Source organism: Indicator indicator, chromosome 29 (genome assembly GCF_027791375.1).
Source record: "Indicator indicator isolate 239-I01 chromosome 29, UM_Iind_1.1, whole genome shotgun sequence".
Taxonomy (NCBI): Eukaryota; Metazoa; Chordata; class Aves; order Piciformes; family Indicatoridae; genus Indicator; species Indicator indicator.
The window spans coordinates 4,663,884-4,801,869 of record NC_072038.1 but is presented as its reverse complement, the minus strand read 5'-3'; the positions used below and the strand labels follow the sequence as shown (position 1 = coordinate 4,801,869).

Genomic DNA, 137,986 nt, shown 5'->3' with positions numbered 1-137,986 from the left:
ATGCCAACGACTTCACCCCGGAGGCTCACGGAGCCTGGACCAAGATGAGGACCCTCATCTACACCCATGTGACGGCGGCGTACAAGGAGGTGGGCTGGGCGCAGTACCCCTCTGCCACCCTGTGAGCGCCCAGCGGGGCCAGGCGAGGGGCAGGGAGGGCTTTGCTCACCCCCAGGACTTCACTCTGGTCTCTTCTCAAGATCTTCGCTCAGTCTGGGGAGCCCGGCAGGGCCAGCTCTGTTAGCTGCCAAGTCACAATTTGATCTCCACGGGGTTTCCAAACAAACTCAAAAAAGCCAAACCAGTAGGACCGCGAAGGGTGTGGGTGGGAGGGGGTGAAGCACTCGCGGGGGACGCTGGAAGGGGATGCAGAGCGTCAGGGGAGAGCGTTGGTTGTTGGCTCCATCTTACTGTCCCGGCCCTTCCATCACCACCTCCCCGAATCCCGCAGCTTGCTCGCACCATCTCCAAGTCCCTCGCAGAAGCTCTGCTGGCAGCAGTGCCGTGCAGCCCTGCTCGCTGTCAAACCACACGACCCTTCTGTTCCATGCTAAACCCCTGGGGCACCTCAGCAACTTGCTTTTGGGGACGCCATTCTCATGGGCACCGCCAGCTGCCGGGCTGGCACTTTGCTTTGCACTTTGCTTTGCACTTTCTCTACTCCCCCGGCAGGGTGGTAGGGCTGGTGGCTGCCACCAGAGCCACCCTTGGCTGTCCAGTTGTCCACCAGCCTGCACCGCGGGCTGGCAGCAGCCCTCACCTCTCCTGTCAGTCCCTCCCCTTGGCTTGGCTGCTGCAAACCCTCCTGGGGCTGGAGGGAGTGAGGGGGTGGGAGAGCTGTTCCCCTGCAGTGTGAGAGAGTGGGGAAGGAGTGTGAGGGGGGAGCTTTGGGCTGCCTTCCCTCATGGCTCAGAGCATGGTGTGTGGGTGGGATCCCTGTGCCAGAGGCAGGATGCTGTGAGCCCATTCGCTTCCCTTCAGCTCCGTGGGCAGGAGGGGTGTGCATGAGGATGGGCTCAGGTGGCACACGCTGTGCCATTGCCCTGAGAGCTGGCATGGGTCTGTCTGGCCAGCAGCCAGGGCAGTGTAGGGCTGGGGTGGCTCTGCCCTGGTCGGTGAGAAGGAAGTTTCAGGCTGTGATCAGTAGGGGCAAGATGAAGTGGACATAGCAGTAGGGATGCCTGGGTGTGAAGGAAGGTCCCTGCTCTGTTAAAATGAGTGAGTAACTCCTTAGACAGAGCATCTTCCTCCCTGTTGGTGAAACTGAGATTCTTCAAACAAAGTGCCTGGTAGGAATCAGCCCATGCAGGAGCTAGGTTCCTCCTTGGGACTGGCAGAGCTCCCACCCGTGCCTGGCCAAGGGATCTCCCCCCCAGAACGAGATGTGGCTGTATGGTTCACAGCACTCATCCTGCCTCCAACTCCTCCTGAAGCTGTGGGTGAGTCTGTTTGGTTCCTGCTTCAGTTTCCCCTTCAGTTCCAAATGGGAGGAGGAGCAGCCCCATGGCCTCCTGCACACCTAAGCCTGGATTTAGATGATGATGCTCTGGGGACTGAGTCCCAGAGGACTGGGGATGAAGCATCAGATGTGCAGGGAAGCTTTGGCACCCTTGTCACCCAGTATTTCTCCAAATGTCTGTTATTTCTAGAGCTCCAGCCTTAAAGGCAGTGTTACCTATTGAAGTGGGAGAGGGTTCCCTTCTGAGATTCCCTCTGGCCTCACTCCACTGCCCTGCAGAGCCAGCAGCTTCCCTAGGGATCCCAGTTCCTCTCCTGGATGTTGGCTTGACAGGCAGTGAGCCCATGGCCCTGGGCTGGGGTCCCCACAGCCACCTTGGGGCCATCCCTCACCCTGCCATGGGGACACCATTGAAGGAGACAGCAGCAACTCTCCCTGGGGCTGACCTCCCTCCTCTGGAGCAGCCAGCCAGAAGCTCTTGCCTTGCTCACCTCCATCCAATTCATCTGTGCTTTTAATCATCCCAGGGAACAGGGCATTTTCCTGTTCCTGGTGTTTTGCTTCCATGCCAAGGGGCTTCTTTGCCCCCCAGCCTTGGCACTGCTTGGCAGGAGGGTGGCCAGCACTGGGTGCCCACTCCCAGAAAAGATCTCAGTGGGGTTTTTTCCTTTCCTCCTCCTGCTCAGAATCTGTGGGAGCCCATACAGAGGGGCAAACTCCCAGTCCTGCCCTTTGCATTGCTCATGGTACTGGTACAGCCCATGCCTGGAAAGTGTCCCCCAGGCCAGTGCTCAAAGCAGCAGGGGAGGTTAACTTGGGGGAAAATGTCTTCTCCTGCTCCTCTGGGCTTGGTTAGAAGTTTGTACCATTACCTTGGCTCTGGGCAAAAAGGGATTTGGAGAGGTCTCTAAGCCTCTTGGCTGTGTTCCTCTGCTCTCCCTCATCTTCCTGCAGAGCCTAGGACCAGGACTAGTCCCAAAATAGCCCCAGGATTCCACTAATGCCACTGCAGCTGCCCTCGTTGGCCTTGCAGTTCTTTCCTCCCTATGTCCCACCATAAAACAGGTGGAGAGGAGTGATGGAGCCAGGAGCAATGGCACGTCCTGGGCATACACAGATTGTTGGGAGGGAAGAACTGCTCAGGCACAGCTGTCCTTGGCAGTGTGTGAGGTCACAGGCTCCATGAAAGGAAGGGACAGGCACAGAGTGATGCTGGTGAGGTGTCAGAGTCAGCAGAGTCACCCCTGAAATGCAGCCACCAGCCTGCAAGGGTGAAGGTGCCAGCAGCTGGTGCCTCCAGCCCATGGCTCAGTGGCAGAGCAGCTGCTGACCCTTTGCAGAGTTGGCAGAGGCAGCTGCTGGCCAGGGTCAGGGCTAGGATGAGAAAAGACCTGGCCAGTCATTGACTTTGCTCCAGTGCAAGGCTGGAGGCACTCAGGGCACAACTGTTGGATATTTTGTGGTGTGCATCATGGAGCTCTCACCAGTCCCTGCCGGAGCCCTGAACACTTGTGCTGGGTTCATGTACTCCCCATGCTCTGTGGATGCTGGGCCAAGGATGTTTCCATCCAGGGATGTTTCATCTTCAGACAAAATTCACACATTATCCTCTGAGGTTAATGTTCTCCAGGTGGGAATTTCATTTGTCAGTGCAAATTCTTCCCCTCCCTTCCCATAACCCAAAATGAGGCTCAGTTGAGGTCAGCAGGGAAGTCATTTCTGGGGTGGCTGGAAAGGAGGCTCATAGCCAACCCACCTTGAGTGCCTTGGCTTTGGGGGAGCAGCAGCAAGGTTCCCCCCCCTGCCCCTAACTCACCTTTGAACGGGGCTTTTTTTTTTTTTTTTTCTTCTTCTTTTTGCTGTGTAGATTTTTTGGGGTTGCTTTTTGTTTTGTTTTGTTTTTTCATTTCCTGGGTTTTGTTTCATTGGGTTTCTCTTGCATCTCCAGAAAAAGCTGACCCCCAGCCTCTTGCACCCACGCCTGTGTGTGCTGGGCTTGGCCAAGTTTTCCAGCAGCAATTTTGTTTTGGTTTGGTTTCTTTTCCCCCCCCCCAAAGCAAATCCAGATGTGTGCAGCTGCTGTCCCTCGAGGAGCTTACCACCACCACCATCAGCTACATTTGCTGGCCAGTCAAATATATGCAAGCAAAAAAAACAAATAAACAAACAAAAAAATCCCAACCCAAACCAACCCATGTTTATTTTTATCAGCTCTGTAGGATGGAAGCTGAAGCAGGGAAGGGTGGCCAGGGCAGAGCTTGCAGGGGGAAGAGATGGAGCTGGAGTGAACACCTCCCTCTTCATGGCCTGCAGCACAACAGGCATTGCTGAAACCTGGGGAGAAATCTCATCTGGGGAGGGATGAAAATCAACAACAAAAAAGGTTAAAAACACCATTTTGGGGTGACAGGGCTGAGAAATACCCTAGGGAAGAGCAGAAAGGGAAGCTGAGTCCTGGCTCTGAGCAGGACTCTCCAGTGCATGCACACATCTGCACTGCTGCTCTCTGTTACTGGAGCTCTTTCAGTCCTCCCCCAAACCCACCACAGACAGATGGGGACCCCCTGAGCCCCCATTGCCTCCAGGCCCTGCTCACTGGGGTGCCACATCTCACCTCCTGGCACTCCTAGGCTTAGATAAGGGCTCAGCTTTGCTCTCCTTGGTGGTGGCAGGTAGGGAGCAGCTTGTGAAGTTGTTTCCCCCAGAATTCATAGGTCAGAAGCTGGGAGCTCAGGTAGGGCATGGCACTGGCACATGCTGGGGACCAGTCAGTCTCTCCCCTTCCTTGGGGAGCCATCCATGTCCCCCAGCCCCATTTGCCTTCCCCAAGGATGCTGCCAGGCTGCTCCTGCTCACTCTGCTCCTCTCTGATGGCTGTGCCATTGTGGCTGCTCTGTACCAGCCAGCCCAGCTCAGCCCAGATCCTGGAACCACAGCAGGATCTGGCCTCTGGCTCAGCCAGTGCCTCTGTGTTAGTATCAGGGCTGGGAAAGTCTTTTTGTCCCTGCCAGCAGCAGATGAATGCTGAGTGATGAGGGGCATTTGGTGTCCCTGGGGCATGGCTCCTTCTTGAGCACCTTGTCCTGGCTCTCTCTGGGGACATCCACTCACGTCCATCAGCTTGTGTCCTCCCACCCCAAGTTCAACCCTGCCTTTGGCCAGAGGAAGCTCATTGCTGGAGGGAGTGGGAAGCGTCGGGTTGGGACAGGACACAGATCCTGTCCCCCCCTCCCTGTGGCCAACACCCGTGGCAATTATAGCCACTCAGCCAGTTCAAGAGACACCCCAACATCACCAGAGGGACAGGGAGCCCCTAAGAACCTTCTGCCTTCACCTTCACATCCCTGAGGCAGCCATGCCACAGGCTGTCCTGGGGGAATCCTCTGGCATCTCTGCCAGTTCCCTCCAGCTTGCCCTAGTGAAGGAGGTCCTAGCATCTCCCCACTCTCTCTGGGGACTTCAGTGGGGACCAGACCTGGGCTGGCTGGACCAGAGCTCAGCCTTCCCTGCCCCTTGCCGTGGGGAAGCCGCTGGGACCAGCACCAGCCCTGCCAGGCAGGCAGGTGGGTGGAAGGGGAACCCAGGAGCTACCCTTGGACCAACTCAGCAGCAAGGGAGGGCTCAAACTCCCTGGGGCTGAGCTGTTCAACAGACTGCGACGCTGATTATTCTCCATAGCTGAAGCTGTCTCTAATCGTTGGTATGTCCTGACCAGTCCCACCACGACCCAGAGGTGTGGTCTGGCATGGTCTGATGTAGCTCCATGTCTTTCCTGTTAACTGCAGACACTGTTCCTGTTGGTGTTTCTGGTGCTTCTGTGCTGGTTTTCCACATGCCATTCCCTGTACTATGGCTGTAACTTGTTGGTTGATTTTTTGGTTTTCTCCTTTTCTGGGTTTCTTTTTTCTTTTTTTTTCTTTTTTTTTTTTTTTTCTTTTTCTTTTTTTTTTTTTTTAGGTTTTTAGGATGTTTGTAACCAGACAAAAAATGGTGTTATTAAACCCAAAATTGTATCTTCAGTGGATAAATCAATCAAACCCCTCACCCCCTCCAGCTCTTCTGGCTTTCTTTCTGGTGGGGGTGGTTGCAAGGGGATTGTGGGCAGATGGGTCTGGGGGTTCCTGTTTGCTCCCAGGGTGCTGGAGAGGGAGCTTTGGAGATGAAAAGCAGCAGCAAAGGGAGGAGATGTGCCCTTCACTGACCTTCTGCACCAAGGCTGGTAGAGGTGGTTGGAGGCATCTTACTGACAGGGTCAAGTGAGAAGGGGAAGGTCTGCTCCTACTCCAGGCTCTTTGCTTGGTGCTCAGGTATGTTGTGCAAACCCCTGGGGGCTCTCCCTGAACCAGGAGCTGTTCTTGTGCCTTCACCAGGTAGGATGAGCATGACATTAGCCAGGGACTTTCCCTAGCAGATGTCTTAAGGTTGATGTGCAGCCCCCATGGCACATGAACCCAGGCAGGCAGCAAGACAAAGGCTTATCTCCACTGTGGGAGGCAGCAAGGCAGAGCTGGGTGCGAACCCTGCAGTGGTGATGGCCACAAGATGCAGCAGCCATGGCCACCAAGGACTGTGAGACAGCTCCCAGCCTTTTCAAATACCCAGCAGCTCCCTGAGCAGCAGAAGCCAAGTTTTCCATGGCTCTGTCCCATGCTGCTCCTCCTGTGCCTCTCACTGTGGATCTTTCCAGCTCCCTCTCTAGCCAGACCTGTGGTGCACTCGAGACCTCTGAACAATTTGGTTGGTGCTGGCCAACCCTTCTAAAGTTGTTGTCAGACAGACAGGCAGACCCATGTTGTGGTCCCTCAAGCCCCATTTGCATGGGATGCAAGGCCTGGAAAAGAAATCTGAGCAATGCCTTTTCTTGTGCTCCTCTCCACTGATGGCAAATGCATCAGCACACATCAGAAGGGGCTTTCAGGGAAGGGAGAGCTCATCCCACCAGGCTGCTAGAAACCACCAGCACCTGGTTACAAGCAGTTTTAAGGTGAGCAATTCCAATTCAGGATCCCAGCCTGAGGCTTGGGGAGGCTCAGTGGGGTCTGAGAGGGAGGAGTTCAGAGATCAGTGCCTTGGAGGCTGCCCAGGGTTTTTAGGAGCCTGCTGCTGGCTTGACTCCTGTTGGATTGAGAGCAACAATGATGTTTTCCAGCCCTGCACATGATTGAGGAGCCCTTGTGTGGGCAGGCTCTTAAGCTGGTGTGGGGGTCCTCAAGCTACAGCTTCCCTTGCAGCTTATAGAGATGGGAACCAAAGCTCTGCCCATGTGGGGAGGGGAATAACTGCCTGGTTCTCTCTATCTTCTGCTGCATCTTTTTTTTTTTTTGGGGGGGAGGGAACCTCCTGGTGCTGTCACTGCGATCAATAAGCAATCCTGGGAGCCTCCACCACATCCTGTATGTTCTTCCAGGAGGAAGCAAACGGTCAGCAAAGCCCGCACGCTGCTGTGCTCCAGATGGGAAACCTTGGCTTGGAAACCACGAGGGAAAGAACCACCCAGCTTGGGAACAGGGAGGGTTCAAAGGGGACCTGAAGCTCTTAATAGACCTTTGCACACTGGGCTGAGACCAGCCAGAACAAGGGGTGACCAGAGGGTGCTGACACAGGGCTGGATTTTCCAATGGCTTATTGAGAAAGAGCTGGGAATTGCAGCATTACCTTGCAGGGAGAAAATATGTACACAGCCCTTCACTTTGTACTAATATTTACCCCCAGATCCTGTCGCTTCGGGGTGGCTGTGACGATCACGCCGTGACCTGGACCCCAGGGCCAGGCCAGTGCTCTGCCAACACTGCTGGAAAAGCAGATGGGGTGGGAGGATGAGGCATTGGCATGTTGGCCTAGGTGCAGGGGTGGTGAGCTCACACCCTCCTGCTTCCCTGTGCCCAGGGGGTCTAAACCCACCTTGTTGCCAAGTGTCATGACCTGGGGATGCTGCTGTCTGGGAGGCACCGCTCAGCCAAAGGACCTGGTGGTGATCCAGCTCTTAGAGACCACCTTGGTGGCCCCAGTGATGATTCATGGGCTGGGAAATGGAGGGAAGGGGGAATTTGATAGCTAAGACATGGCATGGGGTGTTCTCCCAGACTCTTTTCATGCTCCAGCCCTGGGAAAGGTCATCTGCCCCACACCACTGGATGTGGAGGTTCAGTGCTCCCTGCCCAGCACATGCTGGGGAAATTGGAGTTCCAGGAGCCCAGTGCAGATCTGGCTCAGAGGGGGCACATCACTACCATGTGTCCATCTTCCACTGGCACCTGGTGACATCCAAGTGACAGCCAGGAGGTTACTGTGAAGGGCAGACAGAAATCCACCTGCAAGGGGGAGATTAAAGAGAACATGCAGTAACTGCACTGCACAAACACCTCTCCTGGTGGTGAGGAGAATGCTCCCTTGTGAGGCAGAGGACAAGGAACCTCCAGAAGTCAAGCCCAAAGGTTCCCACCAGCTCAAAGGACACATCCCTTCTTCTCCATTATCTGCACTGAGATAAGAGCCAAGGGCTCCAGGCTTTGTTGTATGAACCACCCTCACCAGTGCAGGGTTTTGGGTGGCTCCTTGCTCAGGGCAAAGCCCCTGGAGGGGGGAAAAAAAAAAAAAAAAAGAAAAAAAACAAGAAAAAAAAGCAGAAAAAATCATCCCAGGCCAATGGGGCTGACACTGAGCAGGAGCTGGCCCTTCCTTCCGTGGCAGGCTCCTCTTCAGCTGTGCTGGCTGATATGGTTTATCTGAGCAGTGCTGAATGTAAACGCTGTCAGTGCCGGCCGGGATTAATTCCCGGGGGTTTGGCAGCCGGGAGATGAAATAACAGAGCTGGGAGGGGGGAAGTGCACACATCTCAGACTGAAAAATCCTCCCAGCTAATTTACAGCCAGGTTTCACTTCTCCCAGGCAGTTTTGAGAGAGAGCAGAGCCAAGGGCAGAGGGAGGATGGGGGAGAGCATCAGGAGGAGGAGGAGGAGGGTGGCTCCCTGTCTCTCCTCCCCTCTGGGACCTGGCGGAGTGGATTTGATTTGGAAGTCGCACTTGCCCCAAGCACAGGACCTGGCCCCATGGTGCCCCAAAGTGCTTGGCCCCAAGGCTGCCAGGGCCTTGGAGGGTGTGGTGGGCACGACCCCCAGTCTGCAGCCCTGCCAAATCACCCTCTGGTTTTGCAGGACTCCCAAGGTGGAGGAAGCAGCACTGAAGGCACCAAGGTGCTCCCAGACACCTGAACCCTGACAGCTGGCATCGTCCCCCAGAGAGGAGCTCCCTCTGCTTCCCCTCCTCGATGTATGTTACTGGAGGGGCAATTGCCATGCCCACACCATCCAGCTCCAGCTCCCCTTGCCTTGGGGAGCAAACTACACATTCCCATTGCTTGGCACATTGAACACAAGATGACCCAGACCAGCTTTGCTGCTGGGAAGGTTCCTGTTCCCACCCCGATGGGACAGCTGCTGCTGTTTATCACAAAGCCATTTGATTAACTGATGAGGCTGCTTGCTTTGAGGGAAAGCTTCAGAAAACTGCCCCTTGCCTGCTGCTGTTTGTATGTTTGGTCAGTTTTGAGGCTGATGTTCCAAACAGCTCCTGAAATAAAATAATCCTCAGGCTCTGCTGCGTTGTGGTGGTTTCATACCCAGAGAGCAGAGGGGTTTGTTTGGCTGATCCTTTTCTAAGCAACTCTGTGATTTGCATTTACTTTCTTTAGCTATTTTAGTAAACAATTGCAAATGTTTTCAATGATTTTTGTTGTTCTCTTGGTAGAGGAAAAAAAAAATGGGTGCTGCAGCTTCTGCTTAGCTGAGCAGGGATCTACTGAGCCCAGGTCCTGTGGTCCAAGCAGTGGCAGTGGGGAGGTGGGCAGGGCAGCAGGGATGCTCAGAGACAAAAAGACAGCTTCTCTTTCCAGCTCACCTGCCCAAGGACACTTGGCAGGCAGGAAGGTTCAGCCTCTTGCAGAGCTGCTGTTCCAGCAGTAAACATCACATTCAGCTCCACAAACCAGAGCCACCCCCAGAGAGGAGACAGCCAGGGCTCAGCACCAGGGCAGCCCAGCATCTCCCAGCCCAGCCTGTGTGTACAAGGCTGGGCTTGGCAGAAGGAGCCACTGGGAAGGCTGGATAAATAGCAGTGAGTGAAGAAGATTGCTGCCCAAAGGTCATTGCTTCTTCTGCACCACTGTGAATTCTGCTTCAACCCCTCCTCCTCTCCAGGGCAGCATCCTCTTTCCTAGTCCCTATCCCAGCAGGTCCCACTGACCCCAGTCCCAGTGCTGGGGGTCAAAGCAGCCTCCCCACCAAGCCAGGCTATTCCCAGCCTTATAGCCTGACTGGAAGTCATTTCTCCTGGAAGGAAAATCCCCAAGGCTGGACCAGCATCCTATGAGATTTGCCAAAGGGATCAGGCAGCTCCCAGCCCCCTGCCCTTTCCTGCTCCACTAAGTCACCCCAGAGCCCTCCCAGATGTGTATTCTCTGGAAAGGCAATAAAAGAGAAGGAAAGTCCGAAAGACAAACTCCCACCAGCCTGCCTTTGATTGCATCTGATGCTGGTTTATTTCTTACTGCTTTCCCACCACAGGCTGGGCAAGGAGGAAGAGAGAGCAGGAGGAACCAGAGCTTGAAGGGGGTAAAAATACAGATTTTGCACTACCATCTGTGTCTGGAGGGGCCTGCGTGCTGCTGGGGTGGCTTGGTCAGGATCTGGGGGTGACAGCACCTCTGAGGACAGGAGTTATGGTCTCCCAGCTCCTCAGGCTGTGGACCTGGAGGTGAGCAGGAGCATCCCTGTGTTTGCAAAGGTGACAGAGCATGGGGCTGCCTCAGAGCATGGCATGGGTGGGCGATGGGTGCTGCACCCCATCTCCCATCCTCTTGATAGCTGGGGCAGCAGGGACAGGCAGGTGAGGACTCCATGTAAATCTCTGTTTGTCACACAGCCAGGTGGCATCGCTGCCACCAGCACTGTGGTAAGCTAGGAAAGACTTGAGAGGGGCTTTTCCTTCCACTCTGCCCTTACAGAACCAGACCTGGGTTCCCAGTTTGCCTGACAGGATAAACTTGTCCCATCCTTGCATGAAGCATCAAAATCCAGGAGGTCCCAGTGTGCCCCGTGCCCCTCAGGGGCTGGGCACCCCTGTCCTAACCAGTGGGGACGGGGCACTGGGGCACTGGATGCTGGCGAGATGGAGGTGAGAGGGAAGGGAGCGCTGAGGGGTGGCAGGGGCTGAGCATCCCCTGCTGCTGCTGGGAGCAGCTCCCAGACCGCTCACAGCGCTGCTGAGCGTGGCCATGGCCTGGCCTCTGCCGTTCGCACCGGGAACGGCACCGCTGCAGACAGCCAGTCCCGGCCCAGGGCTGGCACAGCGGGCACCTGCCCACCACGGGGCTATGCCGGCTGGCAGCGGCTCGAGCTATTGGTGGCACCAGGGATAGGCATTCTTTTAATCCCCGGTGAGATGAGATAGAATGAGAGTGGGGACCTGGGGGGTCCAAATTGGTGGGGAGGGCTGGGACAAGGCATGTACCCGCCCAGTCCCAGAGCATCTGTTCTGATGTCCCAGCCCTGGTGCTGGCACATCGCAGCGAGGGCTGCCAGCAGGTCACCAACTGGCATGGCTTCAGGGTTCACCCTGCTTGGGACAGGTCTGTGAGTGCCAGGGCGCACAGTGCTGTGTCCCCTCCCTGCTTTCCTTTGGGGACACACCAGTTAGGACATTCCTGGCTGGGTCAGGCTGTGGGGTGGTTTGCACCAGAGAGGGAAGTGCTGTGCAGAGCATCTCCCCAGCGTGCTGACACAACTCTCTGACGTTGCTGCCTTGGGGTTTTTTCAGTCATTTCTTTCGCTTCCTTATTGCCCAACACTCCACGGGGTTGGCACAGGTGGCAGCCACTGTTCTCTCCTTCCCTCTGTGGGCCTCCCCAGCCTGCATGGGGTTCTGCCTAGCTCCTTCGCAGAAGGACACATCCCACAGGTCCAAGCATTGGAGCAAGATGCAGGTGGGGCCATGGCAGCAAAGGTTTTGTTTGCCATTGTTTGTCCCAGACAAAGATGGGCTGATCTATCCCCTCCCAGACACTGGCATCTGGGCACAGGTCTCTGCTTGCCATCAGCCTCAGATTGCAGCTGGGGACACCCCCAGCCTCACCCCTACCTCACCTCTGAGTCATGGGCAGGGAGCAGCTACCCGCCCCACAGCACTGCCTGCATCCATGCCCAGCCACACATCCCAGCACCTGCTGGGCTCTACCCTTTCTCCATCTGCTTCAGAACACAACTTCAAAGCTCTGGGAGGAACCAAAAGCTTTTTCCACCTTTTTCTACCAGGAAGCAGGAGCAGGTTTGCTGGGCAAGAACCCACAGAATTGGCAGGTGGAGGGACACTGCAAGCTCAACACCATACTAGACATCAGTGAATCCAAGGTGGACCCAAGGTGCAGCACCCAGGGACAATTTTAGCACAGCAGATGTGCTAATACAAAGGCAATATAAATATTAATGAAGATTGAGGCAAAGTTACAGCCTGGTCCTGGCTGTGGGTTCAGTCCAAGCTCAGCTGAGACCCTCAGCAAGTCGTGGGCCAGGATTTATTCCATGGCAAGCCCGGGGTGTTTTTGCCACACAAACACCTCAGCAATGCACAGCTATGCCACACCCATCCTATGATGGTCTCTCCTCAGCTCCCCCCAAATCCTGCTGGCATCCCATAGGATAGGGGGAAGCTGGAAGTGAGGCTGTTGTGACTGAAGAGGGACCCAGTGCTGGGGCTGGTGGCAGCTGGGACAGTTCCCCTGGCTTCGGCTTGGCCAGGCCCTGGGTGAGTCACTGCTGCTGAAGCCAACAGGACCAGCTCTGCAGCTACTGCCCACTGCCCTGGCCCCACCACGTGTCATCCACATCCAGCCCAGCCAGCAGGACAGGCCTGTGCCCACAGTGCTCTCTGCACTGCACCAGCCTGCGCCATGCTGGGCATGCTGGGTCCCCACAGAGTGGAAGAGGGGTAAGAGGGTCACGTCCTGGGGTTTAATAGTGCCCAGTCCTAATAGTGACTGGTCTGAATGGTGACTGGTCCTGGTAGAGACTGGTCCTAAAGGTGGGCAGTTGTGATAGTGACCAGTCCTAACAGTGATTAGTCCTAATGGTGGCCAATCCAAAAAGTGATCAGTCCCAGTAGTGCCCAGTCCTAATGGTGATCATTCTTAATGGTGACTGGTCCTAATTATCACCATTCCTAATAGTCAGCAGTCCTAATAGTGGACAGTCCTGGTAGTGGGTGGTCCTAAAGATAACTGGTCCTAATGATAACTGGTCCTAATGGTGACTGGTACTAGTAGTGACTGGTCCCAGCAGTGCCCGGCTCCAGCAGTGCCCTGTGCCAGCAGTGCCTGTTCCCAGCTCCTCATTCCCAGTGCCCCAGGCACAGAGGGCTGGGGGACTCTGGGGGAGGCCGAAGGGCTCAGGCCCGGTGTGATGGTTCTCGGTGACAGGGTGAGGGAACACTGGAGCACCCACGGGTGACGCCACGGGCGGGCGCTGTCCGGGGCGGCCCCGGGAGAAAGCTCCGCCCCTACGAGCCCCTCCCCATTAAGCCCCGCCCAGTGCGTCCCCGCCCCAATGAGGAGCCCCACCAGCAAGCCCCACCCCACGAGCCCCTCCCCCTTCCCCGTCCCCGCCCGGCCCAGGTGGAGGCGGGGACGGCAAGTGGCGGCCGGTGCCGGCGGGTCTCAGGAGCGGGACTCCTGGAGGCGGGGTTGGGGTTCGGAACTGTGGCCGTGCCGAGGTGAGCGGGGCCGAGGGTGGGAGCGGGGCGGGGGGTTCCGGTGCCTCCGCGCTGCTTCGCAGCCGCCTGGTTTGTCGCTGCTTTGTGACCGGCCGCGTCCCGCCAGCTTCCTCCTCCGCCCCGTGCCTCCCGCCCGGCCCGTTCCCGGCTCCTGGCGCTGAGTACTGGCCCCGCCGGGGTGAGCACCTGCTCCTGCCCCCGGGGCCTTTGCGGGCGTCACGGGGACCCCTGCCCGGGCTGCGGCCATGCCCCTCACCCCCCTTGGTGCCTCTGGAGCGAGCAGCCCGGATGAATTGGGGGGCACCTTCCTCTTCCTCCTGGGGCGCAAGTGGGTGCGTGTCTCAGCGGGATGACCCAACCGTGCAGAAGGGAAACCGTGGGTCACGGGGGCCTCCTGCCCACTCCTCTGCCTTCTCCCCTTGCCCAGTCTGGGGTGGAAAGCCCTAACCTACTTTCTGGAGCCGATGGGCCGATAGCAAGCAGGCGTGTGGTTTTGTTCGGGGGGTTTTCCCCGTGCCAGGCTAGTGGGGCTGGCAGAGCCCTTCGGAAGTGTCAGGAACGTCGAAGCCAGGCATGAGGGCAGGTGAGGGTGCCTGCATCCCTGCCCGCTGCAGCTCTATCCAAGCAGAGCATCCTCCTCCCGCTGGCCGCCTGCTGCTGCCGGGGCTTTGTTGTTGTTGCTGGTTTGAGGTTTGGTTTAAAGGCTTGCACGTGGTGCCTGAAGAGCTGGGTGCTGCCACCAGCCCTCTGCAAACAAAGCCCTTCAAGAGCAGGAGGGTCCAGTCATCCTGCATCCGTCCCTGCATCCTGGGATGCTAGGCATGGATGTTTTAGCCAGCTGGGGGGTTTGCTGCTGGTGCTCAACAGTTTTGGAGCAGAGGGGTGAGGCTGAGCTTTATCCCAGTCCTGGCCTGCCTTGCTGCCAGTCAGCAGGGCCAGGCTGTCCTTTCAAGCTTACCCACAGCCAGCTCATGGTGCCCACAGTGCTCTGAGCTCTTGCTCAGCTCCCCGTGCCCAGGCTCTCTCGGGGAAAGGGGACCTGGGAGGCTAGGTTGTTGCCACTGTGTCCCTGCGGCAAGAGGAAGTGCCTGCCCTCTTCCCCAGCCTGGCGTCATCCTTCCCGCGGAGAAGCCACGGGGAGCTGGGACATTGTCCTGCCTGGGTGCACCCAGGTCCCGGAGGGGTCATTCCTGGGGATTTCCAGAGTGAGCACAGCAGTGCAGCTGTGGGGGCTCGGGAGCACACCCTGCCCCGGTCCCAGGGCCGTCCTGAGTGGAGAAATGTCTCTTGGCTCCACTCGCTCCATTGTGCCATCTGAAGGAGTGTCCTTTGGCTCCTGCCTGTTTCCCAAGTGGGAAATAACCGGCTTGGGAATGTCCCACCTCTGAAACAAGCTGGAGGGTTCAACTGCAGCCGTGCCTGCCTGGGAGAAACCAGAGCTGCCTCAGCCTGCTCTGGTGCTGGTGGTTTCACGAGTGGCTTCCTGGGGGCTCTCCACCTGCCTCGCCTGGGTTCTGCCCTTCTGAACTCCTTTGCAGTTAGTGGGGTGATCAACACCTATTGTTGGTTGGTCGTGTGGAGGGTGGCCTTTGTCTGGTTTGTTCCTGCTTGCTGCTAAGTGGGTGACCAAAGCAAGCCTCAGCAGCCTTGCTGCATTCTCTAGCACTGCTGCAGCTGCGCTGGAAACTGTACCTGCAGGTGCTGCGAGCCCCAGGGTGGGAAAGGGTAAACCACAGTCTGGGGGGGAGTGGGGTTTGGTGCTGAAACAGCCACCCCAGTACAGATTCTGCAAGATGAAGCTGAGCCTGGTGTTGCTCTCAGATGCACGTGTGAGTGCTTGGTGGAGCGTGGATGCTGGCAGGAGGAACAATGGATGCCAGCAGATGCTGGGAGAGCAGCTTGGGGAATGGGGACGTGGAGTGTGGGGCTGTGAATCTGGTCTGGCTGGGTCACAGATTGGGAGGACTGGAAGGGACCTCTGGAGATCATCTAGTCCAACCCCACTGCCAAAGCAGGTTGTCCTAGGGCAGGCCACACATGAACACATCCAGGCAGGTTTTGGAGGCCTCCAGAGAAGGAGACTCCATGGTGCTTTGTGAGGCTGTGCTCCTTGGGATGCACTGGAGAAGATGGGGAATTCAGGTGGTGGTTGTTTGAACTGGACTGAAAGACAAGCACATGGCTGTCTTCTGGGTCTGAGTTTTGTTAACTTCTCCTGTTTCAGTGAAGCAGGGGGATCCCCCCAGATACACCCCTGCTCTTCCCCTTAGGATGAGCTTGCAGTCAAACCAGTGCTCACAGCCAAAAAAGGTGGGGGACAGGTGATGGAGAACCAGCCAGTGAGGGGGCTGTGAGAGGAGTGGGAGCCCTGGTTCCATTGCCCTAAAGCATCCGTGCCAGTGTGTCACACTCTGCAGGGAGGAGACTTGGTCTTCTCTTGCTGTTCCTTGCCTGCTCTGTGGGCAGCCCTGTCTGGGAGCTGCCCAGGCCAGCATGGGACTCCAAAGACTTTTCCACCTTTCCCACAGTCACTGGGAGCTCTACAGGGTCCTGAGCCCTGAGAAGTGAGCATGGGCTTGGTGCTGGCAGGGGCTCTGCACCAGAGGAGTCAGTTAGTGGAGGCTGAAAACTAATTGTTGCAATCTATATGAGCCCACAAGTGAAGGGACCATAAAATCTTCACCTTTTGAGGAGCTTTCTGTCTAATGACCACTGGTCCCTGCTGTCCTGCTGGGCCAGGAGATGTCTGGTATCTTGATGAGCCCCAGCAGGACTGAGTATGATCCCTTTCAATGACAAGGATCCAGGAGCTGTGGTGTTTGGGAGCACGTGGTGCTTTGGATCATGGTCATTTCCCAGCCCCTGAGGGAGCACTGAAGGCTGAACTTGTGAGTGTGGAGGAAACCCTTAGTGCTGGTAGACTTCCCCTCACTTAATCCCTGTTTCTTAACAAATAAATCCCTCTTGGCTGGTGGTTGCTCTTGCAATGGAGGACAGACCCAGAGAGGTTGCCTTGCAGGAGCCCCACGTGCTAGGTGGCTCCAGAACTAGCCCTGCCCCCTGCTTGGCCCCCACACAAGACTCCTGTGTCCCCCTTGTCCTTGGGGACCTGCATCCCAAGGGTTGGCATCATGGGGTGCTAGCAGGTCACAGTAGCTGAGGGTGTGGCAGGGGCAGCCCTCAAGTAACTGTTTTGGGAGGGCAGAGGAGCATCCTGCACCTGCTGTGGAACTCAAATCTTTATGGGGTTCGCATGTGAGGGCTTCTCCCCTCCAGTAACTTTAATTAGCTCCTTACAGTTACCCAGATTGAAGCCCTTACCAACTGCCCATGGAAGGGACCAGCTGCCTGCCTGCCAGGGCAGTGGGAAGGCAGCAAGTCTTGTGTCACAGTGCCTCAGCTTCCTCACCTCTGAAGCACTACAAAGGAGTCAGAAAGTGTGAAGGGCTGTGGCCATACCCCAAGGTGGGGGAGCGTGGGTACAAATGACTCACTCGATGCCCGTGGTGCTACGGGCTGCAGGGAGCAGGGAGGGAGCAGGGCAGGGCCCAGTGATGCTCCTCAGCCTTTTCCCAGGCTGCTGCTGTCAGATGGGAGAGAGAAATCAGCCAGTGCAGGGGTGACATGGTCTCCATCCCAGATGTCCAGCTGTGCAGTGACTAGTCACTCCTTGATGGGATCTCCTGCCCTCTGCTCCCATCTTGGGGGCTGACTCTCTGTGGTTATCTGGGCTGATGGATGTGCTCAGGAGAGGTGTGGCTGGTTCCCTCTGAGACACCTAGGGTACCACTGCCCCCTCCCTTGTCACTGGGCTGCTGCTGGCCTTTGCTTCCTATGCATCACATGGCAGCTCGTGCCTTGGATTGACCTGGTTATCCCTGTAATTCTCCAACCTGCAGGAATGCCAGGGCAGGGCCGGGAGAGACCTCCTGCTACATGTAAGCCCAGAGGCTGGATGCCATGCTCTAGGGCAGCCAGGACAAATCCCTGACACTCGGCCTTGGTGTGACCTGCCCTTTCCTCAGCTCCTCCGTGGCCTGAGCAGGGAAGTCCTGCCAGGACTGGCACCACACTGCTGGCATAAGGCTCTTCCATGGGTGAAACTGGCTTATGCCAGCATGGTGGCTTAACCCAGATCAAGCACTGTTGGGGAAGACTTGGAGATGGCTCCTTAAAACCCAGCACCTGCAGCAAGCTGTGTGGCCCCTCTGTGGGTGCAGCCCCCCTGGGTTGGGATGGTGGGCAGGAGGATGGGGAAGACCCCCACCACCAGCTCTTGGCAGCCAAGAGGCTGCAAAGAGTGTTGCTGGCAGGGGTCCATGGTGATGCTGTGGTGCAGGAAGAGCATCACAGGCACCAGTGAATGCAGAATTCCCCATGCTGGATGTGTGTTGTGTTGGATGGGGATGAGCTGCTCCCAGTTGGGCTTTCCTTGACAGGGTGTGGACCTGGATGCTTCTGGTCTGGTGGCAACTGGGAGCAAAGGGAATGAGGCTGAGGACTGGGTCCTGTTCAGTTATTGCTTAGAGGAGTGGGCAGGGAGCAGCCTGGGGGCCAAGGGAGCACAGGGGCTGAATGGGATGTCCAAGGGGCAGCCCCCAGCCTGCTGCCAGCAGAGGTGACACCTTCACCCATAAAGGGACACCCTAAGGTCCTTGTTCCCTCTTTTTGGGGCTACTGGCCCTTGGGAAGGTTCAAAGGAGGCTGCTGCTGTCCATCTTGGCCTCTTCCTTTGCATGGGGGGGGAGGGGAGGGGGGCAGCAGGGTGAGCAGCCATGTTGTGAGTGCCTTGAAATTGCCCTGCTGAGATAAGGAGCCTGTCCCCAGAGATAGCTTCAGCTGAGGGGGCCCAGGGCTCATCTTCTGTCTGGGATGAGCTCAATTTGTCTGCAGCCCATGTGCTGCAGGGATGCTCAGAGCTCATGGCAAGGGGACCCTCTCTCTGATCTGGGCTGTTCATCCCAGCCTGGTGCTCTCTGAAACAGGCAGCATGGGATTGGGGAAGTCTGCAAGTCCAGCCTGAGCCCTTGCATCAAGATCTGCTGTCAGAGTAAGTTTTGCAGAAGAACTGGAGGAAGAAATGCACCATCCCCCCACCCCTATCCCCACTCTCCCCTTGCAGAGGGAAGTGAGAATGAACTCAGTAATGACCTGTGGCATGGGGATTGCAGCCAGATGACCTGCAGGCAGGCTGACTTCCTTGGCTCAGGTAAACAGCAACCTGGAACCTCCCCAAAAGGCATAGCCAGGGCCAAAGCACTCAAACCATGGTGCCCATGCACCCCATCTTTAAGCCAAGATAATGAGGCATTGGAGTAGCTCTGAGCAGTGACTCAGTTCTCAGGTAAAACCAAGTTAAATCAGTCGTGGTGGCCTGGGGTACCTGTGTGGTGCCTGGAAGGAGCTTCCCTCGAGTCTGCAGAGTGCTGCAGCCCTGCCTGTGGTGCTGCTGGGGAGCAGCTGACCCCCCCCAGTGTCTTACTGGTGGAGCTGCCCTCATTTCCCTTACTGCTAGCAGAGATTTTGCCCTTTGCTCTTTCCAGAGCCATTGGAGTGGCTCAAAGCCTCCACGTGCACAGTCCCTACTTGGCTTGGGCTTGAGCCCAAGGAACAGGTTGGTGAGCTGGGGATCCTCCTGTGCAGCCATGGACCCCACTAGCAGCACCCACTGCCCTGGTCAGTGCATCTCCTCTGCAGGAAGCAGAGGGTGGCTTTGTGCAGTGCCACATGCTTGAGGTTCTGTGGTGGGGCTGTGTGGATAGAGTAGTTAAAAGGAAGAGGTTTTCTACACTGAGGGTGGTGAGACCCTGGCCCAGGTTGTCCAGAGAGGTGGTAGATGCCCTATCCCTGGAACCATTCCAGGCCAGGCTGTTTGTGGCCCTGAGCAACCTGCTCCAGTTGCATGGGGGTTGGACTAGATGACCTTGCGAGATACCTTCCAACCCAAACCATCCTGTGATTCTGTGACCCCCTGGAGTCCCTGGAAAAGGGGAGTGGGGAGGGTGGTCAGTGCAACAGAGGGACCCTGGCTCCCTGGAGCTTGCCACCCATCCCAGCAGGACTGGGAGTCACAGAACCACAGAAACACTCAGGGTGGAAAAGACCCTCAGGATCACCAAGTCCAACCCAGAGCCCTTCTCTCCAAGGTTCACAGCTAGACCATATCCCCAAGCACCACATCCAAACGACCTTTAAACACATCCAGGGTTGGTGACTCAACCACCTCCCTGGACAGCACATTCCAACGCCTGAGAACCTTTGGGTGCTGGCACTTGCTCTGCCGGGACTCTGAGGGTGTCCTGCTGGTAAAAGTTAACGCGGCTGGGAAACAGTGCAGGAATTCCTCCGTGGGGCTCTTTCCAGCCGCTCCCAGCTCTTGCAGGCGAATCCTTCCCAATCCATGCGGATCCCAGTAGCATCCCCCGGGGCTGCTGGAGGGACTGGAGCCACGTAGGCTGCCGGTGATCGAACCCTGGCACGTTGTTGCCTGGCGCAGCAGTGCGGGCAGTCGCAAGCTCTCCCCTCCCCTGCCCTGCCCTGCCCTCCCCTGGCTTCCCCTCCCCGCGGCGGGCAGGGCTCTGCCCTTATCAGCAGGACCCAGCGCGGCCCCCCCGCGGCCAGCACACTCTATCTCCCCAGCAGCTTTGCTTCCTTCCAGGGTGTGCCGTGAGCTCCAAGCTTGCCCAGCCTGAGCAAACCTGCTGCCGTGTTGCCCAACGTCCTGCCAACGAGGAGAGGGTTTCCTAATGGCAGCAAGCTGTGTGCTGGCTGCTGCACACCTGGGGACTGGCCCTTGTCACCCGCTCAGCATCTGTACCCCCTCCTGCTACCCCAGCAGCCGTGCTGGAGAGCTGGAAGGATGCTGAGGTGCTGGAGGGTGTCCAGAGAAGGGCAGCAAAGCTGGTGAAGGGTCTAGAGCTGTGAGGAGCAGCTGAGGGAGCTGGGGTTGTCTAGCCTGAAGGAATGGAGGCTGAGGGGAGACCTCAGTCTCTACAACTCCCTGACAGGAGGCTGGAGCCAGGTGGGGGTCAGTCTCTTCTCCCCAGTAACAGGCAATAGGGCAAGAGGAAATGGCCTTAAGTTGCAGCACGGGAGGTTTAGGTTGGACATTAGGAAAAACTTCTTCCCCAAAAGGCTACCCAGGGCAGTGGTGGAGTCCCCATTCCTGGAGGGATTTAAAAGCTGTGTAGATATGATGCTGAGGGACATGGCTTAGTGGTGACCTGGCAGTGCTGGGTTAATGGTTGGGCTGGATGGTCTGAAAGGTCTCTTCCAGCCTTATACAATTTGATGATTCTGCAGGTGTCAGTGCTGACCATGTGCTTCAGTAATGCAGGAGAGGCAGTGAGCAGCTTAAAATACTCCCTGAAACACAGCAGTGCTCTCTCAAGGCTCAGAGGGAAAACCTTGAAGGTTTGCTGACCCTGTTGCAGTGGGGTTGGCACATATAGGGAGAAGATGGAGCTACCTTATCTGTGGTGGAAGGAGAAAGCAAATCAGGCTGTGTGAAATGGCCATGCATGGGCTGGGAGGGTTCTGTGCTCCGGTGTGGGGCTGTACAGGGACTTGAAGTCCCTTAGCAGCAGGAGGGTTCCTGCAGTGGTGCCATAAAGTGTATTTTGTCCTTAAAAAAACAGCCTAAATGCACAAAACACCAAAAATAAGCAGAAGCTGAGAGGGGGAAGGCAGCAAACAGAGCCTGGCTGCTCCTCAGCTTGGGGGTCAGCGCTGTCCAGGTCTCCCCATTTCAGTGGGTCCAGGAGGGTCAGAGGCGCACACGGGTCTGGGCTTTCTTGAGAAGAAAGAAAGAAAAAGATTAAGACATTTAGATCCCCATGCCAGAAGGGGTTTTTTTAGTGCTTTTTATTTTTTCAGTCTCATTTCAAGAGCTGTGTGTGCTGGGCTGCTTCTCTCAGACCTGAAACTTGAGACTGCAAAGTGGTAAGAAGCTGTTTGAAAGGAAGCAGAAGCAGGGAAGGCGCTTGGGTGGCTGCTTGGGGTTCTCCCCTGGGGTGTGAGTCTGCAGGGGCTCAGTGCTCCAGCAGGATTGGACCCGTTGACACTCCTATCCCAGGCTCTTAATAACTGGGAGCACTTTTTAACGAGGCTCCAGACCTGAGAGGTCTTTAACTTGCTCGTGAATCATTTATGGGCATGCAGCAGCAGCTCCTCTGCCTAATGGAGCCCTGGCTGCGAGCAGTGCTGGTGGCTGCAGGGGGTCTGGGGGGCTCTGTGCCATCACTGACCCCTTTCTCACCCCTACAGAGATGGAGAGGGAAGGGCAGGGGCTTGGTGTGCTCAGGGTGATGGGGGTGATGAGTGCTTGGGTGCTCACAGGGATCCTGCTCCCAGCTCCACACCATCAGGTGGCTCAGAGCCACCTTCTCCTCCCAGCTTAATTGCTCCAGCCTGATGCACTTTTGCTCCAGCACTGGTAATGTTGCCTCCCCCAGCACCAACATGCTTGGGAAGAGTGATCCTGATCCTTCTCTGAGCTTCCCTGCACATGCTGTGCCCTGCATGCATCCCCCTCCCACCAGGACTACTCTGCAGGGTTGTCTCTGGTGTCTCATATGGTGATTGTGCTTGGCTGTCCCCAGCTCTGCTCTGCAGGTTGCTGCTTAGCCTTGCTGATAGTCCTTTTGGGTTGCTCAGAGCATCCCAGCATGTCCCACAGCGAGGCCTTGGACAGGCCATGTCACTTTTTCCATCACTTTCCTCCTTGGGTGTGCTTCCTTGGGTCAGCGTCTGTCATGATTCACCCCAGGGCTAGGAGCCAGCCCTGGTTGCCCTCCCTGTGCCTTGCCTGGTTGAAGACTAAAACCTGTTCCAGTTGCTCACCAGTGGCCTCAACATAGCTGCCTTGCTGGGAGGGGATGGAGGCTCTACCCCACTGCTGCTGGAGTGAAGGGTCACATCCCTTGGTGCTGGGTGTCAGCCTTTGGTGAGCTTCAGTAGATAGTTTTGAGAGGGAAGGTGGTGGTGGTAGGGGATCTCTTCTTATTGTTGACCACATCAGGTTACCCCTTGCCACCCCTCTGCCCATTTATTGCACCCCTGCAGGTGATGGCAGTGTCCCCAGTGCATTTTTCTCTCTCCATGGAGATCTTTCCCAGACTGAAGTGCCACTGCTTTCCAGGGACACTACTCCCAGCTGGAGGCACAGCTCCAACCAAGCTCAGGACGTGCTGAGTGTCAAGTCCCTTGTCCATCACCTCCTCACTGCTGTCACCACTCTGTCCCCACATCAGGGCATTCACACAGCCCTTCCCACCACACCAGCATGTTGCTTCTCTTTTCTCTTTCCTGTCCCAAGGGTAGAGCCACCATGTCCACCCTGAGTGCCTGAAGATGAGGCTGAAGCTCCCTGGGGACCAGGCTGTGCCCTGCAGATGGGGCAGTTGGTGCTGGTCCTGCTGGGTACAGCCATGTTCCTGGTGGCATAGTCCTTGTCCAGAGGCTGGGAGGGAGAAGAGGACCCAGGGATGAGGAGAAGCCAGAGGGCTGAGCTCATTGTGGGCTTGCTCTGCATGGAGGTGCCAGCTCACTCCCTTGTTCTCACGCTGAGAATGAGCTGAGCTCTTGTGCTGGGTGAGAGTGGTGCCAGCGCTGGAGGGGTTGGGTGCCAGCACCAAACACGTGGGGAGCTGGAAAACACTTTCCCAGCACCATCCCTGGGGGATTTCTATGGCTGGCATGAGGTAAAACCTTTAATGGGTTGGGATCCATGCTCAGGGGTGGTTGTGCCACCAACCCATGTAGCCAAGGGGACTTCAGCCCATGGGGGCTGCTCCCCTCATCCTCCTCCTCCCCTCTCTCTCTCAGTGCCAAACATTGCATTACCACACAGAAGCTGCTCCAGCTGCACTGCGTGACTGGGGTGACAGGTGCCCAGCATGGCAGGTGCCCACTGGGTCATGCCACCTCCCCTGGGAGCTGCATCACCTCAGGGGAAGCCAGGTCCGGCCCTCCACCCACACTGCATGGGGAGCTGGTGGGGAATGGGACCAGGCTTTCAAGTGGGCTGCAGAGCTGCTTCCCCAGGAAGCATGCAGGCTCTTGCCAAGGGCTGCCTGGGCTGTGATGGGAGCAGTTCAGGGTGGGATTTTGAGCTAGGGATATTACACCAGGGCCCTGCAAGAGCACCATGTTCTCTTGCACCTCTGAACAGTTTGGTTCCAATTTCTGTGCCTCTGGCTGGGTCAGGCCCTACCACTGATAGCTGTTCCCCAGGGTTGGAGAAGGATGAGTGCTGGAACTTGTTCTGACCCTGATGCGTTCCCATCCCAGTCTCTCCAGAGCAGCTGGCATCTTGTACTCATCACTGGCTGCCCAGGGACAAAAACAAACAATGTCTCCAGCTCACCAGTGAGATGGAAAGTTTTGCTTGCTGGGGCTGGACCTCCTGGCTGGCATCCTCCCAGCCCAGCAGCTCTTAAATACCTCAGCCAGGCACTGGGTTCAATGCCTGCTCTTCGTGCCTGGCTTCCTGAGAGCTTTGCCTGGCAGCAGCAGGTGAAAACTCCCTGCCTGTCCCACCAGAGCAAGGTGCATTGCTGCAAATAGTTCCTCCTCCTGCTGCCCCGTGCCTGTGGCTCATCCATGTCACTGATGTCCAGCCCCCAGCAGCCCCATCTCCATAGCCTGGGAAGCTGGTGAGCTTTGCTCTCCCTTCATCTGAGATGTTCCTGTGTTTCCTCAGCTGGGTTTTCATTCCATCCCCTCTCCCTGGCAGGAGGAGTTTGAAACTCATGCTCCAGGGCTCTCGTGCCTGAAGGACAGAGGAGGAAGAGGAAGGCCTCCATAGGTGTTTGCCATCAGGACGTGCTGCATGGGATCCCTGCCACTCTTATGAGGTAGAGAGACCCTTATGAGGTAGAGATTGGCACTGGCTGAGACCTCAGGTGAGTTTTGGGGGCTGATTGCTCCCAGTTTTGGTGTTTTAGGGCAGTGAGGGATGAGGCAGCAGCTGAGCTTTGGGTGCTGCTTTGGTGCTTCTGGGGAGAAGGGGAGACAGTCAAGGTGCTGGGATGCTGCCTGAGATCACAGACTGCCTGCAGCAACATCTTGCCTGGTCCTAGCACCATTTATGTGAGGGCTTCCTTGCATCTTCCTCTCTGCATCCTGACCAAGAACTGATTTATCGCCAAGGCTGGAGAGGAGTGTGGTTGATTCAGGAATGAGGACCCTGCTGGTTCCCCTTTATGAGAGGGGTCTCAGTGAAACAACCACTTGGGTTGCATTTGTTGTTCCCCCTGTCACATTTCTCCAGTGTCTTACCCCATCCCTGCTCCCTGGTACCTCAACCAGTGCCACAGGGAGGCAGCCCAGCACCCATTTTAATGCAGGAGAAGGCAGGAGCAGCAGCCTGTGACCTGGCCCAGGAGCTGAAGGACAGAAGTGCTCTATTGTGCCACTGGCACCAGGGTCCCATGTACCTAAGGAGCTTCTCCTGGACTCTCTTGCCAACCCCCCCACCCCTGACCTCCTTCCCCCAGGAGCTGGTCCCACAGGGACCCCACATCAGACTTTGCTTGCCACGGGGGTGAGGAGAGGGTCATGCTGGAGGAGCTACCAAAGTGTGCCTATGCCTGCCCTGGCACATGCTGCCAAGGTGGGAGACCCTGTTGCAGAGGGGGCCAGGGAGGTCTCAGTCACCCAGCTGCCTGCTGGAGCACGCTTAGCTGAGCAGAGCAGAGTGGGGTATGAGGCCACATAGCTGGGCTGGTCACTGGGGCCCTGGGCAGAGAGAAGGGCCAGGCCATGTGTGGCAGTGACACTGCTGAGCAGCAGCAGGGGAGCCCCAGAGGGACACCGGGTCTCCCCAGAGACTCCACTGTCCCCCTTGGATGGAGAGGGCCAGGTCCCAGCTCCCCCTGGGAGCAGGTTCCATGGGGACACAGGTCCTTGTGGCCAGCCCACAGCAGAGTTTGGTGCTCTCTGCATGCAGTGAGTGCGGCAGGTGGCACCATCCCCATGGCCATGGCTGTGCCGGGAGGAGGAGGAGGGATGCTCACGAGACCTGTGTGGGTCCCCTGGGCACTGGCATGTGGCTGGGGGGGATAATAAGAGAGCAGAGGAGAATGAGCTTCCCTTTGAGATCCCCCCATAGACTCTAATAGGATCTGGGATTCGCTTCCTTGTGCTTGGATAGAATTAACCTTTCCTTTGAGCTGCAGAGACCCCCAGGAGGGCATTGTCTAAGGAATTATAACCACCTCTTGACTGTTAAGCTTCCCCTTCCTTGCACAAGCTGCCAGGGAGGATTTAGTCTCCCAGCCTGATGGCTGCAAGCACGTGCTGGAGGGGCACATCCCACATCTTCCCTCCCATGGGGAACTCCAGCACATGGCAGGCCCCAGCTCTGTGGCTAGTGGTGGCACAGGCTGCCCCAGCCCCTCTCACTGCAGCAGGAGCATGGGTGCAGGGGTGGGCAGGTTATTAGTGTATTTTCAGGCTTTGCATGTCCCTTGCCTGCCTGTATCACCTCCCTTCCCACCTGTATGGGCAAGGTGAGATCTTTGCAGACCCCCCCCAAAGGGCGCCTGTGATCTCTCCTCAGCTTCCTTGCTGTGCCAAACCCAGGGGAGCACAGCTTGAGAGCCACAGCTGTGTGCCATGAGCCTGGCCAGGGCTGGCAGGGATCCCCCTGTGTCTCCCATACATGCTGAGCTGATCAGGTGCATCCTGACAGCATCTGAACCCCAGGGGTCCCTAAGGCACATGAGGAGGATGCTTCGACCCTGTCCCTCCTGCCATCCCTGGCTCTGCTTCCAGCAGGTGAAGGGCTCATGCTGGTGGTCCTGGGGGACTGGGAGCAGGTGGGTGATGTCCACTTGAACACGGTGAAGGGGTGCAGATCTTGGGGACACACCTTGATGCTGGCAAAGTCTCAGCTGCACAGCCAGCGGCTCAGGGAGCTGCAGCTGGTGAGATCCCATCCATGACTGGGACCCAAGCTTTTCCCACGCACAAGCTCCTGAGGAGATATTTCTTCCTCTCTGGCTGACTGCTTGCACCCTCCCAGCCTGCCAGCCACCGCCGGCCCGAGATGTCAGGCGGTGACAAGAATGGGGGCAGCCACTCCAGCAGCAGCCGCCTGCAGAGCAAGAAGCCTCCCAACCTCTCCATCGTCATCCCACCTCGGGAGGCAGAGGAGGAGGGCACCCAGAAAGAGGTGAGTGATGGGAACCTGCATCTATCCCACGCTGGCCTGGGGGAGCTGCCATCCCCAGGGAGCCTCCCCGTGCCCTCTCCTCCCTAACACCCTGCTCTGCCTTCCAGCCCTCCAGGGTCCCCATCTACCGCAAGAGCAAGAGCCTGCAGGAGCCCCGCTGGGAGCGGCGGCCTGGCTTCCGCCGGCAGACCTCCCTGTCCCAGAGCATCCGCAAGTGAGAGCTGCCAGCGGCCGTGGGGGTGGGCAGCGGCTGGGGCACCACCACAGGGATCCCTCAGTGCCCATCGGGGTGTTGTGGGTATGGGCAGAGGGCTTGGGATTGAGATGGAGCTCGGAAGGGAACCCCGTGGAGGGGTTTGTATAGATCTGCTTTGAGCCACTGGTGTCTGCCAAGGGAAAATTATGGACTCATAAAATTGGTTTGGTCGGAGGAGACCTTTAAGACGGTGAAGTCCAACCACGAGTCCTGCAGCTGGGTTGCTCAGTGCTAGTTCACAGTATTGTTTTGTACGCTGGGGACGGTTCTCTGCCCTGTTTATGTAGGATCTTCACAAGCACCTTGAGCTGGACGTCTGCTGCAGCCCAGAGCTGATGCAGTGTCCTGTGCAAGGTGCAAGCCTTGGTGGAGTTACAGCTCCAGGGAGACCTAAAGGCCAGCAACCCTCTGCATCATCCCTTCCCCATTCCCCTGCTTCCTCTCTCTTTCCTTCCTTTCTCTTGACCCATAGCCAGGTCAAAACCACCCTGCTGCAGGCTGAGCTGAGACACCCCAATCTAAACAGTCTACTGGAGGGGATGCCAGGGTGGGATGGCAGTACCTGGGGTGGAGGGATCAGCTGGGTGCCAAGCATGCCCGCGGTGTGCACAGGGGCACGGCGCAATGGTTCGGCATCAGCGGCGACTGGGAGGGGAAGCGGCAGCAGTGGCAGCGCAAGAGTCTGCAGCACTGCAGCCTGAGGTACGGGAAGCTGAAGCCTGCCTATCGCGACATGGAGCTGCCCAGCCAGGAGGTGCCCTCCTTCCAAGGCACCGAGTCACCCAAGCCTGCCAAGATGCCCAAGGTAGAGCTCGGGGCATGGGGTCCAGCTCCCAGCCTTGCTCTGCCAGCACTGAGCCCTCTCTTGCCTCCTCCAGATCGTGGACCCGCTGGCCAGAGGCCGTCCCTTCCGCCACCCCGATGAGACTGACCGGCCCCACACCCCCCACCACGTCCTGCCCCCGCTCACCCCTGGCGTCGTCTCCTTGGCATCCTTCAACAGCATCCGCTCCGGCCACGGCCGCCTGCCACGCAGGAAGAGGGAATCTGTTGCCCACATGAGCTTCAAGGCAGCTGCAGCCCTTCTCCGTGTGAGTTTTGGGGTCCTGGGGGGATCACAGAATCATAGAATTGTTAGGGTTGGAAGGGACCTCAAGGATCAGCCAGTTCCAACCCCCCTGCCATGGGCAGGGACACCTCACACCACAGCAGGTTGCTCAGAACCACATCCAGCCTGGCTGCAAAACCTTCAGGGATGAGGCTTCTACCACCTCCCTGGGCAACCTGTCCCAGTGTCTCACCACCCTCATGGTGAAGAATTTCTTCCTAGCATCCAATCTGAATCTACCCATTTCTAGTTTTGCTTCATTCCTTCCAGGCCTATCATTACCTGACACCCTAAAAAGTCCCTCCCCAGCCTTCTAGTAGGCTCCCTTTAGAAACTGGAATCTTCTGACCAAGTCAGGTTTCAGCCCTGTCCCTCACACATCATCTCTGCTTCGTGACTTTTTGCTTTGCACAGAGCTCGCTGTGTTTCCAGGTTGGGTTTGAGGCAGGTGGTGGTTTTTAAGCCAAGTTCTGCTTAAAAAGAGAAGTTTGGCTGAAACTGGGCCGCCAAAGTGGAACTACCATGCATGACATCCCTAGAAAAAAGCAGCTTCTGGGTTTCCTTGCTGAGGAGTCAATCATGAGTATAGAATCAGAGAATCAACAAGGTTGGAAAAGACCGCAGAGATCATTAAGTCCAACCTATCACCCAGCACCTCATGACTAACTAAACCATGGCTTCAAGTGCCACGTCCAATCCTTTTTTGAACACCTCCAGGGACGGTGACTCCATCACCTCCCTGGGCAGCACATTCCAATGGCACATCACTCTTCATGTGCAGAACTTTCTCCTCACTTTGAGCCTAAACTTCCCCTGGTGCAGCTTGAGACTGAGTCAGGAGACCTTCTGCTGCAGTTAAAGTTTCTCCAGTGACTGTCCAGCCCCTGGGGAGCCCTGAGCAAGCCTCGGGGTCAGGTTTCTGGGAGCAGTACCAAACAGGGGATTTAGAGCTCACCTGTCATGGTGACTAACATGGTCATGGTCTAATGCTGGCTCTGAGAAGCTAAAGCCAGCATCTGCTGCCAGTTCCTGCTGCCTGCCCTTCCCATGCAGGGCAATGCAGGACTGTTGGGATGTCATACTTGGCACTCAGCTCTGGGGAGGGAGGCCATGAGAAACTCTTAGTGCTGCTGAAACTGGGGGGGCTTCTGGTTGCTGACCCTCATTTACCTCCCCTGCAAAAGGGACGCTCTGTCCTGGAGCCGCTGGCTCCCAAGCAGAGGAGCAACAAGAGGAGCTTCCTGTTCCCCAGCTTCATGGATGAGGACATGGTGGATGCTGCTGATACCCTGGACTCTTCCTTCTTCAGTAAGGCAAGCACTGTTCCATGCCAGGGAGGGGTCCTGGTGCCTCTGCACAGGGGCTGGATGCAGAGCAGAGCTCTGGCAGGGATCCTCATGTCAGTACTTCACCTTGCCCCGGGAGCAGGAGCATCAGTGGCCGCTGTGCCCAGTGCTGCAGAGTGCCCCCCAGTCTTGGTGATGCTTCTTAGGGGCGGCAGTGAGTGATGCCACCACTGCATGCACGCCTTACACCCTGTGATGTGCAGGATGTCAGTGGGGATCCCTCTCCCCTGACTCTGGAGCTGGGCTGCCGTGGTGATGGGCACACTCAAGCAGGAGGTGGTGATGTCTCCATCCTCCTTCCAGATGGACATGCACGACGAGACGTACTCCATGCCCGACGATGTCTTCGAGTCACCGCCCCTGTCAGCCACCTATCTCCGCATGCACCCGGTGGGGGATGATGCCAGGGTGTCCCCCGAGGTGGAGCAGCCCACCCCGTGAGTACCAGCTCTCTGTTGACGCTGCCCCCAAGGCTACCCAGGTCCCCTGCTGCAGTCAGGACAGTGTCCCCATCCATCCCTGCCATGGGGCACTGGGCACTTCCAGCTCACTCCTCAAGAGGTGCCTCTAACCCTCATCCTCTCACCCTCTGGCTCTCTGCAGCTGTCAGGTGCAGCCATGGGGCTGTATGTGGTGGGATTTCTCCACTGGCCCCTGTCAGCAGATGTGGTGGTTTCATAAGATCATAAGATCACAGGATCACAGGGTGTTAGGGGTTAGTAGGGACCTCTGAAGATCATCAAGTCCAACCCCCCTGCCAGAGCAGGACCATAGAATCCAGCACAGGTCACACAGGAACACAGCCAGATGGGTCTTGAAAGTCTCCAGAGAAGGAGACTCCACAACCTCCCTGGGCAGCCTGTTCCAGTGCTCTGTGACCCTCAGAGTGAAGTAGTTCCTCCTGATGTTGAGGTGGACCCTCCTGTGCTGTCTCTGCAGGCAGGAGGGTGTCCGGCTGCCGTCGGCTGCCAGCGGCACGGCGCCGCGGCGCGGCCGGCGCATCGCCTCCAAGGTCAAGCACTTCGCCTTCGACCGCAAGAAACGCTACTACGGGCTGGGGGTGGTGGGCAAGTGGCTGAACAGGACCTACCGCCGCAGCCTCAGCAGCATCGTGCAGTCCCAGCTGGAGATGACCGACAGCCACCGGTGAGGGGGTACCCGTGGGGCAGCCAGGGAGCTCCCCGAGGCTCCCCTAGCTGTGTTTCGGATGTGTGTGTGTCCCCCTCAAGGCTTGGGGGGCTGCAGAGGGTCCCTTTGTGCCCAGCTGTCCTTGAGCTGCTCCAATTTCAGGCCCTTTCCCCCACAGGCCGTATTTCACCTACTGGATCACCTTTGTCCACATCCTCATCACCTTGCTGGTCATCGGCACCTACGGCATCGCTCCCATCGGCTTCACCCAGCACGTGACGACAGAGTTAGTAAGTCTGAGAGCTGCCAGCCAGGACTGTCCCCTGTCAGCTCTTCAGTGACGTGTCCAGCTCTGAAATGGCAACCAGCTGCTTGAGGAAAAGCCAGGCTGGTGTCTTGGGTGGTGCCTTCAACACCTTGGAGAGGTGATCTTCCCTCTGGGGTTAATCCTGCAGCTGGCTGTGCTGCTTCCTCAGCACCCAGGCTGGAGAGAAGAGCAGGCATCCATCTTCCTAGGGGGATGTGACCACCAGTGTCCCATGCTGTTGTGGTCCCTGCGTAGGGCTGGGAGCATCTTGGAGTGCTGCTGGCTCGTGCTGTGGGAGAAGCTCCATTAAATGGCTGGGGCAGGAGATCCACAATGTGATGCAGTGCCATGGGTGCTGGTGGGATCCAGCAGCTCTTCCCCATGGCCAAGGGGTCTGCCCAGCCCTCGATGAATGGAAGGAGAGGGAGCTGCACCCCCCACTCCTTGTTCACTTGATGGAAGCTGACCCCATCCTGGCTCTGTAGGTGCTGAGGAACAAGGGTGTCTATGAGAGCGTCAAGTACATCCAGCAGGAAAACTTCTGGATTGGGCCCAGCTCGGTAAGGGCTCTGCCATTGCAACCCCTGGCCCAACACTCTGCTCTCCACTGGCCTCTATTTCTTCTGCCCTGACTGAGGGGGCTCCTGGGGTGCTCCCTGCAGGAGAGCTCAACACTTTGTCTCAGCCTGCTACCCCATAGCCCTCAGTGGCCCCATCCCTCTAGGCTCTGCTACCCAGTCCCATCCCAGGGTGGAGACTCAGGAGCACTTCCTGGAGCTGCATCCCATCACAGTGGGATGGTCAGAAGAGACCCTATCCCCTTCCCATCCACCTTCCCCCACTGGGGTAACAGAGACTTGGGGCTGTCACCTCTGGGGACTCCGTGCTTCTGCTGAGCTCTCCCTGGGTGCAGCTGGAGGGAGGGGAGGTGTGGGGTGATGGGGGAGGGGGCACATAGCATCCCCTGGACTGACCTGTCCCTCTCAGATCGACCTGATCCACCTGGGAGCCAAGTTCTCCCCCTGCATCCGGAAGGACCGGCAGGTGGAGCGGCTGATCCAGCGGGAGCGGGACCGGGAGCGTGGCTCCGGCTGCTGCGTCCAGAATGACAACTCAGGCTGCATCCAGACCCTGCCACAGGACTGCTCGGTGTGTGCTGCCACCTCAGGAGGTGCTGGGCTCACTGGGGAGAAGGGGAGACCATCTCTGCCCTGAACAGCACCAGGGCAGGATGTGTGCAGGGCCAGAGCCATGCGCTCGCTGCTGCATCCTCCTCCACAGAATCACAGAATTCACCAGGTTGGAAAAGGCCTTTGAGATCATCTAGTCCAACCTATCACCCAACACCATCTAACCAACTAAACCATGGCACCAAGTGCCTCATCCAGGCTTATTTTAAATACTTCCAGGGATGGTGACTCCACCACCTCCCTGGGCTGCCCATTCCAATGGCCAATCTCTCCTTCTGTGAAGAATTTCTTCCTAACATCCAGCCTAAACCTCCCCTGGCACAGCTTGAGACTCTGTCCTCTCTCCACCTCTTTGTCTTCCCCAGGAGACTCTGGCAACGTTCATCAAGTGGCCAGGCGCCAATGCACCGGCCATGGGCTCGGGTGAGAAGAGGACATCAGGGGCTGTGTGTCACCAGGACCCCAGGTAGGAGTGGTGTCTGGGTACAGGCACTGTGGTTAGCCATCTGTATGGGACATGGTGGTGGTGCTTTCTGAGGCTATTTCCAGCTTGGATGCCTGGAATTCTCTTGTTCAAAGGCCTGGGAGCTCTTAAACACCACAGGAGGGTGATAAGAGGGAATCAGTGGGGGACTGAGGTGGGGTCTGTCCTGAATGCAGACAGCAATGGGTGAGCTGGAGACACAGCTGAGGAGTGCTGTTGTCTGGCACTGGTCCCCAGCTGCCCTGCTCCACTGGGGTGAGTGTTGCTGCAAGGAGGCATTGATGAGGTTGTCAGAGAGATATGAGTGCTGTGGAGCTAGGCTGTGATGTTGCAGAACATGGTTGTAGGGATTGTAAGGGTCTTGAGGGACACCAAGCTGCATGATCCCTCCCTAGCCAGGGAAAGGGCCAGATCTTGGGGCTGGCTGTCCCTAAGTGGGGTTACTAGTCTGGGAGGAGGCATGTGCTGAGTGAGACCTGTCCTGACTCCCCACCCACATCCTTCTGACAGGACCTGTGAGGAGCCAGCATCCAACCCACCTCATGTGTGGCCAGACGACATCACTAAGTGGCCAGTAAGAGCCTGGTACCACCAGTCTGGGAGGCACCACAGTGGCAACCTCCATGGGAAGCACAACAGGCAGGGGGCTGCAGGGAGAGCCTGGGGCTGGAGCCTGACCGAGCTCTTCTCCCTCCTGCTTGTAGATCTGCACCTATGAGACCAAAACCAACCACACAGGCTTTGCCCACCTGGACTGCCAGATAAAGGGCAGGCCCTGCTGCATTGGCACCAAGGGCAGGTGGGTCACAGTGATAGGGGCACCTGGCCTGGACTTGACTTGACTCTCCTGAGCTGACTCTGGAGCTGTGCCAGCGGGGAGAGAGCGGTTACAGAGCCTTGGTTGGGGGTGAAAGGTGGTGGCTGAGGGGGAGCAGAGGGGGGGATGCTTGGGGGAGCAGGGAGCAAGCCCTGCCCTGAGCAAGCCCTCTGCCTGCTCTCTGCCCAGCTGTGAGATCACCACGCGGGAGTACTGCGAGTTCATGCATGGCTACTTCCACGAGGAGGCCACGCTCTGCTCACAGGTGAGCAGGGCTGGGGACCTGGGACACAATGCCAACAGCTGGGTCAGACATTGTCCTGCTGATGTCAAAGGGTTTCATCGTATCCTGGGGTGGGTGTGAGCAGGGAGGATGCATAGTACAGGATGAGAGGAAATGGCTTCAATTTATGCCAGGGGAGGTTTAGGTTGGATATGAGGAGAAGTTTTTTTTACTGAAAGAGAGGTCAGGCATTGGACCAGGCTGCCCATGGAGGTGGTGGAATCACCATCTCTGGAGATGTTCAAATAAACACGTGGCCATGGCACCTGGGGCCATGGTTTAATGGCCATGATGGTGTTGGGTTGGTGGCTGGACTTGATCTCAGGGGTCATTTCCTGCTTTGTGGGTGTGGGGCAAGAGGAAATGCAGGGCTTGATCCAGCCTCACCCAGGCAGCAGCAGTGTCCTTGGGAAAGGCACTTCCTAGGCAGGAAAATGATCCTTTAGCATGTCCTGGGGATGCTCAGTCACTGCATCTCCAGGACCTGACAGTGAGGATGCCACACACAAACCCAGAGTGCCCCCCACAACTGACACGTGGCATCTCCAGCCATGTGTCCCTGTGACCCATCTCTTGCTCTCTGTGGCTCTGGGGTGTGGGCTGAGCCCTGTTTAACCCCCTGCATCCCCCACCTTTGCAGGTGCACTGCCTGGACGAGGTCTGTGGCCTCCTGCCCTTCCTCAACCCGGAGGTCCCTGACCAGTTCTACCGCCTGTGGCTGTCCCTGTTCCTGCACGCTGGGTGAGCTGTGGGGATGGGGGCCTGGGGACCAGAGAGTCCATTGGGATGGTCTCTGATCCAAGATAGGTTGAGCTAAGAGGGGATGACCCCTCCAAACTATAGCAGCACATGGTGGAGGGTGTTCCAGAAGGTGTCTCATGCCCAGGGCAGCAGACTGGGCAGGGGCTCTGTCTGGGCAGGGGTCTCTAATGCAGGGTCTCTCCCCACAGCATCATCCACTGCCTGGTGTCGGTGACTTTCCAGATGACAGTGCTGAGGGACCTGGAGAAGCTGGCAGGCTGGCATCGCATCTCCATCATTTTTATCCTCAGTGGCATCACAGGCAACCTGGCCAGTGCCATCTTCCTGCCATACCGGGCAGAGGTGAGGGCAGGGGCTCTACCCATATCACCCTAAACCCCACCAGCTCCCCAGGGACCAAAGGACACCCCCACCTCAGCAGAGCTTTGGGGGAGGGGCTGCAGCACAGAGCTGTCAGCCCCTGGCAGGGTTTGGCAAGGGTGCCAGTGGCAGGCTGGTGTCCCCATGGCACGGGGTGATCCCTGCCCCATGTGCTGGGTTCGCACATGCCATCGGGCCACGTGTTGCTGTGTGTGCAGGGTCCCCAGGCGGGCAGATGGCTAATCTGCTGGCAATGAAACCATGCCAGGCTTTAAATGAGATCACACCCAGAGCCCTAATCCCCTCGGGGCTGCCTCAGGACAGGGCCACGGGGCTGTGACCTGGGAGGAGGTGATGCTGCCTGGCTGCTGAGTCATGGAAAGTACCAGCTCTGCCCAAATGGCACCAGCATGCTGCCCTCCTCTTCCTCCCATGCCAGGGCTCCCACCTCTGAGCCCCCCCATCAGTGTGAGTGCAACCCTTGGAGGGCTGCAGGAGGCAAATGAGTGTTGCAAAGGAGGAGATGATCCCTGGGGAAACAAGAGGACTGGTTGAGGTGACATGCACAGGGTCCAGCTGTGACATCACAGAATCACAGACTCTTCGGGGCTGGAAAGGACCTTGAGAGATCATCCAGTCCAACCCCCTTGCCAGGGCAGGATGACGTAGAGCAGATCGCACAGGAACTCATCTAGGTGGATCTTAAATACCTCCAGAGAGGCAGACTCCACAACCCCTCTGGGCAGCCTGTTCCAGGGTTCTGTCACACTCACAGTGAAATAATTCTTCCTCCTGTTTCCATGGAACTTCCTATGCCTCAACTTCCACCCATTGCCCCTTGTGCTGTCATTGGGCATCACTGAGCAGAGCTTGACTCCATCCTCTTGGCACTCACCCTTTAAGTATTTATAAAGATGAATGAGGTCACCTCTTAGTCTCTTCTTCTCCAAGCTGAAGAGCCTCAGCTCCTTCAGTCTGTGCTGATAAAGAAGATGTTCCACTCCCTTCATCATTTTCATCACTTCCCCTTCTCTCTGCAGGTGGGTCCTGCTGGATCCCAGTTCGGCTTGCTGGCCTGCCTCTTCGTGGAGCTCTTCCAGAGCTGGCAAGTGCTGGAGAAACCCTGGAAAGCCTTCCTCAACCTCTTCGGCATCGTCCTCTTCCTCTTCATCTGCGGCCTCTTGCCGTGGATCGATAACATCGCTCACCTCTTCGGCTTCCTCAGCGGCCTCCTGCTCTCCTTCGCCTTCCTGCCCTACATCACCTTCGGCACGGTGGACAAGTACCGCAAGCGAGCCATGATCATCGTCTCCTTGCTGGTCTTCCTGGGGCTCTTCGCCTCCCTGGTGGTCTGGCTCTACGTCTACCCCGTGAACTGGCGCTGGGTGGAGTCCCTCACCTGCCTGCCCTTCACCAGCAAGTTCTGTGAGAAGTACGAGCTGGAGCAGGTCCTGCACTGACCCCGCTGGCTGGGACGGGGCTGGCAGAGGTGTTGGTGGGGGATGGTCTCCGTGGGGTGGGTCTTCACCAGCACCCCTCCAGGAGAGGGTGGCTGCTCCGGGCACAGCTTCATCCTTGGGGCTGGGTGGGTTTGGGTTCACCCCTGTCAAGTGTTAGGATGCAGTGGGGAGCAGGAGTGGAGCTACTCTGCCTTGCTCCTCCTTGGGGCTGCCTCTTGGTACTGAAAAGCCATAAGCGGTTCGGGGACTGACCTCAGCTTCCACCTGCTGAGAGATTGGAACTTTTGTAGGTCCACAGCCAGGCTGGGCTCCCAGCCATGGGCCTCAAAAGCACCTGGGAATGAAGTTACCAAGGTCTCCTGCCTGCTCTGTGCCCCATCCTGCCTCTGTGCCCCTGGGGGCTGCAGCTCATACTGTGAACACAATCCCCTTTTTTGCAGGGGCACTTTTTTTTTATCCACAGCTCTTTGGACCGAGGGTTTCCCACAGCTTGGGTTCCTCCTGGCCTCTGCCATAGCCCCAGGGCATTCAGAGCTGAGCTTCCAAGGTATTTCTCAGTCCCTCTCTCACACCTGATGTTTCCCTGAGGCCAGGGAAAGAGGCTGGTGCTTCCCCACTTGGGCTCCTCGCTGGATGGAGAGGCAGGACTTGGGGCGTGGGGGCTGCTTCTCCTCTTATTTCGGTGAATTTCTCTCTTTGGAAGTGGAGAAGCCACACATAAGGTGTTTCTAGTATCACAGTGGGAGGCAAATGTAGAGAAAAACACCCTTGGGGGCTTGTGTGGTTGCTCCTGGAGCCCACAGACCCCTTTCTGTTCTGTCCCTACTGTTACCCTTTTTCCTTTTTCAAAGTGTAGACTCCCAGGTAACCCCCACCCTGCCTCAAACAGTGCTGCCAGGCTGGGGCAGTCACCTTCTCCTGTCCCTGCCTGCCCCCAGCCCTCTTCCCCAGCATTTCCTCCTCCCTCCCACTGGCGATGCTGTGAAGGCAGGTCCTTCCTGGGGTCCAGGTGACTCCTCTGGGCTGGTTTGGAGTCAGACTGCTGCCAGGCTGTCTCTTCCTTGGTATGTGCTACCCTGGCAGTGGTGGGTCTCAGCACTGTTAAATAGGGGAAGGTGGGGATGTTCTGGGATGAGTATTCAAGGGCTGGGAGCTTGGCTTCCTCTAACCACAACCACTCTCCAGGTGACCCCAGAGATCTATGGCACCTGCATCCCTGCTTGCATCCATCCCTCCATCCTTCCCTTCACCATGGGGCAGTTTTCAGCCCTGCTCTGTCCCTCTGGTGCTGCTCCAGCCAAAGACAGCCACTTCACCTCATTTTGTCTCTTTTTGATACTTTTTTTTAAAAGCTGTGGGTTTTCCCCCTTAATAAATTTCTACCTGTATTTAATGAGATGCACAAAGCCTCTTCTGCCTTCCTGAGTATAGGGACATGGCACATTTAGGGGGTTCTGGTTGTTTTGGTGTTGGTTGGTGTGGCTAGGGGCCAATGTCCTGATGTGCAGGGCTGTAGTGTCCCCTGGCACTCCTCAATCTGTCCCCTAGTACTTCTCCCTGGGAGGGAAGACAGGGTTTGAAGGATCTCAAGCAGAAGCAGAGGCAAATACCTGGAGCAAAAAGACTCACAGCACCTCCTGGCCGTGCCCAAGGGCAGAGTCACCCTTGCCTCTCTCCCACCCTTCATCTAATGACCCAGGGCTGGGTTTGCCCCATCTCCCCCAAAGCTGGGATGCTCCAAGGGGGATTGGCTGGCTTCCCTCCTGCTGACTGGTGCCATCTCTCTGGCTATTGATCAGAGGGGGACAGGAACACACAGAGGCTGTGCTAAAAACCACCATCAAGTCTTTATTTGCTGCTTCATAACAGCCTGAGGCATTTCCAGAAGGCTTGTCCCAGGCCAGTTGTGGGTGTTGCAGAGGGGTCTTTGAACTCTTCCCTCCAGGAGGCTCTGCAATATGCTGCTGGGGGTAGCCATGGACTTGGGGGTATGCTCTAAGGGGGTCTGGAATGATGTCTGCAGGCAGGGAAGTAGCTATTGGTACCACTGGGCTGGGGGTTGTTCAAGGTTTGGCTGTGGTAGACTTTGCTCATGGTGGTGATGTTGGAGGTGAGAGGGGTGCAGGTTATGTACAGGTTTTTCTGGGGGTCTCAGCAAAAGGTGGCTGTGGGTGCCCCTAACCCAGCAAACCTCACATGCAGTTGCTTCTAGGGCAATGCCTTCCCTCCCGGAGTGGGCACATAGCCCTGAGCCCACCCAGGCTTTGGCACAGCCCTGGTTAAAGCCAAGGCTGGGGTGGTGGTGGGAGCTGGTGGGGGGGTCAGTGCTTCCAGCGGGGTCAGGGAGGAGATTTCTATCCCCTGGGGCTCTGGATGAGACCAGGCTGAGCTCCTGGTTGAAGGCAGATGTGGCAGAGGAGGAGCAGCTGTGGCCAGGGCCAGCCAGGGAATGATGTACAGCCGCAATGGGGATGGAGAGGGGTCGTAGGCTCTTGCCCACCTCCCCAGCCCCACTGCAGCCCCTCCTGAGCAGGGCTGGAGCCGAGGGTGCTCAGCAGCCGCTGTTCCTGCGCATGAAGGCGTGTCCCCTCACCGAGTGCTGCATCTCCACGAAGGCCATGCCCCCCACCGTCACCTGGCAGGGCCCCAGCACCTCGAAACCACACTTCTGGTAGAAGGGCACCAGGAAGTCTTCGCACATGAGCAGGGCGCGGCGGGCGCAGGGCAGGCAGCGCAGGTACTGCAGGTACCTCCACATCAGGATGGAGCCCTTGCCCTGCTGCCGGAAGGTGCGGTGCACGGCCAGCACGTGGATGTGCACAGCTGTGCCCCGTGGCTTGTGCAGGGTCAGGGCCTCCTGCCAGGGGAGAGCAGGGGTTAGTGGCACTGGGGGGGTCCTATCCTGCGTGTGTCTTGGTGCCCCCCCACCAGTGAACCAAGGTCCACACAATGTTAGGGGTTGGAAGGGAACTCGAGAGATCATGGAGTCCAACCTCCCCCTGCCAGAGCGGGATCACCTAGGGCAGATCACACAGGAAGGCATCCAGGTGGGTTTTGAGAGACTCCAGAGGAGACTCCACAGCCTCTCTGGGCAGCCTACTCCAGGGCTCTATCACCCTCACTGTAAAGAAGCTCCTCCTCATGTTGAGGTGGAACCTCCAGCTTGTACCTGTTGTTCCTGGTTCTATAGCTGGGCATCACCCCTTCATCTTGCCACCCACCCCTCAGATATTTATAGACATTGATAAGATCCCCTCTCAGCCTTCTCCTCTCAAAACTAATCCTCCCCCAAAGGGAGAAGAGTCCTGGTGCTATCTGTCTTCCTCCCCCCATCATCCTTTGGCATTTGGAAATGATTGTGGGGTGGAATTAGGTGGCATGTTTTTTAACAGCATCAGTAAAATTAATTAATGAGAAAGTTCATTTCCACCCGAGCAGCCCTGTGGAAGGTAGAGGCTTGGGAGAAGACTCAGTGAATGGCTCCAGGAAGCTGCTTCTGGTCCCCAGGCTCTGGCAGTGCTTCTCCTAGTGCACGAGGTGGGAAGAGCAGGGTCTGGCTCTTACCTGCCTGAGCCTCTCCTGGTCCCAGAGGGAGCCGATGATGAAGGCCACCAGCCGCCCTTCCTCAAACCAGCCGAGGGAGAGCTCCGGGCACAGGTTCAGAAAGTGGCGGATCTCGTCCAGGTGCAGGGGACAGTCCCCAGAGACAGAGATGAAGGCTGGAGGGGGGATGGTCGTGAGCTCAGCAAGGGGTACCACACCACCCAGACCCAGCCCAGTGATGTACATGGAGAAAGCAGGACGTAATGGGGAGAGAGGGCATGTGTCCTGCTGCCTGCTTGGTCTTAAAGAGCTCTAAGGGACAGGGGTGGCTCTAGGGAGCAGCTCTGCACCCCCAGAGACAGCCCATGGCCTGGTTCCCTGTTCTCATTGCTGCTTCCAGGGCTACAGCAGCAGGTGCTGAGATGAACTCTCCCTCCTGCCATCTCCCTGGCTTTGCCCTTTGGAGAGGAGGGAGAAAGAGGGCAGTGAGTCTGGAGGTGGCAGGGAGGCTGAGGGGGAAAGAAATGGGGAGGTTGCTGGAGGTGCATCTCAGAGGGCCCCCATGTGCAACAGGAGGCAGAGCTTCTTCCTCTCACCTTCCCCCTCTCCTATTCTACCCATTGGCTCTCACAGGGAGAGCTGTTCCATTCTCACTTTGTCCTGCTCTGAGATCACTCCAAGGCCAGGGCATCACCTCCCACCCTAGATGAGTGGGAGGAAGGTGGGGGAGTGATCATAGTTCTTCACCTCCTTAACCACAGCACAGCAAGAGAAATCTGTGGTGTCCTGGCCACAGTCGTGTCCAGTGCCTCCCTCCATCATCACCCATGAGGGCATGCATGGGGGGTTTGCCACCACAGGGTACTCCAAGGAGCACAAGGGAGCAAAAGAGAGAAGGGGCAGGACATCTTTGGCTGATCCCACCAGGCAGAACCCCCCCACACACACACACACACCGGGCAGCCTCTTACCTTCCCTCTCGATCTCGAAGACGCTGACGGCGTCCTCGGGGCTGAGGCAGCGGAACTCGCTGGCAGGCAGCGTGTGCCGGCGCTGGCCCCCGGGGGAGCTGCGGGGGGACCGCAGGTGAACAGGCTTCAGGAACGGCAACGCGCTGAGCACCGACATCCTGCTTCTCCTCCTCCTCCTGATTGGCTTCTCACTGCTCCCTGTGTCCGGGGCAGCCTCTGCCAACTGCCAGCCCTGGCACGGCACAGCACCCTGCGTTTCAGTCAGTCTTCTCCAGTGCTCTTAGCCACCCAAAATACCTGCAGATCATGCACAGGGTTAACAGGTGCTTGCCATCCTTTTCCTATACATATGTGTCTGTGTGCGTATATATAACATAGAAAGAGCAAATACCCATCCACCGTGCAGGAGCCTGGCACCAGCCATGGGCTGTGGCAAATCTGTGGCCTCAGGGATGCTGGGGATGAAAGCCCAGTGAGTAACTGCCAGCATCCAGGCACTGGGACAGAGCAGAGACAGGGGCTGGTGGAGCTGGAGAGCAGGCATGGGGATAAGCATCCTGCTCTAGCATCTTACCCTATATCTCCGCCCCATCACACAGCAGAACCAGACAAGAGAGCCTTAGGGTAAGCCCAGCCCCTGCCCTGGGGACAGGCAGGGTGAGATGTGGCTGCAGAATAAGTATCTCTGGGTGCAAGGTCCTCTACGTGAGAGAAAGGTCAGTGCTGGGCCACCATACACACACTGTGGTGCCCTGGCATGGACACATCAGGCAGCCAGTGCTGCCTCCCAGAGACAGATCAAGCTGACAGAATTTATTCCCTTTTTCACCTTGCTCAGTGGGAAACTGACACAGCTTAGATCCTGTTGGGTCATGTCCATGCTCACAGACATGCCTGGGATGGGTTCATGGCAGGACAAGCAGGTGCCTGCAGCTGCCAGCCTGACGCATCTCATCCAGGTGAGGTGCCTCTAGATGAGGCACTTTGAGCAGTGTGATTCCACACAGCCCATCCTGGGATACACCGCCTGTGACACAGGACTCCAGATCCCTCAGTTTCCCCAGGAGGTTCACCAGAAGCCTCCCCTCCTACCCAGTCCACCCAAATCCCTCCTGCTGGAGCAGAGCCTGTAGCTTCAGTCTGCCCCCCATTTCACATGTGAGCAAACCAAGCTAATAGTGTCAGAGAGAACCACAAACTGAGCAAGCAACTTTGCAAAGCACACACATCCCCCAGGCAAAAAGAGTTGGGAATTGCTCCTGGAGCCATCCCTCCATCTGTCCCTGCTCAGCCCAGTATTGAAGCAATTTGCAGCCAGGGCAGTGTGAAGCCAGGTCACTTCTGATCATTGTTTGAGAGGTGCTGGATTCCCCTGCTAATTACAGACTTGCCTCCAGCTAATAGGATTTATAGAAACAAAAGCACCACCAGCACAAGCTGGGAATTTTCCATCCTGAAACGCCGAGGGCTGGGTGCCTCAGATGCCTGTTTTGTCCAGCCCCAGGTGGGACAGGGGCTGGTGTGATTCATTTCCCATCATGAATTACTGGTTTGGCAGTGGATGTGTATCTAAGGGACAGGGTCCATCAGGCAGAAGGGCTTCCTTTGGTGGGGGAATTCATTAGAATCACAGAATGCATCAGGTTGGAAAGGACCCTTGAAGGTCATCTTGTCCAACTCCCCTGCAATGAGCAGGGACATCTCCAACTAGATCAGGGTGCTCAAGAGCCCCATCAAGTTTGACCTTAAATGTCTCCAGGGGTGGGGCCTCCACCACATCTCTGGGCAATCTGTGACATCATCCCCAAAGCTCATTCTAGTCACCCAGGAATGGTGCTGGAAATGGGTAGTTCATGCTCCCAGAAACCATGTAGGAGAGAAGTAAAGGGGTAGCTGAGCTACAGGGGAGAGCAGGGTGCTGGGGGGTGGGGAGGTTGTAGTGTTTGTAGACCTTATTATCAAATCTCCTGGAACTCCTCATCCTGCTCATTGGATTAGGAGCTCATCCACCTAGATAAATCCCAGAGCAAGCAAGAGGGTGGGTCCTGGGCACACAGAAAACACAATGGTGGTTTGATCCTGGGCAGTGCTGAGTGCCTGGGGCAGGAACTGAGGGTACTGCTGGATCAGACCCAGGGAGGGCAGAGCAGAGCATGGCCTTGGGTAGGGCTGGTGTTACAGCTTCTGTGGGAATTGTGGAGCAGGATCATGGAACCCCAGAACAATTAGGGTTGGAAGGGACCATTAAAGGTCATCTAGTCCAAACCCTCTGCAATGACCAGGTACATCTTCAAGTAGATCAGGTTGCTCAGGGCTCTTTGCTCACCAAGAGCCACTGTTAAACTGTTCACTGTCCCAGAGCAAGTCTTTATAACAGCTCACATAAAAGCTGGAAAGGATTGAACAGTGGAAAATCTCTACAGGGGCATCCACAGAGGTTCAAAACCTCTTGTGCAAGTGGCTGCTCTGATCCCCTTAGAGACAACCAAGGAAGGGGAAGCAGATCACTCAAGCTGGCTTTAGAAATTTCTTGAGACCTCAGCCAGCAACAGCCTGGAGCAGAAGTCAGTGGTGGGGAAAGGCTGCTCCTTGGCTTGTTTTCCTCATATTTTCTTTCCCTTCTGGCACTTTATCGCTGGCAACTCAAGTTAGACAGCTGCAGGGCTGATGTATTTCTGTTTGTTTGCTGGAAATTAACTTTTTGCTTTGCTTCTCAGCTCCCAACAGACACAAAGGTCTCCTGGGGTGGGGGGAATACACAGAGCCTGCAGAGCACAAAAGAATCTGCCAGCCTTCCTAGTCCATCCCTGGAAGTGACCCATGGGGAGGTCCTGCATGGCCAGCAGGGTACCAGCACTGCTGTAACACCTGGGTAACAGCAGAGGTGAAGGAAATTCACCCCAGGTCATAGAGTAAGTGAGAACCAGAGTGAAGAGGCAAATCCTCTCTTCCTGGCTCTGCCTTCCAATGCTCCCCCATACATTGTTCAACTCACATATCCGAGGCTTAACTTTGGGCTGTAGCTCCTTGCCAGACCTGCCTGAGATGAGCCCCATAGGTTTGTGTGTAGGTAGCAGCATACCTAAAGCCCACTCTGTACATTTTTGCCCCCACTCATGTTTGTGCACTAGAGATCAGAGCACCTGCAGAGGACAGAGAAATGCTCATGTGTAAATAAACAGGCAGGTTCACAGAAACCCCCTAAGAACATCATCTTAGCACATTATGAACATCTGCCTGGATTTGGAGCTTGAATTTTTAACTCAGTTGGTAGTAAGGAGTTACTCACCCTGTTCTGAAGCCAAATATTCCTTGCAAAAGAGCTTGGCTTCCTCCCATGCCCCAACCACGAGAGTTTCAGTGAGAAGAGTCCCTAACCCCAGGTTCTGACAGCATGTGTTGGATGTGCAGGGATGGGACCGTGACTGTGATTAGCTCCATCCCTGGAACCATTCCAGGTCAGGTTGGAAGGGACTCTTAGCAACCTGAGTCAGTTGCTCACTGCAGGGGGGGGGGTTAGACTAGATGACTTTCAAAGGTCCCTCCCAGCCCAAACCGTTCTACGACAGTCACACTTTTTACCTTCACCAAAGCCAATTTTCAGGCAAGCTGAGCTCCATGCACCAACCTCCCTCTCCTCTGGGGCAATTCCCCCCATCCTGGGATACTGGGGCTGGTCTCAGGGGTCTCAGGACCACCAGCTGTCCCCAAGGCTGTTAGTGCCACTGGGATGCACAGGAAAGTTGGGTGCTTACCAGACAGGGACCTCAGGTTGCTCCTCAGAGGTGACTTCTTGCAGCTGGCAGGAGAGGAGGACCTGGGGCTTTGTCTCCTCTCCTCTGTCTGCCTCACCCTCCACAGCCCCTGCTTATATACATTTGTTATTTATGGAGCACGTGATGACATCCTAAGTAGTTTATAACCCCGATGAAAGACAGGGAGAGGTGAGAGGCTTTAACGTGACAGGCCAGGAGGAGATCCCATCAGGCTTTTCTTTTTTTCCTTGGCCTGGCAGGGCTGCCTGCAGAGGGATAAAGCATTTAGCTGATTGCTCTGCACCAAGTTCCTGCTGCAGGCTGGGCAGGGAGAGGAGGGGCCTTAGATGGGGAAGGAGAGCAATGTATTGTGCCTGATCCAGACTTCTCTGACGGCATCAGGAGCCTGTAGGAAGCTGCTGAGAGAGGATGAGCTTCTGTTGTGCCAAGGATGAGGAGGCTGCTGCTCGTGCCAAGCAAGATCATCACTTGGGCTTGCATGGTTGAGAGTATCTCAGGGGAATCAACTGGCTCTTTGCAGGATGGGGAGCCAGACCTAAGCTTTCTCCTCCACAAAGAGGTTACTCCAAAGACCAAGAAACTCTGCCTCACTCTCCTTTGGCCCCTGGGAGCTCTTATGTATGAAAGTGGATAGGCAAAGCTGGCAATATTTGTCCCTATCAGGACATGTGTAATAAAAGGGAGATTATCCCAGGCATGAGCATGATGTTGGCATCATCATTATCACTATGAACCAGATGCAGCTAAGAAAGAAGCCAGGAAGAGGAGGCAGAGCTGGTTTTGCTCCACTGGAGATATTTCCAGGGCAGCTCAGGACCTGCTTTAGTTTCCAGCCATGGGAAAGTGACCTGGGGCTACATCCTTATCTCTTTCTTGTTAATTTTTTTCCATGGAGTCAGAGGCAGAATACAACCCACTAGCTTTCTACTCTTCAGAAATGGCATTTCAGAGCAACTCTCAGCCACTAACACTAAGCCCAGTGGAGCAGAGCCTGGCCTGTGGCTGGAATAGTCAAGCAGGGATGCTGCTCTTGGTGGATTTAGCTGGGTCTGCCTTTCCCTGCTCCTACACAGCTGCAGAGGGTCAAAAACTCCATTAGACAAGAGCCACAGCAGTGTGCTGAGATTTACATATTTAGCAGCTCTCTCAGCATCTTCAAAGAGCCCCAAGCTGTCATTCTGTCCCTGCAGCCAGGCTGGCTCTGCTGGGCTGCCAGCTCAGGAGGACAATTATCTCTGGGTAGGATTTGCAGCCAGGGTTACACGTGGGAGGCAGAGGGGTGAAGCTGCTTTTGGTGACTGTAGCCTTTGCAGTCCCTTTGCCTCAAGGGGCAGGGTCTGCCATCACAGGGCATGCAGCTGGCATCAGGGTCCTCCCCTGTGTGGCATCATCACAGATTCACTGATTGCAGAGGGTTGGAAGGGACCCTCAAAAGTCATCTTGTCCAACCCCCCTGCAGTCAGCAGGGACACTTCCAGCTAGATCAGGCTGCTCAGGGCAGAGAGAGGAGTCTGATCTTGAGTGTCTCCAGGGACAGGATCTTAGCCACATCCCTGAGCAACCTGTTCCAGTAGTTCACCACTCTCACTGTGCAGAACTTCTTTTGTGCATATTCCTTTTGCAGCTGAAGTCCTTCCCTGAGGGCACAGGACTCCCTCCCTGGACAGTCACGGGAAGAGATGAAGGGATACAGGGATGCTACTTCACAGCTTATTTGGGATCCCAGGGATGATCAGGGGACACAGGCACTGAACTCTGGCTTTGACCTGCTCTGGATCAACACAGCATTTGCAGGGCTGATGAATCTTTGTTATTTCTCTATGTGAGCCTTTGAGGAAAGAGTACAAACAGCCTGGAGGTCAGGTTCACCCACACCTGCTTGGTCATGGCAACCTCTGTCAAAAGCAGAAGGTGGGGGACCAGGACCTGGTTTGGGACCTCTTTTAAGCCCCCCTAGAGCACAAGCAGCAGTGGTGATTAGCCTCCTTTCCTTCTCTCTGCTGTGCTCTGGCTCTTTGTAACTAGGTCATGGACACTCACAACACAGTCCCTGGGAGGAGAGAAGATGGGGTTCCATGAGGACTCCTCTGAGAGGAGAGGGTCAGGCAAGAGGGCAGAAGTCTGGCAGAGGCAGCCCCCACCCTTCAGTCCCAGACCTCCAGGCAGTTTAGATCCAGGTCTGACTTGGAGACATGATTGCTGCTGGAGCATCCTGCTTCTTTCAGGAGCTCTTCTGCCCCTGGTCCAGCCCCAGCACACTGCTAGTGGGAGCCAGGTGACACCTATGGGGAAGCCTAATCACAGAATCACTGAATGTTTTGAGTTGGAAGAGGTCATTAAAGGTCATCCAGTCCAACCCCTCTGCAGTCAGCAGGGTCATCTTCAACTAGCTCTCATCTTCAACTACCTCAGACTGCTCAGAGCCCCATCCGACCTAACCTGGGATGTTTCCAGGAATGGGGCATCCCTGGGTAACCTGGGCCAGTGTCTCACCACCCTCAGTGTAAAAAATGTCTTCCTTAATCCTTCAGAGCAAGGCTGGGCCTGGACCAGCCCCATTAGGGGATTTGTAAGGTCTTGGTTTCAACAAAGAGGATGAGAGAGAGTGGAAGAGGAATCCACAGACACAAAGTTATCCATAAATATGGTGATGCCACACTGAGGCCATTTGTGGACAGGAACAGAGATGTTTGGTGGAGACAGGACAAGCATGGAGGGAAGGGCTGGGTAATCCCATGCAGGATAGGGGCACTGGGCAATGGAGGGACCTCTCTTGAAGAGGAGAAGCTTCCCCCTGCCCAGCCAGCCTCAGAAGATTTGCTGGGCTCTCTGAGATGGGACAAAGTATTGCCATACACAGTGTCACTTGCTGATATTTCTGTGATCAGGACACAATGATTCCTGCCAGGCTGCTTGTGTGACAGCAGTAAATCATAAAACCATGGAGTTGTGTAGATCAGAAAAGACCTTGAAGATCATTAAGTCCAACTATTAACCCAGTACTACCAGGTCACCACCAAACCACGTTCCTGGGCAGCCCATTCTAGGGCTTGCCAACCCTTTTGGGGAAGAAATTTTTCCTAACATCGAACCTAAACCTCCCCTGGTGCAACTTGAAGCTGCTGTCCCTGGACGAGGGTCTGGAGACATCTCCCAGGATCCGAGCAGCCAGCTGTATCCTGAAGCACCTTTCCCAAAGGCACCATCCCCAAGCAGGAGTGGTGCCAGGAACTGTGTGCCCCTGGGAAGCAGCAGAAGTCAGTAATGGCCAAGCAGGAGCCGCGGAGCAGAGCAGGGGGTGCAGAACTCCTCGTCTTTGAGCCAGAGGCTCCCCCAGCCCCCACCCGGGGCTGCCCAGCAAAGCCTCTGCTCCCCTGGACCAACAAACCGGTACCGGCACATCCCTCCCGCTGGACCAGGAGCCACCGTGCCGGGCCCTGCGCGGCGGCGGGAGGCGGCAGCCCACGAGGTGGCACCAGAGCCCTGCCGCAGCTCGGGCACCAGCACCCTGCGAGGACCCGGCACCCTGTGGGCATCACGGTAGCCTGTGGGCATCCCGCACCCTGCGGTCATCCCGCACCCTGTGGTCATCCCGGTACCCTGCGGGGCCCCAGCACCTTGTGGGTATCCCAGCAGCGCGACAGCATCCCAGTATCCTGTGGAGATCCATCATCCTGAGAGCATCTCAGTGCCTTCTGGGCATCCCTGGCACCCTCCAGGTACCCGGCACCCTCTGGCTATCACCAGCACCCTGAGGACATCCTGTCAGCCTCTGAGCATGCCTGTAAGCTAAGAGCATCCCTGGCACCCTGCCAGGGACTCATCACCCTTTGGGCATCCTTAAGGGCATCCCAGCACTCTTTAAGCATATTGGTACCCTAAGGGCATCCCCAGCATTTTCCAGGCATCCCAGTACCCTGTGGGCACCCTGGTACACTTTAGGCATCCCAACACCTTGCCCTTAACCCCTCCCAAGGCTCATACAAAGTTGCCCTGTGAGGACACGATGCCCAGGAGGTGGGAGGAAGGTCAGGTGGTGCTTTTCAACAGTATCTTGGCCAGAGGCAGGTAATGTGGTTAGATCACAAGGGCAGCTTGCTTGCAGGGAGAATGTTCTCCTGCAAAGACAGTAAAGTAATGCTTCCCAAAACAGAAATAAACAAGTTTTGTCTCTAAAGACAGGTGGAAGCTGCTTGCTGTGTGTCACTTTGCAGAAGTTCCATGTGTTCAGGACCTCCTGCTGAATCAGTCTACCTCTCAGAAAAAAAAAATGCAAACAAAATACTTCTGGGGTTTGTCTTGGCTGAGGTCCCTCAGAGGAGATCCTGACAGCCTGGTCTGTTGAATGGGAGATGCTTTTGTGACACCCAGGGACTGTAATGTGCCTGAAGCACAGCAGTACTGTGGCAGTCCAGGCCCTGGGCTGTTGTGTCCTGAAAAAGCCATGAGCTCTTCAGAGCCAGTTCCCAATGGAAGCACATCAGAGCCCCAGGTGGGATCACAGGGTAAAACCACACCCAGCTCACCTGCTAAATAGCAAACAGCCCAGACTTGTCCCTGTTAAAGTCCCTCTGCCATGAGTCTCTTGTTGTATGCTGTGATGGTTGACATGGCTGTTTGTGGCCACTTGAAACCCCAGCACCGTTTTCCAGTGCCTAATTGCTCTGAAGATGGACAATCTCCATCCACAGGCAGGATTAGGCCCATTAGGTGTATCTATATTTTATTAGTGGCTGTTAGGATGTGCATTAAGGAGATGATGAGCAGTATCACCATGCTGGAGAAAGCTGTGCTTTGAAACCTTGAGAGGAATGTGGCACCAGTTCCAGTGGAGCCAGAGGGCACCCTCTCCCCATCCCAAAGGTCTGATCCTGCTCCCCAGAGGCACAACTCTCCCTAACTTCAGAGAGAGGGAGGCCAGCACTGGGCTCCAGGTTTGAGGTGGCCTGGCTGTATGTCCTGTTCCCATGAGCACGGAGCTCAGCTTGCCCAAAGAGTGGCTTTGGTGGAGGCAAGAGTGTGACTGTCACAAAGCCACTTCATAGAATGGTTTGGGTTGGAAGAGACCTCTAAAGGTCATCTAGTCCAACTTGCTCAGTCTAGCACTAAGCAGGAACATCAACTAGAGCAGGTTACTCAGAGCCCCAAACAACCTGACCTGGAATGGTTCCAAGGATGAGTCATCTACTACCTCTCTGGGCAACCTGGGTCAGCATTTCACCACCCTCAGTGTAAAAAATCTGTGCTGCAGATAATATTGTGCCAGAAAAAAACGTGCAAAACCCACCTATGATACAAAAAAAAAAAAAAAAAAGAAAAAAACACAAACCTGTGCTGCACTCTCTGCTGCAGCACAGCCACAGTCAAAGGATGAAATCCTTGTGCTGGTGGCATTCCTCACCTCCTCCCTTTTCCAGAGGTCACAGCTCAGAGACAGGGTCTGTAGCCAGCACATCCCTGGAAAAGTTGAATAACCAGGCAGCACTGAATGGACATTTAAACTGCCTCTCTCCAAGGGTAGCTCTGAGTTTCCCATTCAATGGTCCCTCTTAGCTCTGTTCTCATTCTTATCTCATGGGGAGATGCCGAGAAACACTCCAGAAGGGAACTACATCAAAGGTGATGCCCTTCTGGTTAAAATGATGCTATGGTGAGCAGTTAAATGCTGGGGTGGAGGTCAGGCTGACCACAGGGATGGTAGGTTCTCAGAGGGCTTCACCACCAGCAGCTCCCTGCTTTGGAGGCAGGATGGGAATTGTACTTCAGCGTCACTCAGAATGTTGCCCACACCATGGGATAACCAAGGAGCAGGGCAGAGTTGAAACACCAGCTGGCACCCATCCTATCCCCCACCCACCCATCTTTCTCAGCCTCTTCCCAGCTGTTTCCCAGGGTTTTAGGGCCATTGGCAAGGTTGGAAAATCCCATCAGGGATGAGCAGAGTGCCTGCTCTCTTGTGCGGTGCTGAATCTTGGAGGTGAGCATGGCCAGACCTTTATCCCATTTGCTCTTCCTAAAGTAGGAAACCTTGGAAGGAGAACTGATGGCCAGTAGGTTGATCCAACCAAGGTAGAGCACCCTTGCATCAGAGGGGGGGAAAGGACAAGAGGAAAACCCTGTTCTGCTGCTCCAGGGGTCTTTCCTGCAACAAAACAAGTCAGAATGAGGATTTCAGGCATTTTCCTGATATTCCAGCCAGTGCTGCACAGGTAGGGATACAGAGGGAGTGAAGAGGCAGGGCAGGGTGTCTTTGGGTGAGGGACAGTCAGTAAGGGCCAGTTTGGACTCTTTTCACTTCCAGAAGTTGTAAAAAGCAAGACTGAGCTTTGCTGTCAGCTGGAAAGTATCTCCCAGCAAAGGGCAGTGCCCAGTACCAGGGTGGACACCAACTCCTTCTCAGGGTGGTGATCTTATTGGGATCAAGGTGGGAGGGGGTGAGCTTTGTACCCCCTCCCCGTGCAGACACCCCAAAGTGGGGTGCAATATTGGGGCTTTTTATAGTAGAGGTTCACACACTGCTGGGGCAAGGCCCAGCAACCACTCCAGCTGGGCATTAGAGTTGTGGTCATCTCTGACCCACTGGTGACTGGGCACCCAAGGATGGCAAAGTACAGCCCCCCATGTTTTGGGGACCGGGGGATGATGCAGCACAAACCCCATATATAGGGTACCCTGGGATGGTGCAATGCAGCCCCACCATGTTTAGGGAATTGGAGGGATGACACAGCACAGCCCCCCATGGTTCAGCGACCCAGCGATGACGTAGTGCAGCCCCCCATGTTTTAGGAACTGGGGGATGGCACAGCGCAGCCCCCCATGTTTAAGGGCACAGGAATGATGCAGCATAACCCCCATGTTGAAGGGACATTGGGATGCCACAGGGCAGTCCCCCATGTTTAAGGGCACAGGAATGATGCAGCATAACCCCCATGTTTAAGGGACATTGGGATGCCACAGGGCAGTCCCCCATGTTTAAGGGCACAGGAATGATGCAGCATAACCCCCATGTTGAAGGGACATTGGGATGCCACAGGGCAGTCCCCCATGTTTAAGGGCACAGGAATGATGCAGCATAACCCCCATGTTTAAGGGACATTGGGATGCCACAGGGCAATCCCCCATGTTTAGGGGACACAGGCATGATGCAACACAACCCCCACATTTAGGGGACATTAGGATGCCACAACGCAGCCCCCCCGTGTTTAGGGGACACACGGACAGTGCAGCACAGTCCCCCACGCCTCGCGGACATAGGGAGGCGGCAGCTCACCCCCACCCAGGCCGCTCCCCTCCCGCCCCGTAGGCGTGTCCCCCGGGTGGGCGTGTCCCTCCTGGCCCTGGCCCCGCCCCCGCGCCGTTACTTGCGCGCGGCCCGCGCGGCCCCGCCTCTCCCCTCCCCCAGCCCGCGCCGCGGCCGCGCGCTCTCGGCTCTCCCGGCGCCATGGCGGAACAGCCCGCTGAGGCGGCCCCGGCCCCCGCCGCCCCGTTGCCCGCCGCCCCGACACCCCCCGCCGTCCCGACACCCCCCACCGCCCTGCCGCTGCAGACCCCGCCGGGCGGTTCCCAGCGCCTCCTCTTCTCTCACGACCTGGTGTCGGGCCGCTACCGCGGCTCGGTGCGGTTCGGCCTGGTGCGCCTCATCCACGGCGAGGACTCGGAGTCGGACTCAGAGGAAGGCGGTGGCGGCGGCGGCGGAGGACGAGGGACCGGCGGTGGAGGAGCCGCGAGCTCGGGAGGCTCCGAGTCGGGGGGTCCCGGGGGCGGCGGGACGGAGGAGGGCCGCTCCAGCCCGTTGCGGCGGGGCTACGTGCGGGTGCAGTGGTACCCGGAGGGCATCAAGCAGCACGTCAAGGAGACCAAGGTAACCGGGGCGGCCGCGGGCTCCACGGCTCCCCACGAGGAGAGTGGTGTGGGGGGGTCTGGCTCCCCCTCTGTTTCCTCTGTGTGTGTCCCCGGGGGTGGCCTGGCTCCGGCTGCGGGGCCGCGGCTCCTCCTTGGATGCCTCCCGGGGCAGGGGCCTGCGGAGCTGGGCGGGCTGGCTCCCTGTCTCCCTCCTCTGTGGTGTTTGCCATCTCTGGAGGCGCCCCTAAGGGGGCTTACTGCTCCTTTTCCCCGTTGCCAGCCGTCCTGCCGCACGCTGAGTGTGGGGCAGGTGCACGGTGTCCTCCGGAGGCTGAAATCCCTTCCCGTGCCTTCAGCCCACTCTTCTGGAAACCCAGTGCAGGTGCCACTGGTGGCAAAGCACAGCCGTGCAGGGGCACTGGGGTCTAATGGCATAAGGAACGGCCTGTAAAGGTGATTTGTGAGCTTCCAGCCCCCTTTTGCTTACTGGGGATGTGGGCTAGTGTCTACCTTTACTGGGCAGTGTCGTCATTGCCTGTTTTAGGGCATCAACAGCCGATGAGGGGAACCTCGACTAGGTGAAGATTCCAGCGGCCAGTAACCATGGTTTGGCTCTGCCCTTGCATACGTGAGCGCTCAGCCCGCACTGACGAGGCACACGTAAATCTGTGACCTCTTAATTACTCCTGAAGAGCCCCAAGGTGCAGGTCTGCCGTGGAACGTTCCCACATCCCAGGCGTGGGGCTCTGCACAGCCTGGCTGACAGCACGGAGACAAAAGCAACGCAGGGGCACTGTGATAGAGCACAAAGAGGCCTGCCAGGACGGGCGTTGTGCTGAGCTGTCTCTCCAGCCAGAGCGGGTCCCAGGGCTCCAGTGGGGTGACTGGTGACAGCAGGAGGCTGCTGGTGTGCTTTGCTGTGTCACAAATGGCACCGTATGCTGGGGGAGAGAGGGGAGGCTGAGGGAAGGAAAGGTGTGTTGCAGTCCTACAGGCATCGGTGGGATTGCAAGTGCTAACAGAATGTGCTAAATTTAGGTGGTAGTGTCATTACACACGTGACTGACTGGTTGGAGATAAGGGAAATGAAAACAGGTATTCAGAAAAGATAGGGCCATGTGATGTGTTTTCTGCCTGAAAAAGCCCGGTCTGCCTGCTCTGAAGAACCTCAATTCAGCCACTGCAGCCTTCCACTCAAATCTCCGTCTGCTGTTGCAGCAAAAAAATTGTCCCACGTTGAGTGTGATTTTTTTTTTTTTTCCAGCACCTAAACAAAGCTGCTCCAATTTGGGTGAGTAAACGTGGACTGAGGAGGAGTTACTGGGTTCTCAAACCCAGAAGTGTCAGCTTTGACTGTAGTCACTTGGTAACTGTCCCCTTTGCAAGGGTAGAAAAAGGCAAACTGGGGAGGATCAGAAATCAAAGACTGTTATGTAAATAAACAATCTGTGTCTTTGCTTTTTGAGGTCCCTCTCTGGTGTAGGAGTCTTTCCCACTCGGATAACAGACCCTGGGGAGAGGTTTCCTCAGTGCTTGAGGAATTCAGGTGTACTTGTATTGATTTTTTTTCCCATTTGAGGAGCTGCCCAGTGACAAAATTGAGAAGTGTTGTGTACTATCCGCGCTGCAGCTCAGGGCTGCTAAAAGCAAATTGGATGCTACTGGAAACATGCTGTGGGACTTAGCATTCTGTGGTTATAATCAGGCTTTTTAGTTGTCTGCTGACCCAACCCTTTTTGGGTTGCAGGGATGTGTGAGAACCAGCCAGGTGAGCCTGACATGCTTGTCATTGTCCACGCTGGGAAGGATACAATTTGGGCACCACATGATTGTCCTGGGCCTAAAGTGTGCTGAATTTTGGGTGCTGGTGATTGCTGTTATCTGCAGAGACATCCTTTGGCTGTGACTCTCCAGCATCTTTGGCTGTGAGATTCTTGTTTACATCCTTAATGTCAAGTGATCCTGGTTGCAGCTGAACCATGAGTACAAGAGTGCTTGCTGCACATTTTAATTTCCTTTTATTACCTTTTATTTCTCTGAGCTCTTAATTTACAGAATCACAGAAACATTCAGGAAAGACCCTCAGGATCACCCTACTCTACAAGGTTCACCTCTAAACCATATCCCCAAGCACTGGGGGTGCAGTGGGCAAAGAGTTAAGGTGCTCCTAAGGTCAGGGCTTTCACCAGCCCCATCTTGTGCATATTTTGTGTGTTAGATTAGAGTTGTAGAATTGTTTCAGTTGGAGAAGATTTTTAAGATCATGGAGTCCAACCATCAGATCTTGCTTTCCCATGACAGGCTGGGTGCCTGCCTGTCTCCTCTTTGTCAGGTACTTGTAAGATCCATGAGCCCTGGTGCATGTATTGGATAAAGTGTGTGTTGTATCTGAGGGAGAAGTAAAATTGCTGGAAGATTTTAGGACAGTAAAACAGCACTTTAAGCTCCCAGTGTAAAGATCAAAAGCATCTTGCTGTACCCAGTTGTAATCCTAAAGCTTTGTTTCAAACTACAGGCAGTGAAAAAGCTGGGTTTTTTTCATCTAGGGAATAGGAAGGCTAATCACTTCTAGTCTTGCTTCTAGAAGTTGAACTCTTGCTGTTGCTCTTTCTTCTTGGAAATGGTAGGCAGGCTGCCACCTAAATCCAAGCACAGAGTTACTGATGTTAATAAGTAATAGAAACTTTCTCTTGATGAAATAGAGCTAGCACGAAGTGGTACATCTGACCTGCCTTTGACACCCGTGTTGATAGTCATTAGCAGCATCACAACAATGAATGTGATGTGAATAAAACAATGATGTGAATAAAAGAAGAGCCAGAGTTTCCTACCCCCTGGCTTTGGGTGCTCCTTTCCTGCTTTCCAAGACCACTTTCTCTGTTTAAAGCACTGGGAAGTCGTTGTTGCTGAGTATTGTAAAACCCTGGAAGGAGCAAGCTTCCCTTTCCAACTGCTTGCCATCCATGTCTTGCCTGACCCAACAAATCTGAAGAGTAGTTCCTCTGGTTGCCTGAAGTCATGCCTCTTGTCTTCATGGTGAGTTCTGAATGCAATTTGCACCTTGGATCGTGGAAGTGAGCTCTAGATGCTGTTTCCAACAAATTAGCTGGAGTGCTTGAGGCCCAGTTGAGTTTGAATTTCAGGGTTCCTTACCTGGAGGTCAGCATTCCTGCTGCGCATTTGAGCTGCCTTTGGGAACTTTACAGAAATGCTTGAACACATTAGAGAGGCTCACAGGGTGCTTTGAAATGCTGCTGCCCTTCCTCCTGCCCCTCGCTGAAAGCCTCAGAGCTCTCTGCCATCTTTCATTTTCACAAATGCCTCTCCTGCAGATGGGGAAATGGGAAGTGCAGGTGGTGTATTTCAGCACCTTATCTAAAGGCTTTCAGCAGGCCAGGCCTCTGGGTTCCCTGCCTCCTGCTCTGTCTTACCTCGGGGCAGATGCTTGGTGTGGTGCTGTGGGATGCACACAATGCCAATGGATTGACGTGTGGGGACCCTACAGAGCCCCAGGACTGCCCCAAGAGTCAAGATGCAGTTGAAGTCTTAGCAATCTTCTGTTTTATGAGGTCCAGAAACACCACTAGGTTTGGGTGGCTCTTCTGACTGTCCTCAGCTTTGCTTTGGAGATAGATTGAAACTATCAGGGCTCCTCAGACGTAATCCAGTGGCTGATGAGCTTGTTAGCTGGAAATTATCTGATGCTATCTCCACAAGCCTCTCTGTGAATTCAACTTGCTTCATCCCACACAGCCCTTCCTTCCATTCTTTTTTGCCCTTCACTGCTATAAGTTCTTGACCTCAAATACTGAGTCATGAATATAAGTTGCAGGAGAAGTTTCTGGAGATGTTGTACTTGCATCATTTCAAGATGTTAATAAATACTTCTTGTCTGAATTCTGCCCTGCAGTTACTGCTGTGACCTAAGCTTTTAAGTTGCAATCTTTGTGCTTTAACAGCAGAAGGAAATACTTCCTTCTGCTGAAGTTCTGTGTTTTCTCTCTCTGTCCCTTTGCAGCCACTCTCAGCTCTCACTGCTGGGATTCCAGCCTGTGTTTTTCAGATGTTAATCCTAACTAGTGAGAGCCTTTAAAAAACTCTCCCTTGGCAAGGCATTGGCTGTCTGGCTGCCTGGGTACATTGCAGCAGGTGAGGAGAGAGAGCTGTGCCTTGCATGGACAGGGTCCTTCCTAGCAGCTCTGAAGAAATGCTGGTCACAATCCAGAACTCTAGTTTTGTTGCTGCATGCAAATTCCATGCCCATAAATGATTAAATCTGGATTTTCTTGCACAAGGAAGCTGTATCTAACCCTTTTCTTGCTCTGACATTTTGGTTTAGTCTCTCAGGGGTATTCTTTGAAACCATCTGATGTTTGTAGCTGTTAGAAGAGAAAAGGCTTACTGGAATTGCTGCAGTTCTCTGTAAACTAGAACCACTTTAATGGGTGACCTTTCCATCCTGTGAGCATCCATCACAAGGTTATGTCCCCTCAAGTCAATTCCCCATTTTACTTTGATTTGTTTATAGGCTTGGTGGGTCAGCCATCATTAATATTTCACTGCAAAAGTGGGATCCTGCACAACTCTCAGCATGGAAACCTCAGGAGTGCTAAATAGTGTAGCATGGAGACTTATGTAGAGCATGAGGAGTGAATTGATAATTCAGGAGCTGCAAGTGGCCACCTGGGTGAAGCAATTAATTATAACCCTGCTGTCTAGGTTTGGAATAGTTGTTTTTAAAAGGGATGAAACCTTTCCCCCCAGCAAGAGGGGGTTTGTGATGTGCTCTCTTCCAAGGTGCACTCACATTAAATGTTGCTGGTATAACTTAAAAAAAACCCAACCCTCCAACTAAATTAGTAATGCTCTCAGGACTAGTAAGCAAACTAATGTGCACTAAAAGCTTTGGAAGCTTTAGGAGGAATCAATCAAAGCCCATGACAGGCTTTGTAATACCTGAGTGAGGCATTTTGCTGCAGCTTTCTGATGCAAGTTCGTTCTTCCTTGCTGATGTGATGCAGCTCCAGTGCAGGCTGCTGCAGAGAAGCAGCTTTGAGCCATTTTATCAAATTACCTTTTTTGACCCAAGGTTCTTCACTGAAGTTAAATGGCAGAAGCTTTGACAGATGCTTTTTTGGGGGCAAGGTCTTGCTTGCTTGTGGCAGCTGTCCCCAGCTCCTCTCCTCTCTTAGAGGAAAGACTATTTTTAATGTTCAGCATCTGTGTTTGTGCTGGGAAGTAATTGGCGTTTGGGAAGCTAAAAGCCTCTTCTCCTTTGATTGTTTGACTGTTTAATTACTTGGGGGATTTCAAAGGCTCAGGAGGTGATGACACCTTCCTAAATGCTACTTAGGAAAAACCTACCTCATTGTTTCCACTCTGCTGTTACCTCCCACCGTGTGTTGAGGTTTTACCCAAATGGGTCGTTGCAAGCTCAGGAGCTGGTACTTTAATTTGAAGTCTTTGCACTTGCTTTTGAGGTTGCCAGTCCTGAGTCTCCTGGAACTGAGAGATGGGAGGTGATGGCTCTGCTTCCTACTTTTTCTCTAGTGTTCTGGAGCACCTCATCTGTAACTCAGTTCAAGCCCTACCTTGCTGAGCTGGTATATACCACTCCTGAGATTTTTAGACCTGTGTCAGGGTAGGAAAATGCTAACTCCATCTTCTGGAACAGAAAAAAAAAAAACAACCTGGAGAGACTCTGTGATAATGTTTGGGCTTTTTTCTGTTGGCTGTTAGGCTGCCAAATAGATGTGTGCATGTTTGTGTCTGAAAGCAAAACATTCTGCTAACTTGGAGAAGTTAAACGTCAGCAAAAATCAGTTTATCTTAATGGCAAGTCCCTGGAATAGGGTGGGGGCTTTGCTTGTGACAGATGGAGGAGGTTTGTTTCGTTCTGAGTAATTGTTCCTGTGGGGAGCTAGGGGCCTGTGTGTTGGGTGGAGAGATAGCAATCATAAAAGGTGATTAGAGACATCAAATGCTATGAAAAACTTGTGGTTTGGGCAGTAGGGGTGGTCAGGTTACTGCTAACTTTAAGAGCTGCAGTGCTTTCAGGTGTGCCTGAGTTTCAAGCTGGCAGGTGTCCTGTTGGTTTTATTTCCCCCTTTTTGGTCTGTGCTGAATGGATGTGGAGTCTTACACCTGCACTGTGAGTGAGCCTCTCTTCCTGTGCATTTCAGGATGATCCATACCTACCTCATGCATTTGACTGTCCAGCTGGTGAAGAGAAGGGTGTGGAGACATCTTTGCTGTGCCTTCTGCCCCAGCTTTTGGGGAGTGCTTGGACCAGGCTGTGCAAGTGGGCTGAGTGGAAGCAGAGAATGTTTTCTGGGCTCAAATCCTCAGGTTGTGGTATGGGTGGAAGCAAACCTATTGATGGTGGATGTGAGCTTGATAACTGTAGGTCTGCTGGTTTGGGAGAGGTAGAGGGAAAGCACAGGTGGTGCCACATTTGTCACCTGTAGGGTTTAAAGCATCTTAATGGAGAGATGGATCCCAGTAAGCACCTGTGAGAGGAATTTCCTGCCTGTTACAGAATGATGTATTGGTCAAGGCTAAAAACATGGGTTGGGAGTGGTCAGATTGTAAGACTGAGATCTGTGCTGCTGCACACTGTGCTTTTTGGGTTGGTTTTTTACTGAATGACATCATCTCTTTGCTTTGTTCATCCTCCTCTGTCTGGTATGTGTTGCATCAGAGAAGCTCTGTGACTGTGGAGGGGGTTGCAGTGCTTAGACTTAACTGGCAGTGATGCCTGTGTGCTGTCAGCTTAGTGTGTGCACCAGGTATCTACTAACCTGCTGCTCTAAACTGAGACAAATGAACAGGTAGAGATGTGTGGAAGTTGTCTGCAGTGCAGTGAAACTGTGGTTTGGAGGAGGGCTTGCTCTAGAATGGGCAGAAAGATTGCTTGGATATATTGAAGCCAAGGTACAAAATGCTTTTCATGCACATATGCAGAGGTCTTGAAAGTGGGACACATCCAGCTACATCTTGAATAATTTGCTCAGTTTTTCAAAGGGTTTGAACAACCAGCTCCCTAATCTGGATGTATGTTGAATCCTCTAGGCAGGTAGGTAGGCAGACAGGCTTCTTTGTGATGGCAAAGCTGAATTTCCCCCCTGCTTTTGCATCTGCCTTTAAAATCATGACCTCTGTTTCTTTCCTCGCAGCTGATGCTGTAACTTTGTGAAGGGAATGGGCAATGTGAAAGCAGCTGGTAAGAGGTGAGACCAAGGACTTGCAGCAGAGCAGGTGAGGAGAGGATAGGAGCTCTTGGTATCTGACTGTGTAGCTTCCAGGCCTGGAAGAAAAAATTAATTCACAGGAGTACACTTGAAACAAGGAAGCCCTGCTCAGCTTGCATTTGCTGTGGTATCACTTCACAGCCTCTGGTTACAGGCTCTTGAGTTGAAGAGAAGCTATAGGTAGCTGTGCCCTTGGTCCATTAAGCAGCATTCATTTTGTACAATAAAATTGCACCAGTGGTGCTGTGTACTCAGCACACAGCAAACAGCCTGGGTTGTTTGTTCTGCCTGTAAAGCTTTTCTGCTTGTGAGGGAGGAGTTTGGAGACTGGCAAGTGAAGAGGGCTATTGAATCACCAGCTGAAAAGATCAGGAGCTTAAAGCTTTTACCTGCTTCTTATCCCAAAGCTGGGGATTCCTGCTGCATCATTTCTCTTGAAGTGACTGGGTCCAGTTTTCATTTGTCAGTGGATGACAAACCATCTGCTTAGAGAAATGCACTAATGCTGGGAGAGCTGGAATTAGTTCCATCATGTCTGATTTATTTCTTACCTACTTTTGGAAGGATAGAACTTCTTTGAGAATAAAAAGAATGTTGTCTCTGAATCATTTTGGTTGTAAGAAATGGTGCTGCTTGTCTGCTGATAAGGGTACTTAGCCAGTAAGTAGCACTTTTCATCTTCAAAGTGGTTTCTGATCTCTGATGTGGCAGTGCTTCTTGGAAAGGTGACAGAAACTTCTCTCAGATGACACTGGGTTGGACAGGTGGCATCAGTGCTGCCAGGCCATGGTGCTGTTTTCCTGGTGCCTGCTCAGTGCCTTCTCTGACCCTTTCTGATCACAGCTACAGAGTATGAGCTGTCTGCTTGGTGGGAAAACTTGACTTTCTTCAGTGCAGTGACAGCTAGAGATGTCTGCCTGGGCAAATATTCTCCCCCCAAACCATGGTACCTTGGTTATTGGGCCCCAAACTGTGGTACCTTGGTTATTCAGCACCACAAAATGTTTATTATTCAGCACATGTGTCAAATGGGGTGCTTGGAATCTAGCTGGCATGTTGTGTCTTTGGATATCAAGGAACTTGAGTTTGATTTTAATTGTGGGTGTTGGTCTCTTAAGTAATTAGCAATAGGACAAGAAGAAACAGCCTCAGGTTGCACCAGGGGAGGTTTAGGTTGGATACTAGAAAAAAATTTCTTTGCTGCAAAAGTGGACAGGCTGCCCAAGGAGGTGATGGAGTCATCATCCCTGGAGGTGTTCCAGAAACATGTGGGCATGGCACTTCAGGACATGGTTTAGTGGGTATGGTGGTGGTGTGTTGATGGTTGGACTTGATGATCTTGAAGGTCTTCTGCAACCTTTGTGGTTCTGTGATTCTGTGATTGGATTTCACTCACATGAGTAACTAAACAGGAACCTCACACATGTCAAGGTTACCTTGGGTATAAATCTTGAGCTGTGGGTTCTGCAAGGCTGGGGCAGAAATGTGGTTGGTGAAGAGCAGCCTAGATGTAGGCATCTTAACTTGGTTTCTAGTGGTGTTTCTAGAATCAAGTGGGTGTTCCAGGCCTCTCAGCTCCAGCTATATTGTTAAATAACTGATCCTAGATACTGTCCTCAGTCAAATTGTTGGCAGCAGCTATGCTGAAACAGTTGGAGCTTGAATAGCACTCTGATCACCAAGGAGCTTTTGTGTTTTCCTTCATCTGGCCTTATTCCACATGACACTAAAATGGCCACGTCAGCCTTGCCTGTGGCTGGGGAGGTCCTTGGGAGTCTCAGACCCTGTGGTGTGAGGCTCAGCTGCCTGTCCTGGCTGCTGCCCATTTCAAGTGCTCCATGCTGCTGCTGGCCTCTGCCTTCATACCTTTGCTTTGAGGTATTTGAGATGGGTGTGCATGGAGCACTGCTTAATACTTCTGGTCAGAATTGATCAGATCATGGAATCACAGAATTGTTTCAGTTGGAAAAGATCTCCAAGGTCATCAAATCCACCTGTCAGCCCACCACCACCATGGCCCAAAGTCCATATGTTTCTTGAGCACCTCCAAGGATGGTGACTCTACCACCTCCCTGGGCAGCCTGTTCCAATGCCTGACCACTCTTTCAGCTTTGCCCTTCTGTCTGCTTGTGAGGATGGAAGTTGGATTTTTTTTTTTTTTTTTTGCCTTGGGAGGTGGGTTGTGTGTTGAATTCTAATGAATAATTCTCACCACTGTTGCAAGAAGTCTCCATACTTCTGTTCAGTGACTGAGTCCAAGTTCCTTGAAAGAGAATTAGTTTTGAGTCAAAACAGCCAGAGTTTCTAAATTTAGAGCTACTACACAGTTGTGTGGCTGGCTGGAAATTGTGGGTAATAAACCACCTCTTCATATTTGTTTCATCCTTCACACTTCTGCCAGAAGCCTTTTCTCTGTCCTTGTGCCACAGGCTGTAAAAGTCTAAAAGTATAAAACCTCACCAAATGGGCAGCAAATGGGAGTGGGGGAGAAGGAGGAATCTCTGTCCTTGCAGGAAAACTTCAGGGTTTGGTTGGTTGGGTTTTTTGGTTGGTTTATTTTTATTTTTAAGCCCTGCAAGATGTGGCTGATTCATTTGCTTCCTGTGAGAGGTGGACTGGCCACAATTCCATGTGTATTCCAAAGAGCTTGGGAAACACTTTTGAAGGAGGTGTAATATTATTTCCCCCTTGGGGTGTATTTTATGCAGCCTGTGATTGATGAACATAGACCTGAATTAGCCTGACTGTGGAAATTTTCTGAGCTGGAGGAAACTCCAGAGGGTGAAGCAAGTTGCTTCCTAGAGTGCACACCTCTGGATGTTCCTGAAATACAAGAGTGCAGAATTACACAGCAGGGAAGGTGACACTGCAGAGCAAATAGCACCATTCCTGGCTGCTTAGATGAGAAAGAGACTTGAGGATTATTTTAAATGCATTAATTAGTGTTTTTATCATCCTGATGTGCCAGCTGTCAATGCTTTGAGGTCTCATCTCACTTGATGGTAAAACTCAGACAGTTCCATTCAGGGTGTTAGTGGCTCAGTGACTACCTTGCCACCCAGAACATCTGACCCACAGAGCTGACTTGGCTTATTTACCCTTTTGACTCTGGGGCTAGAAACTTCCTGTGTTTAGTTTTGTGTGGTGTTGGGGATTGTGCTGGTAGAGGGCAGAGAAATGTCTCATTTGGTTCACAAAGAAATTCTGCTCTGTACTGATAAAGCAGAGTGATAAGTACAGAGTGACTTTATTGCAATAAAATGTGTGCTGGGCAGGAACTCCCCATGACTGTGGTGAGCACTGGGGCTGGTACTGGTGAGGGCATCCCGAGCCAGTTCCTGCTCTCACAACCTGCCTGCTCATGTATCCCTCAGGGAAGGTCTGGCATGGAAAGTTTGCTTTAATTTTTCTCCAGTTAAAAAGCTGTCCCAATCTTGATGAGAAGATCTGTGATTTCTAGTAGAAATGTGCAAGCAGCTGGCACCCATCTCTCCTTGTAAAAAGCAAAACTGGCTCCTAAATAGCTTCTTGTCCTTCTAGATGTGCTATTATGTGGTGAAGCATGATTATTTTCTCCCTCTTCACCCTCAGACTGTGTGTCACTAACTCCCCTGACAGGCTTTCCCTGAACTCTCAGAGCCTTTGTCCACACCTCCTCCAGCCTGCACTCTGCTTTCTTGACCAGAATTGGCTCTGGCTGCCCTCAGCTGTGAGTACTTTGCTGAATGGTATTAATATTTCTTTCCCAAGGCTGCTTTATCTGAACCCAATCCTTAGATGCAAACTTAACACTTCCCTTATCAAGCACTCTTTGTATTTCACAGGAATTATCTGATCTGCTTTCCTATTTCTTGTTTTGTTGGGCATCTTGGAGAAATATTAATAATATCTAGAAAATAAAATACCACCACTGTAACTGAGCTGGTCACTGTAATGCATGTGTAAATTCCTTGTCTGGAGGAGTCTTTCTGTTTTGTTCTAGTGTTGACACTTGGAACTTTGGAAAAAATCCAGGCTAAGTTCCTGGCTTCCTTTTAATCATGCTCTCTGTCCTGTGTGTGTTTTTTTTTCTTCCCCTCTCTCCTCAATAACACAATTGACTACCAGTTCACCATCCATAGAGACGTTTAGGATCTATCTACTCTTGCACAATGGTTAAAATAATTGTGAGTTGAATTGTGTTTGTTAGCCTAGAGAAAGTGTCCTGGGTGTGTGTTGCACTAATTCTTGTGTATCCTACTGCTTAATTGGCATTCAGCTCCAAACCCACAGTGTGTATTCACACCTAAAGCTGTCTTTGTCTCAGGGGTGCTTTGATGTCTTTTGTTTCTGCCCCACATGGTTGCTTTCTCTTCAGATTGCAGCCTTTCTGATTAGCATATGTGCAGCCCTGCAAACAAGGCAGGGTTGTGGAGAAAATACTCTTATCTGAGAGCTCTCCTAGATGGCATACAGCTGTAAAGTTGAACACTTAGTGAAAAAGCCTTTTGCTTTTCCTTTAGTGGTTGTGGAGGTGGCTGGAATCTGCTGCTGAACCCTGTGTGTTCATAGAGTGGTTTGGGTTGGAAGGGATCTTAAAGATCATCCAGTTCCAACCCTCCTGTCATGGGCCTGGACACCCCCCACTAGACCAGGTTGGTCAAGGCCCTGCCTGGCACTGAGCACTTCCAAGGACGAGGATGTTGGGTTTGACAAACTGCACTCAACCTTCTTAAGTGGGAACACAGCAAGTTCCCCTTTGACATGAGGAGAAATTTCTTTATGGTGAGGGTGCCAGAGCCCTGGAGCAGGCTGCACAGAGAGGTTATGGAGTCTTCTTCTCTGGAGACTTTCAGAAACCTCCTGGATGTGTTCCTGCATGGTCTGCCCTAGGTGATCCAGCTTTGACAGGGGGTTGGACTAGATGATCTCTAGAGGTCCCTTCCAACCTCCACCATTCTGTGATTCTTTGCCAGATGCCCTGGTCTCATCCCTACCCTACCCTTGATAGTTACTATCGAAGGCACTTCACCACCTATGGTGATGGACATGAACCTTAACTTTCTCTTGTGCTGACTTAATTAATCTCTTCTGAGCTGGCATTGATAAGTGTTTGTTGTCAGGAGAGCTGTGAGGAGAAATGGCCTGAAAAGATTATATTTAAAGGTGGTTGTAGAGCAGATTCCTGTCTGTGCTCCCCTACCTGCTTCTCTAAGTGAAGGTTGTGATCTTGTGCTGCCAAGAGTGAGTGCATGGAGGGAGCAACAAACTCAGGGTGGAAAGCTCTTGCTTTCCAGACCTTGGATCTGAGAATCATGTTGGTTGGAAGAGACCTCTAAGATCGAGTCCCACCACTGACCCAACACCACCATGGCCATTAAACCATGTCCCCAGGAACCATGTCTACACATTTTCTTTTGAACACTTCCAGGGATGGTGACTCCACCTCCCTGAGCAGCCTCTTCCAGTGCCTGACCAAGTTATTGTTTGGGCCAGCAAGCTGCTTCGTAGAGGCATTTATGAGCAATCTTAGAAGTTTTTCTGTGCAGCTCCTCTCTGTATCTCCTTGGTGCTGGAAGGTGCCACCAAACACCACAGGAGCTGGAGAGCCTGTGATAAGTGTTCTGGAAAGCAATCAAATCGTTATGAAGTGCTGTTTGTTCTGGTTGGTGCTGCTAACTTAGCTCAGGTGCAGCCGAGTTCAGCCTGCCTGCCTCTGATCTCCAGTGCTGGCAGTGCTTGAATGAAGGCTTAAAACAAAGGATCAAGGATTAGGCACAGAACAATGTTCACAGCATCATTGTCCAACTCGTGTGTGCTACTGAGCGTGGTAGAAGAGGCACCAAATTGCAGTTCTGAAGTATTTGCTGGCTTGGCTCTTAGCTCAGCTGATCCCTGCTGTGCTGTAAGAGGATCAGGTGTGTTAACTGCTACTGCACACAATTGTTCCTTGTGGTCACAGATATTTTTTTTTTCCCATGGCTTTCCTTCATTTTTATACCATTTTTCTGCTTCAAAGGCCCTTAAGCATTAATGGCCTTGGATTAGGCTTAGTTTTCTCCCCACACCAGGACCTCTGGAGCCTCAAAGACCCTTTTCCCCCACCCATTTATCCTCATATCCCTTACTTCTGCCATTTTCAATTTTCTCTGTAAGTTATTCAGAACAACAGCATGTTGGCTGCCCTTAAGAACAGCAAACCTACTTACACTGTTAGGTATCACAGATCACAGGAACATTCTGGAAAAGCCCCTCAGGATCACCAAGTCCAACCCAGAACCCTCCTCTACAAGGATCACCCCTAAACCATACCCCCAAGCACCACATCCAAATGACCTTTAAACACATCCAGGGTTGGTGACTCAGCCACCTCCCTGGGCTGCACATTCCAATGCTTGACCTCTCTTCACATGAAAAAAAATTTCCTAATGTCCAGTCTAAACCTATCCAGTCACAGCTTGAGGCCATTTCTTCTTATTCTATCACTACCCATCCTGCTCTGGATGACCTACCCTGCTCTGGATGGTGACAGACCCATCCAGGCTTTGCCTTTCTGCCTGGCAGGGCATTTGTTTGCCCTCTCATTTTTCCCAGTTTCATCAGGGGGGAAAAAAAAAAATCCTTGGATGTTCTCAAGAGGCTTAGTTGGTTAAGTGTGACCTAGCCTGGGAATGTCACACCTGAATTGAGGACTGATGTTGAGTTGGGTTTGTAGGTTTGCCTGCTAATGAACAAGGCTGGTGTGTGAGTTAAAAGGGCTTTTTTTTTTTTTTTTCCTTTTCCCACACTAAATTGCTTCAGGGTATTTGAAATGAAGCAGGATTATCTGTGCTCTGAAGAGGAGTAAAACAAAGGATGTTTGTTATGTTCCCATGTGGAATGAGGCTCTGGTAGGATGATTGCAAGGTTAGTATGTGCTCTTGGGCATAGATGCTCCTAGCTTAGCCTTGTCCAGACGTTGCCTTTGGGTTTATCTTGTGCTTTCAGGAAAAGCAGGCACCTGTGATCTAGCAAAGTGGCAAATCTCCATTAGAGCCTGGGAAGAGGAAAAGCTTTTAATCATCAATGACAACATGTGGGCTGTGATTTGCACCCAGGCCTCAAGTAATGGGTGAAATTACCCTTCTGGACACCCACCTTGCCATGAACAGTTATTTTTAACTGGGGGCAGATGCTACTGGAATGTCAGTGGGGTGAAACCTGAGCGTTGTGTCGAATGCATGCCTCTGAGCAGAGGGAGGCTTTGTCTTGCTTCCTGGGATTTATGGAGAGCTGCACATCTCTGCCAAGAGATGTCGTAATGGGGAGGGAGAGATTTAGCAGAGCTTCTCTTTGAAGTGTTTGGAAACTCTAATATTTTCTTGAATCATCTCAGTGCTCCATTCACAAAAGCTGCTGTTGTTGTTGATATCAGGCTGACAGATCTGGATTGGTTTTACCCCAACCTACCCTCCCACCATAAGTGATTTTTATTTCAGGGAACTCGATGCTTTTTCAGTTCCCTACGTTTGGGCACATCCATAAGGGTGTTATTCCCCCCCTCCCCTCCCCATTATTATGAAAAGAAGTGTTGTTTGAGTGCCCAGACTGTTGGTAACATCTAGCAATATGCTTTTTGATGCAGTGTTCAAGTATCTTTACAATTCTCTGTTTACAGTTGTCTTCTGAAAGAGTAATCTGTGGCAGCTTCCCCTGCTGAAATATTTATCCATCGCCTGCCATCTCTGCAGCGTTGCCGTGGGACCAGGCTTCCCATGCTGAGCTTTGCTGCAAGGGGAAAATTGCAGTTTAGACTTGATCCATTCAGCCCTGGAGTGTTACTTGAACTTTGTGGAGAGGTCTGTGAGGGGGGTGCATGTGGCAGGAGAAAAGTAAGGTTCGATTGCAGATTGCACTTGCCTTTAGCACAGTCACTTTCTGAGGTGATGAACTCCTCCGATCTTCACTCCTGAGAGGAGAGCAGGCAGCTTCTTCTTGAGCTTCATCAGCATCTCTGCTCTTTTTATTTGTATTGAAGCTGCTGTTTCAAAATCATCTTTGCTTGATGAAATAGATCTGGGATTTCTGAATTACAGGGTTTGACTTTCAAGCTAACTTTGGATCTTCTGAATTTATGATCATCTCAGCCTAGAGAAGAGAAGGCTCCAGGGAGACCTTAGAGCAGCTTTCTGGTACCTCTCAAGCACCTCAACTTCTCTCTTATGACTGTGGTGCCCAAATCTGAACCTAGTACTCAAGAAGAGGAGTTTGTACCATACAAAGGAGAAGGTGTGCTTGTTGCCTTCCAGTTTGAGGGAACTTTAAGCCTGCTCTCTCCTTAGTTTGTCCTCTTTGGGATGATGTGAACAAAAGGGGGGAATGGCTGGGTTTTCTTTTTTTCATCTGAGGCTTTCTTACCACACCCCTGGTGAGCTCATCTCTGTTTAAATCTCAGATCTATTTCTGTGCAGCCCAATCCTTGTCATTTTGTGACAGCTTATTGTATGCACGTTCTCTGTGCATCTCCTCATCTTAACTGCTTCATATTCCAAAGCAGGAGTTATTCTTGCTGCTGTCAGTGCTGTTGAGCTTCGCAGCCTTGGGCGTATCCTGTTCTGCATCAACAAAGCTATCAGCCTTCAGAGCTCTCCAGGATCTTTATTGCTGGTGGTGATGGGGAGGGCAGAAAAATGAGGTGGTTGAGCATGTAAAAAAAAAAAAAAAACAAACAAAAAAAAAACCGCTGGGGTTTTTTAGATACCTGAAATTGATGTGGGATTGAAAAAGTGTAAGTCTGAAATGAATCCTGATGTGGGGAAGCGATGTGATGGGGAGAGCATGCTGGCCAAATCAGTGTTCTCCAAAGGCTGAGGCAGTGAGCTTTTGTCTCTGCTGCTTCTAGCCCATATTTGTTCCTAATGCAGCCCTGATGCCCTCAGAATGAGCTGTTTGTCCCTGTAGCCTCATGCCCTACAGCATGGCATGCCTGGGAGAAGCCCCAAGAGATGGGCCTGGCTCCCTGGGCATGCTGTCCCAGAGCAACTGTATACAAATTCCTTCTCTTTTGATCTTCCAGGGGTTCCTTTCTGGGATTTTTTGTGTTTTCTTAGATAGGTTTTAAGGGTGGGAGGGTGGGGTTTGGGAGCTGGTTTTTTGCTGACTGCGTTAGAGAGGAAAAAGTGAATCTTGGAAGCAGTTTGAGTTTATCCAAAGTTTTGGGAAAGAGGGGCAAGGTGTAATCCTCACCTGGGAGTTGCTTGTCCCTTTGTATTTTAATGCAGCCAGTGAGTGTCCTTGTCTAGGTGTTCTCTTTACTGATGGCTCATAGAATCATCTGGGTTGGAAGGGACCTCCAAAGGTCATCCAGTCCAACCTCCTCTGCACTCAGCAGGGGCATCTTCAACTAGATCAGGTTGCCCAGAGCCCTGTCAAGCCCCCCACCTTGAATATCTCCAAGGGATGGGGCCTCAGCCACCTCCCTGGGAACCTGTTCCAGTGTTCCACTACCCTTGTGGTAAAGAACTTGCTCCTGACAATCAGTCTAAATCTGTTCTTCTCTAGTTTGAAGCCATTGCCCCTTGTCCTGCCACTGCAGGCCCTTGTAAACAGTCTCTCTTCATTCTTGTAGGCCCTGCCAGGTACTGGAAGGCTGCTATTAGGTCTCCTTGGAGCCTTCTCTTCTGCAGGCTGAACAACCCCAGCTCCCTCAGCCTGTCTTTGTAGCTCTTTTCCTGTGGAAACAAGAGTTAAGGTTACTGACTGCCCCAAAGACTTCTGGTTTTGTCTTCCTCCTCAGACCTGATCTTGGCTGCAGTTCCACCAGGAGCCAACCCCTTGCACAACAGGGTAAAACAGCTGGCCAGGCTCACTGGGGTTTTGGTGTCCATGATCCAAGTGTCTGAGGGTTCCTACCAGATGTGGCTGGAGATACTGCTTGCACTTGCTTGAACTTGATGGCTTTTTTTCCAGCACTCTCTCCTGCAGCTTCTTCAAGCTGTGTGTTATCTGAAGAGACATGAGGCCATTCCATCCATCCTTGCTGAAGCCTGAAAAAATGCTGGAGCAGATTAAAGAGGCACATTCCCGCTGGAGATGAGCCTCCTTGGAGCAAAGGAATGTAGGTCATGGTTGAGTGTATAAAATGAGGAAGACTCCTTTGTGATGGCAGCTTTTCACCTGGATAATCCAGTTAGAGGTCCTCACACTAATAGCAAACCTGTTCTTACATATGTGCTATTTAATATGACTCATTAAGCAAACCTAATTAAGTAGCAGCTCCAGCCCTGCTAGGTGCCATGGCACACTTGGCTGTAAAAGGCTTTAGGGCTGGCACCCTGACCAGTGTGTCCTCCTGTCTTGTTGGCCTTTCCCTCTCCAAATTGATGCTCTCAGCCTTTGGTGCCTCAGGGAGAAAGCAGCAAGGTGTGAGCCTCTGGTAAGTTCCTGATAGGCTAAAGGGAATCAGAGAATATTATCTGGTTGGAAGAGACCTCAAAGATCATCCAGTCCAACCTCCAACCCAGCACTGAAGGGTCAATGCTAAGCCATCTCCTTTAGCACCAGGTCCATGCACCACATGAACTCCTCAAGGGACAGTGACTCCAGCACTGCCCTGGGCAGACCATTCCACTGTTTAAGAACCCTTTCAATGAAGAAATATTTCCTCATATCCAGCCTGAACCTCCCCTGGTGCATCTTGTGACCATTTCCTCTGGTCCTGTCATTTGTCATCAAGGAGAAGAGGCTGCCCCCTCCTCACTCTAACCCCCCTTCAGGGAGTTGTAGAGAGCCATGAGGTCTCTCTTCAGCCTCCTCTTCTCCAGACTGAACAACCCCAGCTTGCTCAGCCACTCCTCATAAATCATCTGCTTCAGGCACTGCCTGTTGCAGAGGTGGCTGAGGGATAAAGGGGATGATGCAGACATAGCTGAGGGGTAAAGGGAGTGTTGCAGGCATGGCCATCCAACCCAGGCACATAGCTTCGGGGCAACAAGAAATGAGTCTGGGCAGCTGAGTGGGATGGAAGCTGGCTGTGTGGAGAAGGGGATGCTCTTGTCTTCATTGCATGGAGCTGTTGCAAAGGAGCATGTTGTAACAGGCAGGAAGTCTCCTACCACACCTGATGAGAGGTGTTTCCAACAAACACTCTGACAGCCAGACAATGGATGCCTGTCGGCAGCGAGTCTGAGGCTGGTGGTTATGTCGTGCAGATGTTCACGCTTGAAGACCTTCCACTACAGGATTCTGCTGCCTCAGGTGCTTCCTGGGTTTTGTAGTTTGTGGTAAGAACACAAATGTGTCGTTTCATGCTCAGAGCAAAAGCATCCCCTCTGCTGCTTTTTCTGGTTGCTCAACATTTTTTAATCTTGACAGTGTCTTGAGTACTTTAGTGCGTGCTTGAGTGTGCAGTGTTACACCCTCAAATGGAGAAGTGCCATGTCCTTGGCTTCTTGCTGTCCACTCTTGAGCAGTACACCTGATTTTTGCATAGCTCTCATCTCCAGCCCCAGCTGCATACCAGTGGCTGATGGCACAGTACCTTTGCACAGGCACAGCCTGCAGAGCTGAGCTGGGGAACCTTTTCCAAGTGAAAATCCCTGTTGTAAGCAGAAGTGTCCTGGTGGTGGCTGGTCTGACTGGCTCTGAGTTGCTGCTGGAGGTCACACATCTTCTTCAGGAGCCTGCCAAAGCTGAGGACTATGCAGTGGCAATTAATGAGGAGGGGCAGTTTAAGGCAGAAGCTGGTTTGTGTGTTTAATTAGGAATGACAAGCCAGGCAGTGCAGCCCAAGGCTTTACCAACCCAAGGACCTTCCCCAGAACATGGCTGGAGCTCAGCAGCTCGGAGCAGCTCTGCTTACAGTCGTGCTGATGCTGTTCAGTCCATGCCACCAGGCTTTTCCTGACTCAAGTCTGCTGTCCAGCCATTGCTTTCTGCAGTCACAGGCCTGCAGCTTTGTCACCCTTTCGAGGTGTGCAGCACAGCCCTCACCATGGCATTTGGGCAGTGCTTGCAGAAGCAGAGTTCAGCTCACCTCCATTTTGCTGGCAGCAGGGAGGAGGCAGAGCACTGCTCCAGCTGTCAGGGGAGCAGAGCTCTCTAAATCATCTTGCCAGGGTATTTTTATAGTGCTTGCAAATCTGCTCTAACTGTGTTTATAGCTCAATGTTTCACCAGAGTGCTGATGGGCTGAAATCCCTCTGTTATACCTGAAGTCATTAAAGTAAAGAACATGTTATGTATATGGCACATAACAGAGTCTGGGGGCAGAGCAAAACACACTTTTCCTACTGTAGATGTGCAAAGCAATAGATCCTCAAAAAAAGAAGGAAGTAGGCATCAAGTGAATTACAGCTCCAGGAAACATGGAGCTCCCTGTCAAGGCTAAGTGACGTGGGTGAGGAAAGGAAAATGTATTTTGCAGACAGGGCCATCGATTAGTTGTTCACCAGGCTGTTGTTGTTCTTTGGAGTGTAGATACGAAGGCATCCAGATGTACAAAGCAGGCATTTGGAGTGGTGCCACCCAGAGGGACAGGGATCAGTGGCTTTGTAATTGATTAGCTGCTTAGTCATTTGTCCTTGGTTGTTTTTTGGTTTGTTTTTTTTTTTTAATTCTTGTTTAAAATACTCCCCAGAGGCTGTCAGCACAGGTAGAGCGTGAGGCTCAGTATCATGTCTGTGTTAGGAGTTCTAGTGGCTTTCTGCTCTGAAAGGCAAATGCTTCATTTAAAGGGGGTGAGGGGGGGAGAAGCAAAAGCCTCTTGCTGTGTTTAGAGGCAGAAGTGCTGACTTCAGGCAAACAGGCTTTGACTGCTGTGTGCTCACGCTGTCTGGAGTGAGCAGTTGTTCTCTGAGGGCATCCTCAGCACAGCTACTTACAGCCAGTTGGGTTACACCTGAGAGAGTCCAGAGAAGCAGTGAAGATGCTCAAGATGAAAGACCTCAGCTCCTCTCAGACCTTAGGCTGAACTAGCAGGTCTGAAGGAGGGAGTGGGAAGGACAGGAAAGGAGCAAATGCACTTTGTGCAGTGTTTGACAGAGCTGCTGAGGCAAACATGACTTCCCCCAATACCATTCTAGCATCTTTTCTAAGCAGGTCTGCCTTGAAGTATCTTACAGGTGATGTTACTGCCCCAAGTTTGTCATATCAGGCCAGGAAGAGGATAGAGAGATGTTCCTGTGTTGCTGCTGAAGGTGCTGAAAGTCAGGGAAGGCTTTTTAAAAACCCTGCTAGAGGCAACCTGCTGCTTATCCACAGAGGTGTGGAATGCAGCAAAGCAGCCCTTGAAACTGGCTTAAGCCCCAGTGAGGAAAATGTGGAGACTTTAGTCTTTGGCATATATGGGAAGATAGTTACCTCTGAGGTGAGTTCTGTTAACAGTGAATCTCTCTCCTCTTGCTTGCCTGTAAGAGATCACCTTTCAGAAATGTTTTCAGTTGAAGGGGCAGGTCCAGGTTTCTCTGGGACACTCCTCCCATGAAAAATGGAAGATTTCATGGTTTCCTGGTGGGTCTAGAAGTGTGTTACTCCTCTGAGGACTGCTCTGATGCTCTTGAGAACTGGCTTTGAGCATCTCATCTTGAGAAGCAGTCTTTCCCAGTAATTTGTCATCACTGCACTTCTGTGGGGCTGTGTTGTGCTGGAGAGCATGTGCAGAGGTGAGCACAAAGATGTATTCCTGCCAGAAATTACTGTTGCCTGAGTGATGTCCACAGGAAAAGCAGGCTGGCAAGGATTAGTGTAGGTACAACTGATTTTGCCCTTAAAACCTGTGTCCTGGGAGGTATTTAATCTACCTTCAGCACTTTCAGAATGGGAACTGAGCAGGGAGCATCTGGCTTTATTGCTCTGCTGGTTTCCATGCCATTGCTTTAAGTGTTTACTTGTACTACTGGCTCAGTGACTTCTGTGAGCCATCTATAGATGTGCTTTTGGGTTGCTCTGTTGCCAAGGAAGGGACAAGGGAGGAAAATAAAATTCCCTGAGCTATACTCTGGAATTATTGTCACATCAAATGTGTTGCTGAATAACTGAATGGATACCTGAGGAGTGACACAGAGAGTGGTGTTTCTGTGATTGGATGTTCTGCTAGGGGAATGCTGGGTTCTTAAGTTGCTGGCAGCTATCTGGAGAGCTTGTGATAAATGGTTTAGAAGTCAGCCTTGAAAACACCTGAAAGGAAAATGGTAGAGTAGTGAGAGACCACATTGATGGCTTTTAAATAGGATGTTTGAAAGCTCTGGCTGAGATGCTGCTGAAGAAAAGGTCAATCCACTGGACTGACCTGGGCAGGGAGAGTGAGACAACACTCAAGCCAGACTCTGAAAGGCTTCTACACATCTGTCCTTGTTGCATCATTGCTGTCACCAGTCACAGAATTATTAAGATTGGAGAAGACCTTTAAGATCATCACCATAACCCAGCTACCATGACCACTAAACTATATCCTGAATCCACCACCCCTTGAATACAAACTTGGGTAACAGTGCAGGGGTGGCAGAAATTCTGTCTTTAGCTAACTGAGCTTCTATAGCCTGGCCTGTGGGCTCAGTAGGGGCTGTGCCTTCTTTTTGTAATGGCCAATACAGCATTTGTGTATGGGAGGGGATAACTGAACCTCTTTCAGTGAATAGAAAATGCAGCTGAGGTGTTTTGGGCAGTGATGCAATCCTGCTGCATTGTCCCAGCAGCACTCACAAGCTCTCTTCTGCAGTGTGAGCCGAGGGAGTGGCTTTGCTGGTGAGCAGAAACAAATGCATGCACAGGGTGCCCACACTGGCACTGAATTTTGGGTGGGTTCTCTGTAACATTCCAGAGATTGCTGGAACTGGTTGTAAAGGCTTTGATGATGTGTTTTGGGTTGTTGTTTTTTTTTTTTTTTTTAACAATATCTAACTTAACAGTGGATACAGCTGGTTCAGAAGGCTTGTTACTTAACAGCCTTTGCAGAACAGCTTGCAGCTAGTGCCAGTGTACCTCTTGGAACAGCACTTGCCTTTGCTCTGTGCAAGGAGGGACTGGAGAGGTGACCCTAGACCCTTGTCCTGGCCTGAGGAGGAGGCAGTGATAGCAGTTTCCTTGTGAGCTAAACTTCAGAGTTCCCCCTGAGCATTCTTTATCACTAACCATGGAAACTGCCTCCATCTCTAGTCTCAGCATCCTCTATTTCCAGCTCAGCAAATGGACTCACTTCTTGATCTGCTTCCTTGAGTTCCCAGCTCTGTCCCTTCTCTGTGGGCTTCAGGCAGCCCCTCTGGGCATGCAGCATTCTTGGTGTGTAGCAGAGCAGTGAGGCACTGCAGTGGGTTTGGGGAGATCAAGCGAGAATATTTCTCCAGGGGGTGTTGCTCCTGTTTCAGAGCAGGCAGGAAACTTGGAGAAGCTGTAAAGAAACTGGTGAGCTCCAATCACTTTCTGCCCAGGACTGGCTTGGGAGTGTAGCATGACAAAGCATTTGCTGTGCTTTCAGCCACAGCTATTTATACATCACTTATCAGTGTTGTCTCCTCAAGGAGATTCTCTGCTTGATAAAACAATCCTGCTTAAGTATATTCAACTTGCTGCTGTTCCTAGACCTAGCTGAGTGGTTTGGCTCTGTGGCAGGGCTGTACCTTTGGGTCCGAATGTGGCTGAATGTGAGGGAATTGCATTCACAGAATCATAGAATTGTTAGGGTTGGAAGGGACCTCAAGGATCAGCCAGTTCCAACCCCCCTGCCATGGGCAGGGACACCTCACACTACATCAGGTTGCTCACAGCCACATCCAGCCTGGCCTTTAAATCCCTCCAGGGATGAGGCTTCCACCACCTCCCTGGGCAACCTGTTCCAGTCTCTCACCACCCTCCTGGGGAAGAATTTCTTCCTAACACCCAATCTGAATCTACCCATTTCTAGTTTTGCTCCATTCCCCCCAGTCCTATCACTCCCTGACAGCCTAAAAAAGTCCCTCCCCAGCTTTCTTGTAGCCCCCTTCAGATACTGGAAGGCCACAAGAAGGTCTCCTTGGAGCTTCTCTTCTTCAGACTGAACAGCCCCAACTCTTTCAGTCTGTCTCCACAGGAGAGGAGCTCCAGCCCTCTGATCGTCCTCATGGATTCATTCCCCTAAAGCAGTTCCACTGCAGTCTGGACTTGCCACAGGTCTTGTGTGCCAGTTTTGGTTCACACACCAGCAATTGAAAGCTAATAGGCTAGTACTGCTGGTGGCTGGGAAGCTCAGCATGAGCTGTCAATGTGCACTTGCAGCCCAGAAAGCCAACCAGATCCTGGGCTGCATCAAGAGAAGTGTGGCCAGCAGGGCAAGGGAGGTGATTCTCCCCCTCTGCTCAGCTCTGCTGAGACCCCACCTGGAGTACTGCATCCAGTTCTGGAGCCTCTGTTACAAGAGGGATCTGGAGGTGCTGGAAGGTGTCCAGAGAAGGGCCACCAGGATGAGCAGAGGGCTGGAGCTGCTCTGCTATGAGGACAAACTGAGAGAGTTGGGGCTGTTCAGTCTGGAGAAAAGAAGGCTCTGAGGTGACCTTCTTGTGGCCTTCCAGGATCTGAAGGGGGCTACAAGAAAGCTGGGGAGGGACGTTTTAGGATCTCAGGTAGTGACAGGACTGGGGGGAATGGAACAAAGCTGGAAGTGGGGAGATTCAGACTGGACATGAGGAAGAAGTTCTTCCCCATGAGAGTGGTGAGAGCCTGGAATGGGTTGTCCAGGGAGGTGGTTGAAGCCCCATCCCTGGAGGTGTTTGCAGCCAGGCTGGATGAGGCTCTGGCCAGCCTGCTGTAGTGTGAGGTGTCCCTGGGCATGGCAGGGGGGTTGGAACTGACTGATCCTTGTGGTCCCTTCCAACCCTGACTGATTCTACGATTTTAATACCTTCCCTTTCTCCCAGGAGAGAAAATTGCAGCAGTTGTGAAACATTACTCTGTGTGTTTGGGGGAAGGGACTCCTGTGAGGGTGGTGGTGGAGGCTCTGAGTGAAAGAAAGGGAAAGGAGAGTGGGCTGTATTACACTAACCATCCTGTGTCAGCCTCCTACGCTCGGGTGTCTCGTGGCTGACATCCTATCAAAGAGCTCTGGCTGTGTCCAGAATTTTAAGCAGCTATATTATAAATAGTGGTGTTCAAACTGCCTGTGTTGTGTGCAGAGACTGTGAAGGACTGGGGGAATAGACCCAAATATTATTGGTTTAATTTTTGAGCTGGTTTAAAAAAAAAAACAAAAAACCAAAACACTGGAGCAAGAAAGAGTAGAAAAGTGCAGGGTAAAAAAAAAAATAACACCACCCATGGGTTGTCTTCTTCTGCAATGCAAAGCACACATCTGGGGAGGGCTGTTCCAGAGGCAGCACTGCTGGGGATTGCAGGCTTGAGACTCACATGAATCTTGTTAAGGCATCTTAAATCATTTCTTTTCTCTCCTGCTTGCCTGCTGCCTTAAAGCTGGCTTGCAGGTTATGCTGTCTCTGAATAATTGTGAACAATTAGAAGCTAATTTAAATGGCTGGTTTGTATTCACAGCAGCAGCACATGAGCTAACCCAGCTGGAAAGCAGACACGGTGATTTGCTGTTGATATGTCTCCCTCTTGTAGTTCCCTGGCAGTTTTTGCAAGGTGGATTTTTGCTGTGGGCTAATGAGGAGTCCCTCCTGCATGCTGCTGACCTGATTGCAAGGGAAGAGGAGATGCTTACATTCCCTAGCACTGAGCTGCCACCAACCTAGCAGTGTGGGCTCAGCAGAAGAGCCCTAGCTCTTTGCTTCAGGAATGGAGCAAAGGAGTAATTTTCATGGATACACTCTTTATTCCCCTTCCCAAAGGTGTGATGCACTTAGTGTGCCCCCAGAGTGAGTCGGTCAGCAGTAGTCACACAGCTTTCCTCACATCATCCTTTTTATCCTTTGGAGAGGCAGAAGGAGGTTTGAGCAGCCCTACTCTTTCCTCCGTGCCTGGCACTGAGCCCCAGATGCTGCTCAGAGTGGCAGGTGACTCATTTCTATATCATTGATGCTGTCCAGATGGCAACCCCAGCACAGTTCAGCAAGAAGGTGGAAAACCTGTTGCATAACAGCTGCCATCTCCCTCCCAAGGCAACAGTTTGAGACATCCTTTTGCTTCAAGTAAATGAAAGAGCTACTGGACAGACTCTCTGCACACAGAATGGAACACAGCTTAATTGGCAAGTTAAAACAGGGGGCTTTGGGAATCCCAGGAATCTGGACTGGTGGCTGAAATGGGCTCCTGCTCTCTCCTTGCCATATTGGTTGGTGCCAGCATCCAGATGAACTTCTCTTTAGGAGAGTCTCTTTTAGCAGTCAAATGCATCTCACTTGAAACTTGTTAGATACTGCCAAAAAGATCAGCACAACCCTTGCTCTCACCCTGGGAGAGTTGAGGTTTCACCAAGATTCCCACAGCCATCCCTTTGGGTCCTGTCTGGACTGGGCATCTTGTGACAGGCTGGGTGTGGGTGTCTGGAGAGCTGCTGTGCTCCTCGTGGCTTTGGTGAGGATTGCCAGCTCTGACCTGTGCTTCAGATGGGGCTTTGCTGAGGCAGTGTTGAGACAGCCTGTCTGTGAGGAGTGGTGTCTCCTTCTCTGCTTACTGCTTCCACCCAGCAGCTTCTCCTGTGCCTTCAGCCCGGTCCGGTGTGGGTTTTCCAGGTAACAGTGCCATCTGGTGCTAGAGCTCTGCTCTTGAGCAAGCTTTTGATGAAGTCCTCAGGCAGAGCTACTTAGGACAGTGTTGCTTTTCATCAGCCATCTTGCTGTAAGGCTCTAGGAGGAGGGTTGTCCTGTAGTCAGCTGTGCTGCCAGAGGAGATCCTTTAGGCCTGTCTTGTCTTTTCTATTAAGCAACTGCTTTTCTCAGAACTGCTGTACCCAGAAGACTGGGTAATGAAGCAAGGAATTTAAACACTGGGCAAGGGGATCGTATCTTTTGCTGTAAACTGCTATTGAGGGGGAAAAAATGGTGTTTTTAGATCAAATCCTGTAACTGGGGACATCTTTTGAAAGTTGCCCCATAGGATTCTAAGTGGCTTACTGCTAGACTCACTAGTCAGTAAGTCTTCTCTTGCAAGGTCTCTCCCTATTTTGAAGCTTTCCATATCTTTATGCTGAGCATCATTATCGTGTTCATTCTTTCTGAATTATTTCTCTGGCCTCCTCTGAGGTTTTGTAAACTTCTGTGCACTCACAGGGTTTGCTTTGCATCCCCAGATGGAAAGGACCTGGCTGCTGGTTGATGTCAGTGAGTGTACAGGCTCTAAGCCTGTTGGAACACACAATTCAGCAGCACTTGATGACTCTCTTTCTTCATCATACTGAAGATCATTCTCACCTGTTGAATCCACAAAGCTCAGCAGACTGTTCAGGTCCTCTTCCTTCAAGCCAGAGCTGGCACTTCAGGTACCAGGTTGGCTTTGCTGCTTCACCCCTTCTTCAGGCACCTAACCCAGACTCCTGTGAGTGGGCTCCCTGCTGCCACATCCCTTTTGTGATGAGTGGTGGTACTCAGTGTTTACACCCATGAGACAGAACTGTGAGACCAAGTTTGCTGAAAAGCTGAGAGTTGCTGTTGCTGGTTGTAGGTGGGATTCACCTTCCAAGCAAAGCAACATTTGTGCACCTCTGCTTGTTCTTCTTCCAGGATCCTGCTCTCTCCCAACCACGTTGTTGCCTCTGGTAGGAAATGTTCCCAAGCCTACTCTTTGCCTTTAAATAATAAGCCAATAACCTTCTTGTTATCTTGTCTCCTTTCCCTTGAGTTACTGCCTTGCACTTTGTTTTCAGATTGGTGCATTCACCAGGCCAGGGAATCTGTCTTGCAGTGTTTTCCAAAATGTCATGTAAATTTGCAGAGCTGCAGCAGTGATTTGTTGCCAGTCTAATAAATAATGCTTGGCAGTCTTAGACAAGGGAAATTCAAGTAAAAGATTTACTTTTGTTAAGCAAATGATTTGTGTTGAAGCCAGATTCCTCAGCTCCATAGCAGAGTGCTCACCCACATTGTAATGGAACAGAACTTTTGTTGCACCCAGTGATTTGTTCAGACTTTTTAGCCCAAATCCACTTTTTGGTAAAGCCTTGCAGTGCCTTTCTGCCAGAAGGCTCAAAGGTGATGCTTGCTGGAAGGGGGAGGAAGGTGCTGCAGCATATGGCTGTAAGTAAAGGAGCAGGAATGTGCTGCAGAAGGAGGTTTTTGTACCTGCAGAGGATGGGAAGCTGCTCTGCCACCCAAGAAGTTTACTACTCAAAAATAACTGGGAGGGGAAAAATACATCAACAAGTAGGATGATTAGAAAGAGGGACAGAAGTAGCTACAAGTCCATTCCAGGTAGTCTCACAAAATGGGTTGGGTTGGAAGAGCCCTTAAAAGTCTTCTCCTTCTAGTTCACAGAATGGTTTGGGTTCAAAGTGACCTTAAAGATCATCTAGTTCCAACCCCCCTGCCATGGGTGGGGACACCTTCCACTACACCAGATTACTCAAGGCCTCATCCAGCCTGGCCTTGAACACCTCCAGGGAGGAGGCATCCACAACCTCCTTGGCCAACCTGTCCTAGTGTCTCAGCACCCATATTGTAAAACCTTCCACTTGCTCCAACTCTGGCCTTGAATGTAGATCTATAGAGAGTGGAGGCTCAGGGAGCTTCATCCTGAAGCTGGAAGGAACTCAGCTGAGCAGCACAAGTTCAGGTTTCTGTGTCTCAATGTGTCATCAAGACAAAGGGCTGTCAGTTTGTCTTGTGAGCACTGCAGGTCCCCAGGGAGCCTCACTCTGCTGGGAGATAATAAGAACTAATGGCACAGCTGGATTTTGAGGCTGCCTGTGTAACAAACCTTCCCACCACACTGACAGTGGTGAAAGCAAACAGTGATGTGGAGCTGATGATTTCCTTCTCGTTGTGCAGGTTGCCTGCCCTGATTTCCTGTGGGTGTTGCAGAGGCTTCCCTCCTCTGCTGGCTTCCATGCAGCCATCTCCCAGGTGTCTCATCAATGCCTGTAGGTTCTACCTGGCTCTGACAGTCCAGCAAACAATTGGTGTCTATAATTTGATAAAAATTCTTTTCCACTTAGCACTTGGCCTTTAAAACTGTTGTAAATGATCAGCTGAAGGGAAGTTTATTTTAGAGCAGTGTGTGGCAACCTGGAGCTGGAAGCTGCTGTGTTCATCCCTACCAGCAATGGGATCTTGGTGAGCTAAGCTAGGAAATCCTACTTTGTAGAATCATGGAATGCTAGGTTTGGAAGGGACCTCTGGAGATCTAGTCCAGTCTGAGATCAGGTGGTACAGGAACATGTCCAGGTGGCTTTTGAAAGTCTGCAGAAAAGGAAACTCCACAACCTTTCTGGGCAGGGCTCCAGCACCCTCACAGGAAAGAGGTTTCTCCTTAAGTTCAAGTGAAACCTCCTGCATTCTAGTTTGTATCTGTTGCTATTTGTCCTATCAGTGACCACCACTGAGAAGAGCCCAGCCCCATTCTCGTGACCTCCACCCAGCATTGAGAAGATCCCTTCTCAGTCTTCTCTAGGCTAAACAGCCCTGGGTCTCTCAGCCTCTCCTCATAAGAAAGGTGCTTCAGTCCCCTAATCATCCTCATAGCCCTCCCTTGGACTCCTTCTAGTAGTTCCCTTTCCCTCTTGAGCTGGGGAGCCTAGAACTGTGCACACAGTACTCCAGGTGCAGCCTCACTAGGGGAGAGTAGAAGGGGAGGAGAAGAACCTTGCTTGACCTGCTGGCCACACTCTTCTTCCTGCACCCCAGAATCTACCTTTGGCCTTCTTGGCCACAAGGTCATGCCTTGTGTGTTACCTCCCCACTCTACCATGGAATCCACAGAGTTTGCTGGGAACTACTTGGGGCAGGCTTAGTGGTGAATGTTGGTTTGTGCTGCTGGTTGTGAAGGTGCTGAATGTGGGATGAGTGGCAGATTCTGATCTGCTTGTGAATGAACAGAAAGAAAAGGGTGAGATGTTATCAGTTGACTACCTGCAGGTAGAGCTGCATGCGACTCAAAGCTGTCTTGATTTCATCTTAGCTCCTGTGAAGTCCTTTAAAGCATTTATTTAAGCTTGGGGGAACATTTTAGCACCCCCTGCCTACCCCTGTTCTGTTAATCCTGCAGCTGAAGTTAGTCACCAGCCTGACCTTTTTGCAGAGAAGGCTTTTGCACTGCCCAGAATAGCCTCAGGAAGCAGCTTTTGGACTGTTTTGCACTGAATACAGAATTACAGAATCCCCATGGCTGGAAAAGATCTCTAAGCATCAAGTCCAATCTTCTAGCTGCCTTCTAGTACTGAAGGGATCCTGCAGGAAGACTACAGAGGGACTTTTCATGAGTGTGTCTAGCAATAGGATGAGGGAATGGTTTGAAGCTGAGGGAGAGCAGGGTTAGACTGGATCTTAGGAAGAAGTTCTTCAGTAGGAGGATGGTGAGGCTCTGGAACAGGCTGCTCAGGGAGGTTGTGGATGCCTCCTCCTTAGGGATGTTCAAGACCAGGCTGGATGAGGACTTGAGCAGCCGAGTCTAGTTGAGAGGTGTCCTTGGCCATGGTGGGAAGGTTGGAGGAGATGATCTCTGAAGTCCCTTCCAACCTGAGCCATTCTGTGATTGTCCAACTCTACCAGGGCCACCACTGATATCTGTGAGCACCATATCTAGATGGCTTTTAAACACATCCAGGGATGGGGTATGGGGTTCCTCCACTTCCCTGGGCAGCCTGTTCCAGATCCTGCTCACTGTCCTTGCCCTGCTTTGAGCAATCCAAGCAGGGAATTGTGTGTTCCTGAACCACTGCAGGGTTTTGAGAGTTAGATATAGGACCACCCTGAATAAGTTTGTTGTGGTTTTTTTTTTTTTTTTTGTTGGGGGGGGGAGGGGTTTGTTGTTTTTGTTTTTAATCATCTGATGCACATCCAAAGTAGCTCTGACTATGTTCTCTTTTGTAATTCTGTGAATGCTTGGAGCTGACAGTGATATCTTGGTGTTAGCAAGATGCAGAATGATCTTAAAAATCAGAATGGCTGCAAACCCAAATTCACCTCAAGACATTAGGAAGCAGAGCAGTGACTGTTGTGTAGTAGTGCTGGGAGCTACAAACCACTCTGGCATATACTGCTTGGTCAGGCAGAAGCTTAGGCCTAATCCCAGGAGGACCTAATTCTTTTGCTGTAAGTGATGCAGGAGTCTCAACAACTTCCTGTCCCAAACAGATTGTGAACTTTTTGTCTGCAGGAGCCCCAGACCACATCTGCTTGCCTGGTGGGAGTAGCCAAGGAGTTGTCACAGGCAGAACTTCTCTGCCAGTCAGTGCAGAAGATTTATTCTTGTAGCTTTGCAGCTGCATGCCTCAAGGGGTTGCTTTTAAAGCCCCTCTGTATTGTCTAGCTCATTGTTCAGCTTCTCTGGGTAGTAGAATTTCAGTTCTCAGGAGCCTTAAGTTTCCAGTAGCTTTCTTCTGCCCCATTCTCCCATGTCTCTTCCCCATATAAGCCAGCGTGGTTGGAAATCTCCAGCTGTCAGGAGTGAAGCAAGATGTGCTGCTTCAGATGCTGGTGTGAGCCAGCTCTGAGCTTTCAGAGGCTCTGCTCTTGCTGCTTTGTGCTCTCTGCTCCTGCTCTTTGAGACAGCTCATGTGCAATGCAATATGGTCAATGGAACCAAAGGCTTGCAGGGCAAGAGAGCTTTGTATGTGGTGCCACTAGTAATGTGTTGATAGTGAGATGATATGAAAAATAGCTTGGCTTCAGATCTTCTGGGTCTCTGAATCCCTGAACCTTTTGTCATCTCAGTCTGTCTCCATGCTATATTTGGACAGGTGAGTTGCTGTTTTAGACACCTCATTTGGATTTAAATAAAAACAGCTGCAGTTGAGATAATTTCAGCACTGCTGTTGAAGTGAATTTTGGGTGCATAAGCAGACCGTAGAGTTTAAAAAAAAATAAAATAAATGGGGGATGCTGGTTTGGGCTGGCTGCTGTTAGCTCTGCTCTCTCCCTTCCCACCTCCATGAACACCACTACCTCTCAGAAGTGAGTGCTGCTTATTTACCTGCCCCAATCCTTGGCCCTGGTGGCCAGTCCAGATCACCAAAATGACTTGCTCTGGGTTTGATCCCTTGTCAGAGGTAGCTGTTGCAGGGAAAAACTGGCCCCATGCCTCCCATTTACTTTATGGAGTTGAGAGGTTAAACCCAGAGAGTTAAACAGTTTGTGTTCAGCAGCCCCCTGCCCAGGGGTGCTTGACCTCACTGCTGAAGGGCTTGCTGAAGTGAGGATCCAGTTCACTGACACAGACACATCTCCCAGCTGCTGCTGTCAACTAAAAACAAACAAAACCAAAACAAATCAACAAAAAAAATCCTGAAACAATCATCCCCCCAAAATAAAGAACAAAAAGGCTGTAAACCAAAGCAAAAAACCCTCCCACAGGAGCATCTTCCTCTTCTCACCTCCCATGAGATCTGGTGGCTGTCACAGCTTGTACATGAAAACTGGAGGGAGAGGAACAGACATTGCTACCTGGCTGCTGAGCATTCATAAAATCAGAGAATCTTTAAGGTGGGAAAAGATCTCTAGGATCATTTAAGGTGGGAAAAGATCTCTAGGATCATTTAAGGTGGGAAAAGATCTCTAGGATCATTTAGGGTGGGAAAAGATCTCTAGGTTCATTTAGGGTGGGAAAGGATCTCTAGGTTCATTTAGGGTGGGAAAAGATCTCTAGGTTCATTTAGGGTGGGAAAAGATCTCTAGGATCATTTAAGGTGGGAAAAGATCTCTAGGTTCATTTAGGGTGGGAAAAGATCTCTAGGATCATTTAAGGTGGGAAAAGATCTCTAGGTTCATTTAGGGTGGGAAAAGATCTCTAGGTTCATTTAAGGTGGGAAAAGATCTCTAGGTTCATTTAAGGTGGGAAAAGATCTCTAGGTTCATTTAAGGTGGGAAAAGATCTCTAGGATCATTTAGGGTGGGAAAAGATCTCTAGGATCATTTAAGGTGGGAAAGGATCTCTAGGATCATTTAAGGTGGGAAAGGATCTCTAGGATCATTTAAGGTGGGAAAGGATCTCTAGGATCATTTAAGGTGGGAAAGGATCTCTAGGATCATTTAAGGTGGGAAAGGATCTCTAGGATCATTTAAGGTGGGAAAGGATCTCTAGGATCATTTAAGGTGGGAAAGGATCTCTAGGATCATTTAAGGTGGGAAAGGATCTCTAGGATCATTTAAGGTGGGAAAGGATCTCTAGGATCATTTAAGGTGGGAAAGGATCTCTAGGATCATTTAAGGTGGGAAAGGATCTCTAGGATCATTTAAGGTGGGAAAGGATCTCTAGGATCATTTAAGGTGGGAAAGGATCTCTAGGATCATTTAAGGTGGGAAAGGATCTCTAGGATCATTTAAGGTGGGAAAGGATCTCTAGGATCATTTAAGGTGGGAAAGGATCTCTAGGATCATTTAAGGTGGGAAAGGATCTCTAGGATCATTTAAGGTGGGAAAGGATCTCTAGGATCATTTAAGGTGGGAAAGGATCTCTAGGATCATTTAAGGTGGGAAAGGATCTCTAGGATCATTTAAGGTGGGAAAGGATCTCTAGGATCATTTAAGGTGGGAAAGGATCTCTAGGATCATTTAAGGTGGGAAAGGATCTCTAGGATCATTTAAGGTGGGAAAGGATCTCTAGGATCATTTAAGGTGGGAAAGGATCTCTAGGATCATGTCCAGCCTTCTACCCAACACCCCATGACCACTAGACCATGTCCCAAAGTGCTGCATCTATTTATTTTTTTGAAACACCTCCAGCCTCTTCCAATGCCTGGCTGCTCTTGCAGGAAAGAAATTGTTCCTAATACCTAACCTAAACCTCCCCTGGCACAACTTTGAGGCCACTTCTCTAAGACTTTCTCCTCCTTGGGGCTGCTCTTGAGGTACCTGGCTAGAACACAGAACCAGGGCTGACTTCCATGCAGCAGCTGAGCTCTAAGTGCCTGTTGAAAAAGTGCTTCTCCAGTGTTGATTTCCCTCCCTGCTGAGGGAGGGGACTGACCTGCTGCTGGTGCCCACATCACAGAGAGGAGGAGGAGGAGGAATGACTGTGTCCTGTGTTCATCAACAGCCATTCTGGCTTCCTCTGGTAGGGCTGCTTCTGGGGTTTAAGAGTCTTTTGTGTGATGACAGACCTGCTAAGTATTTATTGCTAGTGCTGGCATTCTGCCTACTCCTTTGCTTGCTTATCCTAGCAACAGGGACAGGTGGGTCTGGCACATGGAGCTGGAAATAGTTGTGCTGCTGCCTTTAAAAATCAAGAGATCTGAAAACAGGTTGCATGGAATCCCCCTGCAGAGAAAGTTTTGTGCCTTGCTTTGGGGGGAATTTGTGAGTTTATATTGCTCAGGAAGGATCACAGAATGGGAGAGCTACTCATTGACAACTTTTATAATTTACCAAGAGCTGACTAACAGAAAAATATTCCTGTTGCTAGGTAGCATTGAGCCACCTTGGCTACTTCAGATACCATTTGATGCAGACTGGAGTGGTATGGGGAAACATAATGCAGCAATTTAAACACTGTGTGTCAGGTGGAATTGGCCTAATGCACGTTGAAAGGAAGCTATCATCATACACTTGGAGCTCTGCAGCAAGAGAACTCCAGTTAAAATACCCCAAATGCTGCTCACTTGGGAGCACTTACTGGAAGGGGAAGGCTGCTGCCCAGTTCTGGACACTGAGAGGCTGTCTATGCACTGCTTGCTTTGACAAAGGAACTGGAGAAAGCTGTATAAAAATTGATGTCTATCTGGTGTTGCCCCAGTGGGATGTGGGAGGCAATGAAAACAATTCCACAAGTTGGAGAATGGGCTGTGGGAGGCTTCAGGTTTCCCAGTCTGGTGGAGTTGTGACTCCAGAAGTTGGGTTTAAAAGCTTAGCTGGCTGGCTCTGCTCCTCTTTTACTGAAACACACCATCAAGAGGGCAATAAATACTCAGGTACTTGGATTTGAGTCTGGATCCTGTCCTTGGGCTATAGATTTATGGCTAATTTAGTGAAGAGGGCTGGAAGCCAGGGTTGAAATGCTGACAAAGCACCCTGGGTTTGGGGCTGGGATTGACAAAGGAGAAGCAACAAATGCAGCAGGTGTGGAGAGGTGGGTGCTGAAAGAGAGATGTGGAAGAGGCTCTGTCCCTGATGCTGTGCTCACAAGAGGTGTGTAATTAGTGTGTTTTCAGGGCTCAGGGATGTACCAATGCAAACATGTTCTTGACCAGGAATGCAGCTGAGGCTTCTCCCTGTGTTCAGCCAAAGGAAACCTTAACTGAGTGAGGCTGAGCAATCCTGGCATTGGAGTTCAGGCTGGTTGGCCTCCTTGGTGGTGTGCTTGAGACATGATCCCTCCTGTAGCATTTTGGTGTTGGTGTGTTTGATGGCCACTCTGCTTTAGGGGTTTGAGCTTGTTGGTGAAGTAGTCTGCAAGCAGTCTTGAGGTGAGCAGAAGAGCTTGATGATGAACATCCCTTGATTAACTGACCAGTAATCCCTGGAGATTGGGCAGGTGATACCTTCCTGCTCCAGCAACAGCTCCTGGTGCCCAAAACTCTGTGTGAACTAATGTGTGGAATGTGGAGTGATGGTCCAGCTCCATCTGATGCTGATCTTTGTCAACAAGCAGAAGCTGGGGCATGGGCAGAACTTCCACTTTATCCATGTTCTTATCAATGTCTTGTGTTACCTGCATGGCCCTGGGGGCTACTGAGTGCACTGACAGCCACTACTATGCATTTATTTTTTTTTTCTCCAAGGCAAGTGCTTGCTGCAGCAAATGCGGCACCAGTTCCCCCACCCACTCAGACTTCTCACTGTACAATGCCTTGTTTAAAATGTTCCAGGCCCAACAGGATTTCCACAGCTATTTGGGGATATCTTGAGTGAAAAGCGTGCAGGATGAGACACAGAACTGTGGTGATGTGCTTCTTCCTCTGCCTTCTCTGCCACATAGACTGGATGTGGGTAGAGGATGGTGTGTGTTGCAGATGGAGGAAGAGGAGGAAGAGTCTTGGAGTGGTGAAGAAGTCAGAATGTCTGCACTCTTTTTGTTGTCTGCTGACTTAGAGCTCAGTCACAGATGGGTTGCCCAGTTGCTGTGGTTCAGATCTGTCAGCTGGTTTTGTGAACACGCCCAGGGGCTCAGCTCTGCTTGTGGAAGTGCCTCAGCATCCTCTGCTGAAAACCTTCTCCCTCTAGAAGATTGGGGTGCTGTGCATTTGTATTTGCTGTGTCATTTCTGCCTGAGCATCATCTGAGGTCACTAAATTCAGTCTCTCTTTCTCTCTCTCCTTAGCTGAAGCTCGAAGATCGCTCTGTGGTCCCTCGAGATGTGGTCAGACACATGAGCTCCAGTGTAAGTGCTTCTTTTTAGTCTCTTTTTTTGATTGTGTTACTGCTGCTTGGATTTCTGAGACTTGCCAAATTGCCTGAATGGAGCTGAGCAGTAATGCTTTGAGCATTGAGCTATTTTTAGTGTTTGATAGATCTAGCTGCATCCTTTGAAAATGAAATGCTGATAAGGCTGCCTCTCTCCTGTTTCATATCTGCAAAGGTCCCCTGAACAAGCAAGCCTGATAATGTCAGGTAATGAGACAAGAAGTTGGTCTGTCCTGCCATCTTTTAAGCTACAAATCAAATCTATTCTGAGATGTGAGGAATGTGGATGTGCTCTCCTGGGCCTAACAGGGAGGCTGAAGTGAAGGCAGATCACATTGCTGCATGCCTTTAGTGTGCTGGGGTAAAGAATTTGGAGGGCATGTTTTCAGGGGAGCCCTCTCACTCTACAGTGAGCACCATCTTGTGAAGTTTCTTCCAGAAATACAGCAAATCCCAGCCCTGCTGAGCCATCTGATACAGCTAGGTCAGCAGCAAGCAAGCTGGGTCCTAATCAGCAGCCTGCAGTCATTATAGATTCATAGAATGGTTTGGGTTGGAAGGGACCTTGAAAATGATCTACTTCCAACACTCCAGGGAGCATGGGCAGGGACACCTTCCACTAGCCCAGGTTGCTCAAGGCCTCATCCAACCTGGCCTTGAACATATCCATGACCACCCTGGGCAACCAGTTCCGGTGTCTCCCCACCCTCACTGGACTGAATTTCTTCCTAATCTCCAATCTAATTCTGCCTTCCAAGCTTCAATCTGTTCTCTCTCATCCTATCACAACAACCCCTTGTAAAAAGTCCCTCCCAGCTTTCTTGTAGCCCACTTCAGGTACAGGAAGGCTGCTCAAAGGTCTCCCCAGAGCCTTCTCTTCTGCATGCTGAGCAGCCCCAGCTCTCTTAACCTTTACTTTTTCTGGATACTACTGCTGGATCCTGGTCTTAGTCAGTGCTGTAGCTGGGCAGGGTTTGTGCTTACCAGAGATGTGTGGATTTGGTGCTCATGTCGGAAACATTTGGGAATGTCGTTCAGTGCAGATTACAGCATGAGATGTGTTCTCTTCAGGAGCTTAGCTAGGCTGGCAATTTTCTTGCTGTTGCTCATGCCTAACCTCTAACCCTGAGCCATCTGGCCTGCCATGTGCACGCCTGGAGCTTCCCTTGACTTGCTTCCAGCAATGTGGCTACCAAGGCTGTGATGAAGCAGGCAGCTGGCCACAGGCTGCTGCACTTGCACCACATGGTGTGCAGCCTGGTGCAGGGATGGGGAAGGCCATTCTCTGACCTGGGTGTTTTGGTTTGGGTGGCTTTTGGGGTTGTTGGGGTTTTTTGTTTGGTTTTGGTGTTGTGGGGGGTTTGTTTTGTTTTGTTTTGGGTTTTTTGGTGGTGTTTGAGGGGTTTTTGTTTTGGAGGGGCTTGGTTTTTTGGAGGGTTTTTTTGGTTTGGTCTTTTGGGGGGTTTGGGGTTTTGGGAGGGTTGGTTTGGTTTAGTCTTTTCTGGGGGGGTTGGGATTTTTTGGAGGGTTTTTTGGTCTTTTGGGGAGAGTTTGTTGGGAGGGGTTTTTGTGTGGGTTTTTTTTTTTTTTTTTGTTGTTTGGTTTGGTTTTGGGGGGTGTTGCTTTGGGGTTTTGTTTGGTTGGGTTTTCTTTTTTTAATCAAACCTTTTTTTATCAATTTTTAATAAAAAAGCAAACTCAGCCCTCTTGCACAGAATGTTCCAAAGAGAAGCAAAACTCGAAGGGTAATTTGCGAAATACTCCATCAAAATACTTCTTTTAAGAAATTCAGTTGTTTGAAATGGAAATGGGGAGTCAACACCTCTTACTAAAAGTGCAGCTTTATTGGAAGTGTTTCAGTGCACAACAATGAGCAGCTAGAAACTGGAACCATCACTTGTTCATGCTGCTCTACCTGGCACAGCTGGACTCTGTAGTATATCCTTCTGGCTCAGAGGGATGCTTTGAGTCCTGCCTCTCAACTCTTTGTTCTCCAGTGCTTCTTGAAGTTGTTCTGAGATTTCAGGACAGCAAGTTGCTCTCCTCTTGGCAACCACAGATGTGCTGCTTTTGTTTGCAATTTCCATACTCATCTGAGCAGAAATTGGCTTCCCTGGCTTGCTGCACATGTATCAGTAGGTAGATTACCCAGCAGTTGGCCTGCACGCTCTCATTTACTGTCTGCCTGTTTAAACACTGAATTGTTCTTGCCCATTTGTACCAGTGGCTGGTAACTTTGTTTCAGGGGTGGAATGGTGAGGGTATAATTTAATCTGATCTCTATTCAAAAGCAAAGCAAGTCTGGAGATGTTACACTTCACCTTCCCCTCGAGTCTGATTTAAACGTCAGTGGTAAATGAAACAATAACACACACCACCCCACCACCCCCCCCCCAAAGAAAACCTTTGCTTGTTAATCAGATTCCAAAAATTACAAGAACATTTAAAATAGAAAATCTGCAAGTGTCAGCCTGCCAAATTCAGGATGTGGGATGGCTGCCCTGCACCAGTTGGCCTGGCAAATGCACAATGTGGAACTTATTCTGTATTCACCACACTCTCTTAGGGCTTGTTTTTAACCTTGAAGGAGAAGGACTCAATCCTCTGTTCCTCAAGAGAAGAGAGCTGACTCAAATTCATGTGCTTCTCATCGAGCACTGCGTGTGGGGAAAGACTGCTTCAGGGGGTAATGCAGAAAATGAGATCATTTTCTGAGTGCACTTGGGCCTGGAAGCCTAATCCAGCTGGATGAGAGGCAGTGAAAGTGGCAGAGTTCATTTTTCCAGGTGGATGTGCTAATTTAGGGGAAAGATTAGAAGCTGGTCTGTAATCCATCAAACACCTGGATTTTGTTGCTTCAAAGGGTGCTGGGCTGTGCTGTTTCTTAAAGAAAGGAATAAGAAGGTGGGGTAGGGATCCCTTTGTTAGGAAAGAGAAGAATGGGAGGTGGAAGATAAGAGACTCAAGCCTGTGCTTGCTGAGCTGCTGTTCTCTCAGATGGGAGTTTGCTGGTCTGCCTTGAAGCCTTGGTTCTGATGGGGGAGGAGAAGAGTTGCTTCTCCCAGTATCTCCAGTGTGAAGATACTGCTCAGGGTACCAGAAGAAGCAGGAAAAAGTCTAGGGAGGAGGGTACTTCATTCTGGTGTGAGTGGGGCTTGAACTCATCAACCTTTCTAATGAAGATCAGTCACCTCCCTTCTCCAGGTCTGCTCTTGGGCTTGATGGGAATTGGTTGTTGTAACAGAACTGTGAAGTGTCAGCTCCTGTCATCTGGCCCCTTCTCTAGTAGGAGCATCTAAGGAGCAGGAGAGTTGTGTTTGAGCAGGCTGGTGGGGAGCTGTGCTCTGCCTGCAGACCTGCCCTGGCAGAAAAGAGGCAAGTTGGTGACTTCCCACTCCAGGACTGTTCTGCTGAGCCTGCTGTCATCTCCTGGAGTGATTCAGCAGAACCCCTCAGCCTGCAAATCTTCCTCCCCTGTGGCAGGCTAATGTTTCATGTGATGACCAAAGAAACTCATCATAACCAAAGGTTTGGTGGCAGATGAGGGAGGAGAGCTGTGGCTCGACAGCTTCTGGGGCTGCTCACAAGGCTGATCTCTGCTTTCTTAACCACAGATGATGCTCTGTGCTTACTCAAGTGTTTAGCAGCTGGAGGGAGAGCCAAGCTGAACTAAATGTGGTGCTCCTGCCCATGCCTAGTGGCACCCAGCTGTGTTAGATGGGAGCTGGGCTGAGAGGGTGGTGCAGGCACCCTCTCCATGGGGAAACCATCACTTAGAGAACAGGCAGGGCTTGCTGGTGTACATCAGTCACCCCAGTCCTACTTTTATTACTTGTTATTCTTTCCCCATCAGTGGAAGAGAGGGTTTAGGTCCAGAGAAAAGCTCCACAGAACCCACAGGTGTTGCATCAGATCATGTCTCAGAGCTGCTGTCATGTTGGCTGCTGATAAAGGAAAAATTAATGCTGAAATGCTCAGGGCAAGGAATTTGTTTCTTGAGGGCTTTTTTTTTTTTTTTTGTTCTGCCTATTAAGCAATGTAAAACACAGTGTCAGAACTGCAAAGCATGGACAGAGGATGGACTGGGCATGCTTAATTTAGCTTAATTTGGAGGAGAAGCAGAGTCAGTGTCTGTGCTCTGGCCTGCAGAGCTGTGGGTTTGTTGAGCAGGTGCCACATCTGAGCAGGTCTTACTCATCTGATGGCTTGAGTCATTCTGGCAGCAGCTGTTGTAGAGCTGGTGTAGTTCTGGCAAACCCTTCTCAGGTGAGAGATCCAGCACAGCTCTGCTGAGCTCCTTCCTGGCAGCCTGCTGCTGTCTGCAGGATGGAACTAGAGCTGGGAAAAGGTTCCTTTTGCTTCCCAGCCTGTCTAGAAAGAAATGGCAGCGCTCTGTATGTATGGAGAGGGTCCAGAGGAGGCCACAAAGATGATCAGGGTGCTGGAGGAGCACCTCTCCTATGAAGACAAGCTGAGAGGGTTGGGGTTATTCAGCCTGGAGAAGAGAAGGCTCCAGGTAGACCTAATAGTAACCTTCCAGTACCTGAAAGGGGCCTACAGGAAGGCTGGGGAGGGACTGTTTCCAAGGACATGTAGTAGTAAGACAAGGGACAATGGTTTGAAACCAGAGCAGGGGAGATTTAGACTGGCCATTAGGAAGAAGTTCTTTACTGTGAGGGTGATGGAACACTGGAACAGGTTGCCCAGGGAGGTGGTAAATTCCCCATCCCTGGAGATATTCAAGGTCAGGTTTGATGGGGCTCTGAGCAACCTGATCAAGCTGGGGATGTCCCTGCTCACTGCAGGAGGGCTTGAACTGGATGACATCTAGAGGTCCCTTCCAAACCAGTGGCTTCTATGCTTCTATATGGAGCAGCTGGAGCCCCTGCTTTGTGCTCTCCAGCCCAGCTCTTCCAGCCCTCCTAGGGGCCATGCTGACACAGCTCTGTGTGGGCAGTATGTGGATCAGGACCTACATTCCTCATTGCTGCCACCTTGGGAGATGGGGGCCTGCAGGGCAGTGTTTGTGTGATGTGAGGAATCACAGAATGGGAGAGGTTGGGAGGGACCTCTGGAGATCACTGAGTCCAACCTCCCTGCCCAAGCAGGAGGAAGCCTTGCAGCAGGCAAGTGGAAGGCAAGCCAAGCAAACGGGCTGAGCAATCTGTCCAGGAATTATCCTGGACTGTGGGTGTCTGCAGAGAGTCTTTGCTCCAACAGCCATTCCCCAAGAGGAGACTGGATGAGTTGAGCAGCAGCAAAACCCTTCAACTCCCAGAAGAGCTGCCCAGGGCTGAGTGAAAGCCTTGAATAAATATTTAACATGGTGGCAAGAACAGCGTGTTTGTAAGTGGGCTGAGCAAACAAATCCACTGCTCAGAGGGTAGCAGCCCTCTAAGTGTTGTGCTCAAGTCCTGCTGGAGCAGAGACCTTGATGTTTGAGATAAGGACAGCTTCAGAAGTTGCTGATACCCAGGGCATGCGTCATGCTGGCCCTCAGTCAGCTTTTCTAATGGACTTGTGGGCTTTAATAAATCAGAGCATTGATTGTCCCAGCTGTCAGGAGGCCAGGGCAGCTGTCACATTTGACAGTGTTTGGGTTAGCAGCCCTTCCTTGCAGGCCTCCACCATATGTGTGAGCAATGTGCATATTGTGTGCTCCCTGCCAAAGTGGCCCCAGAAGGCTCTTGACAGCATGAGCTGTTTTCTTGGGGACAAAAAGGAAAAAAAAAAAATTCAAACTTTGCTAAAAAAGTGAGGGAGATAATTTACAGTTGGTCCAATTATGAGATGGTTTGTCATTATCTGGCTTGAAACCTTGAAATCTGCCTAGAAGTGACAGATTTTGCAGTGTGGCAGCACTGATGGATAATGTCCTGCAGAATCAAACATTGCAGTGAGAAGTCACAGGCAGCTGCTAAGAGCTTTGCTTTTGTACTGGGGTTGAGGTGACTCAAGGCAGTACCTGCAGGATGGTCCTGAGGGTTTGCAGGGATCAGTTGAGTAGAGCAAGGAGGCAGGTTTTAAAGGCAGGAAATACTGAACACCTGACACAGAGTGATCTGATTTGACCAGATGCAGGAGTCTCCAGGCTGAGGCTTTTGCAGCAGATTTTAAGTGGGAAGAAAACATTCCAGGTCTTTAATAGTGATCTCACCTTTGTGTGCTCTTAGGATCGTGTGAAATGCTTCTTCAGGACAAAGGTCTGAAGGATGAGGGGGTGTTTAGTCTTGAAAGTTTGTCTCTGCACCTCCAGTTCATACACAGAGCACATAAAGGTGTGTGCAGGGCCTGCCCCAGGTGACAAACCCTTTTTCTCCTCTCTCTTTTCAGGACAGCCAATGTGGAACTGTAATTGATGTCAACATTGAGTGTGCTGTGAAGCTGGTAGGAACTAACTGCATCCTCTACCCTGTCAACAGCAAAGACCTGCAACATATCTGGGTGAGAATGCAGCCAAAATACACATGGGAGCCAGGGCTTGGTGGTTTGGAAGTGTGCTGCTGTACTTCAGGTACTAGACACAGGGGCAGCATCCATGTTGGGCTTAGATGCATCTGCAGTTTGGTCTTATTTTAAACTCACCACAAGCATCCTCCCTGGAAGAGGATGATGTAGCATTGCCTCATTTGCCCATCTGTTGTGTGTTTCTGATCACACTGAGTCCAAATTGACTTGAAGGGCGAGGTTGAGATTACAGTGTGAGGAGAACTGTGCTGAGATGAGACAACCTGGCTGGGGCAGCCCAGTGGCAGTGTGTGTTGGTGTGAGCTGAAACTCCCCCCCCACCAACAAGTAACCAGGCTAGCCCAGTCTGGAAGCAAATGAAGGCTGTATTTACAAGCAGAGTCTACAATCTACGATGAAATGCAATGAATATGTACAAATATACAAAATTCACAACATTCACAAATAGATACAATCAACAGAAAAAAAAGCACAACCAATGTCCCTTTGCTTCCCCCAAAGGGGACCCTCCCAAAGGGGCCTCTCTCTCTCCCAGGAGCTTCCCCCCAGATCCCCCTGGACAGAGAAGCAGAGTTAGTTAAAGTTAAGCAGAAAGTTGTTAACTTAGCTGCCAAGGTCAGTGTGTGTTATCTTCAGCCAGAAGAGAAGAAGAAACAGCAGCCAGACAGCCCAGCAACTGCCCCCACTGCAGAACACAGAATGTGCAGAATGCCTACTTTGTTTTGGGTAATAGTTCTTAAACATTTCTATCTATCCAATGGAAGTGTTTAGAACAATCAGCATTTTGCTTTCTTACACCCAATAGTGACCTATTTACACTCTTTCACTTTCTCTGTTCTGAACTTTGCAAGGAAAAATTAAAAAGACAGTTTCAAACCATCACACAGTGGCACAGAGTGTTGGAGCTGCAGTATCATTACTGCTTACACAGGCTGAGAAAGTGCTGAGATGAGTTGAGCATCTTTCTGTTGAGCTGGAATGATCTGAAATGTATCTGGTTCTCCCAGTTTGAGTGGGTGAGTGATTTCCAGAGACCACCAGGGAACAGGATTTCATCATTCTTTTTCCTCTGAGAAAAAGATAATTTGGGAGTGAAGAGAGGAAAAAAAAAATGTTACAACCCACCCCTCTCAGGAAACAGCCTGTGGAAAGGCAGTGCTTCTCTGGGATGGAAAATTAGTCTCAGTGATAAAAATTAATTGTTAATATTAACTGAAGACAAGCGTGAGTGTGCCTCTGCTTGTCAGAGCAGCTCTGAACAGGGCAGCACCCTTGAAGATCTGAGGGGAAGAAATTCCCAGAGAAAGCCTGAGCTGTGTAACTGGAGAATGCAGGCTGTGGGCTGCCTGTCAGGCAGTCTTCAGTGTTATTTAATTCCTGTTAACAGTGAGCTCAGCAGTTGCTGTCAAGTCCCTTTGAGACAGCTCTGCGTCGTGTGAGGACTTCCTCGATGGCTCAGAGCACAACCATTGATGTTCCTAAGGTTTTCTTTCCTGTTTCCTTCATAGCCTTTCATGTATGGTGACTACATAGCCTATGACTGCTGGCTGGGCAAGGTCTATGATTTGAAGAACCAGGTCATCCTCAAGCTTTCCAATGGAGCCAGGTACTTCTTTCTGTAGAAGGCTGTCCTGCTTGGCTTTCAAAATCCTGGTCTGCTTTAGGGGAGCTAAAAACAGGCTGAGCTTCAGTCACACACTGATGTGATCTGTTTGCATTGCCTTTGCATGTAGAGCAAGGATACATCCTTCTCTGAAAACACTGAAGTTGGTTGGTCACCCTCTGGAGAAGCTGCTGGTGACCATTTTTATCAGAATGGGAGGAGTTGGAAGGGACCTCTGGAGATAATCATCGAGTCCAGCCTCCTTGCCAAAGCATGAAGAGGCTTTGCAGCAGGCAGGTGGAAGGCAAGCCAAGCAAATGGGCTGAGCAATCTGTCCAGGAATTATCCTGGACTGTGGGTGTCTGCAGAGAGCCTTTGCCTTAACAGCTATTTCCCCAAGAGGAGATTGGATGAGTTGAGCCAGTCCCATCAGATCAGGGCTCCAGAGCAAAGCACATTGGCCTTCAAACTGTGCTTCTCCTCTGCAAAAGGAGCTGCTTAAGGCAGAATGCTATTCCAGACCTTTTCCCAGTAGGAGAGATTAACTTCACTGAGATGTAGGGAAAGTTCTTACCTTAAAGGTCTGGGAAAGTGTAGAAACTTGCAGGCTCTAGTGGATTTTATCAATGCTGAAAAAGCAGTCCAAGACTGAACAGCTTTGTTTTCTCACTGTTATTTGCAAGCTCTATTAGGAATGCTTTTTTTTAATGCAGACGTAATCCAAAGTTCCACCTCCAGAGAGACATTTAACCAGAGACACTGAAAGAAATGCTGGGTTAATTTATTTTTGCAAAGCCAGCAGAAGGATCTGATTCTCTTCCTTGTTCATGTCAGGCAGCTAGCTGTGAGCTAAACCCCTGTGAATTCTCTGCATTCACTCTCTTACTGAGCCTGTCTTGTCCAACAAACCTTTTTTTTTTTTCTTTTTTTTATTGATGCAAGGGAAGGAAGGAACCAGTGGGGAGGCCAAGAGAGGCTTCTGGGCCTGGCAGCTGGGGAATCACCCATCTGTGTTGTAAATTGAGTGTTGACATTGATGTCTGGGGGGAAAAAAATCCCAAAACAAAGCCACAATCCTGTAGCCAGCTCTGAGTCTTTTAAGAGAAGCAAGCAAGGCAAGAGCTGTAAGAGAAGATTGGTGGATGCAACTGTGCTGCTGAGTGTTGCAGCATTCAGTTTAACCCCATCTGGAAGGCTCTTATTGCCTGTATTAAACTCGGAGTGAAAAATAGCTCCACTTCTGTATTGCCTGCAGTTCCTGGTGCAGTTTAAAGCCTTGCTTGGTGTCTGTCAGCAGCTGATGCACAGCTATGGAAGATGGGGGAACCATTTTCAAAATCTCCCCTAATGAATCACTTGAAATCCTACCAGAACTCTCTCTGGATGTGAAGCTGTTAGTGAAGCAAGTGGACTCAACTTGCTTTTTAGGTTCCAGCAGCAGTGGGAATACCAAACAGGACCTTTGCAGCAGACAAATCTTGTCCAGCACCCTGCATATTGCTTAATCACAGGATTGTCAGGGTTGGAAGGGACTTCAAGGATCAGCCAGTTCCAACCCCCCTGCCATGGGCAGGGACACCTCATGCTACAGCAGGTTGCTCACAGCCACATCCAGCCTGGCCTTAAAAACTTCCCCTGGGCAATCTGTTCCAGTGTCTCACCACCCTCATGGTGAAGAGGTTCTTCCTGACATCCAATCTGAATCTATCCACTTCTAGCTTGGATCCATTCCCCCTGGTCCTATCACTCCCTGACAGCCTAAAAAGTCCCTCCCCAGCTTTCTTGTAGCCCCCTTCAGATACTGGAAGGCCACAATAAGGTCTCCTTGGAGCCTTCTCTTCTCCAGACTGAACAGCCCCAACACTCTGTCTGTCTCCATAGGAGAGGAGCTCCAGCCCTCTGCTCATCCTTGTGGCCCTTCTCTGGCCACATTCCAGCACATCCAGATCTTTCCTGTCATAGAGGCTCCGGAACTGGGTGCAGTACTCACGATTTTTACATGCTGATTGCAACCATTAGGTACCAGGCAGTGCTTTTATAGCAGGTTTTTCACCAGTCTTGCTCTGGATCATGAAAGCTCAGTGTAGCTTGATGTGGCCCTGGGTGGCCTGATCTAGTTGGAGGTGTCCCTGCTCACTGCAGATGACCTTTGAGGGTCCCTTTCAACCTGATGCAATCTGTGATACACTGCTGGCTGTGTGGACAGAGCCACTCAGACAGCATGAGTCAATTTGATGCTGTTTGCTTTTGGGGTGGATGGCTCTGGAAATGCAACCCTGTCTCTTTCTTGTCTGTTTTCCAGGTGTTCTATGAGCACAGAAGATGGAGCCAAGCTCTATGATGTTTGTCCTCACGTCAGTGACTCGGTGAGCTTCTGGGTGTCCTGAGAGTGTCTTTGATCCACTTCACCTTGTAAGGTGGTGGGGGTTTTGTGTGGCAGGGAGAAAGAAGGCAAAAACTCATTAATCCTAGCACTTATTAATCCTAACAATTAAACTGCAAACCACTTCACCACATCTTCACTTGAAGCAAGTCTAACAGGATGTAGCTTAAAGGCACTGTTAGTCATGAGCAGGTTTGGAGGAGGTGCTACAATTAGTGTATCCCAACTGCTTGCCTTGCAAACAACTGGCAAAACATGCATCAGATGGCTGATGGCAAGGCAGTTCACTGCTCATCATATCTGTATGTGCTTGGAAAGGCTCTTACACCATTTCATGCTTTCAGAGTCATTCCCCTTCTAGCAAAGGGCACTTTGATTCTAAGGTGTTCTGCTAGAAGCACCTTTCCAGACCACGTAAAACACTTTCTCTTGTTCTGGTCCATCACATTCTCTCAATGGAGACCTGCCACCATTTTCCAAATCACACATTTTTGTTAGCTTTTGGGGTAAAGCAGTGTGATGCTGATGGCATCTAACCTCTCACCTTCAAAGGCTGGTGGCAGCTTCCTTGTTCTTCCAAGGGGCATCAGCAGGGCCTCGCTGTGCTCCGGCAGCGTTACTGGGAGTTGACTGAGGGTGGGGTGTGATTCTTAGAAACCAGCAGCACAGTCAGCCCTTTTCCTTCCCAGCCTTGAAAGCAAAGGTCCCTTTGATCTAAAACTGCACATCTGTTAAAATTTGATGCTTGTTTCTTTTTTTTTTTGAAGAGTAAATGGAATATCAGTGTATTAGGCTGTGCTGCTGTGGTTTTCTGCTTCTGAACAGGAGTGGTCTGTTGCTAGATAGTCTCCAATCTCTTAGCCTCTGCTATTTTGGGCTGTGCAGTTTGTTTTCCCCTTGCTAAATGGGTGTAACAGCATCCAGCTTTTAGCTACTCAATTTAGAGATACCTTGATTTGAGTCATGGTTGCCTTTAAAGCGTGTAGCCTTGTGGTTTGGTCTGAAACACGAGTTGTCTCCAGTGCTGCTCTTGATCCCCTGCTCAGAATTGCTGTGTGACAGACACTTCCCTGACTTACATCTTGTCACACTGCTCTTATCCTTTCTGACAAATTACAAGACTTGATTCAGTTTTGTGCTCAGGGTTTTACCTACCCTGAACTGCTCTGTCCACCCCCACGTTCTGGATCTTCAGCTCATCAAGTCACTCTTAAGTATCAGTGGGAAGAGCTCTCTACGAGAGCAGTTGTCGTGTTTACCATCCTGCTTTGTTTTCAAAGAGCTCTGTCACATTCACTAATCCACCTAAGGCATGAGTAGTGCTGACAGACTTCATCTGAGGAGCAGAGGAGCAAAAGCAGGCATCCTCTGGCTCTGAAAGTTGTAGGTGCCTGAATTAGAGCATGGGAAAGGGATGGATGTCTTTGCCCAGGACACTCAGCCCACCGTGGCTGCCTTGTTACTGAGAATATTGGTAGGGAATTACCCATCTTGTGTTTCTTGGTGCTTACCTTTGCTTCTCCCCTACTGAGCCACAGTCCCATTCAGATGTGTGACAGAGCAGGTTGCTATGGGAACTGCTGGGCAGCTTGAGGAGAGGAATGAGCTTTAGGAGGTGGGCCCCTTGCAGACTTTACCTGCTCATGAAGGAGAGAAGAGAAATACTGGAATCTTAAGAGCAAGAGTCCTTTGTGATGCGTTTTTATTTCCCCTTCCTTTCCCCCCCCAGGGTCTCTTCTTTGATGATTCATATGGCTTTTATCCTGGGCAAGTTCTCATTGGGCCTTCTAAAGTCTTCTCCAGTGTGCAGTGGCTGTCTGGTGTGAAGCCTGTTCTGAGCACAAAGAGCAAGTTCAGAGTGGTGGTGGAAGAGGTAAGGACTGAGGAGCTGACACAAGGCCACCTTCTGCACAGAGCAGTCCCTGGCTGGCATTTTGGAGCAGAGTCAGCTTGCCATGGTAACCTTCCAAGAGCAAATGCACTGTGGCTGTGTTCTTCTGAGGTGACAAATTTCTCCTTGGGGAATGACAGGACCTCTGAGCATGATTTGGCTTTTCCTCCCAAGGGACCCTGCTGGCAGCCTTTTAAAGTGGTCTTGTGCCAGTAATACTTACAGGGCACTTCTGCTGATCATGAGGGTAGTAGAAGCACCTTTTCTGGAACTCCATATTCCATGCTATCCAAAAAGGGGGAGACATTCCTGACCCTTTGCTGAAAGAGGCAGCAGCTCTACGTCCATTAGCATGTCTCTGGGACCACTGATCTGGAGGTACCATGGCTTCCTTCCCAAGACAGATGTCATCTTTCTGGAAGTGAAACTGTAGCAGCTCTGTGTTGCCAGGAGCCATGCTCTGGGAGCACTCTAGGGGTCCTGGGTGTGGTGAAGCTGCACTTGGCCATCTGAAATGATAACAGCAGGTTTGCAGCTTTCCTCTGTGTAGGAGTTGGGATCCTAGCTGCTGATCTAGGAAAGCTCCTGAAAAATTAGATTGCTTTCCCTTTCTTTCCATTGTAGGTACAAGTGGTAGAACTAAAGGTTACTTGGATCACTAAAAGCTTCTGTCCTGGAGGTACTGACAGTGTGAGCCCTCCTCCCTCCATAATCAGCCAGGAGAACCTGTCCAGGTGAGATCAGCTGAGAACCCCTTTTGCACCCAGGGCTTGCACAGACTATGGCTGACATCTGCCAAATAATTGGACTGCTGTTTCCAGTGGGTTTTTCTCCTTGTGGTATGTCTGTGTATATCCCAGAGCTTCCAAAATGGGAAAAAATAGTTTATCAAGCACCTGAGTTACCAACACAGGGGATAACATCCCACCCATCCTCTCTGCAGCTGACAAGTCATTGAAGAAAGCCACATCTGGCAGCAGCTCCCTTCTTCCCTTGTCCTTCTGCTTGTGTCTGGAGCAGGCAGCAGATCTGAGCTGTGTGCACCGGGCAGCTCCTGCAGTGTCCTGCTCTGGACCCAGGCAGCTGCTGAAGGAGCATCTGGTGCCCTCTGCAGGCTGCAGCTGCACAAATGGGCTGAACAGCCCTGCAAGAGAAGTCAGCTGAGCATAGCACAATGCAGTCGGGTTCCTGCCTGGAGTTCATAAGGAAGCTGGAAAAGAGGAGCTTGCAGATGACAGCAGAAGAAACCCAGCAATGCCAGCTTCAAAAGTCTCTTGGCATTTGTCTCTGGGAAGGGAGCTAGAGGGAGAGGAGTGACTGGTGTCCCACCAAAACCCTTTGTGTCCCCACCCAGTCCCTGGTGACATTTCCACTCCTCCTTTAGAATTGTGTGCCTGGAAACGGTTTGATGTGGTGTCAGCTTCTGCCACCCCGGGAGAAGTGCCACAGACTTGAAGTCATGCCAGCCTTCTGAAGGCCCTGGCCACAGAATCCCAGCATGTTGGGGGTTGGAAGGGACCTCTAGTTCAACCTTCCTGCTAAAGCAAGGTTGCCCAGGATCACAATGTCCAGATGGGTTTGGAATCTGTCCAGAGAAGACGACTCTACAACCCCTCTGGGCAGCGTGCTCCAGGGTTCCAGCACCCTCACAGCAAGGAAGTTGGTCCTCATGTGCAGATGGAACCTGCTGGGTTTTCCTTATGTTGAGGTAGAACTTCCTGTGTTAGTTTGTACCCATTGCCTCTTGTGCCTTTGCAGGGCACTACTGAAAAGTTTGACAGGTGCCTTTTAGATGCTGATAAGTATTAATAAGATGATTGATAAAGTTCCAGTACTGCTTTTGCCCTTTGCTCATGGCTGTCTTCCCGTTCCACCAGGGTAAAACGTCTGGGGTGCTTTGACCATGCCCAAAGGCAGCTTGGGGAGAGGTGCCTCTATGTGTTCCCAGACAAAGTGGAACCTGCAAAAATCACCTGTGAATGCCCTGAGAGGAACTGTGTCCTGGGTGAAGGGTCAGTTGCCAAAAAGGTGAGCTGAGGGGGTGGAGGGAGGCATTGACTTCTCTAAACATTTCTGGTCACTGTGGCTTTTAAAGCAGAATCTTCCTGGTAGTCATGTGGTCTGAAATGTGACTCCTGAAGTGGTGGCTGTAAAGAGTATTGGCTTGTGGCTGCCAGCAGCCAAGTCACCTTGTGCAGCAGTCTGACTGCACTGGGTAAAGCATACAGCCAATGCCATGAGAACAGGAGCAGGACCTCAGGCAGAGAGGTGTCACCGTGCAGGGGTCAGGCTGTGTCAGGGCTGGCATGCTCTGACAGCCAGGACTGTTGGACACATCATCTTCATTAGCATCACCTCAGGTTTCTCCTGGAGCTGAGCTGTTCAGTTAAGTCCTCACTGCAGTCTCTGCTTCCTAGGCCAAATGAGTCACACTATGGTTCCTCCATGCTGGCTGTAGAGCAGCAGTGTTCCTAGAACAACAGGATATCCTCAGTGTGGATGGTGACCTCCCTGCAGAGCTCTGTCTGTTACATAGATTAACTTCTGCAGCCCTTGTGACCTTCCATAACAAAGCTCAGAACAGGCTCAAAACAGCCTGAAGAAGCCAAGCTTCAATTCCTTGGCCTGGTCCAGTGCTGCTCCTGAGCAGAGCAGTGGTGAGATGCTGGTTTAGAGAGAGCTGTGGTGCAGGGGGGATGGACAGGGGCCTGTGAGGGGCTGTTTTGCCCTGTGTAAAAAGCTGGGGGGCTGACATCCTGCTGAGGGTACAGACATTGTGTGACCCCAATCTGCTTTGCCTAGGTGAGGAGGCTGCTGAAGAAGCAGATAGTGAAGATCATGTCCTGCTCCCCGGAGTCTCAGGGTACCACCGAAGCCCCTGACAAAGAGCCTGCTGCAGCTGCTGACCAAAAGTCAGAAGAGCTCAAGCCTGGATCAAAGTGTGAGCTGGATGATTCTTCCAACAGTGCACCAAGAAGCCCTGTGGAGAGAAAGGAGGAGCAGCCTGAGGAAGCAGGGAAGGAGAAAGAGGCAGCAGCAGCAGCACGGCAGCAGCAGCCACCTCCATTCCTGCTGAAAGACGAAGGCTCGGCCGACTACCGGCTGCAGTCCATGGAGCAAGATGCTGATGACGAGGCAGCTGATGACACTGATGACACAAGCTCTGTCACCTCTTCTGCTAGCTCCACTGCCTCATCCCAGAGTGGCAGTGGCGCTGGCCGCAAGAAGAGCATCCCTCTGTCCATCAAAAACTTGAAGCGGAAGCACAAGAAGAAGAAGACCAAGATTTCACGGGAGTTTAAGCCAGGAGACAGGTGAGAGCTGGCTCTCCAAATCCAAAAGTGCTTCCCAAAATCCCCCTCATCGAACTTCTCAGGTGTGGAACCATCGTCCTCAGCTTGGGTGGGGGATGTGGTGTCCCTCGTTGCCAGCAGCAGCGATTCCCTTCTGGTGACTGTGCAGTGGCCCGAGAGAAATCAGCTTGGGCTCAGTCCAGCTTCTGCTGAAACTGGGGCCATGTGATGTGACACTGATGCTCTTCTATTTCTGCTGTGCCTCAGGGTATCTGTGCTGCACTAGGCTCTGTTTGCAGAGACAGGTGAATGAAGATCGTGCAGCTTGAACGTGACACTAATTGGTTACCTCCTTGGCATCCTCTGCTGAAGGGCTGAGGATAGAGCATGCTGGCAAGAAGGGACAGCTTCTCCTCAGCAAGCTGTCTCCAGACCAGCACAGAGGGCTGTGCTGGCAGGGGTTTGTGCTGCAGTGATCTCCTGTCTGCAGCTTTAGCCAGCAATATGCTTTTTATTGGTTTTTTTAACAAACAAAGTGCCCTTAAGAGCCTTAGGAATTGATTTGAGTGGCTGGGGGGGGGAGGGAGCATTGCCTGTATCTGCCCATTTCCAGATAAAACTGGTTCTCAGCAGCTTTTACCTGATTTGAGAATGTTTTAAACTGTTCTTAGAGGATGCAAAGACATCTGGCAACTAGCTAGCCTGTCTTCTGCCTTCCCTACTTACTTTTATGCAAAGTCTACATCAAAAATTAACTAGTGCAGGCAAATGAGAGAATCCTCCCAGACAAGTGACATTATCAGGATTCAAGGAATGCAGGAGCTTGAGAATGCCATGAACTTCATTCACACTTTGTTTTGGTATTTCAGCTTTGCCTGTCTGCAAGGAGAGAGCTTTTCCTTTAGTCCTTGTGGGTTTGGAGAAATTGGATTTGAAGGTCACAGACCTCAGCAGAGCACTGTTGAAGAGAAATAAAAACAGGAGCGTGTGATAAAGCTCCTGGGAGCTCACTTTGCACTTCTCACTCCCCTGCTGTATGCCTCTGCCTCACTGAAGGTTTTGTTTGGGGAGTTTAGCTGGTGAACCTGCTGGCTTTCTGCACGGTGCAGGCAGTGGGGAGACATCCCTGTGACCACACAGATTCCTGTGCTGGGTCTGGGCAGCTCTGTAGAAAGAAATGCAGAGACGAAATGCTGTGGGACACTTTGCAGAGATGGCCATGCCACAGAGAATAATAAATAGAGGCTTTTTCAGCACAGAATGTGAAAGCCCAGCTGATAGTTTAGAGGGCATATGTGGCAGCTGGTCACAGCTCAGTGTGAGGGATCTTCAGTGTTTGAATATTCAGATGAAGCTGGTGAGACCATCAGTAGGTGTGCTGCCAGCACTGCTGAGAAATGCAAAGTGAAAGGGCTTGCTGCAGTTAGTCACCAGATCTGATGTGTCAGCTCACAGGCCTCTCTGACTGCAGGGGGCCAGCTCAGCCTGTGACTTACCATCATTTACTGACCTGCTGCAGCTCCCCAGGCAGCACAGAGGCCTCTGGTTCTTGTTTAGTGAGGGCATACAGGGATATTTACTCATGCCAGGTCGTGATTTTTGTTTGTGAAGCAGCGTAAACTGCACTGCAGACAGGACAATATCATTTCCTTGGCTGGGCTGCCTTTCTGCTTTTCCATCCTCAGCCACACAGAGCTCTCCTTCCCCCTGGAACCATCTGTTGGATGTCACCCACCACACTTGACCTATGACAGATTTTTTTTTTCTCTGATAATTTCTGCTGTTGAGTGCTGGCCCTGCTAGAAACTTCACATTATTTCTGCTTCAAACTTTGTCTGATACTCACAAAAGCACTGAAGGAAAACAATTGTACTTGCCTCTTGTATCTTCTTTGTGGTTTGACTTGAAACCAACATAAACGCAGCGCTTGTGTTTATGTCTGGAAGGCTTGGCCAGCAAAAGAGAGACAAATCTAAAATCAGCATGGGATTCAATTTGTTCTGTGCTGTAGGAGACATGAAAATGGTGGAGGGCTCATCAGAAAAGCCTGTCCAGCCAGACTGCAGCTCTGTTCCTCCTGCCCCCAAGCAGCTTCTCTCCTCAAGCGACTCTGTCAAGCTCCCCAGCAGAGTAGGCAGTGTGAGGTCCATTGTTGCATGTTTGGGTTTCATTCCCGAGCTGCAGAGGCACACAGTTGTGTGTTTGAACAGCTGGGAAGGAGACTTCTTTCCTTTAGACACAATCCTGCTGTTTCACCCACATTCAGTGTATTCTCCTTTGGGTTTTTTTTGCCTTTCAGGAAGGACTGAGATGGATGCTGCTTTGTTTTTCCTTTCCAAACCCATTCTCCTAGCTTCAAAGTTTTCTCAGAGCTGCCAGGCTAGAAGGTGCTTGGCTGAAGAAGGTCTTAAGTGTCATAGTATTTGAAGAACTTATCATGCCTCTGCCAGGGCTGGAAATTGGGTGCTAGTAGATGTAACTTGCTCTACAAGGAACAAAACTTGAGTTCAGCATCAGTTCACAGGAAAGTTAAGTCCTCCTGCAGGGTAGACATGCAGCAGTGTCACATTGCAGTGATTTGGAGCCTGTCAAAACAAAGCCTGATGCCTAACTGCTTTTACTGATCTGGTTGAGGATGCCCCTGCTTACTGCAGAGGGGGTTGAACTAGATCACTTTCAGAGGCCCCTTCCAACCCAAACCATTCTATGAAATGAGGTTCCCTGACCTCCTTCCCGGGCTGCTGACATGCAGCAGCAGACATCAATGATCTGAGATCCATCTTGATCCTCAGTGTTGGCAGCATCCCGTTCTGGTTGTGCTCATGCACGTTCCCTCTGGTAACTCATTGCCTTTCTGTGCTCCCAGGGTTGCTGTGGAAGTGGTGACCACGATGACTTCAGCTGATGTGATGTGGCAGGATGGCACCGTGGAGACAAACATCCGCTCCAACGAGCTGATTCCAGTCCATCATCTGGACAACAACGAGTTCTGCCCTGGGGACTTTGTGGTGGACAAAAGAGGTATTGGGTGTCAAAACAATGCTCTCCTCAGGGAGCAAACCTGCTCTCAGTTGCAAAGTACTCGTGGAGCTGGATCTCCTAATGCACGTTGTAGCCCTTCGTAAGGTAGCTGCTAGTGCTCCTCACCTGAGGTAGGCACAAGAGCCCAACAGGCCACACAGGGATGAGCTGACTTAACAGGGATGACAGCTGAGAAACAGTAGTTAAATACCAAAGTTGAACTATGAGTACAGGCAAGATGTGGAAAGAACAAAAGGCAAGGAGCAAAGCTAGAAATCTCAGTGTTTCTGTAGGGTAGAGGTGGCCCAGCTCCTCCTTGAAAAGGCAAACAACTCTGAGCTCTTGCAGAATAGGGGGAGAAATAAACAGTTCCCCTCAGGCTGCTTTTTCTCTATGGTCTGTCTGTCATGATGATTTTTTTCTTAGTCTTGGGATCCAGAGGCATCTTCTTGTATCCTTTTTTTCTTCTTTTTCAAACCAGTTGGTGACACTACTGAGGGTCACAGTATAAGTTCAAGGAGATGTACAGCTCTTGGATATGAAATATTGATGGCACACCATCTGGCTCTCAGCTCCTTTTCTAGCAGGGGTTGACCCTTACCAGTGGGGAGCACAGGATGTCATCAGGCTGGGAAGAGGGGAAACTGACTTACCGAAGATGCTGTTTTGTGTGGCCATTTCTGATGGGTCCAACTGGTCTTGTGGGTTTGACACAGTCTGTGGAAAGTAAACTTAACCATCAGCTCCAGCTCTACCATTCTAGCTGAGCCTCTGGGAATCTGTGTTCCTCTCTGCCAAACATACTCTCCAGTCTCCAAGTCTGGGATCCCTGCAGTTCCTCTGTCCCCCTTCTAAGCATGCCAGGAGGTGGATCCTTGCCAGAAACAAATCTGAAGGATGTCTGGATAGCAGTGTGCTGGATAGCAGCCCAGGCCTAGAGGGGAGGTCCAGGCCCAGCTTTTCTGTTAGTCCCTGATGTGTGCACTCACACATGTATCCTGCCTGCCTTCCACCTTTGTTGTCCAGTCCATTGTTCCAGAGGAGCAAAACTGTTGCGGGTGGCACATTTCTAGATGGAGAGCTTGGCAGCCCAGGCTGCTCTCAGGGAGCTCTTGGCCAGCCTGCCCTGCAACTCTTGACAGTCTTGGTGTGGAGCTAACTTGGAGGGGAGAGCACTAAGGAGGCAGTGTGTTTGCTCTTGGTGATAGAGCTCAAAAGAGATCCCAACGTGAATGTGCTCAGTCTGTCGTCATTCTGTGTCCCATTAAAATGCACCTCGTTAGCTCAGCACAGCTCTGACTGTGTGGGAGGCACTGTTTCTCCTCCTGCCATTGACAAAGGGAAGGTTTCAACCATGAGAACTTAGGAGCTGACAGCCTCAGTGTGCCAAGTCTGTGCTGCTCCACTGAACCTGTCTGTGTTCTCCTCTACCCCTGCCACCAAAAGCTCAGAGCTCCCAGGACCCTGGGTTGTATGGAGTCGTGCAGTCTGGGGACCACATTGGCCGTACCTGTGTGGTGAAGTGGTTCAAGCTGAAATCCAGTGGAGATGATGTGGAGGTAAGTGCAGGAGCCAGTGCCTGTTGGAACCAGCTAAGAGAGCAGCCACAAAGCAGCACAGGCTTCACAGATAAACACAACTAAGCCTGGGAGTCAGCTCTGCAGCAGAGCTTGTCCTTGAGGATGGGAACAGCAATGTGCTTTTGGGCCCAGGAGGCTTAGCTAGAGGTGGTGTCACTTCATGTTTATAGATGCCTGCAAGGTAGTCAAGACCAAGCAGAGGGTTTCCATCTCTCAGTCAACATCAGGCTCTGGTATGGATGAAGAGCTCTGCTGAAGTTGTCTCAGACAGTTGGTGTTTTGAGTTCACCATAAGAATTTTTCCTTTCCATGTCTTTGGTGATTCTTGGAAAGAGAATCAGTCTGTTGCATGCTGCCCTGCTTTTCTCTGCACAGTCAGCCTAGTAGAATATTCTTGGGGCTTGTAGGATCGTTATATTTTGCAGAGCCTTGAGAGACTACAGTTGAGTTGGAGGTTGGAGGAGAACATGAGGCACACAGTTGGTGTACTGCTTTCTGCCTTAGGATGGGAGACCCACACTGTGCTAACTGAGCATGGCCCTTTTCACTCAGCAACCTGGCCTGCAGTTGTGCTCCACTGTACCCATCTCTCATTATCTGTGGGCTCCTAGAGCTCTTCCTCCAGGAGAAATCAAAGCAAAGATGTTTCCCATTACCTGAGAAGCTTTTTGTCAAATACTTCCTTTCAAAACTGAACTCTAACCCTTTGGGCCTCAGTGAGCTGCTGTGAGGAATCTGAGTGTGCAGAAGGGAATAAAAGGTTTTTTTCTTGCATGTGTCATGATCACAGTGACGTGGAACCTGAAGTAAAGGTGAGGGTGAGCAGATGAGGCACCATATCTGCTTCCTTTCCTTGTGCCTCGATTGATGTGCTACAGGAGGAGGTGACAAAAAGGGACATTAGCAGCTCCCTGCAGGCCGTTGGAGCAACTGAACACTGACAGGATATAAGACAAAGCCTTTTCAAGTGTTGCAGGTGTGCTCTGGAGTTGGGAGCAGTGCTGTGATGTGAGAGACGGGACGAGGCCTGATGCAAGCCAAGTGTCGATTTACTGTACAAAGCTTTTCCTTTATATAGGTTAACATAACATCAGAAGGCAGCTTGTAATTGGTCATTGGTATGTCCATACTACAGTTGTAAATTCATGATTGGCTACAGAGAGAAAGTATCACATGAATTCATATATTTTTCAGAAGGCTTAAGCATATGTCAGGCAAGAGATAAAGGGATTCCATAATTCTGTCTGAAGTTTTGCTTTGTTCTTGTTATCAGGTCCCTGCATAACTCCCTAGGTCACAGTGACTATTGGGAGTCAACCTATCTATGTTTTCTTTTCTAGCTGCGCTCTGTTCCCAGGGTTTGCCACCCATCAGGGTTAAAGCATCTCCTTCTATCAGTAAGACAGTGTCTGGGGTTCTGGTCCCTAAATCAGTTCCTTCATTTCCCCCTCCCTGTTGTACGATAAGAATTCTCTTGAGTGATCGATTAATTAAACCTTATAAACATTGCAATATACAGGGTAAAAAAAGCAATAAAAAAAAGCAAAATAGCAAAAGCATAAATGATTGTTTTGGCAAGACTACGAAGTCAGCCAGAAATGGTTAAATGACTGAGACTGCAAAGTCTTCCTCTGATTTGTGAGGGCAGAGCTGGCCAGGCTCTTTCCCCACAAATAAGGAAAACACCTGCAGGCAGACAATGAGGATGGGAATGCCTCTTCAATTCTATGAATTCAGCTCGATTGCACCATGCAGTATAATTTCTGTACCTCTTCCCTGCTGGAGTAACATCCTGAATATCTGTGGCCTTGTCTGATGTAGAATTAAGCACAACACAGTAATCCATTCTTACCAATCCTAACGTACTTATCTTTTGAGGCTAGTCAGATTTGTCTTTTCAAATCCTTTACACCCAAAACTGTGAAAGCTTTTAAGTGTGCCAGGAAGCACATGTAGAATGATCCTTTCAAGTTCAGTGGTTCAGTTTTTTCAGTGATGTCCTTTCACCCGTTCACTGATATGCCCACCAGACAGGTGCTGAAGGGATTGGCAGGTGTTGATACAGAGAGGCACAGCATGTCTCGTCCTATGGCCTTGGCAAGCGTGATCCACACATTTTGCTCTGGTTGCTTTGGGATCTGCAAGGCTGCTGCTGCAGTCAGCATCCAAAGGATGATGAAAGCACTGGGACCCAATACAGTCCAAAACCTGTTGAGACACAAGCATATCCTCCACCTGAGGTTATTAATGCACTGGTGGTAGTTAAAAAATTAAAATGACGTGTCATTGGGGTTTCCTGGGAATCATTAGGAAGCTGTAAAAAATTTAAATTTTAAAATGTAAAACATACATAGCTTTGTTTAACCAGGCCTCTGAAGAGGCCCCTACCATTCCTCCTCTTTAGTTTTTGCAAAAGTCACTTCAGTGTACTGTGTGAGGGAATAAGGAATACAGGGAACATGAGCAATACCCCACAATTGCAAGAATGAATTAATTTTACCAGATACATAGGCTGGGCTATTTGTCTGTTCCTGGGTAACCACTGTTTAACTATAACATTCTGGTGAGTTAACATATAAATCTACATTAACATATTCCCTAATTACATAACATTAAGGCATTGAAACATTCAGTCCCAAATGAGATGTTTCCTCTGGGGACACTCATGCAGTCAGCTTCAGATCGGTGCTTCTGATCTCAGTTAAACAGGCACTGTGGTCAGACTCAGTGTTCAGCTGATTGTCAGCTTCATGGGCACTGCTGTTTGTCCCATCCTTTGAGTCTGGTGTTCTGCCACGCTGGCATCAGGAAAAACCTGTAGATGGGAAAAGATGAATCCCTTTCCTAGCCCTGACTTTTCCCTAGGGAAAACCTGTGTACCAAAAAAGGAAAAGATTTTTTTTTTTTTGGTCACTTTTCGTATTCTTATAACCTTATCTTAAAACCTTTATAAACACAAAACCCAATAGAACACTCTATAACATTCCTATGTCCTGCTGATATCAGAAAAGGTCCTAAAAACTTAAAAAACTACATAAAAATTAAACCATCAATATAGTGTACAAAAAAAAACACAAAAAAAGATAATGCGTGCTTTTCAAAATGAAAACTTATTTACCATATAGAGCTCTCTTTAAAATTTTGCTGGCAAACTCAAAAAAAAAAAGAGAGGTTCGAGCCAGAAAAAAGGGAAAAAGAGAAACCTTAACCTATAAACTCATAAAACCAGTAGCACTTACACAGTATCATGCTTATTGATTAAGAAAAATACTTTAACACAATCACTACAAACTTATAAGCAGAAGTAGTTTTCTATAACATCCCGGGGCTGAGGTGTGCTGGTTGTGTCTCTGCAGCTGATCGGGGAGGAGGAGGATGTGAGTGTCTATGACATTGCTGATCACCCTGACTTCCGCTTCCGCACCACCGACATCGTCATCCGCATCGGCAACTCGGACGGAGCCACAGCTAAGGAAGATGAGGTGGGTTCTGGGCACAGATGTGTGACTGGCACCAGGTCTTAGTGCAGACACTTGGAAGAGTCACTTAGCACCACGTGGGCAGCCTCAACTCCCTAGCTTCCTATAGCTGTGTGTCAGTGTCCTCTGCTGCCGTGACGAATATCGAATCTCAAAGTCTGATGGAGATGTAACCTTGAAATCTTGGGACCTTGGTGACAGAGCAAGAACCCTGCTGAGACAAGAATCAAACACATGCCTGAGGGCTCTTGCTTAGGATTTCAGAGTAGCTTCTAATAGGAGGATATTTTGTGCTCCCCTGAGCAAGAGTGAAGGTGGATTTGTCATGAAACCAGTTTCACTTGGCAACAGAGGGCTGGGATTCTGGTTTCCATCTGAGTTGTTCCCTACATGTTAATTCTGTTGAGCTGGGAAGGAAGAGGGAGCAATTTATATTTCAGAGGAGGTACTCTTTGTTAGGTTTCCTTACTTTGTAGGAAGACACCACCAGCTTTTGAGCCTGCTGCCCTAAGAAGGGTTAAAAGGTGCAGTGTGGCTCCAGTTTCAGCAGCAGGGAACACATCCCAGCTGACCTAAATAACCTTCCTCCAGTGCAAGGTGCACTACTTACATGCACACCCTGTGCCAGCTGTGACTTGTCTGGTCATGCCTACAGCCTCTGATGCTGGGTGTGGGAGCACAGGGCTGGCCCGTGGCACCCCGCTAGAGGGCAGCTCCATTCCGGGGACAGTGCTGTGTCCCCTCCCTGGCACTGGCACAGCCCCAACCCTGCTGCCTGCGGAAAGGCCACAGCCCTGCAATGGCCTCCATCCTGATCAGAAGTCAGGATCTGCTGCCAGCCCAGCCCTCTTGGTCCTCTCCTCTTCCAGGAGTGGACTTTTTCCCCATCCCCATGGCAGTGTTGTGGGATATCTGTGTAGGATTCTTCTCCTCCTTGCCATAGGACCCCAAGGCTCCTGTCTCTTGTGCTGTAGGCATTACTTAAGCTGGGTGTCCATGCTGGGGAGTATCTGCTTCTCCAGACCTTCCTGGCTGTGCAGTGAAGTTCCTGGGAAGGAAAAGGGGACTCACCAGCTGCTCTCTTGTTTTCACAGCCATCGGTGGGACAGGTGGCTCGTGTGGATGTCAGCAGCAAAGTGGAAGTGGTGTGGGCTGACAACACCAAGACTATCATTCTGCCTCAGGTGAGGTCCTGTTCCAGTTCATGATAGCCCTGTGATTCTTAGCTGAGTGACAACCCTTGGCTTAAAATTTTGGGTGCAGAGAGATCCCCTGAGCAAGGGAACCCTGCTCCATTTATTGCTGCCTCCCCATGTCACAGGGTGGCTTCCTGTGTATGTCAGCGCAAGAAAATCCTCCCGTTGTCAGGAGAACTGGGCAGCTAACTGGTCATCACTGCTCTAGAACACAGAGAGCAGGGCAGTGTGGGCAGATTGCTGCTCCTCTCACACACCACAGCCCAGCCCCTGGCCTCCAGCACCTGCTGTGTTGCAGAGGGGATCATCAATTCTGACTCGAGCCCAAGCTCACTGCATTGCCCAACTGAGGCGCTACTGAAAGACTGTGGCTTGTTCCATCTTGCTTGTGGAATGGCACCATAGTATTGGCTAAAGAAGCTCCTGCAGAAGCTGGACTACAGCTACAAATTGTCACTTTTAGTTAGCCTGGAGATCAGACCCAAATAGCTTCCAGAGCAGAGACAGAAGAGGGTTGAGAGCAAGCTTAAAAATACAGCCACAGCCGTGCTGCTAATCCACTGGAGCCCCTTGCTTTGTCTTCTGCACTGCTCTGTTTTTACTGTACTGTCTTGTAACCTTATTCACTGCTCCACATACAGCTTCATCCCATGTCTCCTCTCCTTGTTGCCTCAAATTAAGGCAGACAGGACAAAGATCAGAGAAGACCTGCTTCTGTAGGGTCCCATCTCCATCACGGTGGCAGAGAACACCGCAGCAGAGATGCCTCTGCGAGCAGAAACTACTCCCACCAAGATTTCTTTTTAAAGCGAGCAGCTCTGCATTAATTACAGCAGAATAGTCAATGCCTGCACTATGGCAGTGGGCTAGAGCCTTACAAAGCAGGCTGCTGTCTCCCTTCCCCCTGTGGTCACAGAGGCACAATCAGAGGTCTGCTGTGTGCTCCACAAAGGGCTCTTCTCAGGCGGCGGTGGCGGGGCGCTGCGGCAGCTCCTGCTCTGTCACGCCAGGGCCTTCGATTCCGCTCCTCTGCCTAATGATGGGAGCTGGGGAAATGTCAGGAAGCATGAGTTACCCAGTTGGTAAAACTGTGATTTATCAATGCCTGTCCATGTGCCCAGAGACAAGCTGTCTGGGTGCTTTTTCTCAGCTCTAAAAATAAAGATGCCATAACTGGCTAATTAACTTTCCAACTGGGGATTGGGATTAGCTTGGAGAGCAGTGAGTTTTGATGGCTTTGCCTGCCTGCAGTCACTGGTGTTGAACCCAGCTAACCTCTGCTTGGCTGCCTGGCTCTGGGTGGCACAGAGCTGGCTAACCAGTGCTGGTTCAGTTCAGGGCTTTGACAAGCTGAGTGAGTGCCTGTGTGCTTTAGCCTCTGGGGTCATATCTTGCAAGATTAAGAGGATTCTTGGGCTGTCATTCAAGTGTCAGAAACCTGCAGATAAAGTGCTTCATCTTGTAGCTCCTAACACAGCTCTATAAAGTTGTTCTTGCTCCCCTGCTGCTATGTTGGTGCTCATACCAGCATGTGCAGAAGCCTGATGATAAGATGTGAGGCTGGATGGTGTGTGGATGGGTTCAGCTTCCCAGTAGTGAGGGAAGAGGGAAGGTTTTATATAAGAGCTTATTCAGCAGCTTGGGTCTGGCTTCATTGTCCCAGCTGAATTTTAAGCAGCACTGACATACAACAGCTAAAGCAGCATAGCAAGGCTCTTGACAGCAAGTGGTGTGTGCCACAGAAGAAGAAAGCTGGTATGGGAATGTTTGCCTAGTTCCAGCATTGTCTCTGTGGTAGGGTGGAATGTGGAGGCAGCCAAACCAGGATTCTGCCACCACAGTTGCTGGTGGAGAAGCAGGACACAAATACTAACTCCACTCATGATACCAAATACCTTCTGTACGAGCTCTGCATTCAGAACCCCTGAGGCATCCAGGTGGCTGTTTGGTGCCTGTGTGCTCTTCTTGGTGGCTGGATCCCACCTAGGACTCGCCCCTGCTTTGAGAGGTAGAGGATGGGGCTCTGCTGATCCACAATCTGTGCTGCTCATTGATGAGCACATTCTTTGGGTCAAACAATCCACCCTGTATGGATGGAAGGGGTTGAAACAGCCTGACAGATTCTAGCTGGGAGCTTCCTTTTCCTGGGGATTGCCTGCATGGAGGAAAGGAAAAAAAAAAAAAAACCAAAAAAAAAAAAAAAAAAAACTATAACTGTGCTTCATCCTAACTGCTGTGGTGTCTTTGTGACTCTTCTCTCCTCCAGCACTTGTACAACATTGAGTCAGAAATCGAGGAGTCAGACTATGATTCCGTTGACGGCAGCACCAGTGGAGCATCCTCAGAGTGGGAGGATGAAAGTGACAGCTGGGAGACAGACAATGGCCTCATGGAAGATGACCACCCAAAAATTGAGGAGCTAGAGCCTGAGGAGCCAGCAGCAGAGGAGATAAAAAAGGTAGAGGAACAAGTCCAGGGAGCTGTGGCTATGGCAGTTGCAGATCTTGCCGCAGAGAAAGCTGGCAAGGACGGAGCCCCAAAGAGCTTCCGGGAGCTAAAGGAGGCCATCAAGATCTTGGAAAGCCTGAAAAATATGACTGTGGAGCAGCTGCTGACTGGCTCTCCCACCTCTCCAACTGTGGAGCTGGAAAAACCCACTCGGGAGAAGAAGTTCTTGGATGATATTAAAAAGCTGCAGGAAAATCTGAAGAAGACCTTGGATAACGTGGCTATTGCTGAGGAGGAAAAGATGGAAGCCATGGTGGAGACAGAGAAGAAAGAGGAAAAATCAGAGGCACAGACACCAGTGAGGTCAGAGTGGCCCAGTGAGACACCAGTGCTCTGCCAGCAGAGTGGAGGCAAGCCTGGGGTCACCTTCACCAGTGCCAAGGGAGAAGTCTTCTCCGTGCTGGAGTATGCTCCAGGTGAGTGTGTTCCATCAGCCCAGTGCAGGATGCTCTGTCCTTCATTGCTGTCCTGCAGTGCTTCTTTCTCCACAATCTTCTCTTGTAGGCCTTTTGGAAGAAGTGTCCTTTCATTTTTCCTAGTCTTTCACACAGCACCTTAACCTGGGGAGGAGGAATTAAGACAACTTATGTAGCACAATCTGTTGTGGGACTTAAACTTGGCTTTTAGATGGCATCACTAAGCACTACCACAGCTTCTAAAGCCACAGAATTTGGGCTGCTGCTTTGTCCATGTTGGTAAAAAACTTTAGAAGGCTGTGGAGATGAGTTGCTTCCCATGGCAGATTGATTCTTGAAAGCTCCAGGGTTTGTTCAGGCTCTTTTGGTTGAGCAGCAGAGCAGGAACAGCTGGTGGTGTTGTGCTGGGTATCCTCAGTGGGTGAGTGTCCTTGTTCACTTGTGCCAATGTTCAACAGCCAAAAATAAAAAAGAGCATCTGGTTGTGTGGAACATTGGTGGCAGCAGAGCCCAAGGTGCTTGGTGAGCCAGGCCTGAGAAGGAAAGGTGGCCAAGCTGTTCTCAGCCTGCAAGAGTGTGGAAACCAAGATGGGGAACTGCTGCTCAGGTTTTGCAGGGGAAGTGTCACCACTTTGTGTGATATGTCATTGCCCCAGCTGTGGGATGGGGCTCCTTGAGGGACACAGGGGCAGTGTTTTGTGGGACCATGAGAACAGGAGGTGCAGGTTATGGGGGGGGGAAAAAAAAAATCAATCTCCAGGCTGCCTTCGTGGCTCAGCACCAAAGTCAACTCTTCTCTTCCAGAGTCCAGGTTTAACACGTGGGTAGATCTGGCTCTACAAGGAACCTCTGGCAGTTTCCAAAGGCAGGCTTTAATCCTGGTCTCCTCCTTGCTCCACAGATACCCATGCCTTCAAGAAAATGGAATTCCAGCCCCCAGAAGCAAAGAAGTTCTTTAGCACTGTGCGGAAGGAGATGGCTCTCCTGGCCACCTCCCTGCCTGATGGCATCATGGTTAAAACCTTCGAGGATCGAATGGCAAGTGCCTGGGTGTCAGTGCTGGGCTGCCTCTGCAATCCCCTGCTTGGCCTTAATCCCTTGCATTAGAGCTGCAGGAATGTGTGCAGCACATGGGGCATGGCTGTAATTACAGTGAAGGGCTGGTTTTGCCTGCCCCAGGTCAGGGTAGCAAGGAACAGGGAGCTCTTGAGTGCAGGAAGCCTGGTTTGGGTGCTTTGACTGTCCCACCAAGCAGGCAAGGCAGGAGGGCAGCCAGCAAAGGGGCAGGGGTGAGAAGTGAACAGCTTGGGGGTTGTTGGCTGCCCGGATCTAAAGGTTCACTCTGCCTTCAAGCTGTGGCAGTGGAACTTGTAAAGGGAAGGTGCCCTAGGATGTATTGCTTGAGGTGACTCTTGCAAGGGCTGAGGTAATCCCATGCCCTCTCTGCCTTAATGTAGAGAGACCCTGCTGAGGCAGGAGGAGGTTTCACAGTGCCTGGCTTCTCTTGCCTCTCCCCACAGGACCTCTTCTCAGCACTTATAAAAGGCCCCACACGCACACCCTACGAGGATGGCCTCTTCCTCTTCGACATCCAACTCCCCAACATCTACCCTGCTGTGCCGCCGCTCTTCCGCTACCTCTCCCAGTGCAGTGGGAGGCTGAATCCCAACCTCTATGACAATGGCAAAGTCTGTGTCAGCCTCCTGGGGACGTGGATAGGCAAGGTAAGGCTTCCACCCACCCGTGGTGGGGCCAGGCTGCTTTGGGAACAAGCCTCTTCCTACCAGTCCTTCCTGGGTGACTTTCTGGTCTGAGGTGGTGCTTGAGCTGGAGAGGATGTGGCTGTTGGAGTCTGTTTTAGATATCTGGAGCAGGTGACTGGTGGTGTTTAGATTCTTCCTGGATGAGATTTGGTTCTTCTCCTTCCTTGATGAGAAGCCTGTGGTCAGACAAGCTGAGCTGTGTCATGCTTGGACAGAGCAGAGATGGCAACACCAGCATGGGATGTTCTCCTCTGATTTGGGTCTTTGTCCCCACACTTGCAGGCTAATCAGTGTGGCACAAAGTCCAGCTGGAGACTTGGAATAAGCAGAGCCAGGGAAATGCTGTGTTGGGCAGGGTAGATCAAGAGGGCAGCTGGGGAGGGGCTGGAACTGGTGTATTGAGTTAGACCATTCCAGGCAGCACTGATGGCAAAAAAAAAGCCAAAACAAAAATAAAAAATAAAAACAAAACAAAAAAAAAAAAAAAAAAACAAACCAGAGATGGGTTGGAGCAGTGGGACACCACCAGCACAGCACCTGCTAGTTGAGTCTGTCCCTTGTTCCTCAAGTGAGAGGAATGCAGAGAAACTGGGGCCTTGCTTCATCCAATATTCTCACAGAGCAAACTGATGGTGCTTCAGCCTTTTGATACGTTTGTGTGTGCATTTCAGGGGACAGAAAGGTGGACCAGTAAATCCAGCCTGCTTCAAGTGCTCATCTCCATCCAAGGTAAGTGTTCCTGCAGAGCCTGTGGGACTGGAACAGGCAGAGGGGATGAGGGAGTGGAGGTTTGGGGCTGGGGGGAAGCACACAGATGGGATCCTGGAGTCATAGAATTGTCAGGGTTGGAAGGGACCTCAAGGATCATCTGGTTCCAACCCCCCTGCCGTGGGCAGGGACACCTCACACTAGATCAGGTTGCTGAGAGCCCCTTCCAGCCTGGCCTTAAAAAACCTCCAGGGATCTGCCACCCCAGCTGGGTTTGTGCTGTTTTTTGCTCTCACCTTGCTGGACAAAGCAGTGTCCTTATCTCTCCCATTCAGCAGTCAGAGCAGGTGCAAGCTTTTCTCATTCCCTGCTTCTTGGCTGTGTCCCAGCTCCCTGACACAATGCCTTCCCTTCTTCTCACTGCAGCAGCTGAGCACAGAGCTGTTCTGCTTGTTATTCTGAGCTGACAAAGGTGAAGCTCTGTGTCCTCAGCCAGTTACCAAAGTTAGTTGAAGCTGCTAAACTGGGCCTCACTCTTAGGACTGTGTTTCATCCCCACTGAGTCACCTGCCCATCCTACACTGGGCACATTTTTGCACATGATGAGGGTGTTTGTGCTCCTTCTGAAGCACAGAAGAATCCAGGGTGTGTCTAGACCAGCCCTGGGGCTTCCTGCCACAAGGCTTTGCCCCTGCCACATCTAGTTTGAGGGCAGACTAAACCAAACCTCTTCCTCAAAGCCAGCTTTCTGTGCAGGCATGTGACTTGAGAAACCTTTGACACAGAGCAAGGGTTGCTGCAGACAACTGCTGCTGTTCCTTGGAAGTCTCACAGTCCACCTGTGTTTTCTTGGTGGAAGAGCACCACAAGAAAAGCCTTTTGTCATTTACAAGGCTGAGGCTTCAAATTTAGATTAAATTTAGATTTAAATGCTAAATGTTTTACTTGGTGTAACTTGGTGCTAGTGAAAAATCTCTTCCCTCCCTTCTGCCTGGGCACTCAGAGACTCATGATCTCACCTCCACCAGCTCTAATGCAGCTTGTGGCTGGCTGCCAGCAGCCTGGCAGTGTTAGTGCCATTGCTACATACATAACATTACATCAAACCAGAAGCAAGCAGGGAAAAGCTTGGTATGGGTGACTTGTCACAGTGTTCTCTGTCTCAGAACTGCACTGCCTGATGGGACTGTGCTCCATAGGGTAGGACCTGGCCAGCTCAAAGCTTATTGGTGAGGATTGGCCTTTGTTCTCATTAAGAGGAAGAGAAAAGAAACTACTTATGAAAGGGGAAAACAAAAAACAAAGCTTTGGGTGTGTTTGTGGGGGTTTTGCTAGGAGGGGGGAGGGATGGGAAAGGAAAGGAGCTTTGAAACCTTTTCCCTTGCTGCCCTTTCGACCTCTTGTTCATGCCCTCTGCATTGCATTTATGGAAGGCTGTTCTTGCCAGCCAAGGAATCATAGAATGGTCTGGGTTGGAAGGCACCTCCAAAGGTCATCTAATCCAACCCCCAAGGATCTTGAATGCCCCTCATGGTATACCCAAGATGCCCCCTGCCCTATCAGAAGACCACAAACCTGTTCACATAAGTGCTTTGTCTGCCAGACCAGTGCATTGCATCTTGCAGAGGTTCATAGTTCTCTCTGCAACATGCTTGAAGCCAGAGCTTGGCTTCCCTGCTGCCAGCCTTCAGCTGACAGTGGCTGTGTGGCTGTGAGTGAAACTGGTGAGGACCCCTTCAGCAAGGCGCTGGTGGGACCCTTGAACCTCAACCACCTTGGCAGAAATCAGGGCCTGGCAGCCTCTGATGATGATTCACAGTTCAGCTCCTCTACTCCACTCATCTGGAGTACTGCACCCAGGTCTGGAGCCCCTATGACAGGAAAGATCTGGATGTGCTGGAATGTGGCCAGAGAAGGGCTACAAGGATGATCAGAGGGCTGGAGCTCCTCTCCTATGGAGACAGACTGAGAGAGTTGGGGCTGTTCAGTCTAGAGAAGAGAAGGCTCCAAGGAGACCTTACTGAGGTACCTGAATGGGCTACAAGAAAGCTGGGGAGGGACTGCTTAGGTTGTCAGGTAGTGATAGGACTGAGAGAGGAATGGATCCAAGCTAGAAGTGGGTAGATTCAGATTGGATGTCAGGAAGAAACTCTTCACCATGAGGGTGGTGAGAACACTGGAACAGGTTGCCCAGGGAGGTGATAGAAGCCTCATCCCTGGAAGTTTTTGCAGCCAGTCTGGAAGTGGCTCTGAGCAACCTGATCCTAGTGTGAGATTTCTCTGCCCATGGCAGGGGGGTTGGAACTGGCTGATCCTTGAGGTCCCTTCCAACCTTGCCAACTCCATGATTCCTCCCATCACCCCTTGGTGTCCTGTGCCGGCAGGTCTCATCCTGGTGAACGAGCCCTACTACAACGAGGCAGGCTTCGACAGCGACCGGGGCCTGCAGGAGGGCTACGAGAACAGTCGGTGCTACAACGAGATGACGCTGATCCGCGTGGTGCAGTCCATGATGCAGCTGCTGCGCAGGCCGGTGGAGGTCTTCGAGCACGAGATCCGCGAGCACTTCCGCTGCCACGGCTGGCGCCTGGTGTCCCGCATCGAGGCCTGGCTGGAGACCAACGAGCTGGTGGAGCGCAGCCACGAACAGGCCAACGGCGCCGATTCGGCCTCCCTGCTCTCCGCCTGCGGTGGCCTGGCCGACAGCCCCGGGGACAATGCGGAGCAGGGGGCGGCCGCGGAGCTCTCCGACTCAGCGCCGGACGGGAAGGAGGAGCTGGACGAGGCGGAGCTGGCGACCTCCTCCGTGGCCGGCGCTGGGGAGCTCCAGCAGCACTCGGACTCGGAGAGCGCGGGCCAAGCCAGGGGGACAGAGCTGGCCAGAGACCGAACGGACGAGGGGAAGGCTGCCCAGGACTCTGCCTCGCAGCCTAGCGTGAAACCAAAGAAAAGGAGAAAGAGCTACCGGAGCTTCCTTCCGGAGAAGAGCGGCTACCCCGATATCGGCTTCCCCCTCTTCCCCTTGTCCAAGGGGTTCATCAAAAGCATCCGCGGTGTCTTGCAGCAGTACCGGGCTGCCTTAGCAGGGGCCAACATCCCAGAGTGGACAGAGGACAAATAAATGGTCAGGTTAGGGACAGGCAGGTGCCACGGGAGAAGGGAAAGCGGCAGAAAGGAAATTGGCAAACGCTGTTACCAGAAACCGGCTTCTCCTTCCAGCTTTCCTTCCTCAGCTTGGTTTGTTCCAAAGAAGGTGGTAGGTAGGCCTGATCGCTCCTCTGAGGAAAGGTTGTCTAAGCATGAATAACTCTTTGCCCCCAGCCCTTCTCCCTTCCCCCTGTCCCACGTTACATGCTGCTCTTGCCAGTTTGGCCCCGCAATGGTAAGATTTGAGACCTGCACAGAAGCAGTCTTGCAGCCACGTTCCCTCTGCACCTTTCCACACAAGGACTCTTCCCACCCAACACTACATCCAGCAGTTAGCTCAGGTGGGGCTGAGGCCAGGAAAAGTGGTCGCTGCAGTATCTGGAAGTGAAGGGCAATGCCCTCCTAGTCTTTCCTTTTTCTCTGCCTTACCATGGGTTTGATGAAGTCTGCCCCAGCTTGTTGTGTTTAGACATTGGGTTGTGTTTGCATTGAAGTTGTCCACACCACATGGAGTTGCTCTAGTCTTAGTTGTTCACTGATAGCTAAAGAGTGCTTCTGATCAGGACTTGGTAGGCAGAACCAGAGCTCAGCTCTAGCACTTGTGCTGCTCTGGTAGGCTGTGGGGTTTCCATCTACTTCTGCAGCTTCTGGCTGGTCTGGATGCAGTTCCAGTCATCCTCCCCTCTTTCTCCAGAGTTAGGCAAACCTCCCTCTCCCCACCATGCATGCCTGTTGTCTAGGAGTACACAGGATTGAGGGCTCTGCCCTCCTCACTGAGGTATCCACATCTTTGTTCCCAGCCTTCCTTGGCTGTCATGCAGCACTGCACCTCCCCTGGGCAGGTGGCAGTAAGGGGTCTTGGGGTGTAGATCTAGCAGCTAGTCTGGTGGTGAACCTGGCACAGTGCTGCTTCTCTGTCACTGGGCTGTAGATGGGCATTTCACAGCTGTTTGAGCCAGGGCTGCCCAAGGGCAAGGCACTGCCATGTCCTGACAAGGTCCTCTTGTAGCAGCAGCAGTTGGTGATTGTTCTGTGCTGTTACTCAACCAGCATTTAGAGCACATCAGGCACTGGAGTGGGCTCTTATCAAGCCCTTCCCTCACTAGCCGTTTCCTGTGGCAGCCTGGGTCTGCTGTGGCTGGCAGTGCCATGGGCATGGGCTGTGCCATCCCTGATCTGCTGCAGCAGAGACAAGGCTGGTGGGGTCAGCCCATGTGTCAGCAGCAAGAGCTGCCCGAGCTGTGAGCACTTTGAAGCAGTGACCAGAGCCTTCTGGTCAAGATGCCTTCCTGAAGCCTCTTTCTCTGTGCACTTATCTCACTTCTGGAGCTGGGAGACCTCACTTCCAGCTCTGCTGTGCTTAGGCACTGGAGAAGCACCTGCTTAGTATCCATGTGGAGCACAGTCTGTCAGGGAGAGCCCGTTGGTCCTTCCAGCTGGCACAGGGAGCTGGTGGTGCCAAGCTTCCCAGGGAGGAGTTGGGCTGAGCAGTCAGCTCTGCCAGAAGGAAGGATGGAGCCAACACTGTCCTTTGCTTCTGCTCAGTATGGCTGTGTCCTTCCCCCCAGCCAGGCCAGGACCTCATTTTGGGAGAAGAGCAGGTGAATCTCAGCAGGTTTGCATGGTGCTTTCTGCTCCTCGAATGCCAGGGGCTGCACCCACATCCCCCCACCTGGCTCCTCTCTGTGCCTGCTATCTCCAGCTGCTCCCATGTTGTTGCAGAGCTGGGGGGTGGCTCTGTAAAGCCCTTCCTGTCACCATCCACTGCTGCCACTTGGGAAGGCAGGTCCTGGTGCTCCAGAGGAAGCAGAGCTTAGCTGTGAAGGAAGACCTGAACCTGCAGAGCTTCCCCAGCACTGCTCTGCAGATTGATCTGGTCCTGCTCCAGCACAGGGAGCCCTCCCTGTGTGGCAGTAGGAGGTCTGGCAGTGTGGCAGATCCCCACTGGGGTGCAGGGAGATGCTCTGAGCCCCAGGCAGGGCAGCTGGAGCTGCCTGTGGGACTGAGGGCTGTGTTCTGGCCGTGGCTGGTGTGGATGAATGAGTCCCTTTGAGCCAGGAGTGGAGGTGGCTCCAAAATGCAGGAGGCCGGCTGGGGCAGAGGGGTGAGGCTGCTGCTGCAGGGCACGGGGAGGGCAGGCTGAGAGGCTTGTTCCACAAATGATTAAGCCTCTTACTCACCAGACAAAACTCTGGTTGGTGACCTACAGGTGGTTGGTGACCTACAGATGCTGACTTGTTCACTGTGCCAGGCTGTCCTCAGCCCCACTGGCCAGGGAGGAAAAGAGAAAAGCTCTTCAAGGGCTGAGCTGGGGCTGGAGGGATGGAGGAGGTTCCTTGCTTTGCCCACCCTTTACTCTCTGCAGTTCTCATCTCATGAGGAAGGTGTTGGCAGGGACTGATCACGCTGCTCAAGTCCTCCCCTTGGCCCAAGAAGTCTCTTTTGTTTCCTCTGGTTTATAATCAAGAGCTTTTGCACAGGTTCCTGGGGCTTCCCACCGAGGAGGCCTTTATTGGCCTTCTGGAAGGGGGGATGCTGCTCCCCAGCTGCCCTGGCTGTCCCACACTGAGGCCTGCACAGAGGTTTACAGATTTTCTAAAAGCTTTTGATAATGTGAAGCTCCTGGGTGATGAGGTTGGCGGTGAGCACACTGCAGCTATGTAATTTTTTTTTTTCCTGTTGTATGTATTGTAATATTTAAGGGTAACGAAATTTAAAAGGCTTAAAACCTTAAAAAAATAATAATAATTAAAAGAAAACACACACAAAAAAAAAAAAAGCCAAAGCATGATGCATATTGTTAGCCTTAAAACTGGCTACAAGACTGTGTGATGTACAAATGAGAGCAGCCTGTAACTGTTTTAAGTGCTGAGGGTTTTTTTTTTTTTGGGGGGGGGGAGGGTGGGAAGGGGAGGGATGGGGAAACGAAGCATTTACGAAGACAAAAAAAAAAAAATCAATCAGTTTGTAGCCTGGATTCTGTACAGTATTTAATGGAAATTTAAAAAAAAAAAAAAAAAAAGGAAAAAAATGGAAAAAGAAAAAAAAAGACAACAACAACAACAAAAAAAAAAAGGCAAACCACAACCCCACAAACAAAACCTGACTGTTGAGGCCATGCTTAGAGGTGTGTTGTTCACGTGCAGATGTGGATGCTTGGTTGCTTACATGATATCTGTATAAAGTGCTGTGTGACCATTAAAACTTTTTTTACCTGCAGAAGTTTTGTTTTTGGTTTGGGGTTTTTTTGTTTTGTTTTGGGTTGGGTTTTTTTGTTTTGTTTTGTTTGTTTTGGTTTGGCTAACCGAGGTGTAATAAAAGAGGGAAGATGACTTGCCATTAAAATTTTGCCTCTGTGAGTACTTCTGACTCTTGTCTCTCTCTCTCACTCTTTTAACCACCCTGCCCTGCTTTTGGTGCTTGCTGAGGCTCTGGTGTGCGTCCCCTGGTGCCAGGCTCTGGGCTGGATTGGATCTTGCTGGCTGAAGGAGGTGGTGTGGAGAGGGCAATGAGTCCAGATTGACCCAGGTAGGGCTGGCAGCAAGGGGCTGCCCCTGGGGCTCTGTATCATGGAATCATAGAATGGCCTAGGTTGGAAGGGACCTTAGAGATCATCTCCTCCAACCTCCTTGCCACGGGCAGGGATGCTTCTCAACTAGACTCAGCTGCTCAAGGCCTCATCCAGCCTGGCCTTGAACCCCACCAGAGAGGAGGCATCCACAACCTCCCTGGGCAGCCTGTTCCAGAGTCTCACCACCCTTGTACTGAAGAACTTCCTAAGATGCAGCCTAACCCTCCCTCAGCTTAAAACCATTTTCCCTTTTGTCCTATCTCTAGACACCCTTATGAGAAGTCCCCCTGCAGCCTTCCTGTAGGATCCCTTCAGGTATTGGAAAGCAGCTCCAAGATCCCCCTGGACTCTTCTCCAGGCTGAACAACCCCAGCTCCCTCAGCCTGTCCTCATAGCAGAGGTGTTCCAGGTCCCTGCAGTCCTGACTCCCAGGGCATCTCTCAGGCTTGGGGGTTATTTTCCATGCTTTTTGCTGGCATGTGGTGGATGCAGCCTGCCCTGTGTGTGGCACAGCACAGCTGGTGGCTCAGCTGGCAGATGGGGCCAGGGCAAAGCACTGGTGAGGCTGCAGCATGATTCCTGGGTTCAGCTTTGGGGCCTTCTCCTCAGGAAAAGAACACTGAAGTGCTGGACCAGCTTCAAAGAAGGGCACCAATGCTGGTGAAAGGTCCAGAGCATAAGTCTTGTGAGAAGCAACTGAGGGATCTGGGGTTGTTCAGCCTGGAACAAAAAAGAGGCTGACATGGTTTAGTGGTGACCTGCCAGTGCTGGGTTACTGGTTGCACTTGATGATCTTAAAGGTCTCTTCCCCCCTAAACAATTCTGTGAGCCTATGAAAACCCTTTGCAGACCCCACTAAAGGCAGCTCTGCCCTAGTGCTGCCTTCCCAGCCCCTCTGCTCAGGGCACAGGTGTGTGAGGAGAGGCAAACACAGCCCTGGTCAGGCTGCTGGGGCCAAGGCCTCTTGGGTGTTGGTGGGTGTTCAACCCTTACTGATGCCCTCTCAGGCTCCCCTCTGCCTGCAAGCAGAGGAGGTGGGCAGCAACGTCAGTGGGTTTGCTGGAGTTGTTCAGATATTCAGCATCTACCTCTAGAGTTGCTGCCATCGGTCTTGGGAATGAGGGACTGCACAGGAGAAGTTGCTAGGGAAAACCCCATGGCTGCTGGCTGACAGGTTTGGGAAGCAGCTGGGTGAGGGCAGAGACCCAGCAGCACCTGGGAAAGGAAGGGTAAGGGAGATCCCAACCAACTCCAAGCTGTGAACAATGCAATCATCCCTGGGAGAGGCTGGGAGGAGACTCCAGGGAGCCTTTTAGGTGCTTCAGACCCAAAGGACTCAGCTGTGGTGAACTGTCCTGCTTGACAGGGGCAGCCAAGAGCTCTGAGCACATCCCCTGCCCTGGGCTCTCCCTGCAGCCTCCTCGAGGCTGTGGCAGCTCTTGGATGTGGTTGCAGAGTTCAGTGGAGCATCGCTGAGCTCGTTTTTGCACCTGGCCTGATGCCACTGGGGAAAGAGCTTTATTTTGGGAGGTGCTTCCCAGCTGCTGCTGCCTTGCTGGCCAGGGAATAGGAACGAGTGGGGCCATGAGGGAGGGGGAACAATTGTGTTCTTCTTTCCCGGCTCTGCAATCCTAATTGCATAGTTTGCAGATGAATAAATGCAAACAGCCACCACTGTTTACTCATCTTGTACTTGAGCACTCTAAATGAGGTTTAATTACTGCAATTTTACACCAAACAGGCTGAGCAATCCCCCCCACCCCCCTCTCCCAGAGGAAACCCTCGGGCAGGGACCTGTTGCAAGGCTCCAGCTGGCCCCAGGCTGCCCTGGGAAGGGGATGTTTGAGCTCCATCTAGGCCCCCCTGTTCCCAGCAGAAAGCCAAACACTCAGCTCCAACGACCCCCTCCTTGTACCTCTTCCATGACCCTTCCCTGCCCTCACTCAGAGGCGCTCAGGGAACCTTCTCCAGGATGCCTCAAAGCATCATGGAGGGGCTGAGCTCCCTGCACTCACAGATTGCATTGGCTTGGAAGGGACCCTCAAAGGCCACCTAGTCCACCCCCCTACAGTCAGCTGGGACACCTCCAACTAGATCAGGGCCACAGCAAGTCTGATCTTTAATGTCTCCAGGGATGGAGCCTCAACCACAACCTGGGCAACCAGCCCCTGTGTGAGGCTGAGCAGGGAGGCACTGGTGTACCCCAAACTGGGGGTTGGTGGCAGCGATGCCCTGTGTCCTACCTCTGAGGCATCTCCCCTGGGAGAGAGGATGGTCCAGCAGCGTGAGCAGGATGCTAGGGAGCCAAAGGCCACAGTGCTGAGCTAAACTCATCCTGACAGCAGCTTGGCCAGGCTGTGTGTGAACCCAGCCTGGGGTGACAGCACCACAGCCCTGCCCACAGCCCCCAGCTCAGAGTGAAAACCCAGATAGGATTTTTAGGCTTTTTTTTTTTTTTTTTTGCAAACTTTAGGTATTTATTGCATTTCTCACAAGAATAAACTCTGCTTCTACAGGAAGCTTTGGGTACAAACGTTCTTTTAAAAAAAAAAAAAAACTCGATTTCTTGTATTAGAGATATTGGTCCTGACCATCCCTGGGGAGGTGGCACTGGCTCCGCGGCAGGGACGTGAGCGATGCCACCCTGTGCGCTGGGGATGGGGCTGTGCCGGCGCAGCCGCCCGGGACCTCGTACCAGGATCGCTCACACTGGCGTCTCGCCGGCACCGAGTACCTGATGGGGCTCAGATCTGGGACAGCATCGCTGACTGTCCCAAAGGGGTAAAGCCAAGCATGGGGGCGAGCGAGGGGACGAGTGCCCGCGACCCCCAAGAGCTATTGCTAGAGGAGGAGGAGGTTCCTGAGTGGGAGGAAGGCTCTGCTGCCCTTGTGCTGGGCTGTGCCGGCAGCTCAGCACTGCTGGGGGTGGTCCTGGCCTCTCAGGAGCCGCTGAGGACGCGGCAGAGCCGGCTGTGGATCTGGCCCTGGATGGGCTCACAGGCCAGCGCCTCGCCGTCCACCGTCATGATGCCCGTGGCCGCCCGCGGCTCCAGGCGGAAAGCCCGGACGGGGACGTAGCACAGGTGGGGACAGTTCAAGTCCAGGTGGGTGCCCCTGGCCATGGCCAGGAAGATCTTCAGCAGAGCCACACGGCTGATGCCAGCCCTCAGGTAGAAGAGGTGGATGCAGCCATCGTGCAGCTGAGCCGCCGGTGCCATCAGCAGGTTGGTGCTCAGGTGGGACTGGTAGATGGCATAGACAGTGACAAACTCCTCCTCGGGGACCACCGTCCAGTGCGCTGGCACCGGCTGGCTGAGCGGCACCAGCAGTGAGTCAGCAGGCAGAGCCCCGGGCGCTTCTGTCCCCGCCGGGGGCACGGCGCCACCAGCCTGGCCGTTGGTGATGGGCACCTGGGGGTCTCCAGGTGCCGGGGAGGTGCCCTGCTCGGGGGCAGCGGGCAGGTAGGAGAGGCGGCCCTGGTAGACACGCAGCTTGGCCAGGCACTGGAGGGTGCCCAGCGTGAAGCGGGCGTTGCCCAGCCGCCGGTACTTCTCGCTGTCGATGTCCACGTCGGAGATGAAGCCCCAGCCGAAGCCCAGGAAGGAGAAGAGTCGCTTGCCCGAGGCCGTGCTCAGGGACGCCAGGTCCATCTGCGTGTGCAGCCCCTTGCACAGGATGAAGGTGCAGTTCAGCAGCAGCTTCTTCTTGGCGACGTGGTCGTTGCTGTGAGAGGTGCAGAAAGGTGAGTTTGGGCTGGACCCAGCTCGGGGCCCCTCAGGCTGTCCCAGAATCTCCACAGAGTCATAGAATTGACAGAATCACCTGGGTTGGAAGGGACTTCCAAAGGTCATCCAGTCCAAGCCCTCTGCAGTCAAGCAGGGGCATCCTCAACTAGATCAGGTGGCCCAAAGCCCTGTAGAGCCTCACCTTGAATATCTCTAGGGATGGGGCCTCATCCACCTCCCTGGGCAACCTGTTCCAGTGCTCAGCCACCCTCATTGTGAAGAACTTGTTCCCAACATCCAATCTAAATCTTGTCTTCTCTAATTTCAAACCATGCAACCCTTGCCCCTGTGTCATGGTTGGGAGGTAGCACAGCAGGGTGATGATGTCCCTCGGAGTCAGCTGCTGGGGAAGAGTTTGCTCAGGTGGGAAGGATAAAGCAGCTCCTGAAAGAGGGAATTGAGCTGGGGCTGCTGGGTGGGGGCAATCTCAGTCCCTCCACCCTGCAGTGGGATCAGCTGTGCCCCAGGGTGGATTCTTTAGGGTAAAGCTGTGCTGGATTCAAGAGCCTGGAGAGGAGAAAGGCTGTGGGGGGGAGCTGGTAATGTGGACACACAACCTGCTGCTCCCAGCGACTAGCTGGGGCTGGGCAGCACTGGCCTGAAGGGAGGTGGGGACCCATGTAGGCACCCCTGTGCTGGGCATCCCAGTACCTTTTCCTGTGCTGGAACCATGTGCAGCCTTTTGCTTCCCTCACCCCTCTTCCTTGGTGCCAGCAGAGCCCTGTGTGCCAGCCAGTGTGGTGCCAGTAGCAGGTGACTCACCCTGCATAGTGGTTGATGGAAGCAGCCAGGGCATTCCCAGAGCCCCCTGGCAGGATGCAGAGAGGCTTCTTCATGATTTCCTTCCAGTCTGGCCGCTCCATGAGCCCATTCACCACCTGCAGGGATGGAGGGAGATGCTGGTAGCAGAGCCAGGCAAGGAACCCAGTGGGCCCTGCCCAGCCCTGGGGGAAGCAGAGACCATGGTGCCCTTGATCAGGGCAGGACCGAGGCCATGGCTGCCTCACTTCAGGCCAGGTGCCAGCTCTCCTCTGCCATTCCCTGCCTGCCTTTGCATCTCAAAGCTCAGCTCCTGCCGCAGGCACCCCTCTTCTCCCAGTTCTCTGCCCATCCTGGCCAGGGGGATGCCCTGTAGTGCCCCTCACCTCAAACAGCAGCCCGTCCCCAGACATGACCACCAGCGTGTCCCACTGCGACAGGTCCTCATCCCGCACCTTCTCGTGTGCGTGGTGAGGTCTCTCTGTGGAGGAAAGCAGAGAGTTGAGCATCATCCTCCCTCCTGCTGCCACCCCCCAGACAGTGACCCCAGCCCCAACTGTCCCCACAGGGGTCCCAGCCAGCGGTGTAGGGGATGAAGCAGTCACCCCTATCAGTCAAGGGGTCCTCAAGTTGCACCAGGGGAGGTTTAGATTGAACAAGAGGAACAATTTCTTCCCCAAAAGGGTTATCAAGCCCCAGAATAGGCTGCCCAGGGCAGTGGTGGAGACCCCATCCCTGGAGAGACTGAAATGAAGTGGTGATGTGGTGGACTTGGCAGTGCTGGATTAGCAGTTGGACTTGGTGATCTGAAAGTTCTCTTCCAACCTGTCCAGGGAGGTGGTTGAGTCACCAGTCCTGGAGGTGTTTAAAGGTGGTTTGGATGTGGCACTTGGGGATATGGTTTAGGGGTGAGCCTTGTAGAGTAGGGTTCTGGGTTGGACTTGGTGATCCTGAGGGGCTTTTCCAACCTGAATGTTTCTGTGATTCTGTGAAAATGACTCTCTGCTTCTACTGAGTGCAGCCACGTCCCCCCACACCCATTGCCACCACCTCCCATCACATTGTCCCAAGCAGCCTCACAGGAGCCAGAGCTGTGGGTACGAGGTCATCAGAGAAGCTCATCCCAAGGCAGCAGCAGCCGCCAGCTAGGACCCGAGGAAGGGAGGAGGAGGAGGAGGAGGAGGAGAAGAGGCGCTGCCGGCAGACTCACCGGTGATGAAGACGGTGGTGGCGATGTCAGCCTCGGCCAGCATAGGCTGCACCACAGCCTGGAAGTCCTCGAGGGCGCGGCCAGCCCCGCTCCGGGGGTTCAGCAGCACCAGCGCACGGCAGGGCCGGGGCAGCACCCCGTAAGTGTCACCTGGGTGAGGGACAGGGTTGGGTCAGCGTGGAGGGGCGGCCCAGGGAGGGTTTAGCGTTTGCCACACCTCCAAAGGAAGCAAAGCAGCTCCTGACCCCCACCGGCTCCCTGGGCTGCAGCTCTACCCCGAGGGAACGGGAGGTGAGCAGGGATGGAAGGTCCCTGCTGGGAAAGCAGGGGAGGTGACAGAGACAGGGACACAGGGGTCTTGCGAGCACTCCTCCTGAGTTGCCCCACAATCGGCAGAGATGTTTCACAGCCAGGCTGGAGCCCTGCAGCAACCCAGCAATGCCACAGCGGAGCAGGGGCTCTGCAGCACCGAGCACCCCTGGGCACCCCTGGGCATCCCAGGGCCAGAGGGTGCTGCCATGCCAAGGAAGGGAAGGTGGAAGCAAAGGGGAGGTTTGAAGCCCAGCCTCCCCCGGAGCAGCCAGGCCCACAGACTGGGAATTTCCCTGCTGAACGCCTCCAGCTCAGCCACAGCTCAGCCCCACGGTGAGCAGGGAGCCAAGCTTGGGGGGACAGCAGCCAGGGAGACTCGAATTCCCAGTTCCCCACATCCACTCCAGTTGGAGCCAGGCCAGGTCAGACACCTGTGCCAGCAGACGGACGCCTCTGCTTCCCCTGCTCCCCACAGAGCTCTGGTTTCACTTGTGAGGGCTCTGGCTGGACTGTAATTACACTCCTGGCAGGGGTCTGCATCCCTCTGTGCCCCTGCCTGCCTTCAGCCCCCCCAGACACAGTGGTGCCTGTGTGGGGGGATGGGGTGAGCACACAGCTGCCCTGTGAGAGGGCTGCAGGGCAGAGCAGCAACGTGGTGGCATCATGCCATGGGGGAGCTGGTGGCAGCATGCTCAAAGGCAAGCCCCTTGGGTGCTGCCTGGGCACCCTGAGCTCTGAAAGGAGCTGGGCAGTGAAATGAGCAGGCAGGGTGCCTCAGGTTCCTGCAGTGCCTCTAGAAAGCCCTGGCCATGCAGAGTGAAGGCAGTTTTGGGGGGCTGGGGGGATGCTTTCTCCAGCTCTGGGCCTCCTAAGCTGTAATCTGGCCCCAGGGGGGTGGCAGGGGCCCACTCGAGCGCGTGGGTTCTGCAGGACAGCCTGTGCCTGCTGACTCAGCAGAAAGAGCTGCTCTCAAGAGCTGAGTCACCAAATCAGATGACATTTCCCAGCACTGCCTCAGGCTGGGAACCCCCTGCCTCTCACCCGGGGCTGGGGGCTGGGGCCAGCTGCCTGTCCCTGCCTTGTCTGCACACTTCGGTTTGAGCTGGTGGCAGCTTCTTGCCAGCTTAAATCCTCCTGCTGCCCACAGCAGGGATGGAGGAGGGGAGCCTGGGGGCATGGAAGTCCCCACGTGTGACACTCCCCCGGGGTGACAGCCATCATCAGACCGGTCACGGCTGTGCTGGGGCTTCCCTGCCAGCTGGCAGAGTTCCATGAGCTGCTTCATGGGGAGATGTCCCTGAACATTCCATCTCCATGCCCAGCCCTGGGGAGCACACATTGCTTTGCTGATTTTGGCACCATCAGGTTGATTTTGTGCCCCTGGGGATAACCTAGTGAGGCTGTCACCCTCTGGGTCACTTCCTTGTCCTTGTGCCAGCTGGTCAGGACCTGCCACTGAGTCCTCAGCAGAGGTCTACCCGTGAGAGCCCTAACAGCCAGGGCTGAAACCAGGTCCAGGTGCTGGCCCCGGCCCAGTCCTCCCCACTGCTGCCCAAGGCCAGGGGAAGCTGCTGGCTGCACACCCCCCACACGCCTTCCCCAGACCCTTATCAGTGGGTGCCAGATGTGAAGGGACAAGCTGCCCTTGGGGACAGTGGTGAAGCAGTGTGAGCAGCTCGGGTCAGGGATAACAGGCAGCAATCCCAGGGCAGGTCTGACCCTGCTCCCCACTCCTGAGCCTTCCCCAGTCACAATCAAATTCTCTGAGCCCCAGGACAAGGGGCTCATGCTGCATCCCCTGCTGCTGGAGGCAGCTGATGTGGGGCTTTTCTTTCTCTTTCTCCCCTCCACCACTGGAGGATGCAGAGCCAGAGCACAGGGCACTTCAGGTACCCAAATATTTTCTAAAGCCACAGTGTTCCTAACCATCTACATGGCTCCTGAAGCACACAGAGCTGCAGCTGGCTCTTGATTGAAGCCCCTGCCTGGGCCTGTGGGTGCTGCCTCTGTTGGGCTGTGGAGTAGAGCTTGAACCCTGGGGACCTGCTCCTTGGATGGAAGGGGAAAGGTTAAGTCTGCTCGGGGCACAGAGAGATGCCATGACTCTGTCCTCAGGAACAGACTGCTACCAGGGTGTGAATAGGGACAGGGATGTGATCCCAGCGTGGGACCAGTGACACCAGCAGCAGCGTGCTCAGCCCAGGCACCCGTGGCAGAAGTGGGGGGTGGTGGTTGTGAGCTGGAGCAGGCCAGCAGCGATGCTCAGCAGAGGGGACAGATTTCAGCAGCATCTCTTTCCCTTGCGCAATGCTGGCCAGCCCCTGGCATCACGGCCAGGCTCGATCACTTCCCAGCACACTCTGGTCACTTCCAACCTCAAAAGGCTGAGCAGAGCAGACACTGAGTCAGCAGGAGGAAGGGGCTCCAGCTGCTGTCAGTGCACAAACTCTGCTCTCACCCCTTCACCCATGTCCCCACATGGGACACGTGTCCTAGCTGCACTCAGACAGGGACCATGCTGCCATAGCTCCGCTGGCAGCAGCCCCAGCTGCTCCCTTGTGTCCCTGAGTCCTTCTGGAAACTCTCTGGGCACAAGGGACAAGTGTGCCAGGCTGACAGGGAACAGGGCTGGTGGCCTAGCTGATGCGAGGCTGGGGTGGACTGGGGCATGCTTGCTGTGTCCCCTCTGGGCTGAAACGAGGAGGGAGAAACTTCCTCCCTGATGTAGCTCTCCGCAGGACTTTTATCCCAGGGGATGCTGAAGCTGAGACAGCACCAGGAAGGGCTCAGTGGTGGCTCCCCAGGTCGCCTGGCTGCAGGGATGGGGTGGCAGGATTGCTCCACACGGACTCACATGCAGCTTCCCAGCAGAGCCTTATCTGTCCCGCACAGGCTGCGATGCTGGCACGGGGTGGGGGTGGGGGGTGAGTGCAGGGTGTGGCGAGAGGCATTTTTAGCTCTGTCCCAAACTGGGGGAGGAGGTTTGCAAATCCTGCCTGCCCTCGGCTAGAAAAATAACTGCAAAAATCCCACACCACCTTCTCCCGTCCTCCTTCCTCAGCCTCCCCCGGGGCTCCAGCCTTGCAACGAGCTGCTCCTGCCCCAGCACCCTCCTCACACTGCCCGCTGAAAGGGAGAGGGTTTTAAAAACGCCTGGAGACCTGCAGCTGCAGAGTTCAGGCTGGAAATAGAGCTGAGGAGCTGGTTTTACCTTCACCCCTTTCCACTGGGTTTTATTCTTTAGGGAGAGTAGCAGAAAGTTGTTTTGTAGCTGCGGGTCATGTAAAAAAAAAAAAAAAAAAAAAAAGGAAAAAAAAAAGCTGTGCATTTTAAAATGCAGGCAGGGAGAGCTGGGCTAAATGTGATTTGACAGGATCCCTCCAACCGCATGTCTCTTAATTTCCAAGTCTGATCAGTGCGACTGGACAGCCAAATAAATGAAGTAGTGCATATAATTGAATCTGGGCTCTGATGTTCAGCTTCATGCCAGCCTGCCCTGCCCTGGCTGCAGCCCCGGGGCAGGGGGTGGGGAAGAGGGAATTGGCACCCCCAGACCCCTGTGTACTGCTTTGCCTGCTCCCAAGCGATGGCTGGGACCTGCCGGGGACAGTGCCTGGCTCCCGTCCTGCCTGCGTCAGCAATCATGCCTTTTTTTTTTTTTTTTTTTAATTCCTTGGTTAATTCTGCCCCTTGGAGCCTTGCTCGTTGTTGAACCGGAGGGACTGGGGCAGGGCGGGGCGGGGGAGGGGGTGTGCAGCGAAGGGCCCCCCGTGGTGTCAGCACATCCTTGCCGCCCCTTCGATTTGGAAGTGAAACCTGAGAGAGGCCACCCCCGGGGCTGTGCACAGGGATGACCCAGTCCCCGTCGTCCCCCCCACGAAGCTCGGGGCTGGGGGAAAGGCGATCCGGGTGACCCTGCGGGGATGCGAATCGCTTCTCGCCCATGTCACCCACTCTGGTCCCCAACCTATCCCATGGAGTCCGACCCACGCGCAGCGCTCCCGGCTCTCAGCCGCGTCCCTGGGACTGGCTGTCCCGCGTGGGAACCGGCGATGGAGAGAAGGAAAGCCCCCACCCCGCGTTCCTCGCTCCTCATCCCACACTCCATATCCAACAGCCTCCATCCCACATCCCTCATTCCACACCCCCCATCCCACGCCTGGCTGCTGGCCCCGGTCCCGGCACACACACCCCTCCCCGTCCCGGGGCTTTCTCCTTCGGGACCCGCGGCGGAGCGGAGACAACTCTCCTCCACGGGGACGGGTCGGGTGTCGCTGTCCCCCTCCCCCCTCAAGTCTCGCGTGGGGAGGCGTCTCGGTACCCACCGTCCTGCGTGGGCACGGCGGGCACGGCTAGCTCCCGGATCCGGCGGCTCCAGGCCTGGGCGATGCGCAGGTTGCCCTCGGCGTCGGGGGCGAGGCAGACGCGGAAGGTCCGCTCCAGGCGCTGGCGGCAGGGCGAGCCCCAGCGCGACCCCCGAAGCGGGTAACAAACCAGGGAGAAGCAGGCGGCGGGGCCGGCAGCGGGGAAGGCGGTGGAGCCCACGCAGTCGGTCAGGCGGAGCGTGGCGTCGAGACCGGCCGAGCCCCCGGAGGAGCAGCCGGGACGCCTCACCTGCAGCTCCCGGGCCGTTAAAGCCAGAGAGTAAACGGTAGTACCGGCAGTCGGTCCAGCACCGAAAACACCTTGAAGTAACACTGGGCCCCCCCCGGGCTCCGGGGGAGTGCGGCGGCGGGCGGCCATCGGCGGCGGAACGGGAACGGGACGCACCGGGGAGCGCCGCCCGCCTCTTGCTCGCTGCTGACACCCGCCGCGCCGCCCGGCAATGGCAGCCGGGGCCGCCCCATTCATAAAAACTTAACCCACTCCCCCCACCCACCCCGTCCCGGGGCTGCCCCGAGCCCACCCCCTCCCCAGTCCCCTCCCCTGCCTCAGTTTTTCCAGGCTCTGCCCGGGACGCGGGGTACCAGGACTGCCCGGTGGGGCCACAGCGAGTGCAAAGCCACAGCGTGGGGTGACTCTGCCCTGCTGGGGTAGAGGGTCCCGTATGGGTGCTCCCAGCTCTGGGGCTGGCGTGGCACCCACCCAGGCTGGCAGGGGGAGAGCAACAGCCAAGCACCGGGCAGCCATGCCAGGCCCAGCTCCTGGGCACTGTGTCCAGGGACACAAGGACCGCCTGCTCCAGCTCCTCGAGCCCCCACGCCGGGCTGAGCGGTGTTTTGTACCATTTGTGTGTCTTTCCAGCCGCGATAGCGTGAGAGGAACGGGCATCCGGAGAAATCGAGGTACGGCCAGGGCCGAGGAGGACAGTGGGGACTGGGAGGGAGGACAATGTCCTGCCTGTCACTCAGCATCAGTGAACCCCACCCCACCACGGGGCACTGAGCGCTGGATCAGAGCTCAGGGGACCTGCCTGGAAGATGCCAGCATGGCTGGGAGCTGCTCTGTGCCAACAGCATCTGGAACAAACCACTGAGAGCAGCTTTAGGTGGTGACAGGACTGAGCTCACCCTCCCGAGGGGCTGCTGGGCTCCAGGGGGTCTGGCCCAGCCCAACAATGATGGGTTTTGCCAACCAGTTCCCAGAGGATGTAGCTCTGCTCCACACGCTCCAGCTGGCCCTCTGCTCTCCTGAGGCTCCTCCACTCAGGGAAATGAGCAATGAGCACTCGGACAAGCACCATGGGACTGGTAAGGCAGGCAGAGAGGTGCCCCAGTCCTTCCTTTCACCTCCCCTGGGCCTTCCTCGCCCCTACCTCATCCCTCACAGCACCCTCTGTGACAATGTTCGTGTGGGTTTCCCTCGCCCTGTGCTGCTGGGCTGGCAATGTGACCTTGAGCTCACATTGCATGGAGGCATTGCTCTTCACGCTTGGGGCAGGTTAATTAGCACTGAGCCCTCAGCTCTCTGTCCTCACCTAAACCCCTTGAAATTGGCCAAAACTTGCACGGTGGGCACGGGATGCCCAGCTGGTTGACATGGTTAATCCTTGCTTTCCCAGGGTGACCTAAACCAAGAGCTGAGGTGGCATGGTTTGGATCAGGGTGCTTTCCAGAAAGCCTTCCCTGGACTCAGGGGGTCAAAGAACTTCTTTGAGGGGGAGGTGGAGCTGAACCCACTCCCCACCATTTGCTGGCTGATGCTTTCAGCTGGGGAACCTCAGCTCCCACAGCTGATTCTAGCTGAGATTTGGGTGCAGCCACTGCCATGCCACAGTCCAGTGTTTGTAAACAGCCCTCAAGTGCTCAGCAAGGTGTTACAGGAGGAAATAGCTGGATGCTGAGGAGTGCAGTGTCCTGACCTGCCCCTCACCCCTCTCGGTGACTAACCCGCTCTCAATTTCCGCCCAGGAAGACACGACTCGTGGTGGGAGGATGTGACAGCAGCTGTCACGCTGCTCCTGGCAGGTGCCACGGGGCGATGGGGCTGCTTCGGGCTCTATCCTCACCGGGTGACATCCACCCATGGCCCCATGCCGCAGGGAACCCCCCAGCCCTGCCTGCCACACTTCAGATAAGAGCTGAACGTGTGCCCAGCCTCCACTGGCCATGGCCATGCTGGGGACAGGGCAAAGGGGCGGAAAGTGGCTTCATCATGAGCTGTTGAAGCTGGCAGTGCCACAGCACTCAGCCATAGGAAAGGTTAGCACAGGGACACCCATGGCAGGGATGTCCAGGACAGGAAGATGAGGGTGCTGCAGCCAGATTATTCTTAGATGGCAAACGGGACCTACAAAATCTCAACCTCCACGGTGGCACATCTCATCCGGGTAGAACTTGTCCCTCTTAGTGCTGGTCTATGGGGACTTCACGTAAGCCCATCCTAACGCTGTACCACTCTTGGCAGATGCCCACTTCATGCCAGAGCCAGCCCATTGCCCATCGCCATCCCCATACAGGTCCCTTTGCTCTCCATAGCCGCGGGCTGATTGAACCCAGCGCCTCACGGAGGCCGCTCGTTTACCTCCAGCGGCGATGTCTGCCGCGGAAGTTGGGGTCGCTTCCGTCACCACTTGGTGCTGATAAACAGTCGTTTGGGGCTATCTTAATTAGGAGAGCCTTAACGAGTTCCCTTGACCGGGCCGGCAGCCCGAGTGGTGCGCAGCTGCTAGCGCTCCTGCGCCGTGGGCAGGCGTCTGCCCGCCGGGTTTGTCCTGATCGGCTCCGTTCCCACCCCTGTGCGTGGGAGGGCAGCGCGGGGAGGTGGCGTGGGAATGCAGCATGGGGCTGGTGTTCTGGTGGGGA

General features: G+C 52.6%; 5 protein-coding genes across 5 annotated transcripts in view; 3 read left to right on the top strand and 2 right to left on the bottom strand.

The window, feature by feature from the left end:
* CYGB (cytoglobin) overlaps positions 1-125 on the top strand; it is a 14,669-nt gene extending 14,544 nt beyond the window's left edge. Inside the window, exon 3 of the mRNA XM_054393984.1 lies at positions 1-125. This exon is cut by the window's left edge and continues 40 nt beyond it. Within this exon, the coding sequence (XP_054249959.1) occupies positions 1-125 (125 nt within the window).
* Positions 126-24,049: 23,924 nt separating this feature from the next.
* On the top strand, positions 24,050-37,275 carry RHBDF2 (rhomboid 5 homolog 2). Its single transcript, XM_054394089.1, has 19 exons — positions 24,050-24,123; positions 26,247-26,400; positions 26,455-26,465; positions 26,504-26,610; positions 27,265-27,457; positions 27,531-27,743; positions 28,945-29,082; positions 29,428-29,526; positions 30,053-30,252; positions 30,413-30,524; positions 31,027-31,101; positions 31,529-31,690; positions 32,097-32,197; positions 32,726-32,789; positions 32,920-33,014; positions 33,222-33,297; positions 33,956-34,056; positions 34,266-34,419; positions 35,478-37,275. The coding sequence occupies exons 2-19, from the start codon at positions 26,271-26,273 to the stop codon at positions 35,895-35,897; spliced, it is 2,451 nt and encodes an 816-aa protein (XP_054250064.1). The 5' UTR covers positions 24,050-24,123; positions 26,247-26,270; the 3' UTR covers positions 35,898-37,275.
* A 1,173-nt stretch (positions 37,276-38,448) lies between these two features.
* On the bottom strand, positions 38,449-40,568 carry AANAT (aralkylamine N-acetyltransferase). The gene is made up of 3 exons (XM_054394092.1): positions 40,412-40,568; positions 39,462-39,616; positions 38,449-38,754 (listed from the first exon to the last, which is right to left on the bottom strand). The coding sequence occupies exons 1-3, from the start codon at positions 40,566-40,568 to the stop codon at positions 38,449-38,451; spliced, it is 618 nt and encodes a 205-aa protein (XP_054250067.1).
* An 11,060-nt stretch (positions 40,569-51,628) lies between these two features.
* On the top strand, positions 51,629-121,456 carry UBE2O (ubiquitin conjugating enzyme E2 O). The gene is made up of 18 exons (XM_054394088.1): positions 51,629-52,048; positions 87,567-87,626; positions 93,983-94,093; positions 95,626-95,723; positions 98,023-98,086; positions 99,833-99,976; positions 100,619-100,728; positions 101,872-102,022; positions 102,797-103,308; positions 106,154-106,308; positions 107,755-107,867; positions 111,245-111,370; positions 112,462-112,551; positions 114,830-115,487; positions 116,389-116,525; positions 117,008-117,211; positions 117,922-117,979; positions 120,343-121,456. The coding sequence occupies exons 1-18, from the start codon at positions 51,629-51,631 to the stop codon at positions 121,077-121,079; spliced, it is 3,948 nt and encodes a 1,315-aa protein (XP_054250063.1). The 3' UTR covers positions 121,080-121,456.
* Positions 121,457-127,321: 5,865 nt separating this feature from the next.
* On the bottom strand, positions 127,322-130,545 carry SPHK1 (sphingosine kinase 1). The gene is made up of 5 exons (XM_054394094.1): positions 130,431-130,545; positions 129,607-129,701; positions 129,224-129,339; positions 128,132-128,399; positions 127,322-128,065 (listed from the first exon to the last, which is right to left on the bottom strand). The coding sequence occupies exons 1-5, from the start codon at positions 130,471-130,473 to the stop codon at positions 127,616-127,618; spliced, it is 972 nt and encodes a 323-aa protein (XP_054250069.1). The 5' UTR covers positions 130,474-130,545; the 3' UTR covers positions 127,322-127,615.
* Between the last annotated feature and the right edge of the window lie 7,441 nt (positions 130,546-137,986).

What these genes read in the sequence shown, in the direction of transcription:
- RHBDF2 (XM_054394089.1), top strand. Translation starts at nt 26,271, where the DNA reads ATGTCAGGCGGTGACAAGAATGGGGGCAGCCACTCCAGCAGCAGCCGC. An exon ending in TCTTCAGTAAGGCAAGCACT is followed by an intron (nt 29,083 to 29,427) that starts GTTCCATGCCAG and finishes ATGCACGACGAG; the next exon opens with ACGTACTCCATGCCCGACGA. An exon ending in CCCTGCCACAGGACTGCTCG is followed by an intron (nt 31,691 to 32,096) that starts GTGTGTGCTGCC and finishes TGTCTTCCCCAG; the next exon opens with GAGACTCTGGCAACGTTCAT.
- AANAT (XM_054394092.1), bottom strand. Translation starts at nt 40,568, where the DNA reads ATGTCGGTGCTCAGCGCGTTGCCGTTCCTGAAGCCTGTTCACCTGCGG. An exon ending in CTTCGAGATCGAGAGGGAAG is followed by an intron (nt 39,617 to 40,411) that starts GTAAGAGGCTGC and finishes TCCCCCCTCCAG; the next exon opens with CCTTCATCTCTGTCTCTGGG. An exon ending in ACCAGGAGAGGCTCAGGCAG is followed by an intron (nt 38,755 to 39,461) that starts GTAAGAGCCAGA and finishes CTCCCCTGGCAG; the next exon opens with GAGGCCCTGACCCTGCACAA.
- UBE2O (XM_054394088.1), top strand. Translation starts at nt 51,629, where the DNA reads ATGGCGGAACAGCCCGCTGAGGCGGCCCCGGCCCCCGCCGCCCCGTTG. An exon ending in AAGGGTCAGTTGCCAAAAAG is followed by an intron (nt 102,023 to 102,796) that starts GTGAGCTGAGGG and finishes TGCTTTGCCTAG; the next exon opens with GTGAGGAGGCTGCTGAAGAA. An exon ending in CCACAGCTAAGGAAGATGAG is followed by an intron (nt 111,371 to 112,461) that starts GTGGGTTCTGGG and finishes TTGTTTTCACAG; the next exon opens with CCATCGGTGGGACAGGTGGC.
- SPHK1 (XM_054394094.1), bottom strand. Translation starts at nt 130,473, where the DNA reads ATGCTGGCCGAGGCTGACATCGCCACCACCGTCTTCATCACCG. An exon ending in GGGACGGGCTGCTGTTTGAG is followed by an intron (nt 129,340 to 129,606) that starts GTGAGGGGCACT and finishes CCATCCCTGCAG; the next exon opens with GTGGTGAATGGGCTCATGGA. An exon ending in GCCGCCTCTCCTACCTGCCC is followed by an intron (nt 128,066 to 128,131) that starts GCTGCCCCCGAG and finishes ACCAACGGCCAG; the next exon opens with GCTGGTGGCGCCGTGCCCCC.